At 37.9% G+C, this 144,179-nt stretch overlaps 1 protein-coding gene across 2 annotated transcripts; it reads left to right on the top strand.

Moving 5' to 3' along the window:
• On the top strand, positions 66,727-119,779 carry SMC2 (structural maintenance of chromosomes 2). 2 transcript variants are annotated; one of them, XM_013966243.2, is made up of 25 exons: positions 66,727-66,920; positions 67,972-68,196; positions 68,823-68,972; positions 70,896-71,018; positions 71,619-71,657; positions 75,329-75,439; positions 75,634-75,678; positions 76,932-77,165; positions 79,875-80,024; positions 83,132-83,365; positions 85,053-85,212; positions 85,604-85,721; positions 86,478-86,616; positions 87,191-87,310; positions 90,103-90,307; positions 92,184-92,319; positions 94,675-94,799; positions 100,459-100,652; positions 101,723-101,866; positions 104,925-105,119; positions 107,226-107,426; positions 109,941-110,057; positions 113,237-113,397; positions 116,832-116,979; positions 117,845-119,779. In XM_013966243.2, exons 2-25 carry the CDS (start codon positions 68,029-68,031, stop codon positions 118,001-118,003), a joined length of 3,576 nt encoding a protein of 1,191 aa, XP_013821697.1. In that variant the 5' UTR covers positions 66,727-66,920; positions 67,972-68,028; the 3' UTR covers positions 118,004-119,779. The 2 variants fall into 2 exon arrangements, with proteins under 2 accessions (XP_013821697.1, XP_017908028.1); XM_018052539.1 differs by lacking the exons at positions 68,823-68,972; positions 70,896-71,018 and having other exon boundaries at positions 67,972-68,015.

Consider the following 144,179-nt stretch of genomic DNA (forward strand, 5'->3'; position numbering starts at 1 on the left):
GACTCATTGAAAAAGACTCTGATGCTGGGAGGGATTGGGGACAGGAGGAGAAGGTGACAACAGAGGATGAGATGGCTGAATGGCATCTCCGACTCGATGGACATGAGTTTGAGTGAACTACGGGAGTTGGTGATGGACAGGGAGGCCTGGCGTGCTGCAATTCATGGGGTTGCAAAGAGTTGGACAACACTGAGCGACTGAATTGAACTGAGCTGATACACATTAGATTTTCTAAAATGAAAAAATAGAAATACCCTAAACGTTCAAATATAGAAGAATAATCAAGTAAGTTATGAAATTGTGAATTATCAGTTATTAAACTCAGAACTTCAAAAAAAAGTTTAACAGTGAAAAAAACTTCTCAGGTTACATCAGTCTGGCAATATTGTAGAATGTTCAACATAATATGCTCTGTAAAGCTGTGAACTGCTACTTTTACATGTGAGGATATATGTCTTACTTATCTGGGTCAAGTATATTTATTCTTTTCAATACATGAAAGTCACCTCTTCACTGATTATCAGCCAGAATGAATCAAAATCACTCTCCTTTGTGCTTCATCTCTGCTTTGCACTTAGGTTTCATTACACTTGCAGCATTGTCTTATTTCTAATCTTGTTGTGTCTTCCTTATCTTGTATCAGGAACCGCTAGCACTAGGATTAAGAGACAGGGATCTGATTTTAGGTCACATATTCAATACAAGTTTCTTGGTTAATTGAGATGTTTACACCTTAAATGGGAATTGTTGATATCGATAAAAACTTCTGAAGAAGAGACAAAGGAAAAGGAAAACAGACATTGGTTTCAGAAGTGGTACACAAATTTATTGAACATTTATAAAATGAAACCTCAGAAAATGCCGTGGAAGCTTTGAACATGGATTTGAAGGAGGGTATCTTTCCTTCTTGTATTCTGTCAGACTTCAATTGATTAATTAGAGAGCTGTCACACTAGAAATTTATCTTAAATCAGAACTGCTCTTATCTGCCAATTATTTGGTTAGCATTAAAGTCACAAGCCTGCATTTCACTTGAATTATTTTTCCTTTGTTAATTTTCCGGAGGGGAGAAAACTAGTCAAAACAAGCAAAAAAACAAAAGTGTGCAAAGAGACAATTCACTGAAACTCCAGTCAGTCAATCAGTTCAGTCGCTCAGTTGTGTCCAACTCTTTGCGACCCCATGAATCACAGCCCCACAGGCCTCCCTGTCCATCACCAACTCGCGGAGTTCACTCAGACTTGCATCCATCAAGTCAGTGATGCCATCCAGCCATCTCATCCTCTGTCATCCCCTTCTCCTCCTGCCCCCAATCCCATCCAGCATCAGGGTCTTTTCCAATGAGTCAACTCTTCACATGAAGAGGCCAAAGTACTGCAGTTTCAGCTATAGCATCATTCCTTCCTAGGAAATCCCAGGGCTGATCTCCTTCAGAATGGACTGGTTGGATCTCCTTACAGTCTAAAGGACTCTCAAGAGTCTTCTCCAATGCCACAGTTCAAAAGCATCAATTCTTTGGTGCTCAGCCTTCTTCACAGTCCAACTCTCACATCCATATATGACCACTGGAAAAACCGTAGCCTTGACTAGATGGACCTTTTTTGGCAAAGTAATGTCTCTGCTTTTCAATATGCTATTTAGGTTGGTCATAACTTTCCTTCCAAGGAGTAAGTGTCTTCGAATTTCATGGCTGCAATCACCATCTGCAGTGATTTTGAAGCCCCCAAAAATAAAGTCTGCCAGTGTTTCCACTGTTTCCCCATCTATTTCCCATGAAGTGATGGGACTGGATGCCATGATCTTTGTTTACTGAATGTTGAGCTTTAAGACAACTTTTTCACTCTCCTCTCTCACTTTCATCAAAAGGCTCTTTAGTTCTTCACTTTCTGCCATAAGGGTGGTGTCATCTGCATATCTGAGGTGATTGATATTTCTCCCGGCAATCTTGATTCCAGCTTGTGCTTCTTCCAGCCCAGCATTTCTCATGATGTACTCTGCATAGAAGTTAAATAAGCAGGGTGACAATATACAGCCTTGACGTACTCCTTTTCCTATTTGGAAACAGTCTGTTGTTCCAAGTCCAGTTCTAACTGTTGCTTCCTGACCTGCATACAGGTTTCTCAAGAGGCAGGTCAGGTGGTCTGGTATTCGCATTTCTTTTAGAATTTTCCACAGTTTATTGTGATCCACACAGTCAAAGGCTTTGGCATAGTCAATAAAGCAGAAATAGATGCTTTTCTAGAACTCTCTTGCTTTTTCGATGATCCAGCAGATGGTAATTTGATTTCTGGTTCTTCTGCCTTTTGTAAAACTAGCTTGAACATCTGGAAGTTCACGGTTCACGTATTGCTGAAGCCTGGCTTGGGGAATTTTGAGTATTACTTAACTAGCATGTGAGATGAGTGCAATTGTGTGATTGTTTGAGCATTCTTTGGCATTGCCTTTCTTTGGGATTGGAATGAAAACTGACCTTTTCCAGTCCTGTGGCCACTGCTGAGTTTTCCAAATTTGCTTGTGTATTGAGTGCAGCACTTTCACAGCATCATCTTTCAGGATTTGAAATAGCTCAACTGAATTCCATCACATCCACTAGCTTTGTTTGTAGTGATGCTTTCTAAGGCCCACTTGACTTCCCATTCCAGGATTTCTTGCTCTAGGTGACCTAACATTCTAGGTACCTATGCAATATTGCTCTTTACAGCATCGGACCTTGCTTCTATCATCAGTCACATCCACAGCTGGATATTGTTTTTGCTTTGGCTCCATCCCTTCATTCTTTCTGGAGTTATTTCTCCACTGGTCTCCAGTAGCATATTGGACACCTACTGACCTGGGGAGTTCCTCTTTCAGTATCCTATCATTTTGCCTTTTCATACTGTTCATGGGATTCTCAAGCAAGAATACTGAAGTGGTTTCCCATTCCCTTCTCCAGTGGACAACATTCTGTCAAACCTCGCCACCATGCCCACCCATCTTGGGTGGCCCCAGAGGGCATGGCTTAGTTTCATTGAGTTAGACAAGGCTGCGGTCCTAGTGTGATTAGATTGACTAGTTTTCTGTGATTATGGTTTCAGTGTATCTGCCCTCTGATGCCCTCTTGCAACACCTACCGTCTTACTTGGGTTTCTCTTACCTTGTACATGGAGTATCTCTTCACGGCTGCTCCAGCAAAGCGCAGCCCCTGCTCCTTACCTTGGATAAGGGGTATCTCCTCACCACCGCCCCTCCTGACCTGGAATGTGGAGTAGCTCCTCTAGGCCCTCCTGCACTAGTGCAGCCATCACTCATTGGACTTGAAACGCCAAGTTCCATTTTTTTCTGTCATTTATCAAGAATTCATATTAGGCTTTCATTAATATTTCACCTCAAAACTCTGATTATCAGACTGTATCCTGACTAATACAATAAACATAATCTGAGATTTAGTTCTTATTCTCAATATGAACGTCCCTGGTGGCTCAGACGGTAAAGCATCTGCCTACAGTCTGGGAGACCTGGGTTCCATCCCTAGGTCAGGAAGATCCTCTGGAGAAGGAAATGGCAACCCACTCCAGTACTCTTGCCTGGAAAATCCCATGGACAGAGGAGGGTAGTAGGCTACAGTCCATGGGGTCGCAAAGAGCTGGACACGACTGAGCAACTTCACTTCACTTCACTTCTTCTCAATATGTAGTCCTTTTATCTATTTTAAACTCGTATGTTGATTGCTAGTTTAAGTTTCTGCTACTAATGGATCTCCTTTACAAAATCTTGAGTGTCTCAGTATTTTTTACAGTTATGCTAAATAACTTTCTGAAGTTCTTGCACTAGTCAGGATTGAGGAATTCTATAGATTGGGTTTCTAGAAGGTTGACAAAACAATAAGGGTTAACAAACTCTCACTCCTTCATGGCACCAAAATTCAAGTCATAAAAATTGTCTGCTCAATTGTAACTAACCAATTGGTGAACCAGCCATGTTTTAGAACCTTCAGGAGAAATCTGAAGTAGAACAACCACTAACCTAGGACATTTAGAATTAGAATTTATTTCTGCTTCATTTTATGCCTTTCCACTTCCGTCTGCTAAATTACACTTCAGAATTACCAAAAAGCAACATCTTCATTTGAACACGATTCTAGCCAACTCCAGGCAGATAACCTATGGCTGCCTTACTAAATGCTTTGTTTTTGAACTTGTGAACTCTGAATTGTGTTGCCTCTTAGGTTCCTATTGCCTCCATGGAAGTGATATTGATAGAATCAAAGATGGGACTTCAGCCATTAGTTGGCATTTCTCAGTAAGAATAATATCACCTTTCAGGAAACATTTTAGAAATTTAGGGTTAATTTTTATGTTGCCATTACTGGGGATCTGACTGGTATTTTGTAGGTGGGAATCAGAGGTGCTGGATGCCCTGCAATGTGTGGGACAGCTATGAAAAATGAAGACATCGCTCATCATCTGTCACTTGCAAATATCCTTTAAAGCAGCAGGTGCCCACCCTTTTTGGCACCAGGGGTCAATTTCATGGAAGACAGATTTTTTATGGAACAGGGTAAGGGATAAGGGAATGGTTTCAGGATGATTCAAGCGCATTACATTTATTGTGAACTTCATTTCTATTATTATTACAACAGCTCCACCTCAGATCATCAGGCATTAGATCCTGGAGGTTGCAGACCTGTGCTTTAGAGACCTGAACATTGTTACTGTTGTTCAGTTGCTCAGTCATATCCAACTCTTTACGATCTCATGCACTGCAGTGCTCCTGGCTTCCCTATCCTTCACCATCTCCTGGAGCTTGCTCAAACTCATGTCCAATGAGCCGGTGATGTCATCCAACCATCTCATCCTCTGTCATCTCGTTCTCCTCCTGCATTCAGGCTTTGACAGATCAGGGTCTTTTCCAAAAAGTTGGCTCTTTGCATCAAGTGGCCAAACATTTGAGCTTCAGCTTCAACATCAGCCCTTCAATGAATGTTTAGGGTTGATTTCCTTTAGGATTCACTGATTTGATCTCCTTGCAGTCCAAGAGATTCTCAAGAGTCTTCTCCAACACCACAGTTCAAAAGCATCAGTTCTTTGGCACTCTGCCTTCTTTATTGTCCAACTCACACACCTTACATGACTACTGGAAAAAGCATAGCTTTGCCCGTTCAGACCTTTGTCAGCAAAGTAACACCTATGCTTTTTAATATGCTGTCTAGGTTTGTCATAGCTTTTCTTCCAAGAAGCAAGCATCTTTTGACTTCATGCCTGCAGTTACCATTCACAGTGATTTTGGAGTCCAAGAAAATAAAGTCTGTCACTGTTTCCATTGTTCCCCCATCTATTTGCCTGGTATCAGACCAGATACCACGATCTTCATTTTATAAATGCCGAGTTTTAAGCCAGCTTTTTCACTCTCTTCTATCACCTTCATCACGAGACTCTTTAGTTCCTTTTCACTTTCTCCCATAAGGGTGGTGTCATCTTCATATCTGAGGTTTTTGAAATCTCTCCTAACAATCTTGATTCCAGCTTGTGCTTTATCCAGCCTGGCATTTTGATGATGTACTCTGCAAGTAAGTTAAATAAGCAGGGTGCCAATATGCAGCTTTGACGCATTCCTTTCCCAATTTTGAACCAGTCCATTGTTTAATATTCCGTTCTAACTGTTGGTTTTTGACCTGCATACAGGTTTCTCAGGACGCAGATAAGGTGTTCTGGTATTCTCATCTCTTTAAGAATTTTCCACAGTTTGTTGTGATCAACACAGTCAAAGGCTTTAGCATAGTCAATGAAGCAGAAGTAGATGTTTTTCTGGAACTCTCTTTCTTTTTCTATGATCCAATGGATGTTGGCAATTTGAACTCTGGTTCTTCTGCCTTATCTAAATCCATTTTGTGCCTCTGGAATTTCTCGGTTCACACACTGTTGAAGCCTAGCTTGGAATATTTTGAGTATGACCTCGCTAGCATGTGAAATGAGTGCAGTTGTACAGTACATTGAACATTCTTAGCATTGCCCTTCTTTAGTATTGGAATGAAAATTGACCTTTTCCAGTCCTGTGGCCACTGCTGAGTTTTCCATATTTGCTGGTATAATGAGTGTAGCACTTTCACAGCATCATCTTTTAGGACTTGAAATAGCTCAGCTGGAATTCCATCACCTCCACTAGCTTTGTTTGTAGTGATGCTTCCTTCCTAAGGCCCGCTTGACTTCACACTCCAAGATGTCTGGCTCTAGGTGAGTGGTCATACCATCGTGATTATCTGGGTCATATTTTTTGTATAGTTCTTCTGTGTATTTTTGCCAGTTCTTCTTAACACCTTCTGTTTCTGTTAGGTCCATACAATTTCTGTCCTTTATTGTGCCCATCTTTGCATGATATGTTCCCTTGGTATTTCTAATTTTCTTGAAGAGATTTCTAGTCTTTCCCATTCTATTGTTATCCTCTATTTCTCTGCATTGTTCAATTAGGAAGGCTTTACCTCTCCAAACCTTAGCCTACATAAGAATCTTATCCTCAAAATCTTATCACCAAAAATGAATCATTACCAGAGTCAGTGCCAGCACAAAGTACTACACGCCTCTACCTGGCTGCATTTACAGCTTTCACAAGTAAACATGTAACAAAAGAGATTTGAAACTTCTTTTAATATAGAACCAAATATTATTAAATTAGTAAAGAGATATAAAAATCAGAGATTTATATGAATTTATTAATGTAAGCTATTTCAAAATATTTATATATGCCCTATTACAGCAGAGATGTACAAAGTATGTATTGAAATCATTAACTTGAGTGTGCTAGTTGGTTTTTAATCTTAATCTAATATTATCCTCAGAGATCTGTCATGTACCTGTACATCCTATGTTAATGTTTATTTTTCCAGTCTATTCTTTATATCCACCACATGTCAAAATATACAGTTTCTAGGTCCTTTCAAGTATTAGAGGCCCATTGAAGGATTTCAAAATAGGGAATACTTTTTCTGTTAGTACTTTATCTATATCATAAAATAAAGAATTATTTGGGTACTCATTAAAAGATAAGGCCCATTTCATTTGCAATTATAAAACACTCCCTCATTGTATTTATTTCTCCCTTTCTAATTCACCTTGGCATGTTAACTTGTTTTTGGTTAACTTCACTTCTCTCTTTTTTCTACCATGTACAGATAAGTCTGACCTGCTTTTACTGTCTAAGTTATTTTTCTTATTTAAATGTGCACAGTTCTCTCTTACTTCTCTATATGTCTTCTATAAAATGGCTTCTGACCACCTGATATATACCAGGTGTTTGGATAAATCCAAACATTTATTGTAAGCAAGTACAATTTTATAACCATCCCAATATGTCCTTCTGTAGAATCACACCTGAACATTTGCTGTTGAAATACATATGTTAATTTATTATAAATTACTTTCTTAAAATTTATCTTTATTTAAAGATATTTCAACCTGTTTTTCTGGTAATCATATATGTAGTAAGTTCTATTATCTTTGAATTTCTTTTCAGGGATCAAGAGGGCATTAGAAATATTTGTTATAAAAGGAGATGTTGGCTGTGATAAAGCTGAAAACACTGACCTAGTTCAATCCTTCCTGTTATTTTTGTAAAAATGCAGGTTCATAGTAAAAAAGAAATATATTTACGTGAAAACCCAAAGCTATATAAAATCTGAGTTTACCAATTTTAAATCCAATGATCCTACAACTAGAATAAAAACAACATAGTTGTTTTGTCCTTTTCCTCTTTCATTGTAGAAGGTAAGAAGTTGAGTAAGAGATTTATGTAATTTCTGATTATGGATAACAGCTACTGAATTTTCTTCAGGGCTTCAGGTATAATATTTCTATGGAAAAGTTTACGTGCTGGTTTTCTCCACAAGTTCTTGTTGAGCCAAAGAAATTGTGTTGTAGATGATCCTTTTTTTTCATTATAGCATAGCTTTGCTCTGCCTTCAGATGCTAAGAAATTGGTTCAGGCAACATTTTGAAAGGGATACACTTTCCGGGAAAAAGCACAGAAATTGAGGCAATCATCTTCAACTGACAGAAAAGAGTGGTGAACTCTGAAGGACTGAAAACTTAATCAACACCGAATCAGACTAAGCGCAATGAAATACTAGATTATTAGATAGCAGCCTTCAAAAGGGCAATACTTACCATCCAGGAGCAGCCTGGGTGCTTTGAAATCTTGGCTCAGCATTTATCATATATAAGCGCTCCCACTGTACACATCATGAATTGCCAACAGTTGGTCAAAATATTACCACCACAGGATGCAATAATTGAATGTGTCTTTGTATGTGACCAGGACAAATGAATCATTTTCAGCAGCTTATATATTTTAAACTTATTACCTTAGCCTTCCACAGAATCAGTGTCACTGCCTTAGTTTTATTGCTGTTATTGTTGTTGTTATTATTGTTTTATGGTTATAGCTTTTGTTGTTTGTTGTTTTATGTTTCTCTCTAAGCAAAAGGGTCATTCCAAGAAAGAGCACCATGAAATTAGTGCAGGAAGAAGGTTTAATCATTCTAAGGAACCACAGACACTTGTTTTCTTCTCTTTGATATTAAGAGAAGTGTAACACATCTAGGCTCTGCTTGCATCTTCTCTGACAGAAAACTCAGAGCCCAATCTGGAATACAGCTATAGGAAATAGTTGGGCCCTCATTGTAGCCATATCTATCTTTTGTTTCTCACTCCTCTAATTTTTTCCCTATTTTATTGTAATTTTATTGAATTGGTTATTTTCATTGTTGTTCAGTCACTGTTGTGTCTGACTCTGTGCAACCCCATGGACTCCAGTGCGCCAGGCATCCCTGTCCTTCACCATCTCCCAGAACTTGCTCAAACTCATGTCCATTGAATCGGTGAGGCCATCCAACCATCTCATCCTCTGTCGCCGCTTCATCTTCCTGCCTTCACTCTTTCCCAACATCAGGGTCTTTTCTAGTGAATCAGCTCTTCTCATCAAATGGCCAAATTATTAGAGCTTCAGCATCAGTCCTTCCATAGAATATTCAGTATTGATTTCCTTTAGGATTGAATGGTTTGATCTCCTTGATGTCCAAGGGACTCTCAAGAGTCTTCTCCAACACTACAATTCAAAAGCATCAGTCCTTCAGTGTTCAGCCTTCTTTATGGTCCAACTCTCACATCCATACATGACTACAGGAAAAACCATAGCTTTGACTATACAGACCTTTGTTAGTAAGGTAATGTCTCTGCTTTTTAATATTATTATTATTGAATCATAATAATATTGTTATTACAAGTTAAATAATATTAAGCCATTATTGTGGTCTACCTTAAATCCTCTATTAAAAGATATTGAGGATGGATGAATAGACTTGTGTAAATAAGATCATAATGCTTGTCTCACAGGCAACTATTTTGACTTCAATTATGTGAGATTTTGTTTCTCTTTCAAATATTCTAGTTGCCTGGAACCAGGAAAAGAGATACGTTTTCTTAGGAAGAGTGAATACCCAAGAGTATTTGGTTGGAACATTCAGAAAACATAATTATGGAAAGAAACATTAGGTAACAGAATAGATTTTATGTCTAAAGAAAAATACTCTGGAATAAAATTATAATACATTAACAGAAGTCTCAGCACTGAAATTTCATAACTCCTTTAGGGAAAGCACAAAGGGTGTCATGAGAGAAAGGAAGAGGATTGGTAGTGGAACTGTCTTTGCAGAACATTCCAGGCAGAGGATAAAGCTCTCAAGGTGGAAGAACGTTTAATGCACTTGAATAATAGACAAAATCAGGGTGACAGAAATATAAGACGCAAGAATAAAAGTAATATAAGATTAAGTTAAAGACTCGGACACAGGGAGGATTTAAACAAGGCACTGGCATAATCTGATTTGTGTTTTAAAAATAGTACTTTGGCTTCCATGTATACAGTAAACTGTGTATTGAGACAAGGAAGGTGGGCAAGAGAGGAAACATTTAGGAGTCGGTTACAGCCCTACAACTGAGAGAGCATGATGGCGAGGACTAAGGTGATACCTACAAAGGTGGAGAGAGGGGTTTAGATTCTGGATGTCCTTTGAAGACAGAACTGACATATATATCATGGGGACAGAATGAATATAATAGAATGTCTAAAAGTGATTCTCTGGTTTTTAGTAAGAATACCTGAATGGATTGTGTTATTTAATTTGATGGGAAGATGGAAGACATTGTGGGACTAGGGTAGGAAAAGTGGTGACTGGTTCTATTGGTGGTATACTAATACTGGTATGTCTAAGCAGAGATGCCAAGTAGTTCATTGGATAAGTAATCCTGAGGTTCATATATGAAGTAAAGCTATTCATTGTAGAGTCAATAGCATGTACATGGTTTCTAAGGTCTTAGTAGTGAATGCTGTCACCTAATGAGAGAGTATAGAAAAAGAAAATTTAGAACAGAGTTCTGTCTTCTCCTCCTTTTATTCTTTTACTCCAAGAAGCAAGCTAAGGGGAAGAAAATATAAAGAAATTCATGCCCCATCAGGTCCTGAGATTGTGATTGAGTGGGTTATAATTCCTCATCACTCACCTGTTAATTGAGTCAATGGTGGATTTGTTTGATAACTGGAGTTTAATCTTGTAAACTCTTACCTCATGGGGGGTTTTAGTTTTAATTTTGTTGTAGTTTTTGCTTTTGTATTTTTGCATTCCATTTCCTACTCATTTGAGCCAATAAATTACCCCAAATCCATAATTATAATTTTCCCATTATTACCATCACTGTCTTTGGACAAAATGAACAAAGATCATGGAGTCAGAAAAAATAAAAATAAAAAACAGCAGGACAAAGGTGTCACAATAATAGGAAGGAAATCCAGAGATAACAGTTCCATATGAAGTTTTCAATATTTACAGAATATAGTCACCTATGCTTTTCCTACAGAGAAGGCAATGGCACCCCACTCCAGTACTCTTGCCTGGAAAATCCCATGGATGGAGGAGCCTCGTAGGCTGCAGTCCATGGGGTCGCTAAGAGTTGGACACGACTGAGCGACTTTGCTTTCACTTTTCACTTTCACGCATTGGAGAAGGAAATGGCAACCCACTCCAGTGTTCTTGCCTGGAGAATCCCAGGGACGGGGGAGCCTGGTGGGCTGCCATCTATGGGGTCGCACAGAGTTGGACAGGACTGAAGCGACTTAGCAGCAGCAGGAGCATACTTTTCCTATAGCAAATATTTGGGGTAGGGTATTTGACATGTTGGGCTTACCCAGGGGCTCAGTGGTAAAGAATTTGCCTGCAATGCAGGAGATGTCGGTTAAATCCCTGGGTCAGAAAGACCCCTGGAGAAGGCAATAGCAACCTGCTCCAGTATTCTTGCCTGGGAAATTCCATGGACAGAGGAGCCTGGTGGACTACAGTCCATAGTGCTGTAAAAAGTTGGATATGACTGAGTGACTGAGCATGCACACGTCTGACATGTCCCAATATCCCAGGCATCAAGTGGACACTAAAGATTGGGATAAGCTTACACTGTGTTATAATGTGTTGTACTTTATGTTTCAGAATGGCATACACTTTTTTTAAACCTCCATTTAACAGGTACAATAATTAAGGCTAATCTGTCCTGTAACACACAAAAATTGGAATAATTGGTATAAAATTTTATAAAAACCTAGATTTAAGAGTTGAGTTATGAAGTGCTATCTACCTATCCACCTATCTATATCCTTAGTAGGCAGAATCTGGAATTGTTTTATAGAATTAAACAGACTTCTCAGTTACAAACTAAAATCCATAAGCATTTAGAAATAAGCTTGGAAGAATGAGGTACACCATGCTTTCAATCTTTTCTAAATATAACAGAAGAGTTTCATTTATGTCTTCAAAAAATTGTTAAATGAGACTTTATACCAAATTAATTATTGAGGAAACAAAAAGGAACATTTTTTGAGAATTGAGAGACAGCATAAATTCCTGTTCTATAAAGAGGTCCCTGTGCATTAGGTTTAGTACATCACCTGACTGTGTGGTTGGAGTCATCTTTTAATAAAGATGCAAAACAGGAATCTGGGCTAGTTCTAGGATAATGGCTAAGTGTTCAGCAAGGATGGATGTTAAGTAATCTGGTTTATTACATTCTGTTTATTGCATTTTGAATACTTTAAAATGACAATTTAATGTTGCTGAAGTCATAAGGAGTGTATTTTCTGCCAACCACTTTTTACTGAAAACCTGTGAGATATGACCAGAGATCAGAGTCTAAATTTTTATAACATTATGGAAACTAGAATGAATTTCTAAAAATGAAAAGGCAACTCTCAGCTATGAAGAGTTTTATGTTTGTTTTTAACAGACATTTTACTCCCAAGCCATGACTCATTTTTAAGAGTTTCCCACTTCAGAACAGACCCTTGAGGCAGGGAGTTTTAAATCATAAACTTAAGAAAACTTCAATTTGTTGCAACTTTTGAAATATAAGCTTTGTGTGACCTTATTGAGGATGCAGAAACACTGGTCAGTCATGAAACACTGACTTACTGGAAGATAAAAACCTTCAATAGAATATCATGGCCAAGAAAAAAATTTCATGTAATGAGGTATTTTTGTATTTGTTTGTAGGAAAAAAGAAGTACAAAATATTATATTTTCTGGCTTATAAGAATAAGAATAGGAAATATATAACCTGTATCTTTTAACTCTCACTGTTATGGGATGATTCAACCAAATAAATACATTATTTTATTGACATTTAATGGAATGAGGGGAATCAGAGGCAAAAGAAAAAGAGAGATGAGTTAAACAGGAGGATGAAGGTCAAGGTAGAGGAGAGAATTCAACTGAGAAGCAGGAAAGAGAGAGAGGAAAGAACCACGTATTTAAAAACAAGAAAGAATATAGTTATCCTTAGGATTAGGGCAGTGACTTATACAATAATTCACTCTCTCACATAAAGCCTGAGCAGGCAGGACAGCTCTAGCCACAGCCATCAGTGACTCGGGCTCACTTGGACATATTGTCCTACCCACCATAATATGGTGCCATATAGTCCAAGATGGATGCTCATATGCTCTTCAACCAAGTCCATATTCCAACCACTCTTTGGAAGTATGGGATAAGGAAAAACGTACTTTCTTTCATTAGTCAGTTTCCCTGAAGTTGTGCACTTTACTTAGCCATATGGCCAAACCTAGATGAAGATGTAAAGGAGTCCAAGAAATGTGAACGTTATTTCAAGCTTAAAATTGGAGTTTCTATTACTAAGGAAAGAGAAGAGAATGATATTTCTATAGACAATTAATACTCATTTTCCCCATAACCTATCCTTTATTCATTTGTCTGGGATCACAAAAATTAGAGGGTTTTTTTGAAGTTATAAAATAATATTTTCCAGTTCTTGTGAAGAGTCAAATTGTTCTGTTTCTATACTTCCCCATGAAATTTTGAAATTTTTCTTCAAGTGTGGAAAGAAATTACTTGAAATTTTAAAATTTATTTTGAGGTTTTACATTATTTAGTTAATTTGCTATGCTCATATCCTTCATATTTCCTTCCTTCCACAATTCCAATTTACAGTCAGACTCTAGTGATATGATTAGTTGAGGCATCTAAGTTTCATGTATTCTTTCAATAAAGGTTAATGATTAAATGTAATTAAATTGTTACTCCTTTGTAAGGCACTGCATGAAAAATAAATAACTAAGGAGAAAATGTCATTTTAAATCCATAAACCCCTATTTAGAATTAAGGAGTTAAGGCTATTCCTTCTATAGAGAATGACTCTAAAATAATATGTCAAAGAGGATAATACACAAAAATATATTTACTGTATGTAGTATTTACCAGTATTAAAATACATAATCACATTCTAACAAGTAGAATGCTACATGACTTCCAAGGCTAGATCTAAAAGTTGATATAGTTTCTACCTGGTGCTCTCTTTCTCCATGACTTGAATGTTTGTAGCCCTGAGCTGCCACTTGAAAGTCCAACTAGTCATGCCACCATATTGGAGAGACTATGAAGAGATTCTGCATGGACACAGAGCAAGATACCCAAGAAGCCTGTCTTGGTTGTGGTAGTGACACAGAGGCTTGACATAACCATCTGTTTTTCCAGAAACAGGTATGATCTAAGATGGAACCGTATATGACAGTTTATTAAATCCATTCACTGGCTAGTTATTTTTGCTGAATAATAACCTGATTAAAATCTATTCAGTAATGATCTGAGATCCATCTCAGGAAAACTTGACCTATAGGTCAAAAACTAAAGACTTAAATGTCACAGGCAGTATATGTTTCTTCAAAATAAAATTTATAAAGAATTTTGTTCAATGAACAAAGTCTTTTTGAGGCTTAATGACTTAATTACTTAGCACAAAGTCCTACTCTCTTATGGGAGAGAAAGAAACACAACATACAGAGTAGATTTAAATCCAGTGGAAATAATAATATGTAGTTCCAAAGCACTTTCATAGGTACAATTGTATTCAGACTCCACAGTAGTTCTCTATTTCTACACTAGAGATGAACAAGAGGTTCAGAGAAGCCAAGCATATCTCTATTCAAGCCCCACTTCCTCTGCAACCACCCTGACTAAATCGAATCTCTCATGAGTGTTTATGATACCATGTTCCTCTCCTCCATAGTGCTTATAACGTTTACAATTTTCTTTCATTTATGTGATTAGTTAGATATTAAATTTGTTTTCACCACAAGGTTGTACATTTCACTGGAGCATGAATTGTATTTCTTTTGCTCACCATTGTAACCTCTAGCACCTCTCACAGTCTAGTTTAGTATAAGGATTCAATGATAGCTTATGAATAAATGAATGAAGTGATACTCTCCATTATTGATGAAATAACATCAAAAAAGCACCAAACTTTTAAAGTGAATATGGACTTCCAAATCTGTAACTCTTCCCATGTTTTAAAGGACTTTATCTCGGGTCTATACATGATCGGAAAAATCATGCAGTCTCATCAGACTTTTAAAATGCTCTCCCACTGAGCCAGAATTCAAAATTTTAAACTCAGTCATCCAAAAGAAACAGATAATAACTAACAAATAATAAAAGTAAAGGTTTATTTCTAATAAATTTTTTTCATTTATTCAATTATTTATATATTTATTTTCCAACAAATACTTTTTGCATCTCCTATGTATTTAAAACTATATTAAGTGCCACAGAAAATATAAAATTAAGCATAATATTCAGTCCCTGTCTCAGGGTCCTCATAATCAATTTTAAGAGACTAGAAAAACATGTCACTTTTTAAAATGGAAGATGATAAGAAATGATTAGTTTCTAAAAGCAATGTGCAGGGAATTAGTCCTGCTAGGCATCCATTAAAGACTGAAGTTTTTAGATGCAGTTTCATGAGAAAGGCCAAACAGAAGCAGAATAAATCATGAATTAATTGTGGAAACCTCACATATGTCTGAGGCAACTAATGGGTGGATGGCAGTGCAGCTTGGAGTGGGAATTAGGTGACAGTGATAGAGAGGTAGGCAATGAACAGATCATGAAGACCCTTATGTTCTCATAATCTTGAAACCCATTGGAAGCCATGGCATAATTTTCTCATTAGTAAGTCATCTTGGAAATAATGTAGATGCTAGGATGGGATAGATTAGGGTAGCAATGACTTATAGGAAATAAGCTATGAGTATTCTAGATAATATAGCTATGAGATGTCAGAATATAGAAGTTACAGTTCTTGCAAATTGAGTGATTTGAGTGAATCCATGAGGTGGAAGGAGTTGAGTATGTTGTAGAAATAAAGTATAAGTCCTAGAATTCTTGTTTTAGAGGTTGGAAAGAGATGGTTCCATTTATTTGAAAATAAAAAATAATTGTAAGACATGTAAATTTATATGAGTGGATAAATCATTCAGGTATATATATATATGTATATATATATATATATACATGAAACAAGGTAGTAGTGAAAATGCAATGGTAGATATCCTTGTGGCAACTGAACTTTTTTTTTCTCTTTTTTTTTTTTTTTGGTCTCTTTTGCTGTCTTGCATACAGGGTTATCATTAACATCTTTTTAAATTCCATATATATGCATTGGTATACTGTATTGGTGTTTTTCTTTCTGGCTGACTTCACTCTGTATAATAGGCTCCAGTTTCATCCACCTCATTAGTACTGATTCAAATGTATTCTTTTTAATGGCTGAGTAATACTCCATTGTGTATATGTACCACAGCTTCTTATCCATTCATCTGGACATCTAGGTTGCGTCCATGTCCTGGCTATTATAAATGGTGCTGAGATGAACATTGGGGTACACGTGTCTCTTTCAATTTAAAACATAAAATAAAATAGAAAAAATATAAATAAACCATATAAGCAAAATAGAGCAAGAAGAGTGAAAATAAAATTTGAACATCATCAACACATGGAAAATATTCATTCAATGAAAACTTTAGAGTGTCATACAAGATCAGTATGTAGTTCGAGAAGATCAGAAAGATGAGAACAGGACTGAAAACTACCAAGAGTTATGGTTTGAACAGAACTAGAAGAGACTGAGAAGAATTGGCTCAAATATGTGAAGAAAAGCTGATGAGACTAATGACACCCAAACTAAGGGAGGACAGAGTGTGTGAAAGAGGAAATAGTTAACAGTGTCAGGTGCTGCTGTAGGTTCAAATAAAATCAGAATGGAAAATAAAGAGGTTGAATTTAACAATTAGGAAATTATTGGCAACCACTTTTAAAGCAGTTACAATTGAGTGACACATACAGCAGGTAGATTTTAGTAGGTTGATATGAATTGGCAGTGAGAAAGCCAGTTCTTCTGTGAAAAGAGGTTAATTTTCAAAAAGTTTGACTGTAAAGGCGAGGTGAGAAGTAAGCTATTGAGGACTGTGTGGCAAATGCAGGGGTCTTTTATTTTAATATTTCAGAACAGAGTGTGTGTATTTGCAGCAGAGATTGTGGTGAGCTGGGGGGAGGAACTAACTAGAAGAAAGAAAACCATTGAATTAACAAGATCCTTAAAGAATTTGGAATGGATACGATCCAAATTACAGATAGAGATATTTGTTTGGCCTAGGAAAGCTCTGAAATTCAAGGAAAGTCGTTGAATGTAGTACTCCATGTTATAAATCTGTTGGAGATAGCAGAGGAAATTCCTGCCTGGTGCTCTCAAAGTTCTCAGTAAAATTGAAGGTAGGACAGAAAGGATTTAGCAGTAAGTAAAACAAGAAGGAAATGAATTGGTGGAAAAGAAGCACAGAGCTGTACAGAGTAGGTAGAATAGGAAGGTAGAGAAGATGAGGGTCTTCAATTTTGAATGTTGGCTGAGTTGATGTTAAAATACCAGATAGAGCATGGATCCTGTCAATTAGAGTGGACAGCCCTCAACTGAGATGTTGGAATTGGGTCCTAGAAACTCTCTGGGCTGAATTTTAACCCCTCCTTGTATCTTGAGGAGGTCCAGAGTGGTCCCACAGTTACTAGCTTGGTTAGTTAAGCCAGTAGGCATGGGGGAGCCTTGAAATAGTTATTTTTCAGATTATTTGCATTTATTTCATCAGTTGGACTATTGGTATGGTCATAGCTTCCATGGTAGCTCAACTGGTAAAGAATCTGCCTGCAATGCCAGAGACCCCAGTTCAAGTCCTGGGACAGGAAGATCCACTGGAAACGGGATAGGCTACCCACTCCAGTATTCTTGGGCTTCCCTCATGGCTCAGCTTGTAAAGAATCTACCTGAAATGCGGGAGACCTGGATTTGATCCCTGGGTTGGGAAAATCCCCTGGTGAAAGGGACAGCTACCCACTCCAGTATTCTGGCCTGGAGAATTCCATGGACTGTGTAATCCATGGGGTTGCAAAGAGTCGGACACCACTGAGCAACTCACTTTCACTTTCACAACTGTACAGTGGTCCCTTCATATCTGAGGGGTATTAATTCCAGGATTTGCAATGAATACTAAAATTCTCAGATGTTCAGGTCTCTTATGTAAAATGATGTAGTACAGGCAGCTCTCCATATCCACAGGTTCTGCCTGTGTGGGCAGAGGACCAGCTGTACAAACTGATTCAGTATCAGTCTTTGGTGTTGGCTAGGGGTAACAAAGACAGTCAGGCTGCATACTTTGGTTTTTACCTGTTTTTTATGCCAGTGGGCAAAGAGGCACCAAACCCCATTAGTGGACAGTGTTGGTCTAGAAAACTGTTTACTGTTTACAGTGAACTGCAAGTAAACAAGATCTTTTGATCCAAAATTCAAGATCTTTGCTCCAGATTTCTAATAGACAGTTGGGGAGAAATTTTTCTTTTTTTCTTGTTAATTTTATGACTCACCAGAGTTTATCTCTGGAGGGAGAAGATTAGAATAATAAAGTAATAGTCATAAGCATAGGCTTTTCTTATCTACCACAACTCAACCAGACATTCCCATCATCATACTCTCAAAGTTGCTATTATCAATTATATCATCAGCACTGAAATTTTTATTTTCTAGCATCCTAGTCTAGGACAAATATATCATGTCTTCTTAGCATATTCCTTCTGTACTTCCACTCCAACATTATTTGTCTACCCCAAGTCTTTCAACATATTCACTATCATTTTTTCATTATTCACTCTCCCAACCCATGTCCTCACTTGTTTCTTACTCAGTTTAGATGCCATGACCCAGCATAAAATAATCCTCTTTCAAGTATCTGCATTTTTTTCTCCTTCTTTCCCCCTGAAGAACTTACAATGTAAAACCCCTACTCCTGTTAATCAAAATTTATTTGCTTCTTCCTCTGTTCTTGAGCAGTTACATGTAATGAGAAAAAAAGGCACAATCATGTTAATTGTTATACTTTAAATTCAAAATAAAAAGCCCATGGGGATTTTTACCATTGCTGGACAAACCTACATTTCCCTAATTCATTTACTCTCCCACTCTACCATACTTCTCTTTCCCATGCTTCCTTCCCTCTTTGCTCAAGATTTCTCCTTCCTTTCAACAGATGCCCTTACTTCTCACTTCACTGATAACACAGCATGTACAGCAGAAACTACATAGAGTTGAAATATCTTGGAAGGTTCCTCATTGGAGACTAAGACATCCTCTCATACGAAGTATAATAAAACCAGTTTTTCTCTCTGGCATTGAAACTTTCCTTAGTTCGGTATCAGATAAAATATATAGCCTATATCCACAGTCCATACTGTACCGAAAGATACGTATTTAGATATTACAATCATCCTTTCTGTAGCTAGATACCCACTCAATGAAAGTTATATGGGAAATGACCTCAGCTGACTCTTGCTCTGGAACATAAGCTCATAGAATGAAATGGCAGGACAAACATTTATACTATATAGATATTAATTTCTAAAGCTATTTAAACTCATATTTTTAAGTGTGGGAGCTACTGAGCGTGAGCTGTTAATTCACTTTACATAACAGATGCATAATGTGACCCCACTGAAAAATAAGATTCATTATCAATTTTTTGTTAAATTTGGTAATCTGTTTAAAATGCTTAGCACAGTGACTGTCATACAGTAAATAATAAATGTTAGCTATTATTAGCAGTGTTAACATTCAAAAGTTTATGTTATACCCAAGTGGAAAAGACATATGAATTTGAAGATAAATGGTGATGAATGATAAATACTAAATAATAATTATAGGTACATAGAACAGAGTGATCACCATCAGATGCCTCCTCAATGATTAGATATGAAATGTTATGCATAAAGATACATGAGATTATAAGAAGAAACCTAGCAGCTGCAAACCTACAGTTCAGATAAGATACAGGACAGCACTGGAGATAATTTTCAGACCATTTCCAGAAAAAGAAGCTACAGAATCAAAGTTTACATGCATATGCTTTATGGTTTTCAAGATATATTTACATTTATTCTCTTTCTCATTTGATCATCATGGAACTTAGTTAATAGAAGAACAGCTATTCCTATCTTCATTCTGCTAATGAAGAAACTGTTCATAAGAGAGTCTATGACTTGCGTAGCCTCCTTCCACTCAGTGGTAGGGCCAGAGCTACACGGTGGTCCTTCTGACTCTAAATCCAACACCTTAGCCATCATGTTCTTCCTGTTTAGCCTGCAACAATAATTCAAAGAAAATAAATGGGTTATGATGGTGTCAGGCTTAATATATTGCTTAAAGTGCATGGTTGTGTTGACAAAGTCCATTTAAGAAGAATGAGAAAATCTTTGAAAGTTGTGCAACCAACAATACTGTTATCCCATTAACTAGACACACTGGTATCATCTTAATTCAAATATTTGTAAGCAGAAAAGATAGGCTAATTTTTATTCTCAATGCCTTTCCTATCCCATCTGGCACAAGCAATTTCCTTTTGCGTGCCTTTAAAATGTGTTATAAAGAAATCAGTTTTACCCTGAGGGCTTTCACTATGAATCTCACAACTTTCATTCTGGTTATTTCTCAATTTCATCATCAGTAACAAATTGTTCTTGTGTGGTGGGGGCGGGGATTGTGCTTGTCAATTTTTCTAGTTTAGTCCATCAGATTTCTCATTAGTTCTTGCCACTAACAAATGCCTTTGTTTTCTTTCCAAAGTTGCCAGCAGCTATTATAATTGTCTTATCATAAAAACACAGTTTATATTTGTATATAAGTATTAATTGGAAAATTAACTTTTTAAACTAGTTTATAATGAGAATTACTATGTTTACTGACAGTGGCAAACAAAAAGAGTCAGTTTGATTAAAGATATCTTATTAATAATTAAAATATAAATATCTGTCTTCATTCAATTACATATTTCTTGCAGTTTTCTTGATGACTTTAACAGTTGATTAGAAAAAGCTGCTGATGCATAGCTTCAGCTTCCAAAAAGTCAGTGTTATCACTTTTATTAACTCCTTATTGATTCACTACTCTAAGTTGGGCTCAGGTTTGTTATCAGGGACATGGAGGTAGACAAGGTATAACTCCTGACTTAAAGAAGTCAGTCTAAAAATGTGACAATATCAACAACTACCAGTTAGTCAACCAGAGTAATAAACAGAATTTCAGGGTTTTTTTACAAGGTACATAACTATTTTTCCATTGAAATGTCATATCAACCCTGGAAGGAAAACACATTGTAAATAATGTGAAATCCACAGAGCTCCTTATTAAAGGTTATACTAGACCTAGGAAGTGACAGGTAGATTTAGGATGTGAATCATCTCTTGTCTCCTTCTCTCCCTATGATGAGAGATAAGAGCCACAGTGGTGGTGCAGCCACCATGCTACAGAAGCACAGAAGAATCACTGTCTCACTTTTATTGGCCTGTGCTGCTCAGAAAGACCTGTCCTCAAGTGTTAGTCAAAGAAAATCCCATTTTCCTAGCACCCACTGTCATTAGAACAACCTGGGAGACAGTGTTGCCCACAGCATCCCTCTCCACAAATCATCAGGCATTATTGAGGCTTTAGGTCAAAGCTTCCAGATTTAATTCTGCTCTAAGCCCAGAGCCATGACCACTTAAACTCCCACTGCAGTATCATACCCAATTTTTAGTTCAGACAAACAAGCAGTTTTGAACCCTAACTCATGCGCCAGCCCCTAAGCTAGGAAGTTTTATAATAAATTAAATGATAAAAATAAAGTTAATAAATGGAAGATTAATATATGATGTCCACCTTCAGAAATTCTAAAGCAGAATGCAGTATAAGTTCATTTTTGATGAGGATGAAGAGTACAGTAGAATTTTTTTTTGAGAGAGAAGTTGCAGAAATGTTTATCTTTACTAGAAATGTCCAAAGACTAAACATTTGTCATTTTCTTTGGTCAAGTTCATCAGTTACCTTTCATGTGGTCAATCCAATGATCATTTCTTAATATTCTTCTTGCTCATTCTGTCAGTAGCATTTGGCACAGTTTATCACTTCCTCTTCCATATAACATCTTCAAGCAGTGGTACACTGGAACCCTCCTTGCAAAAGACAACTGTTAACTTTTTTGGAATTTTGCAAGCCTATTATTAAATAGTTCGTAGCTTAAATTTGGCCAAGGTGAAAGTACATTTGTTAAATGTTTACCATCACACCACTGATTCCACAACATTACACTTTTAGTTCTTCGCCTACCTTGCAACATTGTCCTGATCTTTCAACCAGTGACCCAGGGCTAACAGTTCTTGGACCTGTTCTCTCTCTCTTTTTTTTTTAGCTATACTCACTCTCCAGTGGATCTCATCCAGGTTCATAGTTGTTAATGACTACAAAACTTATGTCTACATTTTGTGGACTACAGAATGTTCATCTCTAGCTTTTACTGTTCTGCAGAATCTCAAATTCCATCTATCCATTGGCCTTGCTGGCATCTTCACACCAGTGTCTAATCAAGCATTTCAAACTTAATATTCCAGAAGCAAAGTATGCCAAAGTGAAAGTGAAAGTTGTTCAGTCATGTCCAACTCTTTGTGACCCCATGGAGTATACAGTCCGCAGAATTCTCTAGGCTAGAATACTGTAGTGGGTAGCCTTTCCCTTCTCCAGCGAATTTTCCCAACCCAGGGATTGAACCCAGGTCTCCTACATTGCAGGCAGATTCTTTACCCCTGAGCCACAAGGGAAGTCCAAGAATACTGGAGTGGGTACCCTACCCTTCTCCAGGGGATCTTCCTGACCCAGGAATCAAACCAGGATCTCCTGCATTGCAGGCAGATTCTTTACCAGCTGAGCTACTAGGGAAGCCAGACTCTCCCTCAAATATGCCTCTCCATGAGTCCTTCCCATGTCCTGGCCAAAATCTTGGCATGGTCTTGATTCTTTTCTGATCTTACACCCAACACCTAATCCATCAGCAACTCTTTCTACTTTCAAAATACACTCTGAATCTACTTCTCACCATCTCTACTGCTGTTTCCCTAGTTTAAAGTACTATAATTTCTTATTTAAAAAAAATTTCAATAGCCTCCTAACTAGTATCCCTATTCCAACCTTGCCAGCCAGCAATCTATTCTCCACTCTTCAGCATTAATTCCCATGGCCTTCTATTTCATTCAGTGCAAAATCCAAAGTGATCCCAATCATATCCAGTGTGAACTCTGGCTATCTGTCTAACGTTGTTAACCAGTCACTGGCCTCTCTTTCCCTAGAATCCAGACACATTCATCTCTTTATTATTCCTCTATGTTCTAAGAATCTTTAAGAGTCTTTGCTTTTCTATCAGGCTATAATATGCATTGCTTGGATGTCTGCAGGGTTCATTTCCTTCAGTTCTTTACTCAGTCATCACCTTATCAGAAAAGACTGCCATGATCACCCCCAAATACTTTTATTTTCCTTTTATAGTCTTTATCATAGTGTGCCTTAATATTACATTTATGTGTTTAGTGTGATTCCCTCTTTGGAATTTAAGCTCCAAGAAGGAAGAGACTTGGACTACTTCGCTTACTGCTTATTCCTCAGCTTTTAGAACCATGTCTTGCACTTAGCAATACTTACTGAGTCAATGATGACTAAAATGCTTTTTGTGTAGTTGTTTGCTTTTGTTGGGATATAAGCTTCAGCTCCATGAAAGGCTACCAAAAGATTATATACCTAATAAATTCTCAGAAGCTATTGATAAACCCCTTGTAGTCTTATCCAATTTTCCCAGCAGAACCAAACTCAACATGTCAAAAATGAACTCATCATTCTATCCACTGGAATAGCAGGAATGGTCCAGAACATTTCAGAAGACTGTGGTCACTGTAACTTTCACAGCGACTTTTGGTTGCCTACTCAATAATCATGCCTCCTTTCTTCTTTCTGAAAGAAAAACTTTTTTTTTTTCCTGGCATTCACTCCTCCTCAACATGTTTTAGATGATACAAATTAAGTTGTCTTAGCCAACATGATTTGTCACTAATTGATTTGAAAGAAGCATGTGATCTAATTTTAGCCTGTGAAATGTAACAGGCAGTCTGTTCAGGGAAGGAGATTTCTGAAAGACGTTCCTATACACATATAAAGACAGTTCTTCCTCTGATGGGTCATGTCTTACCTGCATTCGATGCCTGAAACTACAGTAGGTGACTTGTGATCACAAGATAGCTGGCAGAGGACAAAGCTGATATCCTAGCTTTAGCAGAGAGAAAAATGAAAAGAACTTGGCTCTTTGATAATATTGGTGAGATACTTAATTAACCAAACCCAGGATACCCTGAATACAAAAGCAGAGTATTTTTCTGCTTATGTGAGACAAAAAATTTTCCTTATTGTTTAAATGAATTAAGGCAGAGTTTTCAGTTACTTGCTGTGGAAAGCATTCCCATTTGATGCCAGCTAAATACAAATCTGTCTTTCTGGCTTTCAAGATTCTTCACCTTATGTCTGTGTCCTCCCTCATCTATATCCTGTTTCAATACACTTCACTTTTGAGCCAAACTGGAAGGCTGCAATCTCTTTTAGGATACATTCTCTGATTCCCCATGACCGTGTCTTTGTATAGGCTGCCCCTCATTCCAGAAACACTCTCTGTTCATTTGTGCATATGAAAATCCTCAGGGCCCACTCATCTCAGAATGTATCTCTTCTGAAAGATTTTCTGATTTCTGAAATAAACCTTATCCTTCACTGTTTTGAATCCATGTTGTCATAATGAGGTCCTACTTCTCTCATGACATAGATTTGATCCCATTCTATAGTATTATACACAATTCTAAATCTTACCCCTACACTTACTCTTCTCTGTATGCATTAAGCACCTGACTGCCTTAGTCAAAAGGAATATGACTTGCCATCTGGTTCTACAAAGATTAAGTTATTAACCACTGTAGTCACTGACCTACAATACAAAATAAGGCCCTCAGATAGTTAGACATATTTCAGGAGAAATTTTTATGAACCCAGATTCTTGCTTCTCAACTTACAGCTCTCATGTTCTATTTTTCCTTCTGTTGACATGACACAGAATTTTGCATATGCAGGAAATATTTCTTAAATTGAAGTTCTGAAAATATTTCTTTATCTCCAGTTATAATAAGTTAAATAATGTATTCTTATAATTTGAAAGGCACCGCACTTAAGTCATTGTCTTGTGCTCAAATCACTATTTTAAAATAAAGAATAGAAAAAAATGGGTATTTAATGATCAACATGTTTTGTTTTGTTTTTTCTTTTTTGATTGGCAAATACATGCTACAGATAATGCAATACTTATTTTTCACACATTTGCCCTAGCTAACCAGTTGGCCAAAGTAACTGTTTTATTGGCAGTGTATTTCTGCAATATATAGCAGATGCTTTAAAGAGATATAGGGAAGCTTGCCATACATGATGTCAAATTCTTCACTGAATTAAAAGGAATAGAGGAAAATATAGAAAAATGTATCAGTTTATAGTTAAACTTCTTATTCAGATTAAATGCCTCTGGTTTAGTATATTTCAAACAGACTTGAGATTCTGTTCCTGCTATGTTTTTTTGTTTTAAAAAATTGAACTTAGCAAGAGAGTGAAAGGCAGGGAGAAGCAGGAAAGGACTTGAGTGCCTAATGTATGCCACATACTATGTTAAGAACTTTGGGTACATTCTTTTATTTTAGCCCCAGAAAAATCATCTAAGGAAGATGATTTTAATCTCCAGTTTACCAAAGAGAAACTGGAAGGACAGAATTCTGCCCATGAATACAGTTATTACATGACAGAATGAGGATTTAGAACACAGGTAATTGATAAACTAGATATATTGGTATCTTAATAGTATTTTGAACTAAAAGTCAAAAGCTACATTTAATAATATAGAATTTTTAAGATGTAAATTGAGGAACTAACAAGTTAGAATTAATAGATGAGACAAATGCCCATAAATAGTATAATATAAAGAAAAATCCAATAAGACCATAAGGAATTCAGAACTGAAATGCTGAACTCTCTGAATTTAGATTTCCCTAAAGGAACTCCCTAAAGCATATTGGGCACCTACTGACCTGGGGAGTTCCTCTTTAAGTATCCTATCATTTTGCCTTTTCATACTGTTCATGGGGTTCTCAAGGCAAGAATACTGAAGTGGTTTGCGATTCCCTTCTCCAGTGGACCAGAGGTCAGTTTTCATTCAAATCCCAAAGAAAGGCAATGCCAAAGAATGCTCAAACTACTGCACAATTGCACTCATCTCACACGCTAGTAAAGTAATGCTCAAAATTCTCCAAGAGAGGCTTCAGCAGTACATGAACCGTGAACTTCCAGATGTTCAAGCTGGTTTTAGAAAAGGCAGAAGAACCAGAGATCAAATGGCCAACATCCGCTGGATCATCGAAAAAGCAAGAGAGTTCTAGAAAACATCTATTTCTGCTTTATTGACTATGCCAAAGCCTTTGACTGTGTGAATCACAATAAACTGTGGAAAATTCTGAAAGAGATGGGAGTACCAGACCACCTGACCTGCCTCTTCAGAAACCTATATGCAGGTCAGGAAGCAATAGTTAGAAGTGGACATGGAACAACAGACTGGTTCCAAATAGGAAAAGGAGTACATCAAGGCTGTATATTCTCACCCTGCTTATTTAACTTCTATGCAGAGTACATCATGAGAAACGCTGGGCTGGAAGAAGCACAAGCTGGAATCAAGATTGCTGGGAGAAATATCAATAACCTCAGATATGCAGATGACACCATTCTTATGGCAGAAAGTGAAGAGGAATTAAAAAGCCTCTTGATGAAAGTGAAAGTGGAGAGGCATGTAAGAATTAAAGATTTTAAAATTAAAAAAAATAATAATAAAAAAGGGAAAAAAAAAAAAGGTTGGCTTAAAGCTCAACATTCAGAAAACGAAGATCATGGCATCTGGTCCCATCACTCCATGAGAAATAGATGGGGAAACAGTGTAAACAGTGTCAGACTTTATTTTGGGGGCTCCAGAATCAGTGCAGATGGTGACTGCAGCCATGAAATTAAAAGACGCTTACTCCTTGGAAGGAAAGTTATGACCAACCTAGATAGCATATTCAAAAGCAGAGACATTACTTTGCCAACAAAGGTCCATCTCATCAAGGCTATGGTTTTTCCTGTGGTCATGTATGGATGTGAGAGTTGGACTGTGAAGAGAGCTGAGCGCCAAAGAATTGATGCTTTTCAACTGTGGTGTTGGAGAAGACTCTTGAGAGTCCCTTGGACTGCAAGGAAATCCAACCAGTCCATTCTAAAGGAAATCAGCCCTGGGATTTCTTTGGAAGGAATGATGCTAAAGCTGAAACTCCAGTACTTTGGCCACCTCATGTGAAGAGTTGACTCACTGAAAAAGACTCTGATGCTGGGAGGGATTGGGGGCAGGAGGAGAAGGGACGACAGAGGATGAGATGGCTGGATGGCATCACAGACTCGATGGACGTGAGTTTGAGTGAACTCCGGGAGTTGGTGCTGGACAGGGAGGCCTGGCGTGCTGCGATTCATGGGGTGGCAAAGAGTCGGACACGACTGAGTGACTGAACTGAACTGAAAGGAATTGGATGTGGACAGTTATTTACAAAATTAGTATTGTGAGCACAGTGAGAAAGTACTGAGAGGGAGGAAAGGTTGGGCAAAACACCAGGAAATAATGCATTATTAACAGATACTATGGGCAACTGATGCTTAATCCCATTGGTAGGTTCTGAGGAATTTCTCTGCTAGCAAATGGGGGAGTTTCAGTAGTTATTATCTACCCATTCCCATCTCTTAAAGTTTTTGTATTATCCCTGGGAGGTGGTAAATCCCCAGGACTTTAGGGCTTCCTTGCTCTCCAAGCACTCGCACTGTGTTAAGAAAGTGCCTAAGTCCTAAGGCAGAGAAGCAGAGATGCAAGCACTTGAGATGGGAACCTGTCAGATGTACATTCACTGGCACAGGATGTGTCTACAACTCAGAGGAGGTGAGGTGAGTAACACAGTCAGCCACATAGGGGATACAAAGGAGAAATGTTGAAGACATGCTAAGGAAATCAGGGCAGGCTTCACAAAGGAGATGTCATTTGAACAGGACATTGAAGAATAGTTAGATTCTAACTCAGCTAGGTCTGGCAAGAGGTAAGGAAGAAGAGCAGGAGGTAGAGTTGAGTTTTGTTCAGTTTCAGTCTATCCTGCCCACTCAGTTTAAAATTGCAACCCATCCTTCCCACCATTCCTTCCCACAATTCTGACCCCCCCTTATTTGACTTTCCATTGTATTTATTAAAACAGTACATAGTTCAATTATATCTTATATTTATTCTCATCTGTCCATACTATCTGGAGAAGGGCATGGCAAACCACTTCAGTATTCTTGCCTAGAGAATCCCAAGGACAAGGGAGCCCGGCAGCTACAGTCAGTAGGATTGCAGAGTTGAACACAACTGAAGCTACTTAGCATGCATGCATGTCCATACTATTTAGAATAAAAGTTCAAGGAAGGCAGGAATGTTTGTTTGTCTTGTTCACAAATGTATCCTAAGTACTTCGAACAGTGCTCAGAACTACAGAGTAGCTTTGATTTGTTAAATGAAAGAATGAACCTGATCATTCAGCTCTTGAGTTAAAGGATGGCTATCCCTAAATTGTTTGTAGTGATGCTTTCTAAGGCCCACTTGACTTCACTTTCCAAGATGTCTGGCTCTAGATTAGTGATCACATCATCATGATTATCTGGGTCGTGAAGATCTTTTTTGTACAGTTCTTCCGTGTATTCTTGCCACCTCGTCTTAATACCTTCTGTTTCTGTTAGGTATACCATTTCTGTCCTTTATCGAGCCCATCTTTGCATGAAATGTTCCCTTGGTATCTCTAATTTTCTTGAAGAGATCTCTAGTCTTTCCCATTCTGTTGTTTTCCTCTATTTCTTTGCATTGATCGCTGAAGAAGGCTTTCTTATTTCTTCTTGCATTCAGACTCTTATATCTTTCCTTTCCTCCTTGGCTTTTCACCTCTCTTCTTTTCACAGCTATTTGTAAGGCCTACCCAGACAGCCATTTTGATTTTTTGCATTTCTTTTCCATGGGGATCGTCTCAATCCCTGTCTCCTGTACAATGTCACGAACCTCATTCCATAGTCCATCAGGCACTCTATCTATCAAATCTAGGCCCTTAAATCTATTTCTCACTTCCACTGTATAATCATAAGGGATTTGATTTAGGTCATACCTGAATGGTCTAGCAGTTTTCCCTACTTTCTTCAATTTCAGTCTTGTTTTGACAATAAGGAGTTCATGATCTGAGCCACAGTCAGCTCCCGGTCTTGTTTTCGTTGACTGTATAGAGCTTCTACATCTTTGGCTGCATAGAATATAATCAATCTGATTTCGGTGTTGACCATCTGGTGATGCCCATGTGTAGAGTCTTCTCTTGTGTTGTGGAAGAGGGTGTTTGCTATGACTGGTGCATTTTTTTGGCAAAACTCTATTAGTCTTTGCCCTGCTTCATTCCACATTCTAAGGCCAAATTTGCCTGTTACTCCAGGTGTTTCTTGACTTCCTACTTTTGCATTCCAGTCCCCTATAATGAAAAGGATATCTTTTTGGGGTGTTAGTTCTAAAAGGTCTTGTAGGTCTTCATAGAACTGTTCAACTTCAGCTTCTTCAGTGTTACTGGTTGGGGCATAGACTTGGATAACTGTGATATTGAATGGTTTGCCTTGAAGATGAACAGAGATCACCCTGTTGTTTTTGAGATTGCATCCAAGTACTGCATTTTGGAGTCTTTTGTTGACCATGATGGCTACTCCATTTCTTCTGAGGGATTCCTGCCTGCAGTAGTAGATAGGATGGTCATCTGAGTTAAATTCACCCATTCCAGTCCATCTTAGTTCGCTGATTCCTAGAATGTTGACATTCACCCTTGCCATCTCTTGTTTGACCACTTCCAATATGCCTTGATTCATGGACCTGACATTTCAGGTTCCTATGCAATATTGCTCTTTACAGCATCAGATCTTGCTTCTATCACCAGTCACATCCACAGCTGGATATTGTTTTTGCTTTGGCTCCATCCCTTCATTCTTTCTGGAGTTATTTCTCCACTGATCTCCAGTAGCATATTGGGCACCTAATGACCTGGGGAGTTCCTCTTTTGGTATCCTATCATTTTGCCTTTTCATACTCTTCATGAGGTTCTCAAGGCAAGAATACTGAGGTGGTTTGCTATTCGCTTCTCCAGTGGACCACGCTCTGTCAGACCTCTCCACCATGACCCACCCATCTTGGGTTGCCCCACAGGCATGGCTTGGTTTCATTGAGTTAGACAAGGCTGTGGTCCTAGTGTGATTAGATTAATTAGTTTTCTGTGAGTATGGTTTCAGTGTGTCTGCCCTCTGATGCCCTCTTGCAACACCTACCACCTTACTTGGGTTTCTCTTACCTGGGGAGTGGGGTATCTCTTCATGGCTGCTTCAGCAAAGCACAGCCGCTGCTCCTTACCGTGGATGAGGGGTATCTCCTTACCGCCGCCATTCCTGACCTTCAACGTGGGATAGGTCCTCTAGGCCCTACCAAAGCATCACTACAAACAAAGCTAGTAGAAGTGATGGAATTCCAGTTGAGATTTTTCAAATCCTGAAAGATGATGCTTTGAAAGTGCTGCACTCAATATGCCAGCACATTTGGAAAACTCAGCAGTGGCCACAGGACTGGAAAAGGTCAGTTTTCATTCCAATCCCAAAGAAAGGAAATGCAAAGGAATGCTCAAACTACCACACAATTGCACTCATCTCACATGCTAGTAAAGAAATGCTCAAAATTCTCCAAGCCAGGCTTCAGCAATATGTGAACCGTGAACTTCCAGATGTTCAAGCTAGTTTTAGAAAAGGCAGAGGAACCAGAGATCAAATTGCCAACATCCGCTGGATCATGGAAAAAGCAAGAGAGTTCCAGAAAAACATCTATTTCTGCCTTATTGACTATGCCAAAGCCTTTGACTGTGTGGATCACAATAAACTGTGGAAAATTGTGAAAGAGATGGGAATACCAGACCACCTAACCTGCCTCTTGAGAAATCTGTATGCAGGTCAGGAAGCAACAGTTAGAACTGGACATGAAACAACAGACTGGTTCCAAATAGGAAAAGGAGTACATCAAGGCTGTATATTCTCACCCTGCTTATTTAACTTCTATGCAGAGTACATCATGAGAAACGCTGGGCTGGAAGAAGCACAAGCTGGAATCAAGATTGCTGGGAGAAATATCAATAACCTCAGATATGCAGATGACACCACGCTTATGGCAGAAAGTGAAGAGGAACTAAAAAGCCTCTTGATGAAAGTGAAAGAGGAGAGTGAAAAAGTTGGCTTAAAGCTCAACATTCAGAAAACGAAGATCATGGCATCCGGTCCCATCACTTCATGGCAAATAGATGGGGAAACAGTGGAAACAGTGTCAGACTTTATTTTGGGGGGCTCCAAAATCACTGCAGATGGTGACTGCAGCCATGAAATTAAAAGACACTTACTCCTTGGAAGAAAAGTTATGACCAACCTAGATAGTATATTCAAAAGCAGAGACATTGTTTTGCCGACTAAGGTCCATCTAGTCAAGGCTATGGTTTTTCCTGTGGTCATGTATGGATGTGAGAGTTGGACTGTGAAGAAGGCTGAGCGCCAAAGAATTGATGCGTTTGAACTGTGATGTTGGAGAAGACTCTTGAGAGTCCCTTGGACTGCAAGGAGATCCAACCAGTCCATTCTGAAGGAGATCAGCCCTGGGATTTCATTGGAAGGAATGATGCTAAAGCTGAAACTCCAGTACTTTGGCCACCTCATGCAAAGAGTTGACTCATTGGAAAAGACTCTGATGCTGGGAGGCATTGGGGCAGGAGGAGAAGGGGACGACAGAGGATGAGATGGCTGGATGGCATCACGGACTCGATGGATATGGGTCTGAGTGAACTCCGGGAGATAGTGATGAACAGGGAGGCCTGGTGTGCTGCGATTCATGGGGTCACAAAGAGTCGGACACGACTGAGTGACTGAACTGAACTGATCTGATCCCTTAATTTACTGAAGATGGAGAATCTGAAAAGAGAAAAAAATATGAGAAAATAATCAATGAATTCAGATAGGAACCCCATTGAATTGAAGGTACCTGGGAGACATCCCAGCCTTATTTCAGTACCCTGTGGAGGAGGATGGAGAAGGAAATGGCAGCCCACTCCAGTGTTCTTGCCTGGAGATTCCCAGGGACAGGGGACCCTGCTGGGCTGCCGTCTATGGGGTCCCACAGAGTGGGACATGACTGAAGCGACTTAGCAGCAGCAGCAGTGGAGGAGGAAGGGCAGGAATCGATGCTCAGTTGGCACTCTGTGTCTTTGCTATTAAACTTGATATTCAACACCATACATTTGATACATCTTCAAGGATCTTTTTCCTCAGGAAATTATCTATATTTACAGCATTAATATACTCTGGCAGGCACAATAATCTCACATTTTTCTGGCATCATCTATCCTCAAGGGCCTCTAGGATTTTGTGCTAAAAAGTTATTTCTCTTATGATTTTGCCTTTACTTCTTTAAACTGAGAGCATCTATCACAGGAGCTGATTCTGCTTGACAGCTCCCAGTTACTCAGTAGTCCTCTCACCATCACTGTGAAACTCAGGGATCTGCTCTCCCTTGGACTCACTTCTCTGCTCTAATATTTCACAGGATTCTCCTCTGACCCTACATACTGGTGGAACTTGGGGATGCAAAATCTTCAGAGGTGAACTCTGTTCTCCGACTCTGTGTGTTAGTCTTACAATCAAGACTATTCCAGTTCTGACACATATTCTAGTTCTTGGCTGATCAGATATAAATAATAAAGGTTCAAGTGATAGCTAATGTCTGTTTCTGACATTTAAGTTTACACCTACTGTGCCCTGACAGTGAAATTTGCTTGTATCAAATTACCATAATTTGGAAATATTCTTAATTGTGTTGAAGTTTACCTTTGCTCTAATGATGAAGAAATGGTTTGTTAAGCAAATTAATAGAGGAAAACCATTGTGAACAGAATGCTTAAAGTTTATAACTAATTCGAAGATGAAATTACTTTCAAGCAACCTTGAGTGCTTTAAAAGCATCATTTACATTTATAAGTAATACCTATATGTAATAGGCTAATTACAGTTGTTTTTATTTATTCATTGAGCCTATTTCCCAAAGCATTCTCTTAAACTATGCTCTCATATTCTATCATCTAGCTTCCTTGATAATAAAACAAGAGGTTTTTAAAAATTACAATACTTTAGATTCGTCCCTAAATCTGCTTCCATCCAATCAATGAGGTTTGCCAAAAGTGAATTCACCAGCCAAGAAGCAACATCCCCAAATTAAAATGTCAAAAGCCCAACGCTGTAAGCTTCAACATGAAGAAATTTCTTCATCAACATGAAGAAGTTTTATAGCCTTGTTTGAAAAGAAGTGATAAGCACTGAGTGAATATTATTTAAGCCAGAGGCTAAGAGCTTCCTCATGGGCCGTAGCACAGTGAGGGGAGCCATAGGCATGTAAAGCAAGCCTTTGAAGGAATCTTGTGCCTTCAGAGATAAAGGAGCAAACAGAAGAAAGACTTTCTCGAAGTGTCTCATTGTCTGACCATTGGTATTTCCATTTCTTATTTCATACTGCAAACATTAATGTATTTTTCTCTTGATAATTACTGGTGCTGAAAGGCATCTCTTTCTGAATATTGTGTGGCTATGTTCCTCTCTCCAAATATGATTCTATTTCAGTCAAAAATTCTCCATATTTACCTACTTTGTATGAGATTGTTTGAAGAAAGAGCTTGAAAAAACATGTCTTTAGTTTTTGTCCTAGTAATTAGTGTGATGCCTTTAGTTTTTGTTTTTTAACTCTACAGTGTAATTGTATATGACATTACTCATTGGTGTGTAGATTCACCGGATGAATTTTTCTACTAAACATGGTTATTCATACTAATCTTTCTTTGCTCACATTTTTTTTTATTCTACAAGGAAAATAGTTGCAAGCCAAAGACAGATGGGAAATAGAAAGGCATCTGGGGACAATCACTGATTGGCACACTAGGGTGAAATTAGAGGAAAGAGAATGGGTCAGGCTTACACAGGGCTGAACAGCCATGTCTATGCCAAAATTAGCTCCAGTATGTACTAAACAACTGAGGAAGGCAATTCATTTGATGATGCTTGGTTTAAACTCTCTTCTATGTTACACCCACCATTGAGACCCCCTACACTGACTGGCTCAGAGACTCTCTGGTTCTGTTTCTCTAGGAAAAAACTTCTTATTTCCTGCAGAATGCAGAGCCTTCCCAAGTGGCACTAATAGTAAAGATCCCACCTGCCAATGCAGGAGATATAACAGATGTGGGTTTGAGCCCTGGGTAGATAAGATCGCCTGTAGGAGGGCATGGCAATCCACTCCAGTTTTCTAGCCTAGAGAATCCCATGGATGGAGGAGCCTGTTGGGCTACAATCCATGGGGTCACAAACAGTCGAACAGGGAATATAGAAGAAGGTTAGGTACCTGAAACACCAGGGTCAGGTTGACACCCTAGAGTAGTAACTGGTCTTCATCAGTTCAGTTCAGTCACTCATTCATGTCTGACTCTGCAACCCCATGGACTACAGCACACCAGGCTTCCCTGTCCACCACCAACACCCAGAGCTTGCTCAAACTCATGTCCATCGAGGTGGTGATGCCATCAAACCATCTCATCCTCTGTCATCCCCTTCTCCTCCCGCCTTCAATCTTTTCCAGCATCAGGGTCTTTTCAAGTGAGTCAGTTCTTCACATCAGGTGGCCAATGTATTGGAGCTTCAGCTTCAGCATCACTCCTTCCAATGAATATTCAGGACTGATTTCCTTTAAGATGGATTGGTTGGATCTCCTTGCAGTACAAGGGACTCTCAAGAGTCTTCTCCAACACCACAGTTCAAAAGCATCAGTTCTTCAGTGCTCAGCTTTCCTTATGGTCCAACTCTCACATCCATACATGACTACTGGAAAAACCGTAGCCTTGATGAGATGGACCTTTGTTGGCAAAGTAATGTCTCTGCTTTTTAATATGCTGTCTAGGTTTGCACAGCTTTTCTTCCAAGAAGAAAGCATCTTTTAATTTCATTTAGTATTGCCCTTCTTGGGAATTAGGATGAGGATTGAACTTTTCTAGTCCTTTTGCCACTACTGAGTCTTGCAACGTTGCTGGCATATTGAATGCAGCACTCTGATAGCATCATCTCAGGATTTCCAATAGCTCTGCTAGAATTCCATCACCTCCACTAGCTTTGATGACAGCAGGGCTTCCTAAGGCCCACTTGACTTCACACTCTAGAATGTCTGACTCCACGTGTGTGTGCTTCTCTACATGTATAGGAAAAATAGAGGGAGGAAAGGTGAGTATGTAGTCAGGTGGAAAACAGTGAGGAGTCAGTATAACAAGCTAAGAAATCTGTTTTATCCTGAATAATATGATCATTAAGAGATTTTGAGCATGAGGGTTTCACAATTAATTTTACACTGTAAGTTTTCCACTGCAACAACAATTTGGATGGAGAGTAAATTGGAGGGGTCAAAACCAGAAGCACATAAGTCAAGTTGGAAACTATCTCTGTAATCCAGTCAATGAATGCTATATTCACTAGCTAAAATCATCATAGGAATGGAGAAAAGGTAATAAACTGAAGATATACTAGAATGTCTGATTATATATGAAATACTAAAGAAAAAGCAGGGTTCTCAATGACTCACTAATTCTGTGATAAGGAGGATGACTTCATTTTTATTTGTTTGAAAATAAAGAATGGAAACACAGGATGGGGTTTGGTAAAGATAGGGAATGGATTTTAGATATTCTGTCTCTGAGGTACCCACAAGTCTTACAAGTAAAAAGATATTCAGTAGCAGTTGGATACATGGTAAATAAGTTGGGCTTTTGAACACCCAAATAAATGATAAAAAGGAAAAAATTATATAAAGAATAATTTAGAAAAACTTCCCACATCTTTTAATCTCATTTATACCTATGACTTTACATAATATTTATAAACTAATGGTTCTGAATACATAACTTTTACTCTAATACTTATAATCCACCTGAGCTGAATCCCTGATCAGTGTTTTCTAGGCAATAGTACCTTGACATCTAAAGACATACTAAGCCTTATCTTTTATTTATCCTGGTTAATAGATTGATCACTCCTTAGTTTCCAAGGCAGAAACCTCATTTCATTTCAACAACTCCTGTTCTCTCACTCATTGTATCAAATCAATTCTCAGTTCCTTTCAATATTAATCAAGTAAATATTTCTGGAACCTATTCTACCCATTCTATCCTCGCTGCTAATTCCTTGTTCAGACTCATATAATAACCTTCAGTCCATCTATTGCACTGGCCTAGAAGAGACATGATAATATCATGGTTCCAATATGGTTTTAGCATCAGGTGCCCACAGAATACTCAAGGCAGTAAAGTGCCTCTATGCAGTGAGCATTCTGAAGTATCTAGGTTTAGATGCTAAAAAAAATATTTGTATTGAAAACCCAATAATTTTGTTTGCAAAAAAGGTAGAGGCATAGATTGATATAGTAATGCATTCTTATGTTTAAATGTGGGAAAGCACATGTGTACATGTAGGGGTTTGATCTTAGCTCACTTAAACTGACATCAGATCAGTTCAGTTCAGTTCCGTCGCCCAGTCGTGTCTGACTCTTTGCAACCCCATGAATTGCAGCACGCCAGGCCTCCCTGTTCATCAGCAACTCCTGGAGTTCACCCAAACTCATGTCCATCGAGTCAGTGATCCCATCCAGCCATCTCATCCTCTATCATCCCCTTCTCCTCCTGCCCCCAATCCCTCCCAGCATCAGAGTCACAATTCATCTAATGGCATCCATCTTAAAGTCAGTCATGATGCACGCAAATAATTATTTGATCTCTATGAGAAGGAAATGGCAACCCATTCCAGTATTCTTGCCTGAAGAATCCCATGGACAGAGGAGCTTGGTGGGCTATAGTCTATAGGGTCACACAGAGTTGGACACAGCTGAACGGATTTAGCATGCACCTGATTGGTCATTCCTTTTGTGTTCATTTCAGAAGCATAATCTAACATGTTCTGGCTATGTTTTCATATACAGCTACATCTGCCCATTTAATGGCAATACAATTATTTTTTTAAAAAATAGTCAGTGGTATCCAAAATAATAGACAGTTGGGGCCAAATGAAAAGGGAAGAGAATATCACAGCCTTTTAAAATGCAGGTTTCAAAATGCATCATCTCCATGGCACATCTGAATGTCAACAGTCTGTATTATGGTTTCTTTACTTGGCCCTAAGAAGAGTAACTAAAAAGCCTCTTGATGAAAGTGAAAGAGGAGAGTGAAAATGTTGGCTTAAAGCTCAACATTCAGAAAATGAAGATCATGGCATCTGGTCCCATCACTTCATGGTAACTAGATGGGAAAACAGTGGAAATAGTGTCAGACTTTATTTTGGGGGGCTCCAAAATCACTGCAGATGGTGACTGCAGCCATGAGATTAAAAGATGCTTACTCCTTGGAAGGAAAGTTATGACCAACCTAGATAGCATATTCAAAAGCAGAAACATTACTTTGCCAACAAAGGTCCATCTCATCAAGGCTTTGGTTTCTCCTATGGTCATGTATAGATGTGAAAGTTGGACTGTGAAGAGGGCTGAGCACCAAAGAATTGATGGTTTTGAACTGTGGTGTTGGAGAAGACTCTTGAGATTCCCATGGACTGCAAGGAGATCCAGCCAGTCCATTCTAAAGGAAATCAGCCCTGGGTGTTCTTTGGAAGGAATGATGCTAAAGCTAAAACTCCAGTACTTTGGCCACCTCATGCAAAGAGTTGACTCACTGGAAAAGATTCTGATGCTGGGAGGGATTGCGGGCAGGGGGAAAAAGGGACGACAGAGGGTGAGATGGCTGGACGGCATCACTGACTCAATGGACATGAGTTTGAGTGAACTCCGGGAGTTGGTGATGGACAGGGAGGCCTGGTTTGCTGCAATTCATGGGGTCACAAAGAGTCGGGCACAACTAAGCGACTGAACTGAACTGAACTGAAGCTAGATATCAATATCAGTTTCTCAGTGATGTGTTATCTTTTAAATTATTTTACTTTCAGGTAAATTATTGAACATAGATACCCTTGCATGTAAACTGTAAATGGCAATAAATAGCTAGGACATCAAAAAGCTTAAGTTACTTATAGTAAGTTTACAGTACAACCCACCAAATGTCCATTACCCACATTTTTCTTTATAGACATTCCTTTGGAGTCTGTTCTAGAATTCATGCTGATAATGAGTTTTTGAGCACTAATTTTATATGACACAGGGTCATATTTGAAAATTTTTTATCAAAATAACAGGAGATGTAATCTTAAATACACTTCATAAATACAGCTGTCTTTAGTCTCTGAGGATAAATAGTGACAAATGAGGCTTAGTTTTTGATTTGTGTAGCTGCTGCTAAAACAAGAGTGGGTGTTTTAATGGAGCTCTTAAGTGGATAATAGGCATGCAGTGAGGTATGATAATAAGCTCTATGTATGGTTTCAGGATTATATTTTTCACAGTGTTTCTGCACAAGAAAGTGTTTACAATTTATAAAAGAATCAGAAGCCTATTTACATGGCCACTGGGATGTGTGCTAAATTTCCTTATGCATTTAAATATCCCTATTTTCACACCCACTACAACCATTATTTAGTTTGCAGATTCATTTAACTGTATAATGTGTTCTTATTAACTGCCAAAGAAATCACATCAAATTAGGTGTGGATTTTTATTATGTTAAAAAAAAATAAAAATTAAACAGCAATGCAACATGCTAAAAATGTTTAAATCACAAAATGGGTATGGGGAGAAAAAAAACTTTAGATAAAAATCTTTCATCCAAACCTTCACATTAATGAATTTAATGTTAATGTACTCCAATTACAGGAAAGCAGTAGCTGTGATTTTGGGGACTGGTTTGATGAAACTACTTGAGAATCTAGATTCTCTAATTACTGAAATGTGATAGACCACAGAAATGACTACAAATGGGATACAGGGAGCCACGGAATCATGACAAAGCAGCAGAACTCCTGCTTTTGCAAATCTCAATGTAGTTGGTATAGAAGGAAGAGTACTCAAAGGTACAAGGAAAAGCTATGGTTGGTACTCTGAAAATAACATATTCTGGTATCCTAATAAAATCAACAATTGATTTCCTGCAAATAACATAATGTGAAGGCAAATATACAGGAATTTTATTAATATGATGCCTTATATTTCCCACTATATGTACCTACAGAGGGTGGGAATTGGGAGCTCGTATACACCCGTGGCGGATTCATGCCAACGGATGGCAAAACCAATACAGTATTGTAAAGTAAAATAAAGTAAAAATAAAATTAAAAAAAAAAGAAACAGCACAGACTTTCAGGGAAGGCAATGGCACCCCACCCCAGTACTCTTGTCTGGAAAATCCAATGGACGGAGGAGCCTGGTGGGCTGCAGTCCATGGGGTCACTAAGAGTTGGACACGACTGAGTGACTTCACTTTCACTTTTCACTTTCATGCATTGGAGAAGGAAATAGCAACCCACTCCAGTATTCTTGCCTGGAGAATCCCAGGGATGGGGGAGCCTGGTGGGCTGCCGTCTATGGGGTCGCACAGAGTCGGACACAACTGAAGCGACTTAGCAACAGCAGCAGCAGCACAGACTTTGGTGCAGACAAGTCTGGACTCCCATCCTACGTATGAAAATTTCTAGCTATAAAATGTGGGCAGATTATATATCATCTTTACTGTTGGCTTTCTTCTTTTTAAAGTTTGATATGGGGGTGTACTTCTGATTCAGATGATGAGCTCAATTCCCTTTATGATCCTATAGAGTCAAGATATTTTGAAGATGCTTCTAAATACCACACAACTAGATATTGTATTTATGTAATATATGTTTTTTAAAGCATTACCGGACTCACAAGAAATTTTTTTTAATTTAATATCTTTCCCTAATTTTTTTTAAATAGAACTAAAATCAAATGGTTTGGCCTTGACAATATTTGAATCAATCTTAGGGCCTTCCCTTTTCTTGAAAGACAGCACAAGTTCACAGACAAATAACTCTATGGTCCAGTGGAGCAGGGTTTAAGAAAGCCATCAATTTTCCTTCATTTCATTCTACATTCTCTGTCTTCTTTAGTACAAACTAGCAGTGTCTGCTGGTATAATTCCATCTTGATTCTTGCCCTCTGTTGAGACGGTTGATAGTATCCATGGTCTTGTTGTTGTTTAGTCGCTGAGTTATGTTTGACACTTCTGCGACCCCAGGGACTAGAGCCTGCCAGGCTCCTCTGTCTATGGGATTTCCCAGGTAAGAACACTAGAGTGGGTTTCCATTTCCTTCTGCAGGGGATCTTCCCCATCCAAGTACTGAACCCATGAATCCTGCATCTTCTGCATTGGCAGGCAGATTCTTTAGCACTGAGCTACTGAGAAGTCCATTCATGGTTCATACCCACACTTAATCCCCATATTAAAAAGTCATTCAGACACACCCTAGATGTTCTTATTTCTTGTAATATGAGCAGGCCAAGAATTTTCAAAGTCTACAAGTTCTGTTCTTTTTTGCTAAATGATTTCATTTTCCATTTATCATTCTTCTGTCATATTTTACTGTAAGTAGTGAGGAAGAACCAAGCCTTTCCTTCAATATTTTGCTTAGGAATCTCCTAGGCTAACAGTCCAACTTCATTGCTTGTAAATGATATCCTCCAGAAAACATTAAAACACAAATATAATTCAGCCAAGTGCTTCACTGCCTTAGCAGGGATTGCCTTTTCTCCACTGTCCAGAAATATATTCCTCATCTTGATCCAGTTCAGTTCAGTCACTCAGTCGTGTCTGACTCTTTGCAATGCCATGGACTGCAGCATGCCAGGTTTCCCTGTCCTTCACCGTCTCCCAGAGCTTTCTCAAACTCATGTCCATCAAGTCAGTGATGCCATCCAACCATGTCATCCTCTGTAGTTCCCTTCTCCTCCCTGCTTCAATCTTCCCCAGCATCAGAGTCTTTTCTAATGAATTCAGCCCTTTGCATTAGGTGGCCAAAGTATTGGAGCTTTAGAGTCAGGATCAGTCCTTTCAGTGAATATTCAGGACTGATTTCCTTTAGGATTGACTGGTTTGATCTCCTTGCAGTCCAAGGGACTCTCAAGAGTTGCCACAGTTCAAAGACCTCATCACAATGGCCTCTACCATTCATATTTCTACCAACATTCTGTACATCATTATTAATGCATTTTTAAAAGAAGATTGAACTTTGGCCACCTCATGCTCATTAGAAAAGACCCTGATGCTGGGAGGGATTGGGGGCAGGAGGAGAAGGGGACAACAGAGGATGAGATGGCTGGATGGCATCACCAACTCAATGGACATGAGTTTAGGTGAACTCTGGGAGATGGTGATGGATGGGAAGGCCTGGCGTGCTGCAATTCATAGGGTCACAAAGAGTCGGACACGACTGAGCGACTGAACTGAACTGAACTGAAAGGAAGATTAGATCTTCCTCTACGGTTTTTTTCTTGTTCTGAGCCCTTACCAGATTGCCTTTAAAAATCCCTTTACAGCAATGCTGAATTTTTCTGGTATGCACCTCAAAACTCTTCATCTAGTTCTTTGTTAGAGTGGAACTGTACTTCTTGATGTAAATTTCTGTCTTAGCTCTGTCTCTCATTATGAGAGCTCCACACTCACAACCTCATTCAAAACCTTTAACCACTCCCTAAAGGCTCCACCTTTAAATACCATCACGTTGGGGATTCGGAATTCACCATATGAATTCGGGGTGGGGAGACAAACATTCAATCCATAGCATTGCTTTAGTACTCTACCATAAACTTTATTAAACTGTACTGTTATTGCCTGTTCATTTATCTGTTTTCTTTTTTTTTTAATTAGGCTTCATAACAAGAATTTTGCCATTGTTATGGTTGTATTCCATGCATCTAGCATAGTGGTTGTTGACTCCAAGTAAATATTTATTGAATTGCAAAAGGAATTAATATGTAGGAACAGGAAGACATATCTCTCCTTTTTGTAATAGAATTTTTCAATATTTATTAATACTTCTCTAAAGGGTAGCAATTGCAATTTTATTATTTTACACATTTCCAATGAATTCAGTTATTTTCATTAATTTATAGTTTTTTATACTTTTTTTTTCCAGAGAAGCAGAGAAAAGAGAGAAGTTAGTATTAGTATATGCTGCTGCTAAGTCACTTCAGTCGTGTCCAACTCTGTGCAACCCCATAGACAGCAGCCCACCAGGTTCCCCCGCCCCTGGGATTATCCAGGCAAGAACACTAGAGTGGGTTGCCATGTCCTTCTCCAGTGCATGAAAGTGAAAAGTGAAAGTGAAGTCGCTCAGTCGTGTCCGACTCTTAGAGACCCCATGGACCACAGCCTACCAGGCTCCTCTGTCCATGGGATTTTCCAGGCAAGAGTACTGGAGTGGGGTGCCGTATTAGTGTATAGATAAACTCAAATCAGGTACTGTGTCTTTCAGAAGTTAGTGCTGGCATTCGGATCAAAACATCCTAAAAATCAGCATTTGGTGCATAAAAATGATTCCTTAAAATGATCAGTATTATTATGGTTCTTTTTGTGATGTGACAGAAAAAAAGAACTCTATTTTTAATAAAGAATTGTATAACTTCATGGGAAATGTGAATAATATAATTAGCTAAAATCCATGCAAGTGTTATTATCGGGGAAAAAAGTATTCTCTTTTTTCAAAAATGACCCACAAGACATTGAAAACACCATTTTCCAGAATCCATGTTTTTCTTTTACCCTATCTAAGATGTATTGAAGTGTTAAGGAACTGGCAAATAATTGTTTTATCATTTAATCTAAACTCTACCCAATGCACACTACATAAATTCAAGTCTGTTATCCTCATAGCATTTATTTCAAATTGATGTCAGTTTACTGATTCAAGAACATTTAATTTAATTTGTTGAATAAAGGAGATGAAGCATTTCAGGGGAAATAGGAAATGACACTGATATTGATAAACTGTGGAGAATCCACTTATAGGTGCCTCCAAAGTATCACTTGGGAATAATTAGTTCCATTTTATTAATTTCTAATTCTGTCTTCTGCTTGTAGCACAAGCAGCATTATACCAATAATGAAAGACATACATAAAAATAAAATCTCTCCCACCTCACTAACAAATCCTTTGTTTTCACTTTTTATATGCTCTTGATCATAAGAAAACAAATTTTATGCATTTGAAAGTACAGTGTACACTTTAATTTTTTTTGTACTTGACAGTATGTTATAAACATTCTTATATGTTGCTATTCTTCACAACAATACATTTTAATGGGTAGTTTATAGTCTACAAATTGATACTGTGCTATTTGCTGAACCATTTCTCAGTTTCAGATATTAAGCTGCTTTCAGTTTTTCACTATTATAATTAAGTTAGCAATGAGTACTATTGCATATGATTTTTCATTTTTCTTTCAAATAACATAGAGTCTCAACAATAGTAATAAGAGGTTCAAACACTTTAAAATTTTCAAAAGTGAAAGTGAAGTCGCTCAGTCGTGCCTGACTCTTTGCAACCCCATGGACTGTAGCCTATCAGGCTTCTCTGTTCATGGGATTTTCCAGGCAAGAGTGCTGGAATGGATTGCCATTTCCTTCTCCAGGGGATCTTCCCAACCCAGGAATCAAACCTGGGTCTCCTGCATTGCAGGCAGATGCTTTACCGTCTGAGCCACCAGGGAACTATTTCAAACTTTTTGCTATTTGGTTTTCTCAAAAAATAACTATTAATTCATCCTCAGGGCAATGTGCATTAGTGCTGTAGTTTCAACACAAACTTGCACATATAAGCTAATTTACTAGTTGTAAAAAGATACATCATTTGATTTTACTTCTTTAACAAATACATTCAACTTTGTTCCCTATGTGATTATTGGTGTGTAGACTCATGATCCCCTTCTAGATTGCAGCTCCCTAAAATAAGGACTATTAAAAGCATGACAAGGTTTTAAGGGGAACTGATAATCCTCTGAAGAGAAAGTGATCCTATCCCTCTTTTAGCCCCTTCCCAATTTCCTGGCTTATTCTTCAACTACGTCTGACAGGGATTTGTATTATACTTTATTCTTAGCACAAAATCACTAACTCAATATTTTCTGATGTTGAAACATGGTATGTATCATTCTGCATTTCATCTTATAGAGGAAGTAGGGATACTAATTAAGATCAGAAGGTCATTTATTTATATTTATTTAACATAAGTTAAATAACTTAAAAATATGTTTATATTTATAAATATTTATAAATAAATATAAGGACCCCTGAATTTAAGAGTACCACTGAGTTTATTCATAAGGTCACTATTTGCTCTTTGATTCTAAGGGGACTTTTTAAATGTATTAAATTCTAATTTTGTAAAAAAAAGAAAAACAGCTACTTTGTTTCAAGTGCTTATTATGTGCCAGACATTTATATATGGGCTTCTCTGATGGTCAGTTGGTAAAGAATCTGCCTGCAAATGCAGGAGACACCGGTTTGATTCCTGGGTGGGGAAGATCCCTGGAGAAGTGATAGGCTAACCTCTCCAGTATTCTTGGGCTTCCCTGGTGGCTCAGCCAATAAAGAATCTGCCTGGAATGCGAGAGACCTGGATTTGATCCCTGTGTTGGGAAGATCCCCTGGAGAAGGGAAAGGCTACCCATTCCAGTATATTGGTCTGGAGAATTCCATGAACTATGTAGTTCATGGGATCACAAAGAGTCAGACATGACTGATCAACTTTCACTTATATCTAATTTTGCCAACAGTCCTATTAAGTAAATGTCCATTATCTCTATTCTATGGATTAGGAAACTAGGAATCAGAGAAGTATCCTGTCTGGATCTGTGTTGTAAATGGCTAAGGTGAATTTCACATCCAATATTGTCTCTCTCTACAGCTATGATCTTTCACTTATACTGAGTCATTTGAAAGTGAAGTCACTCAGTCGTGTCCAACTCTTTGCAACCCCATGGACACCAGGCTCCTCAGTCCATGGGATTTTCTAGGCAAGAGTACTGGAGTGGGTTGCCATTTCCTTCTCCAGGGAACTTTCCAACCCAGGGATCGAACCCAGGTCTCCCACATTGTAGACAGACGCTTTCCGTCTGAGCCACCAGGGAAAGGGTAAGTGTATTTTCTTCTTTAAACCTTAATTTTCTATTACAAAGTACACTTTAACATTAGTATATTTTAAGACATGAATCAGTTATAACCCATGTAATCAAAACTCAATGAATTACTATTTCTGCTTAAAACAAGAAATATTTCTTTCCATATAAATTTTCACCTGAATTTTTAAAATCTAGTATGAATTTTATAAAGGGCTTCCCTAGTGACTCATACAGTAAAGAATCTGCCTGCAATACAGAAGACCTGGGTTTGATCCCTGGGTCAGGAAGATCCCTGGAGAAGGGAATGGCTGCTCACTAGAGTGTTCTTGCCTGGACAAATCCATGGACAGAAGAGCCTGGTGGACATGGGACTGCAAATAGTTGGACACAACTAAGAGACTAACACACACATGAATAAAAAATACTTATAGGGCCTTATCTCCCAAACCTCTGTTATGTTACAGGCTATATGCCATTTTTGGCCATGATTTTCACCTTCTTGTTTCTGCACCTTAGCCTACTACATCAGCAGACTTCAACAGCAGACTTTCTTCTTTAACTATTAGGAGCCTAATCCAAAGGGTATCTTCCTTATGACAAATTTATTAATTATTTGAGTCAAAGTAACTTCTACTTCTTTGGAATAGCTGTATGACTTTGTTCTATTCTCTTCTACTTCAGTTTTTTTTATTCCATACAGAGGATAGAAAGAACATGGGCTTTGAAGTTGTACAGATGTGATTCAGTACTCTTCTCTAGTCTAAATTATATCACGTTTCTAAGATCAGAGTGCTAATTAACTACTGTAAGCTAAGTGCTTCAGTTGTGTCAGACTCTTGGCGACCCCATGGGCTGTAGCCCACCATGGGGTCCATTTTCCAGGCAAGAATACTGGAGTGGGTTGCCATTTCCTACTCCAGGGGATCTTCCCCACCCAGGGATAGAACCTGCATGTCTTATGTCTCCTGCCTTGGCAGGTGGGTTCTTTACCACTAGCACCACCTATTGCTATGTAACATATAAGGATTTCTTCTTGCTCTTTAGTCTATGAGTGAGCTACGTGGTTCTTCTGGTCTTGGCTCCACTTACTAATGTATCTTTAATGAGACTTGTTCAAGAAGGCAGCTTCACTGGTGTTGGCTGGGTTCTTACATGTATTTGTTAGTTGGCAGGCAATAGATGATGTAGGGAAGTCTCAGTTAGGATAACTAGACTCTTTCCACATAATATCTCATCCTCCATTAAGGTAGACTGAGCTTTCTCACATGGCAGAGCCAGTGCTGAGAGAGAAAGTGAGTATCTTTGAGCCTAAGCTGAGAAATGACAGTCATTTCTATCATAGTCTGTTGGCCAAGAACTAATCATAATAGAAGTTCAGATTCAAGTGGTGGGAAAGAGAGTCCACCTCTTGAAGGGAGGAACTGCCAAAATCAGCATAATGGGAATACCTACATTTCAGAACTCACAAAATATTTGATTAAAATCCTTAGCAAATGCTTTAAATATATATTTATACTCAATACATGTTAAATTACATTCCTTTACACATCTCAGCCTCACAAATCCTGCACAAAGTAAGTCCACAAGAAACACCAAATGAATGGATTATAGAAACATATAATCTAGAAGACTTTCTGGGAAATAATTTTTTAATATTTCAATAAAATATGCAATTAAATACATTATTGCCTCAAAATTATATTTAACTCAAATTATATAAGATGCATAGCAAAATAAAAATTGACGCTAAAAGTCATGACAACTTTAACCATTTTCCTTTAAACTCCTATTTCCTAATTTATATTTTTATGTCATATAAAAAGTGGGAATTTTAAAAGGAGGTGTGTGATCATTTTCAATATATAATTTGTTCAGGACTATTATTTTTGGCAATAGATTTTCTTTTATGGAATCAAAATAGAGTATATAAATTCTGCATCGCATGCTGGGAGAAAATCAGTGTGGCTACACACTTCTCATGCTTCAAGGATTTTTACCATAAGAGAAAGCTGTAGGAACATAACACCTTCGAACTTCACTTCCTCAGTGTGTCTTAGATAGACATGGTGAGAATGCATTCTCATGAGTTTTACTTGCTGAGGTAAAGCACACATCATGTTTAGTAGCCAAACAGATATGCTGATGTTATTATACTTACAGTTTTATAAATAGAAGCCACCTTATCTTGCCAGAGAACTTTGAAACAATAATCTGAAAAAAAAAAAACCCAGCATTTCCAAGATAAAATTGAAAATTTACATTTATATATGTAGTAAAATTCAGGATTGGGATTTGAGTCATATGAAAATCAATAAAATTTCTCTCATTCAATAAGAAAATGTAATTTGCGATAATGAAATTTCTCTAATTAATCTTCTGGTACAGATTCACATATTTCTACAGAACTCTGAGTAGGCATTTCAGTATTTCTAATGTTTTTGATTGGCTTTTTATTTTTTATGGTGTCAAAAGCAATTTTCATACATATAAGCAAAATGCCTAAGTTTGAATGTGCCATATACAATATTTAAGCTTTTAAAAGTATTGTTTCACAGTTATGAAGTGGTTCAAAAAACACAGACAACAATGTAGAATAATATAAAAATCATGTGCCCAGCACCTAGCTTTATCATGTTCTCCCAGTATTTCATATTTGCTTTGGGATTTTCTCTAAAATCTTTCATTTTATCATTACCTTCATTTCTTCCCACAGATAATCTACTCTCAATAACTCAGTGTGTTTATTTATAGTTATGTTTTCTAATATTTCTATTTGTATTTATCTATAAACCATATACTACAATTTTGCAGAATTTTGAGCTCTCTATCATGTTATAGGTATTATTTTTCAAATTGCTTTGTGATCTTTATCCATATTGATATATGTGTTGCTCTGGTTTGTTTATTTTGACTGCGTTATTTTTGTAACATTCTGTTTTATGACTATATGACACTACTTATTCTCCTGTGGATGGATACTGCAATTGTTTCTTATTTTTCCCCTTTCAAACAATTCTGCCAGAAAGTCTAGGACATATCTCCTTTTGCACACATGGAAGAGTTTCTCTGCTAAAAACAAACAAAAACAAAACGGTGCTGAATTGTAGGGAATATACTTCTTAGATATTACCAGTTCACAATTCATTTGCCATTGTTGAAAGTTCCCTTTCTCCAAATTTTTCTTTCAGTAATAAGTTATGTGCTTTCTTGTTATCATATAATGACATCTGCAATGTGTCTCTTGACTCAGACCTCAGTGTCATACTCAACTATGGTAACTGCCAGACTCTTCATTAAGATCATGAATCCTGATTAAACCTACCAATTCCTGCACCATGGATCAAAGCAAGGAAGATGTTTATTTTGTGAGAGGAAGAAATCAAGAGTGTTAAGAATGGGACCTCTCTCTGTTCCCATATAAAAGGTATGTATGATTTGTTAAAGGTGGACTATATCCAGATGAATGCTCTGCAAATAAACATACAGATCTCACAGGGCACGGTTCATGGTATTTTGTAGTCTGGGAATCAGTAGTCAAGCATTCTTACCTGTCCACTCCCAAATTCTCCTAGGAAGGCTCTATATATTGAGAAGCTTATTTTGTCTTTGGAATGAGACACCTTTGGTATGTGTTGTGTTATACACCAGGAGCATCCAAATTTTGCCCTCCTCCCTCCATTGCCTAGAAAGGAGGCTTTCTAGGAGAATTTGGGAGTGGAGAGGAAAGAATGCTTAACTACTGATAGTAGAGAGCTCACATCCACATGAGTACTGATAGTTTTGCCTCCTGTTCTGATTTTGACCTTCCAGGTAGCATCAAGTTTTCTGATATTATAATGATATATTTCAATGATATATCATTTTACGGATATAATTATATATTAACCTCTTCAATTCCCAGTAGCCTCATTTATTCCAGAAGAAACAACTGGGAATCAGGAAAGGAAAGTATTTTTTTATACTTTTATACTTTTATACTTGGGCTGTACTTTTATACAGCCAAAAACTAGCAAACCATGGACTGTAACACAGTGCTTCTGCTTAGAAAAGTATTGCTTCTCTTATATCATTCTTCCAAAATGACTCCCTTTAATTTATGTTGTTTTCCTCTCAGACTTTACTGGCATTTGCTAGACAAAACTGAATTTTGTCCTGAGTTCCTAGAAATAATATTGTGTAAATATGAGCTTTAGACTCAATGTTATATAGGTCCTGTGCATCTTATATTCTATCCCCTTTTGAGTCTTACAGCCACAGAATTTCATAGCAGGGGGAGATCCTCAAAAGTTGGTTCAACACTTCTGACTTACAGATAAGATAAAGGTGAAAAACTAAACATAAAGGGTTGGTTTCCCAATGTCACACTGCTAGCAAGTGGCAAAACCACTATCATACTTTTTCTAATTGTAACTGAAAAGGACAAAATAAAATTCAGTGATAAAATTCTATCAATATCTCTTTCTCCAATCTAAGTATCCATCAGAAAAATTTATGAAAGAGAAATAAAGGGGTGCCTTCTCCGTGTATGAATTGCATATACCTAGTCATGTATGGATGTGAGAGTTGGACTGTGAAGAAAGGTGAGTGCCAAAGAATTGATGCTTTTGAACGGTGGTGTTGGAGAAGACTCTTAAGAGTCCCTTGGCCTGCAAGGAGATCCAACCAGTCCATTCTAAAGGAGATCAGCCCTGGGATTTCTTTGGAGGGAGTGATGCTGAAGCTGAAACTCCAGTACTTTGGCCACCTCATGTGAAGAGTTGACTCACTGGAAAAGATTCTGATGCTGGGAGGGATTGGGGGCAGGAGGAAAAGGGGATGACAGAGGATGAGATGGCTGATGGCATCATCAACTTGATGGACATGAGTCTGAGTGAACTCCGGGAGTTGGTGATGGACAGGGAGGCCTGGCGTGCTGCGATTCATGGAGTCACAAAGAGTCGGACATGACTGAGTGACTGAACTGAACTGAACTGAAACCATGGACAGAGGAGCCTGGTAGGCAACAGTCCATGGGTTTGTGAAGAGTTGGACACGATCAAGCAGACATCCACATGTCATATGTTTTTAATTGAAGACAAAGCCAAATCTTTGGGTGTCCAACTTAGGCTGACTTAACACATTATAGTGTGTCACAAGGAAAGCCACCCAACTGTGTTTTGCTCCCACTGCCTGTACCTGCTTTTCTCCTTTCACTTCCAACGCTTCATCATCACCCTGAAGGGGAAAAACCCTAACCCTATTGCCAGACACAATTTGTTTCTCATCTTGAATTAAGAATTTATTAATTGCTCACTAATAATTGACCTCTCCTATCTTTGTGATCTATTTTAGCTTGAACATATACTTGTCATAAACCTGAAGCCTTTTTTTTTTTTTTTTGCATCTTTCCAAGCATATGTCTGTACCTTGGAATTATAGATGAATTCATCTTTCTTTCCTCAGTACATAGCAGATTAGGTGTTCTGTGACTATTTGTTAAGGAAGGAGAAAGAGAGAAGGAAGGAAAGAAGGATGGACACTGATAAATTGAAGCCAGACTACAGTAAGGGACAATAGCATTTCAGCAAGAGAACTGTTTTTAAGAGTAAAAAGAATTGGTCTGAAACGAGATGGTTCCCTTTTAGTGTTAAGTTTTTATTTGTATCCATTCTAACCCAAGCTAGGATTGTATATACATCCACAGAGAATAAAAAGGGCTCTGTGTTAATTGAAAGGTCTGTTTCACTAGACTCAGTAATGATTTGGGACCCAAATAACTCTCCTGTGGAACACTTCTTTTTACAACTGAACATAACATACTTCACAAGTGCAGAGGTACTTGCATATTGGCAGCAGTAATACTGGCTCATGCCAGCATAGATCACTGGACATGGTGCTGTTAAAATAAGTGCAGAACAGATTTGGAGCAGCAGCTAGGAAATCCCTATTATAGTAGCAACCTTGGCTGTGACATCAGCAAATCTTGAGAGTAGCTGGTTTTCAATAAATAGTGGTGATAAAAGATGGTCTGATTCTAAGGCCAGTGAGAGGTATCTCTGCTTAGAACAGAGATGTGTCATCTTGGAGCAGCATTTCTGTCAAATTCTTAAGGCTGATGGTGGTGGAATCCTGAATTGGTTAACAGAAATTAATTGACTAATTAAACTTCTTTACAGATTCATCCATCATATATTTGCCTAGTGCCTTCCCTCTATCTTAAGTCAGAGTCCTAAATGTAAGTGCTGGACACACACTAGAGGACAAAACATATGGATTTTCTGATTTCATAGAACTGAAATTTTAGAAGGAAGAGATAGGAAACAAACAAGTAGATTAGTAAATAGGTAATTTTAGATATTTGTATCCAGATGGCTAACAAAGAAAGGAATCAAGAATGACATCTAGGTTTTGGAGAATGGTTATGCCATTTACTGAAATGTAGTCATTTAAAAATTTTTTAAGTGAGAAAAACCAAGTGTTTTCTTTTGAACAAGTAAACTTTGAGATGCTGCCTTGATATTAATGGAAATGTTGATTAAGCGGTGAAACATAGGAGTCTGGAGCTTGGTGTCCAGCCGTGAATTTTCCTCTGCAACAAGCATGGAATTAGGTATAGGAGCATTGATAGTGCAGTCTGGAACATTACATGTAGGCTGACAGCAGGTGGCTGCCTCAGCTGGCTCATAATCCACATGTCCCCATCTCTTGGGTATTCCCACGTATGTTTGAGGATGGTTACTGTAAGAGTAAAGGAGCTCGAGTTGTTGGAGGAGTGGATGGGAGCTTGAAGCAAGTAAGATTTGGGTGCTCATGTGGATGTGAGCTCATTGAAACTTACAAATTAGTGAGGAATAGCATGTTCCCATAATAGAAATACACACAGAATGCTATATAATTGTTTAATGAAGTGTCCCAATGTGATTACTTATTTTCACTGTATAATTCACAATTAAGGTGTATTAATGTCAACAGACTAGTGCTGTTAAATCAGTGGAGACAATGCAAATATCAGGGTAGTGGATTTGGAACAAAAGTGAGATCATCTTCCTTCAGTGAATATCGTGTTGCCTCAGCTGCTGGGAGTCCTGTTGGCAGGCAGTCCACGGCTGCCATCATCTTCAGAGATGGCTGCAGAGAACCACAGGTCCCCAGTTCACACCCCTTCCCAGGGTGGCCACACCCAGTGTGGAGAGTCCATGTAGGGAGCCCATGGAGAGAGCTATGCCTGAAGAAGCCCTACCTGCTCTCACACTGGATGTTAGAGACTTTCCAGCCCAGGCATCAAACAAACCTCAGAGGTGACCTCAGCCTCAGCCATCACCAGATTGCAACTGCTTGAGAGAACCCAAGTATTATCCCTCAGGTGAGCAAAGAAATGAGCGCTATTATTTTAAGCCACTGTTTTAGGGTGGTTTGTTCACAGCTACAAATTATTGCTCTCATGATAAAATTATTTTAATTCTTTCAGTCTCAATCCCTCTATCTATGGTATGGGAGTAATTTTATTAAAACTCCCTGAACCTAACTCTTGAGCATATTGTGGAAATAACTTTAATAGGTATGTAAACTTGCTTTAGAGGCATTAGAGGAGCAATATATTATAATTATCAACATAAATCATCATTAACTTAGAAGGGAATGTACAGAGTACCAAAAAAGCAGGGCTCCTAATTTCAAGGAGCAACGATATCACCTTTGAGTTCACAATCATTTACCCTAACCACACAAATATGGAAATTTTTAAATGTAAATTAAAGGGCCTGAACTGGGAGGGGGAAAACAGAAATCAATAAGTGTACTTAAAAGCAATAATATAACATATACTTTTGCTTATCTGTCCCTTTCGTATAGCCCAGATCAGCAGGGTGTTTTCCAATATACTTGCAGAAGGTCCAGTCTAGCTTTAAGCACAGAAACTCAGTATTTAACAATTCCCTCTTTTACACCCACTAAACACTGCCCACCCTTTCACGTCCCCTCAACCCCCTATCCCTGCCATCTTCTCTTAATTCTCTTCTTCTGTATACTTTGAATTCCTATACAGTGAAAGTCGCTCAGTCGTGTCTCACTCTTTGTGACCCCATGGACTATATAGTCCATGGAATTCTCCAGGCCAGAATACTGGAGTGGGTAGCTTTTCCCTTATCCAGGGGATCTTCCCAACTCAGGGATCAAACCCAGGTCTCCAGCATCGAAGGAAGATTCTTTATCAGCTGAGCCACAAGGGAAGCCCAAGAATACTGGAGTGGGTGTCTTGTCCCTTCTCCAGCAGATCTTCCTGACCCAGGAATCAAACCAGGGTCTCCTGTATTGCAGGCAGATTCTTTACCAACTGAGCTACCATGGAAGCCCTGTATCTCCAACTAAATATGTGTCTTTAAAGAAACAAATCCAGAGTTTTTTTTTCCCTAAGAGTAACCATCACAGCACTTTGCAAATATTAGAAGATACTTAGTACATATTTTCAGAATAGATAAAATAAAAACAATAGCACAAATATAATTTGAAAGATAATAAAGGATCAATGATTACTTGCTACCAAGATTCTTTTTAATTGAAAATTCAACTACCAATTTAACCTATTTCTTTTTCTTTTTGAGTTTCTAGACTCCAAGATCTTCCATTAGTCATTAGTGAAGTCACTTCAGTTGTGTTCGACTCATTGCGACCCTGTGGACGGTAACCCACCAGGCTCCTCTGTCCATGGGATTCTCCAGGCAAGAATACTGGAGTGGGTTGTCCTTTCCTTCTTCAAAGGATCTTTCCAACCCAGGGATCAAACCCAGGTCTCTTAAATCTTCTGTATTGGCAGATGGGTTCTTTACCACTAGCACCACCTGGGAAACCCTGCCAAAGAGTCCAGTTCTCCCCTCTGACTCTGTGCCTTTCCAGGCACATTTTGATATTGCATTTCCTGAGCCCATTGTGGAAACCCACTTCAGTATTCTTACCTGAAGAATCCCATGGTCAGAGGACCCTGGAGGGCTATATGGTCCATAGGGTCTCAAAGAGTTAGACATAACTGAAGTGACTTGGCACACATAGCTTGCATGCATCGTAATAAATAGTTGTGGTGAATTGTGAGTATAGGTGGTGTGTGTCAGTTTTGACAAAGTATTTTAAATTCTTGTTCTTGTCTCTTCCAGAGCTCTTGTTCCCTCTAGCAGGGATCCACAGGATTCTAGGTCATGGCTGCTTCCTTACTGACTATGAAAAGCAGAAATGTCTCCTGCCTCTGCAATGGATATATAGCATGAACAAGAAATAAACCATTGTTGCTTTTAAGGCTGCTGCTGCTGCTGCTAAGTCGCTTCAGTCATGTCTGACTCTGTGCGACCCCAGAGACGGCGGCCCACCAGGCTCCCCCGTCCCTGGGATTCTCCAGGCAAGAACACTGGAGTGGGTTGCCATTTCCTTCTCCAATGCATGAAAGTGAAAAGTGAAAGTGAAGTCGCTCAGTCATGTCCGACTTCTAGCGACCCCGTGGACTGCAGCCTACCAGGCTCCTCCGTCCATGAGATTTGCCAGGCAAGAGGCAGTTGGTAATTTTTTTTTTTTTCTTTTTTCCTACAGCGTAACTTCCTGATATAGCCCTTCTGATAGAGCTCCTAATACTTGGTGTCCAGAACCTATTGATGGGTTTGGCAAAATCTGAGAACAGAAGGACCATAGCTCAGGTATGATTTCTCTCCTTTCTAGTTGCCAGTGGAGTATAAATTGGTTTAGTAATTCAGCACTTAACTTGAGATGTCAACTTGTTACCATAGAGACCATGAATCAGCACTTCTAATGACTAAATCATATGCACACTTTAAGCTTTCTGAGCTCTACATTAGATTCTGTTAAAATAGCTGGTATATGTGTGTGTATTAATTGCTCACTCATGTCCAATTCTTTGCAACCCCATGGACTGTAGCCCACCAGGCTCCTCTGTCCATGGGATTCTCCAGGCAAGAATACTGGACTGGATAGCCATTCCCTTCTCCAGAGTATCTTCCTGACCCAGGAATTGAATCCAGGTCTCCTACATTGCAGACAGATTCTTTACCTTCTGAGCCACCAGGGAATTCCCCTAAAATAGCCTATAGTATTTCAAATTTTATCTGGTATTATCTTAGATGGTTCCCCAAAGAGTAGACTGAAACAGAGATTTGTGTGCAAAAAGTTTATTTGGGAGCGCTGTCCAGAACAACCGTGCCCTAGTGCAGAAAACAGAATTGGCCAGTGGGAGAAGCCACACCATGGTGCAGTCACAAGGCTTCGGCTCATGGCCTGAGAAGCTGTTGCAATGCCCTTTATAGTTATCCTGGTTGAAGCAAAGGGGCTTTTGTGTCCCTGCACCAACCAGTCACTGGATATGGCCCAACACCAAAGGGGAGATTAACTTCAGCCAGGCAGCTTCCTTCCGTGGAGAGCCATGCTAGGGAAGAGGCTCAGCTGTGAGCCATCTGCAACCAGCTCTCCTGGCAACTGGTGGATCTCATGCCTTGGTCCCAAAGGGGTATTCTGTGTGGCGTGGTTCAGCAGCCATTATTAGAGGAGTATAAATTTCTAGTAAACTTATTGGAAGGCTGTACCAGGTAATCTACTACACTTGGACTGCTGATTCCCTATCTCCACCTGTCAAAGGTATATTTTTTCCTTAAGGATTCAGCTCAAATACTACCTAGGAAAACCTCCAAGGATGTACCTCTTGATTATGGTCCCAGCTTTGATTTTTTTTCTTTTTGTGGACTCCCTGGGCACCTGCACCAATCCTATGTTACATACTTGCCTTACATGAGGAAAAGGTCCTTTAAGTAAACAACTCAGGTTGCTTCTCAAACAAGGCATAGAGAAACTAAGGTGGAAGATGGTGGGGCAGGGGGAATAAGAAGAGGAATTCCAATGGGACACTCCACTCTGGTGGCATGTGTGTTTTCTGGCACAGAGGACATTACACCTCTGAGTCTCAGAGGATCTTCTTACCCATGCTGTGTCTTGTAAGCTATATTCTTCTCTCTTTTCACCATATTGTATCCTTTCTCCAGTATTATTCTTAACATTCTAGTCAAGGATTATTTAAATATTCCATTCTTGGCTTTACCTTCTTTCAGAGCCTTAAAAGGAAAACAGATCATTCCCATTCCCTTTCAGGTTTTCTGTCGCCATTGCTCAGCCCAGACTCCATCCCGATACACAACTGAATCCTGAATGGTGGTTGTTCTTACTGAAGTATTTCTTGGAGGGAGAGGGATATGTCAGAGAATAAAGGTCTGGGCTGTAAGACTGTTATTTTCCAAGTAAAGATCTCTGCTACATAGCCAACCTCTGATAATGTTTGAATTTTTATTTCACCAGAAAGCAATTTCTTTATATTTTGAAATCATTCATACATATATTTTATTTCCTCAATAGACTTGAGATAAAGAGTAAATTTAAGAAAATCATTAGAAGCCTTAATTTCCCCATTTGAAAAATGTGTGGTTATAATTCTTCAAAGGCCCTTCTATGAGCAGAAGCTGCTGATTTTATGAGTCAGCCTAAAATGATAGGATGTCACAATTCTAGAAGAGTTGAGAATACCTTATCTCTGGTTTCCATATTAGTTTGCTGGCAGAAATGCTGGCTACATCTTTTTGTTACTGTCAAGTAAAATAACTGCTCTGGAATAGAGGGCAAGAATAACACAAAGAAAGTAAAACAAAGACATTTCGCAACAGCCATCATCAGGAACTCAGGAGTGATTCGACTTACAGCAGCTTGAAATTTTAAGAGAAAAACAGAAAATGCAATCTGCCTTTTCATTTACTTTCTGCTTCTTCTTTAAACAAGCACACTTTATCTCCCCAAAGATTTTCCCCTAAAAAGAAAACACATTGCACAGCTTGACCTGTAATTTAAATCACAATTAAGTTTCCACTTAGGATATATCTTCATCATAAATCTGCTCTAAATTCCCCAGTGTATAGTTAAATTCCATTATCCTCTTAAACAGCATGACCCCCCATTTTAATTCCCCTAGACATAAAATGCTGAATTATAGCTTATTTATGAGTTTCATAAATAAGACTAATTTGATTGCCATTTGCAGACAAATTCTCACCAGGTTATTACACTCCTAGATCTCATTAACTAATAAAAAATATACAAAATAAAAATTATTCTAAATTAGTCTTCCAAGAAGAATTGCTGGCAACATTTTTTTGTACATAAGAAGATCCCACCAACCAACCCTAACAGGAGCAGTTCTTCCTGTTGTACCTGCTCAAGACTTCTACCTATACTAAATCCAATCTACTTTTTAGGAATATTTACAAGTCCACCCTTTAGCCTGTTACAGCATTTACTCCTAGTGGAACATTGCTACTTCGCTAAGAATTCACTCCCTGTGAGCAGTGTTTAAAATGCTTCAGCTTTTGTTCTTGACCTAAGCCTGAGTGCCCACTATAAGTCCAAGCATGACTGAGAATGTCCAAGCGTGACTGAGAATGCCCAAGCATCTGGTGAAATAGGCCAGCTGGGGTTTCTATGACTTGAGGGCTTCAGCAATCACATGGAAAGAACAATTATTTGAGGCATTGAGACTGATAGCTACTACTAAGGCAGAATAAGAGTGCTGTAAAAAGTTACGCTTTACAATCAATAAAATAAGAACTGATATCCACCACGGTATAAGCTCTGTAAGGCAGAAATTCTTGCTGTACTGCTCCCTGATATTGTGAGCACTCAAGCATTTGCTGAATAACTGGATGGACTTTAGTCCCAGTGCTACTCTAATCTTTAGTTCTATGATCCACCTTCTTTGTCTATAAAACAGAGATGATAATAACATGGAATTGTTGAATAACATGAAGTAACATAACAAAAGTATATTAGGATTTTTTTTTTCAAGCAACTACCCACAGATTGGGAGAGGAGATATTGAAATGGCTTGGTGGCTGAAGCCATAAATAGCTGAAATGGCTTCAGCTGTTCCAGCATTAGTAGAAGCTTGTTTTTATTTTACAGGTCAAAAGAGCAAGGACAGGAAAGAGACTTGGTGACACGGTCTTCCTTGTCCAGTGACAAAGGACATAAATAGAACTTGATCTGGATTTCTGAAGACCCCCTGAACTCTACTGTGAATGTCCCATAAAAGCTGATGTTTTGAAGGGAAATGCCCTCAAATCTTACAAATATATTGATGTTACACTGCCCTGGTCTGTAGTCCCTTAGGAGCCCAAGGGCAAGATCCCACCCTTATGAGAATGAGTGGGATTTGAGGAAAATGGAGTAGAAGAAGGGTGGAGACTGAAAGGTAATAAACCAGGGATTTCCTATCTGCTATGTACCGGATGTGCAACAGAAGTGGGATGGAAGTCAGTGTTTGGAAACAAGGTGGGAATGAGAAAAAGAAAAGAGATAGTAATCAAGGTAATTTCTAAGTTTCTGTGCATGTTAGTGTTTGAGTATCACACAAATCTGTAGGAATTTAAGTAAGGGCAAAAATAACAATAAAGCAACCACCAACATTCATTTGAAAAATCTGAAAAACAGAGAATGAGTGTTCTCTGATTTAGAAAAAACAACCACCTTAATAATCTTTACATGTTCATGTAATAGTTCATGCATTTGATAAACATTTATGGAGAACAACTCTGTGTCAAGAACTGCACTGGAGGCAAGGTTTACAGACCCTGATAAGCTAAGACCACTGACATCATGGTGCTCACAGCAGGGAGAGACAACTATATGAATGAATAAATAGAACACCATGTAACATAAGTCTGTGTATATAATAAAGGAGTGGGAAGAAAGGGTGTGATTATACCTGGACTGAAGCTAGAAGTGTGGTTATACCTGAATTATATTCTTTCAACCTGAAACTTCAGCTATTCCAGCGTTAGTAGAAGCTTGTTTTTATTTTACAGGTCAAAAGAGAAACGACAGGGAAAAGTATATGGCTGAGAGCTCTGAGAAGCCAGCAGCTGTTAATGCTCATTCCATGGCAGATTCCTTATGAATGTCACAGTGGCCACTGGTTGTAGTTGTTGTTCAGTTGCTCAGTCGTATCCAACTCTTTGTGACCCCATGGACTGCAGCACACCAGGCTTCCCTATCTTCACTACCTCCCAGAGGTTGCTCAAACTCATGTCCATTGAATCGGTGATGCCATCCAACCATCTCATCCTCTATCATCCCCTTCTCCTCCTGCCCTCAATCTTTCCCAGCATCAGGGTCTTCCCCAGTGAGTCTGCTCTTTGAATCAGGTGGCCAAAGTACTGGAGCTCAGCATCAGTCCTTTCGATGAATATTCAGGGTTGTTTTCCTTTAGGATTGACTGGTTTGATCTCCTTGCTGTCAAGGGACCTCAGGAGTCTTCTCCAGTACCACAGTTTGAAAGCATCAGTTCTTTGGTACTCAGTCTTTGTTATGGTCTAACTCTTACATCTGTACATGACTTCTGGAAAAACTATAGCTTTGACTACAGACCTTTGTAGGCAAAGTGATATCTCTGCTTTGTAATACTCTATCTAGGTTTGTCATACCTTTTCTTCCAAGGAGCAAGTGTCTTTTAATTTCATGGCTACAGTCACCATCTGCAATGATTTTGGAGCCCAGGAAAATAAAATCTGCCACTGTTTCCATTTTCTCCCCATCTATTTCCCATGAAGTGATGGGACCAGATGCCATGATCTTCATTTTCTGAATGTTGTTTTAAGCCAGCCTTTTCACTTTCCTCAAGAGGTTCTTTAGCTCTTCACTTTCTGCCACTAGGGAGGCATCATCTGCCATCTTTGAGATTATTGATATTTCTCCCAGCAGTCTTGATTCCAGCTTGTGATTCATCCAGCCTGGCATTTTGCATGATGTACTCTGCATATAAGCTAAATAAAAAGAGTGACAATATACAGCCTTGACATATATCTTTCCCAATTTTGAACCAGTCCATTGTTCCATGTCCAGTTCTAACTGTTGCTTCTTGACCTGAATACAGGTTTCTCAGGAAGCAGGTAAGGTGGTCTGGTATGCTCATCTTTTTAAGAATTTTCTACAGTTTGTTGTGATCCACACAGTCAAAGGCTTTAGCAGAAATAGATGTGTTTTGTTTTGTTTTTCTGGAATTGTCTTGCTTTTTCTATGATCCAGTGGATTTTGGCAATTTGATCTCTGGTTCCTCTGCTATTTCTAAATCCAGCTTCTACATCTGGAAGTTCTCAGTTCACATACTATTGAGGCCTATCTTGAAGGATTTTGAGAATCACCTTCCCAGCATGTGAAATGAATGCAATTGTCGGGTGATCTGAACATTCTTTGGTGTTACCTTTCTTAGGGACTGGAATGAAAACTGACTTTTTCCAGTCCTGTGGCCACTGCTGAGTTTTCCAAATTTGCTGGCATAGTGAGTGCAGCACTAAGCAGCATCTTCTTTTAGCATCTGAAATAGGTGGTTGCTGGTGACATTACACAAATAGAACACTGCTAGCTGGTGTAAAAATTTTTTCAATGTCAGATCAATGAAATAATCACCACCATTAGCTTGTTGAAGAGTTTATTGATTATGCTGTATATTTCAATATTTTCCAAGTCCTTTGACTTTTTAAATCTGTTCTTTTCCTTTACCTAAATCAGAAAGCAGCAAATGAATCTCCTAAATTTATTCATATTCAACCAATATTGTGCTAGGTACTGAGGAATGTCAGAAGGTATGTCACAGTAGGAATACAGGTTACAAGTAAAGTCTAGATAAAAGGTTAAGGGATTACATAAGAATCTGAAAATAATTCTCCCAGAAATGGATCAAATTCAGGGTTTAAAATATAAGTAGAAATACACAAGGGAGTAGATATGGAGAGGGGATAAGTTCAGCATGTGCAAAGACGTAAAGATGTAGAAGAGAACATCAATATTTCAAAATGGATAACAAACTTTTCAAGATGGCACATAAAATGTTCCATAATCTGGCTTATCCTACACTAAATCTTGCTACTTCTTGCCTCTTACACTGTGTTTATCTTCCATGTCCTTGCTTGTGCAATATATCATTTATAATGCCTTTCATTCTTCCTCTGGTTAATTTCTTTATGCATGTCATCTCTATTCATCTATGGACCCTTTGGGGACAGGCCCACATCTTATCCATGTTTGTATTCCAGAGCATAGATTCTTAGAATAAGGTAGGCATTCTATAAATGCCTATTGAATTCATCTGTTCATTTTAAAAGTTGTCACTTTTTTTTTGTCATTGGTTGGTGCTTGGTTTATAGTAGTGAACAACAAATGACAAGGTAATCTAAGGAAGAAGTTGCAGGACATGAGTCTTAGGAAAGTAGATGGAGAATAAATTACAAAAGGCCAGGCATGCCATCTTAAAGAGGTTAGAATTAATTCTATAGGCAATTTTCACCAAGAGTTTATACAGAGTAAAGAGATGTCATATTTCTGATATAGAAACATATATTTTGTAGGACATTTAGAGAGAGCAGAGACTGGTGGCTAATAAGTATTGCTGAGGTAGAAATTTAAGTAGGAATTTGAATAATGTAACAGAGAGAGAAAATGCTGATTACTGAAGGGCAGATCTTGTGGAAAATATCTAAGAGTGATATCTAGTAAGAACTGAGCTGGTAATAAAAGGAAACCAACTGAAAGACCGTCAAGCAGATGTGTGTGGACTTGAGTAAAAAGTGGTAAGGACTACTGTGAAAGGGAGAACAATGAAATGAGAATGGTATTTGAGAAAGGGGAGTGAATGATCCTCCCCATAAAGGAAGGGCTGCTGCAAAGCAGAAGAGCAGTGAGATGAGTAGCTTTGGCTGGTAACCAGTGTGGAAGTGATAAAAGCCATCGAGAACAGGAAACACTGAAAGAACAAATACAAAATAAGTACCAAGAGACTGGATTTTATGAGTAGTGCATGAAAATATTTTCTTAAGAGCTGATATACCAGACATCTTTCTCTGTTTTCTAGGAAAAGCTCATTTGAATGTGGAATTGAAAATCTGAAAGCAGGAGCAAAACAAAGATCACTAATGTGCTTCATGAAGAGTAAGTGGAAGGGCCTCCTCTAACCTAGTTGACTGAAATTCTCTTCATAAAGTCATAGAACTACTGGGTAAAATATAACTATTGTCATATAAACCATATACCATGCACAGTAACAAAAACCAGAAAATTCAAAATGCCAGAAACAACCTGAAAATGTAAAGAACAGGCTCTGACAGGCAGCCTTCCAACATTTATTTTATACTTGGCTATAGTGCTCAGGGGGCTTCCCATGTGGCTCTCCCTGTGGCTCAGTGGTAAAAAATATCTTCTTATGCAGGAAGCACAAGAGGTGTGGGTTCAATCCCTGGGTTGGGAAGATCCCCTGGAGAAGGGAATGGCAACCCACTCCAGTATTCTTGCCTGGGAAATCCTATGGTCAGAGGAGCCTGGTGGGTACAATCCACGGGGTCCCAAAAGTCAGACACAACTGAATGATTAAACAACAACAATAGGGCTCAGGAGCCAGTGGCTGGGTTCTAAGGCACAAGCAGTAGCCCTTGAGCTTCAGTGAGCCAGAGGAGCTGGAACTAGGCCCTTATATGAAACCTGCAGCCTTAACGATCTGCCAGTCATTGCAATTGGAAAAGCTCCACATACTAGCCTCTGGAAGAGGTAGGAAGGTTTGTTTTTTGTTTGGAGCTTTGGATAGGGAGATAAAACAAAAGCTACTTGTGATAAATTAAAACCACAGACCTGCAACAGACATGAATTTATGATATCTGTATAATTCAGGAACCACAAACTGAGAAAAAATCCTTTACAAATGTTCCCAGATCTTTAAGAGCCAAAGAACCCTGGCAGAAACAAATGTGTAAGTGCTCTGAAGGGACCCTTTCACAACTCGGGGCATAAGAGACTCCCATAAACCAAATAACCCCATCCAAGAACCACAGACTCCCATAAACCAAACAATCCCATCCAAGAACAGCACCACAGGAGGAAACAAATCACTATGAGTAAGAGTCAGCAACTGTTGCAGAGTTAGGAACTCAAAAGCTTGAAATAGTAGAACTACCTAAAATAAAGATAAAGATATTTAACTTGATTAAGGAGGCAAAATAACAGGAATCAGAAGGAAAATATAAGCAGATTTCACAAGGAACCAAACAGAACGTGTAGTACTGAAGACAGTGTGCTCAGTTGCATCTGCCTCTTTGCGGCCCATGGACCGCAGCAGTCCAGGCTCCTCTGTCCATGGTATTTTCCAGGTGAAAATACTAGAGTGGGTCACCACCCCCTACTCCAGAGGATCTTCCCAACTCAGGGACTGAACCCACATTTCTCATCTCCTGCATCGGCAGGTGGATTCTTTACCACTAGCACCACCTGGGAAGCCCACTGAAAACATTGTCAGTGAAATGAAAATAAATGTGTCTACATGAAAGAATATAATCACATCCTTTTTTAGTCCTCATTTTAAATTATGCTTAGCTGGCATTCTTTCCAAGTTGCCAGATTGGTTTTATTTGGTGTATTCAAAATGTGCTGCTACTCAATACAATTTTGCAATATGAACTTCAGTTCTTCCCACTGAACCCAAAATTAATCTCTCAACAAAATGAACCAAACTTTCCTTATTTCTGCAATGAAGGTAAAATTCTTTCTCCCCCCGCCCCTTCTGTCCTAAATTCCAGCAAAAGAGGATTGACTCAGTAACATATAATTGTGTAGGACTCCAAAATTAGAAAAGTGAGGCTTTGGGAAGTGGGTCCCTCCCAATACCCGGAAGAGATCAAATCTTTTTCCCAGCTCCTGTTTTATTTATGTGTCCTGGTACTACCGCCTTCTACATAAGGACAAAGACTCCACCTGCCCGCCAATGTTCAAGCTTTCAAAAGCTTTTTTAAAAAAATTAGTTTTGGTTGTGCTGGGTCTTATTGCTGCATGCCAGCCTTTCCTAGTTGCAGTGAGCGTGGGCTACTCTCTAGTTGTGGTGCATAGGCTTCTCATTGCGGCGGCTTCTCTTGTTGCAGGGCACAAGGTCTACTGTGCGCAGGCTTCAGTAGTTGCGGCACATGGGCTCAGTAGTTGTGATGCATGGGATTAGTTGCCCCATGGCATGAGGAATCTTCCAGGACCAAGGACCAAACCTGTGTCCACACCCTGCACTGATAGGCAGATTCTTAACCACTGGACCATAGGGAAGTATTCAAATGCTTTTGATTCACGGTGATGAAACAAGAACAGTGCCCTATTTATTCTGTATCTACCCTATACTCCATGGACTTGAGTTTGAACAAACTCTGGGTTTGGAAAGACAAGGAAGCCTGGTGTGCTGCAGTCCATGGGACTGCAGAGTTTGACACTATTTAGCAACTGAACAACAACCCTATAGTCTATCTTTACTTCCATTCCTAATCTCTCCACATTAGAGGGGTTTTAGTGGTGTCATGGACTTCCCTGGTGGCTCAGAGGTTAAAGCGTCTGCCTCCAATGCGGGAGACCCGGGTTCGATCCCTAGGTCGGGAAGATCCCCTGGAGAAGGCAATGTCAATCCACTCCAGTATTCTTGCCTGGAGAATCCCATGGACGGAGAAGCCTAGTAGGTTACAGTCCAAGTGGTTTCATGCCTTGGTGTGCTCCACTTCTCTATGGCAATCTCAGGGGCCAGTTTTAACTAAGCCATAGAGATTTCCTGAAGTTCATCTGTACTAACTGCAATTCGTTAGTGCTTCAGATATGCTTTAAGACTAAAACTGCTGTAGACCTCTCCTTTTATAGGCAATTTTCACTATAATAAATACTTTTAGTGGAAGTAGTTAGATGTGTCTATTTTTATAACTACCCAGAAATCCTTATACAGCAAAAGTGTATTTGCATGTATTTTTTCATCCACTTGACTTAAAAAATATCAGCTGGTTATTAATTTATTAAAATAGTACAAAAGGTAACAACGTCTGTCCTAACACTTACATTTTCACCCCAAAGACTATTTATTTCACAACTTGATAAAATCCACACTAGGGTCTGTTGGCAAATTAACATTCTTCATTCTCAAAGAAATGAAATGAGGAGGACATAGTTGAAAAGAAATGTATTTAAGACTGAAGAGAATACAAGTGAAGAGCTGAGGAGTATAAGGGATGAAGGAATCACCATTGACAAAGCCAAGTGTTATTCATTCAGTAGTGTCCCACTCTTTGCAACCCCATGGACTGTAGCCCGCCAGGCTCCTCTGTCATGTGATTTCCCAGGCAAGAATACTGGGGTGGGTAGCCATTCCTTTCTCTAGGATATCTTTCCAATCCAAGGATCAAACCCTGGTCTCCTGCCTTGCAGGCACATTCTTTACTATCTGAACCACTATGAAATAGCAACAAGACAAAAATAACTGCTTGACTGAATGTTAGGCCTGTAACGACTGACTTATCTAAGTGGGTGAGATAAGAGTAAATAATTTTTCTTATACAAACAGGAAACCCCCACAAAACTTTTAATTCTCCCAAGTAGAAAAGATTTTCAAATCAGTGACCCATTATTGGTAGCTTGACTGGTGTCCAATACTGCAAAGTCGAGGCCGAGAAAGCAACTTTAAATATATAACCCCAAAATAGCATGCTGGCCGCATCATCTGTTTTACACATCACCTAGGGAAAGCACCAGAGAGCACGATGAAGCTATGTCCTTCCTAACTCATTAGTATCAACATGCTTAACTGTAAGTAAACTGGCTGGTTTTTTGTTTTTAAGAAAAATACACATTGACAACAGCATCTGTTATTACTAGCACTGGAGTCTGTACATTAAGAGAAGTAAACATTAGCTCTGGAGCAAGACCGCGTGGAAAAAAACTTCAGCTTTCCCACTTACTACTTGGAATAAGTTGCTTAACCTGTGACTCAGTATGCTCATTTGTAAAATGAGAACAATAACGCGGATTTCATAGGGTTGCTAAGATTTTAACAAGCGCCTGAAACGCAACCTGGCACCCGAAATCAATAAATATCAGCTGTTATAAGGTGTTCCCCCTAAAATTCTCTGAAATGTTAGTTCTGCCACTGCTTATCATTCCACAGCTTTTCAGAGAAACGAGGGAAACTCCTATTCGTCCAGCCTCTACTATCAGCCCCACTCAACTTCTCCCGCAAGCGCTGCATCTGGTGACAGTCTTATCGGCCCTTTGGAACAGGAAACCCGAGCCCTCCAAGGTCCTTCGCCGGCGAGGGGCGGAGCCAGAACTCGATCCACAGTCCTCAGAAGTTCGTTCGGCGCCGCCCCAGCCGCAACAAGGTGCGGCTTCCATTTAGAGGACCCTGGCCCAACCCAGGGGGATTCTGAAGCAGAACGAGGAGACCGACACGAAGCCATCCTGCCTCCGGTACTCGGCGATCACGGGCGCCTGCCCCACTGAAGCCCGCCGGGCCTGAGAGTAGGCGGGGACTTCCGGGCGCGATGGCGGCCAGACCCGGCCTGCGGTAGGGCGTTGCCGGCGAGCGCGAGGCCCCCAGGCTGAGGTGTGGGGCTGCCCGAGGTGTGCCGGATACCGAGCTCAACATTTGCCGCCAGCTTCTTTAGTCCTCAGGTCCGACCCGTCGCTTTTCCTGAGCCGTCCTCTTCTCGACCTTCTTTTCTATCTCTTTGTCCCTTTAACTGCTTGATGGAAGAGAAAAATGGAACTTTTAAGTCAGGCATCTCTGAGGCACCAGCCGATGGAATAGGTAGTGGAGGTGGGGTCCTGTGATCGCGCCGAAATTCAAAGGCAAAAATAGTTCCGCTCCGGTGCCGCGCGCGGGGCAGATGTAGGAGCAGCTTTGGTGGCATTCGCCTCTTGGCGCCCGAAGCTGGGCAAGACTGGCGCACTCTGCCCTAGTGACTAGGAAGAGCTTGCGCCTCAAGCCCAGGCGACCTGACGCAGCGGCGAGGCAGGTGCGTGCGCGCGGCCGGTTGGGCCTAGCCGGGCATTCCTGGCGGGAGATGGGCGTCGGGGCCTGGGGAGCAGAGTAGCAAGGAACTTCAGAGTAAGTTTAGTCCTAAAGGGATTCCTAGCAGAATGACTAGTTTCTGTCCAGCCTTGGAGTAGGGCGAGCAAGGGTTGACAGAAAGCCCTGGTGGGGCGAGGGAAGAGCCTGAGTAAAAGCAAAAGCCTTCAGCTATTTATCTGGGGGGTATATCTACTGATATTTAAGAAATATTTACAGACCACCCGCCCATCCCGCGCCTTCGAGTCAGGCAGTATTCTGGCATACAACGGTGAATGTAGAAGATGCTACGGAAGATTACATTATGATAGGTTGGGTAGAGCAATAAGTAAGTACTGATTAGTGTCAGCTGTAAGTCCGTGAAGGAAAAAGCAGAGAGGGAATGGGACCTAGTTAGGTGACGTTTGAGTAAAGACGTGAGTGATGTAAAGGAGAGTGAGCCGTGTCAGTGTGCGGGATAAGTGCATTCTGGGCAAAGGGGATGCGATGGTAAATGATCAGTAGTCTGTGTTAGCGGGAGTATGATAATGGTGGAAGATTATAAGCCTGAGAAGTTGGTGGTTGGCTTCTAGGTTCAATTAACTTCTGTGTATGTGCGTGCTAAGTCACTTCAGTCGTGTCTGACTCTTTGCGACCCCATGGACTGTAGCTCACCAGGCTCCTCTGTCCATGGGGATTCTCCTGGAAAGAATCCTGGAGTGGGTTGCCCTGCCCTCCACCAGGGGATCTTCCCTACCTAGGGATGGAACCCACATCTCCCGTGGCTCCTGCATTGCAAGAAATTTCCTTTATTGCTGAGCCATCGGGAAGCCCAGTTAACTTCTAAATAGAGGCTAATTCTTGTATATTTTTAAGTTAAAGAAAGATACCTTTACATCAGAGGAAAAAGCTCAGGAAGTGGCTGTTTTGTTTCTATTGCGCTGTCATTATGATGTAGTCTATTTATTATGATTCCAGTTTTACATTCCACTTATGCGTTGTTTTTCTGTTTTGTACAGAACTGCTTTGTGGCTTGATTTCTAGCAGAGATTTACCTGTCCAAGTCAGTAGTGAAAATGCACATTAAGTCAGTCATTCTTGAGGGATTCAAGTCCTATGCTCAGAGGACTGAAGTCAATGGTTTTGACCCTCTGTTCAATGCTATCACTGGTTTAAATGGTAGTGGAAAATCCAACATATTGGACTCCATCTGCTTTTTGCTGGGCATCTCCAACCTGTCTCAGGTAAAGTGTAAACTTTCTGATGTATGTGAATTTAAGTTTGAGAAACCTCAAGGGAATCTTTGCACTTGGAGAGGACCAGTATTACCAATATTCTCTTCATTTGCATTCTTACGTGAATTTTCTTCTACCTCACTGCAGTCCTTTAAAGGTAAGTATTATAACTCCATATTTTAGGTGAGAACATAGAAACTTAGAGGAGTTGCATACGGTTAATCCTCTAAAGATGTTTGAAGCAGCATTGAAACTCACACATTTTCATTCCAGAGTTTGTATGCTTTCCACCTGCACCCACCCTCATTATAATGTCTTTTCAGGATCTACTATTGGGATTGAATGAATAATGAAATTTTTAGACACTGTCTTTCCATTAATTTTTCAAGTGAGCTCTTGTTAAGAAATGAGTAGAAAACAGTTTAGTTCAGGATTAGAAAGGTCCTATGGAGAGAGAGGCCCATTTCAGGTTGATGCCCATTTTCTTTGCTTTCCTTGCCTATGAATACCACTGCCTGTTCTTGACTTCTTAATGGATACTACATGGGTGGTTTTCTCACAGCAAGGAAGCTATTTTTAGTGCTATTTTGTGCAGTACTGAGTTTTGTAACTGATAAACTTTTCCTTTATTTTAGGTTCGGGCTTCTAACTTACAAGATTTAGTTTACAAAAATGGGCAAGCTGGTATTACAAAAGCTTTGGTGTCAATCACCTTTGATAATTCTGACAAAAAGCAGAGTCCTTTAGGATTTGAGGTTCATGATGAAATTACAGTAACAAGGCAGGTGAGTGAGTGACTACTAAACATTTGGTTACCTAAACGCTTGCGTGTCTCATGTGCATTTTGGCAATACGATTACTGGAAAGATGATGAGCAAATACTGACTAGATTCCTTAAGAATATCTTGTTTTGCTTAAGCAAATTCCACCATTTACCAAGTGGATTGAAAGGGATGTGAAATCCATCCGTATAAGCACTCAGCCATGCTTATTTAAACCATAAACCGTACACTTGAGTCTGTCTCTGTGCTGGAACACCTGTAGTTCTTGGGATCTCACTGTTTTCTGAGGTAACCTATTCTATTTTTGGAAATTAGAAAGTTATTCTTATAAATTGAGCCATACTGTAGTGTTGTTTTCAGATTTTACACATAAATCCTAGTTATCTTGAGAGCACCAAGATAACATGTAATTTATTCTTTATTTCAATATATCAGTGTTCTTCTGGAAGTGTGTTTTCTAAGCTAAATTCTCTAGGTCTTTCAATTGATATTTAGTTGTTTCTAGGTCTTCCACTTGTGTCATCACATGGAATGCAAATTTGCTCCAGTTTTATTTATACATACACATATATATGTATTTTAATGGTTGGCACTTCAAATTGCATGTGCCAGAATTGGTCTGGCTGGGACAGGATTAAGCAGAATTGTCACTTCTTTCATTTTAAGTACTCTACTTCTATTTTTCTCAATATGATGTTGAAGAGTTCATGATATATTATGAACTCATATCTGATTTACTTACAATCACTCTTAAGTTGTTCCTGTTATTACTTAAGCCATATACTGCCATTTCTGCATCTAAGCAGGTTCTTGAAACCAGTGGAGGACCTTAACATTTGTCCCTTAAAATCTTTTTATCTTATGATAATCAGATCGTGTTTTCAGTTTGTCAGAGTTTTATCTTTAAAAATTCTGTTAATTCTCATTTGCTCTTCATCTTAGCATTATGTAGCTTACAGATTTCCATCTGTATGTTAATGAAAACTCTGGTTGAAAAAAAAAAGGATTAACTATATTGGGACAAAATCCTGTTCTCTGTCTTTAAACATCTATCAAATAATTACCTCTTCAGGATTTGAAGAAAATCTGCTACTAATCTACCCAGAATTCCTGTCCTCTTGTGGTCCATATGACTGTTTCTTCACCAGAATTTTGTTATAAAGACTTCCTCACATTTCTTTAGGCTATATTAGGATTGTTGTTCAAATATTAAGAAATGATCTACCACCCTAATACTGTCAGGAAAAAAAGTGAACTCATATTTATTTAATATTAAGGGCTTGATGTGTGCTGGGCATTCTCAGATGCACGGGGAAATACAGATAGAAAGAATGAGAAACAGATCTTGTCTTTAAGGACCTCAGCAAATGGATGAGGCAGTCATACCTCCAAAATGACAATGTACGTGCTGTAGTAGACTGAACAAGCTGTTATCTAGTGTAAGTTGCTCCTATTAAACCCGTGCTGCAGTTCCATGATTGTTCTTTTTCTTTCAAATATTCGCAAGTCTTATCTTTTATCAATAGTTTTAGAGTCTTGACAAGGATTGTTACTAAAACTGTGTGTCTTTTGTTTTTGGTATTTGACTCCTTTGGAAATCAAAAAGTGGAGGAAGATGGGTCAGCCTCTGAGTATGGAAAGTTGTAGAAGAGGGTGATCAGGGATAGAAGCTGCATTCTATACATCCTTGGAGATGTAAAGGTGGAGGGCACCTTAAAGACCGTGGGAGGTTAGGAGGCCCTAGATTAGAAGCCAGTCTCACATTGTTTTTGACCATGTTATACTTTTTCTTTACTATTTACCCTAGATTCATTTTATTTATCATTAGTTGGAAAAAACAAATAAAGATAATGTATTTGGGAATTTATCATCTTAGCTCAAGATATGTGTGTTCATTTATGTCTTTTAAAATTATTTCCTTTGCAGGTAGTTATTGGTGGCAGAAATAAATATTTAATCAATGGAGTAAATGCAAACAATACCAGAGTATACGATCTCTTCTGTTCTGTTGGTCTTAATGTTAACAACCCTCACTTTCTCATCATGCAGGTATTTTGTTTGTGGACTTTATATCTCTTTCATAATAGTTTTGGCATCTTTTTAACTTACGGGGGAAATACTTCTGTTTGGATTTTTCATTTTTTAATTTGCTGTTAGGCTGATGTTTGGGCACCTGTTAATAAATGTGGGTTAGTTATTTGTACTTATGTGTTCTGGTATATTGCATACATTTGAATTTTGAAGAATATCTGGAATTAATTTTCTTTGACTTATCTTGAAGGGCTATTGTTCTAAAAAATCAAGAGATGTTCAGTAATTATACCAACATTTATTTACACGCTTACCCATTTTAGAGTTGGAGACTTATTACATCATTCCCTGTCTCAGAAAAAGTCTTGAGTTGACTTTGTATTATTTATGTAATTTATATCACTAGTAAGAAAGTAAGTAGTAAAATTCTAGAATTATAAGCTACCCTTGTTCTCAAATCTTAAAAAAGAAACATCTTTTCATGTAGGTGGGAGAAATAACTACCCAAAGATTTGTATATTAGGATATAACAGCTTTAGTACAGATAAACATGTATGCCTTTAGGTTATTCTTTCTGAATTTTTTGTTATTACAGTAAGTTTGTCATTTTATTTTCAGGGCCGAATTACAAAAGTGATGAATATGAAACCTCCAGAGGTAAGAGCACTCTTTAGGTGCAGTAAAAATAGTAATTGTAGATAACTGTCTTAATCTTTTAGCTAATCAATTTTTAAACATAATTTTTCCATTATTAAAATTCTTGGGAACGTTTATTTAAGAATGATTAGTGGATAAAATAATTTTGTTTTTTAATATTTGACACCATGCCCTAGGTTTTTTTAAGTGATATAATGTAAACTTTCAGAGCCTTAGTTTCCTCATCCATAAACTGGAGTCTGTAACCTTTACCTCAAGATCTATTCTGCGGATTAAATCAGAATCTTTAAAAGAAGTAAAAGGAAAGTCCTAGGACCTTGTTAAGCAGTTTTTTTAAGTTTTTTTTTTAATTGAGATATAATTGATAAAGTAGTTTCAGGTGTACATCAAAAAGGTTTGATACATATACAGGATACAGTATATATGTATATCACAAAATGATCACCGCAGTTTAGTCAACATTGATCACTGTATCAACGTGATATATTGATGTGATCATCTTTCAGAATTTTTTTTGAAGATAAAATTATACTGTCTACAATTTTCAAATATGCAGTTAAGTATTATCAACTATAGTCACCATGTACATTACATCCCCAGGACCTTTTACTTTATAACTGGCACTTTTAACTTTTGCTCACCACCTATCCCCCACCTTTGTCAGCCACTAATCTGTTTTCTGTATCTATGAGTTCAGTTTGGGGTTTTTTTTTAAAGATCCTACATGTAAGAGAAATTACACTGTATTATCTTTCTGTCAGGCTTATTTCACTTAGCATAATGCCCGTGTGTTCTATCCATGCTGTTGCAAATGGCAGGATTTCCTTTTTGTACTTTCATGCATTGGAGAAGGAAATGGCAACCCACTCCAGTGTTCCTGCCTGGAGAATCCCAGGGACGGAGGAGCCTGGTGGGCTGCCGTCTATGGGGTTGCACAGAATCGGACATGACTGTAGCGACTTAGCAGCAGCAGCAGCAGCATGCCTAAATAACATTCCATTTAATTTATATATATAAATATTGTATTCTTTATCCATTCATCCATCAGTGGACACTTAGGTTGTTTCCATGTTTAACTGTAACAAATGATGTTGCAGTGAACATGGAAGTGCAGATATCTTTTCAAATTAGGGTCTTTGGTTCCCTCAGATAAATGTCCCGAAGTAGAATTATTGGATCATATGGTAGTTCTATTTTTAATTTTTTGAGGAACCTCCATGCTATTTCCCATAAGGGATACATCAGTTTACAGTCCCACAGACAGTATACAAGTTTTCCCTTTTCTCCACATACTAACCAGTCTTTGTTATTTTTTGTCTTTTTGATAAAAGCCATTCTGACAGGTGATGTCTCATTGTGGTTTTGATTTGTATTTGCCTGATTTGTGTTTGTGGATGGTTTCCTTTCCTATGCAGAAGCCTTTTAGTTTGATGTAGTCCTGCTTGTTTATTTTTGGTTTTAGTGCCTTTGCTTTTGGTATCAAATCCAAAAAAAAAAAAATCATCACTAACACAGATGTCGGGAGCTTACCACTTACTTTTTTTCTAGGAGTTCTATGTGCCCATACAGTATTAAAAGAAATTTTGGTTCTAAAGTAGCTTTTCTCAGCTCGTGTTCCATGTCAGAGTTAAACCCTATGGGAAGAGATTTGAGTGAAATTAATTGATTAGATATAATGGATTGCTTAAGACATTAAGACTTAATTTTGTTTTGGAGCCCCCTTGAGAAGAGTTGATAAGAAGGAATAAATGTTTTGTATAAGAGCAAAGGCTCTTTTGGCATTTTTATCTATGGAGAAGAACTAAAAAGACAACTGAAAATTGATGATACTAGTCTGGTTTAACCATAGGTCACACTTAACTTTCTGCAGATAACATCTTAAGGGAAACTTCTCATTCAAAATCTGCCCAATATATAGAAATCAAACTAGTTTTCAGAGAAATAATCCTCTTGAGGTAGGGATTGATAGTGATTAGAAGCTTCTGATAAGGGAGTGCTAAAAAATTGTCCTTATAAAATTATAATTAGTGTTTGCCTTTTTCAGTGTACTCACGTGAATTACTTTACTTCTCAACGACACTGAGATACTTTCAGTCCTCAGCAGAGGAAGAAAGAGGAACAGGGAAAGCTAAATTACTTGCCCAAGTTCTTAAAGTATCTGCCACAGTTGGAATGTAAATGTTAGGCCACGCTTCATCTTTGTAGGAACAAAACAGCTCAAGTCTCACTTGGAACAGTTTTAAGTAGAAATTTATAAATTGAAGTATTAGTTAGCTTTTACTTTCTTCTTATATTTGAAGGAAGAGAAGAAGGAGGAATGAAAGGTTGTTGCTGAAGGAAAAAAGGCGGCCGGGGTTCTTGGCCTCCAGAGGAGAAGAATTCAACCTGGGGCCAGAGACTAGGCTTGATCGCTCAGAGCTTTGTGTGATAAAGTTTTATTAAAGTATAAAGGAGATAGAGAAAGCTTCTGACATAGGCATCAAAAGGGGGCCGAAAGAGTACCCCACTTCTAATCTTCAGCTGGATGTTATATACAGTCACTAGCAGTCTCTTCTCTTGCCTGGAGAATCCCAGGGACAGGGGAGCCTGGTTGGCTTCCATCCATGGGATCTCAGAGTTGGACATGACTGAAGCGACTTAGCAGCAGCAGCAGTCTGTTAATGAAAGAAAGGAATGTCTTAAAACTCAGAATGGCACCAGGCCCCTCACCCATAACATGTATTTTGGGATAACCTTGGCACCAAATGGTTCGTCCTGGGCCATAAAATGATTAATTTGAATCTTGTAGAAGGACAGATTACCATACAAATAGTTTCGTTTACATAGATTCAGTTCAGTTCAGTTCAGTTCAGTCTCTCAGTCGTGTCCGACTCTTTGCGACCCCGTGGACTGTAGCCCACCAGGCTCCTCCGTCCATGGGATTCTCCACGCAAGAGTACTGGAGTGGTTTGCCATTTCCTTCTCCAGGGGATCTTCCCGACCCAGGGATCGAACCCAGGTCTCCCGCATCATAGGCAGATGCTTTAACCTCTGGGAAACAATATCTGCGTATAACATACTGGTTTGTCAAGTAGGTTCTGAGCCAAGAGGCCAAACCTACTTGAAGACAGAGTCTGGGGTAAATGCATAGTACATTAGCATAGCTTAAGACAAACATTTCCATAAGAAAAATGCATTGGTTATCTCAAGGTTTGAGAATAGTTAACTTCTGGTGAAACCAGGTGTCGTTATGGCAACACAGTATTTTAAGAGAAACCTTTTAAATTTGTATAGAGAAGGAAAAAAATATCGCTAGTTTGTTTCCTCTTGCCAGTTAAGAGAGAGAAAAATGTCTGACACTTGCAGGCTGTTTCCTCCCTTTGGAGACCCCTGGCCTTCCTGCCTGTTACCCTCTCAGGAATTACTGGCTTCAGTTTTCAAAGATATGTACTCTGGAACCTCAGTGTAGCATAAAGTTTGATTTTAGAATTGGAGTGAAGGCCAGAAATATTTGTTGAATCTTAGGGTTATAGATAATATGTACATTTTTAAAATGTACTTAACTTTTATGGTCCTTAACTATTTTGTTAAGTTACTTCATGGCATTAAGGCCTTAAGTAATATCCTAATGTAAATTCCAGTGAGACTCACTGGCTTTGATTCTTAAAACATTAATGCAATTATCTTTCCAGATTTTGTCCATGATAGAAGAAGCAGCTGGAACCAGGATGTATGAATACAAAAAACAAAATGCTCAGAGGACTATAGAAAAAAAGGAGGCTAAGCTGAGAGAAATTAAGACGGTAATTAAATTTATATAAAATATTTTTAGGGAAGAGAGTACTTTTCTTTTAGAGTTTCTCTGCTGTAAAAGAGGGAAATTTTACCACACCTGTCCTCTCCCCAGCCTTTGGTCAGTTTTCCTTAGTCTCTTACCTTTTAAATTTCTTTAGTGGTACTTCACGTTCTCAAAAATACTTTTTCCTTTATTTTCCAGATACTTGAAGAAGAAATTACTCCAACCATTCAAAAATTAAAAGAGGTGTGTACTGTATATGTGAGGACAGCCAGCTAGAATGTCTCTCAAAATTGGTGATGAATCCATGATGATACTCATGGGGGTGACATGTGTACCACTCCTCAGAAGTGTTTCTGGGAGATGAGATAAGGAGTTAGAGTTGATAGTCCATGCTCAACCTTCTGCTCATAGGGGACAGTGCATTTCGTATCTGTTAAGTCATAATGGTTTTAGAGATTGACTGTCATAATCCCAGAAAACAACATGCCAGATTTTCATTCTTTGTTGAAGACAAGTGTAAATCTAAATTTTCCTGGATAGTTAGAATTGAGTGGAATAAATATTTCTTACAGCTATGGTACTCTTAGAACCTCTTGGTAGAGTGAGTAACTTCTAGGGTAAGAGGGGCTATCACTAAAATTACTGCTGTCAAGGCAGTTAGTAGACAATAGGTATTGAAACAGATGGCTGTTTTCTCTATAATCTTTGCACTTCTGACATCATATCAGTGTTTCAGTGAAAGTATTTTAAGTCATGTATTTAGAAATTTCTTAAATGTTCATTAAAATTTGATACTTCTCAAGCTCTGTTCTGAATCTATACAGTAGCATAGATGTAATTGGAAAAACTGAAAAATTGTGAACTTGAAGGTTCTGCTTTTGTATGTATGATTTAGTAGAAAAACTAGTTCACGAGTTTAAACCTAGGTGTCATATTTGATTTTGCCAAATTCTATATCTGATAATATGAAGAGCTTATTTAATCACCCTGAATTTGTTTCTTCATCTGCAGATTAGGAATTTTCATTGTTAACTCTGTCCTAGTAGGTACCAGTGGGAATGAAGTTTAGTAATATGTGAACAAATATTTATAAATAGTTATATGAATTAATATAGGGTGGGCATCTTGGTAATAGTACTACAAAATACATTTAATAGTGTATCATTCATGGTTTTATAGTTTTATAGACTTATTCGCACTAGTCTATGACTCCTACGTCCATATTTCTTTGTTAATCCCAACTGTGTGGTTATATTTGAGAAGAAGTAGCCACAGAGAATTCACTAAGATGACATTACTATCTAAAAAGCCACAGTTCTAATGTTGTTTGAGGTTTCCTAAAATTAATAGTCCATAATTACCCAAATTTATGACAAAATCTATTATATTTATTGTGTAATGGGAAATTTTTTATGTGTTGCTGTATTTAAATTCTTTCCAAATTTGTTTAAAAATATTAATGTAGAGTTATACGTTATTGGTGATTTCTCTTTTAGGAAAGATCTTCCTACTTGGAGTACCAAAAGCTATTGAGAGAAATAGAACATCTGAGTCGTTTATATATAGCTTATCAGTTTTTGCTGGCTGAAGATACTAAAGAACGCTCAGCTGAGGCATTAAAAGAAATGCAGGATAAAATCAAGAAGCTTCAAGAAGAAGTGTCTGAGAATGATAAAAAAATAAAAGCACTTAGTCATGAAATAGAAGAGTTGGAAAACAGAAAAGATAAGGTCAGATGTGTAAGAATAATACTACACTGAAAAATATTAAATAATGTAACTATTTTGAGTTTATTGGGCATTGTGTTCTCCAATGAAAAAAATTTATCTTAATGTATGATAATGATATAGTTTCAGTTCAGTTCAGTTGCTCAGTTGTGTCTGACTCTTTGCGACCCCATGGACTGCAGCACACCAGGCTTCCCTATCCATCACCAACACCTGGAGTTTACTCAGATTCATGTCCATTGAGTTGGTGATGCTATCCAACCATCTCATGCTCTGTCGTTCCCTTCTCCTGCCTTCAGTCTTTCCCAGCATTAGGGTCTTTGCAAATGAGTCAGTTCTTCACATCAGGTGGCCAAAGTATTGGAGTTTCAACATCAGTCCTTGCAGTGAATATTCAGGACTGAGTTCCTTTAGGGTGGACTACTTGGATCTCCTTGCAGTCCAAGGGACTCTCAAGAGTTCTCCAACACCACAGTTCAAAAACATCAATTCTTTGGTGCTCAGCTTTCTTTATAGTCCAACGCACATCCATACATGACTCCTTGAAAAACCATTGCTTTGACTAGATGGACCTTTGTTGGCAAAGTAATGTCTCTGCTTTTTAATATGCTATGTAGGTTGGTCATAACTTTTCTTCCAAGGAGCAAGCATCTTTTAGTTTCATGGCTGCAGTCACCATCTGCAGTGATTTTGGAGCCCAAAAGAATAATATCTGTCACTGTTTCCATTGTTTCCCCATCTATTTGCCATGAAGTGATGGGACCAGATGCCATGATCTTCGTTTTCTGAATGTTGAGTTTTAAGCCAACTTTTTCACTGTCCTCTTTCACTGTCATCAAGAGGCTCTTTAGTTCTTCTTCACTTTCTGCCATAAGGATTGTGTCACCTACATATCCGAGGTTATTGAGATTTCTCCTGGCAATCTTGATTCCAGCTTGTGCTTCATCCAGCCCAGCATTTCTTATGATGTACTCTGCATAGAAATTAAATAAGCAGGGTGACAATATACACCCTTGACGTACTTCTTTTCCTGTTTGGAACCAGTCTGTTGTTCCAATACCTGTTCTAACTGTTGCTTCTTGACCTGCATAGATTTCTCAAGAGGCAGGTCAGGTTGTCTGGTATTCTAAACTCTTTCAGAATTTTCCACAGTTTGTTGTGATCCACAAAGTCAAAGACTATGGCATAGTCAATAAAGCAGAAATCAATGTTTTTCTGGAACTCTCTTGCTTTTTTGATGATCCAGCAGATGTTGGCAATTTGATCTTTGTTCCTCTGCCTTTTCTAAATCCAACTTGAACATCAGGAAGTTCATAGTTCATGTACTGTTGAAGCCTGGCTTGGAGAATTTTGAGCATTCCTTTACTAGCGTGTGCTGCTGGTGCTGCTGCTAAGTCGCTTCAGGCTCCCCCATCCCTGGGATTCTCCAGGCAAGAACACTGGAGTGGGTTACCATCTCCTTTTCCAATGCATGAAAGTGAAAAGTGAAAGTGAAGTTGCTCAGTCGTGTCCTACTCTTTGCGACCCCATGGACTACAGCCTACTAGGCTCCTCCATCCATGGGATTTTCCAGGCAAGAGTACTGGAGTGGGGTGCCATCACCTTCTCTGACTAGCATGTGAGATGAGTGCTATTGTGCGGTAGTTTGAGCATTCTTTGGCATTTCCTTTTTGGGGATTGGAATGAAAATTGACCTTTCCAGTCCTGTGGCTATTGCTGAGTTTTCCAAATTTGTTGGCATATTGAGTGCAACACTTTCACAGCATCATCTTTCAGGATTTGAAATAGCTCAACTGGAATTCCATTATTTCCACTAGCTTTGTTAGTAGTGATGCTTCCTAAGGCCCACCTGACTATATGTCCTGCATACAGATTTCTAAGGAGGTACTCACTCTAGGTGAGTGATCACACCATCATGATTATCTGGGTCTTGAATCTTTTTTGTGTAGTTCTTCTGTATATTCTTGCCACCTCTTCTGAATATCTTCTGCTTCTGTTAGGTCCATACCATTTCTGTCCTTTATTGTGCCCATCTTTGCATGAAAAGTTCCCTTGATATCTCTAATTTTCTTGAAGAGATCTCTAGTCTTTCCCATTGTTTTATTTTCCTGTATTTCTTTGCATTGATCAGTGAGGAAGGCTTTCTTATCTCTTCTTGCTATTTGGAATTCTGCTTTCAAATGAGTGTATCTTTCATTTCACTTTTGCTTTTTGCTTCTCGTCTTTTCACAGCTATTTGTAAGGCCTCCTCAGACAACTCTTGTGCCTTTTTGCATTTCTTTTTCTTAGGGATGGTCTTGATCCCTGCCTCCTGTACAATGTCACGAACCTCAATCCATAGTTCTTCAGGCACTCTCTCCATCGGATCTGATCTTTTGACTCTGTTTCTCACTTCCACTGTATAATCATAAGGGATTTGATTTAGGTTATACCTGAATGGTCTAGTGGTTTTCCCTACTTTCTTCAATTTAGGTCTGAATTTGACAATCAGGAGTTCATGATCTGAGCCACAGTCAGCTCCTGGTCTTGTTTTTGCTGTCTGTATAGAGCTTCTCCATCTTTGGCTGCAAAGAATATAATCAGTCTGCTTCGATATTGACTGTCTGGTGATGTCCATGTGTAGAGTCCATAGTTTATTAAAAATAAATATATATAAATTATACGCTAACAGATTTTTAAGTATATGATTGAATTGGGTGCCTTTGATTATAGGAAGTTGGAGGTATACTTCGATCTTTAGAAGATGCTCTTACAGAAGCTCAGCGAGTTAATACTAAATCTCAAAGTGCCTTTGATTTCAAGAAGAAAAATCTGGCAAGTGAAGAGAACAAACGCAAAGAACTGGAGAAAAATATGGTAGAGGTAAGCAAATGAGAAGTGTAATTTAATTCTAGTAATATACATTCCTCCATTCTGTTAATATTTATTGAGTGCCTGCTGTGGACCCAGGGTAATTGTTTAGGCTAGGATGTAGCAACTGACAAAATGACAGTAATGAACAAAATGCCTTGTGGGTCTTCATTCCAATGAGGAAAATGATGATAAAGAAAATAAGTGAAATATGAAGTATGTTATATAGTGGTAACTGATGAGGAGAAAAAAAGCAGTGGATAGGGTTAGTATTGAGCAGAGAGGTGCAGTCTGGAATTTTAAACTGGGTAAACATTAAAGGTCTCATTGGGAGGCTTGTATTTCATTAGAGACCTGAAAGTGATCAGAGAAGGATGTAGATAGATTGGGAGGCTCTGGGGAGAGATGTTCCAGACAAAAGAGCAGCAGCTGCCCCGAAGTGCCTAAGGTATTAGGAAAGCAGAGAGATGTAAAGCTGGTTACCACTGAGTAGTAGAGATGAGGTATAGGATCACATGTGATTCTGCAGAATACATGAAGGACTTTGCCCTTTTTTCTGAGTGGCATGGGAAGCTGCTGGAGTTGGTTGAGCACAACGGTGACATTTTAATATTTTGGTAGTACTATTCTTGCTGTTTTGAGGATAAATTAAAGGGAAGAAGGAGAGAAACTAGGTAGTAATTGGTAGTGCAGGTGATAATCCTTGGATAGATGCAGTAGAAGGTGGAATATTAGAGAAGCTGTGGGATTTTATGTGTACTCTAAGGGTAGGCCAACAGATATACCCCGCAGATTTTTTTTTTTAATTAAAGTATAGTTCACTGGTTTAGAATGTTGTTTTCTGCTGTACAGCAGAGTGACTCAGTTATACATGTATTTTCTTTTTTTTAATTTTCTTTTCCATTATGGTTTATCACAGGATATTGAATGTAGTTCCCTTTGTCATACAGGAAGACCTTATTGTTTATCCATCCCATACATAACAATTTGCACCTGCAGATCCCAAACTCCCAGTCCTTCCCTCCCCTTCCCACTCTTCCCCTTGAAAACAAGTCTATTCTCTGTGTCTGTGAGTCTTTCTATTTTGTAGATAAGTTCATTTGTATCATATTTTAGGTTCCACATGTAAGTGATATCATGATGTTTGACTTTCTCTTTCTGACTGACTTCACTCAGTTTGATAACCTCTAGGTCCTTGGTATCCATTGATCCAGTGGCAGTTTTTCATTCTTTTTAATGTCTGAGTAATATTCCAGTGTGTGTATGTAACATCTTTATTGGTTCATCGTCGATGGACATTTAGGTTGCTTCCATGTCTTTGCTACTATAAATAATGCCCAGCAGATTGGTGTTTGAATATGAAAGAGGACTGAAGGATAACTCCGGAGTTCTGTTGTTGACAGTTTGAAATATGGTTACCATTTGTTGAATGGCGAATAATAGGCTTGAGATAGTTAGACATCTAAGTAAGGATATTGATTTGATAGTTGAAAATATGAACTTTGAATCCAAGTTAGAAATGCAAATCAAAATACGTATTTTAGCATGCACCAGGGCTAATGGTCAGACTTCTTTATATGTACTCATTTCTTCAGTGATCCCATCCAGCCCTGTACCCCTCAGTACCATCTACATGTTGATGCCTTTCAAACCTATAATTAACCTTGACTCCTTCTTTGAAGGACTCATTTGTCCAGCTATTAAATTGACATTTTTATATGGATGACTTTAAAAAACTTAAAACTTAACGTATCCAAAATAGAACTCTTAAATTTTCCTCACCTACCCAAACCTGCCTGAGCTACTGAATTTTCCTCATGTAAGTAATGCTGCTGTTCACTCCAGAACCTGGAGTCCTGAATTTTCCTCTGTCTCCCAACCCTGTGGTATCTAATTCATCAACAGATTTTGTTGATTTTAAAAGTATATCCAGAATATCCAGATATATGTGTATATCCAGAATACAGCCACCTTTCACACCTCTTTCACTCCTCATGTGGTTCATGCCATCACCTCCCAGGAAGGTACTCAGTAGTATCCTCATTAGCTGCCTTTTTTTTACTTGCTCACTGTGTTCCAGCCACAGTTCCTCCAATACCCAAGCATATTCCTCAGAGCTTGGCAAGTGTACCATCCCCCTAGTATTTGCATGGTCACACCTTTTGTTTCATTTAAGTTTCTGCTCAAAATGTCATCACAAAAAGGCCTTTTCTCATTTCTCTTAAAATTGTAGTTCCATCATTTTTTGCTTTATTTATTTACTATGTCTTCCACCTTAGAAATGTAGGCTCCCTGAGGACCCTGTGTCTTTAATGTCTAGAATAATGCCTGGTACATGGTAAATATCTAAGAAATACCCAGTGAATCATGAATTAAGTGAGCCAAATTTCTGATCACTTTCATGTAAATATGAGATTTTTTTTTTTTTCTTTTTTGGTGCAGGTATCTTGTATAGGATTAGATATCTGGTTATTAGAATTTAAGCGCGAGTGTTAGTCTTTCAGTCGTTTCAACTCTTTGTGATCTGATGGACTGTAGCCTGCTAGGCTCTTCTGTCCATGGAATTCTACAGGCAAGAAGACTGGAGTGGGTTATCATTCCCTTCTCCAGAGGATCTTCCTGACCCAGGGATCAAACCGGGTTCTCCTGCATTGCAGGCAGATTCTTTACTTACTGTATGAACCACCAGGGAAGCTATTCCCATAATAATTTAATACTTAAATTTTATGGCCTTTAATAGTTTATAAAAGCATTTTCATATACATGCTCTTAATCCTGAAATTTCTTTTATGCTTGGGGTAGAGTGGATATTATTTTAATATTATAGTTCTAGAATGTGATTTTTAGTTGTTTCAAGTGGTTTGTTTAAATTTGCAGTAATATTTTAACTCATTCTCTCAGATTTGACTATAACATGGAATGAAGGTATTTCTTTTAGGATAAGAGGTACATTTATCGTAAAAATTGAGAAATTTCAAAGTGGGAATAAAATATTTAAAATTATGGTTAAATTACCATGTTCACTTCAAATTGGTATGAAATTTGATGACATTAAAGGTATATATGTTTCAGTGGTTTCCTAAAATATGATACTTTCCAATTTCAAACTCTTCCTAAAGGATTCTAAAACTTTAGCAGCAAAGGAAAAAGAGGTTAAAAAAATAACAGATGGACTAAGTGCCCTTCAAGAAGCAAGTAATAAAGATGCTGAAGCTTTGGCCATTGCACAGCAGCACTTTAATGCTGTTTCTGCTGGTCTGTCCAGTAATGAAGATGGAGCAGAAGCAACTCTTGCTGGTCAGATGATGGCCTGTAAAAATGACATAAGTAAAACTCAGACAGAAGCCAAACAGGTAAGTATAGACAGTAAGAACTATGTGATTGCAGTTTTTATTTCTTTATTATTATTTTATTTTTTGTGAAGCTCCTTCACACTATGCTTTGGCAGTTGTTAAACAAAATGTTGAAAATATTCAGATAACTATCAACTATTACATTCTGCTGCTGCTTAGCACCTAAAACAATGAAATTCAAATATACTGATCACTACCTATTGACAATGTTGGTGTAAGATGCCATAAAGCATAAAATACCTTTATAGATTAATTGAAATCTTAAGTGCAATAAATGTTCTGTTTTCAGCATTGTATGGAATACTTGAGGTTAGCGCATTTGTTTTCATCTTTTTGGTATTTTATTGACATTATAAAGTTGAAGTTTTAAGCTTTAATAGGAAAATAAAAACATCATCTTCATTTATATGCCTGCAACACTTTAAACTATAGCATTTCAGTGTCAGACTTAGAGCATATACATTTTTCCGTCAGTTTAACATCTTCTTCCTGTATACTTTTACTCTCATCAATACAGTTAGGTGCACAGTTGGACAGCATAAATATATATAAGTGCAAATATGCATACCTAAGTGAAAAAGAAGGAAGTGATTTCTAGCTTTCTATTTTGTTTTTAATTTGATCAGTTCAGTTCAGTTCAGTCGCTCAGTCGTGTCCTACTCTTTGTGACCCCATGAACTGCAGCACACCAGGCCCCCCTGTCCATCACCAACTCCCGGAGTTCACTCAGACTCATGTCCATCGAGTCAGTGATGCCATCCAGCCATCTCATCCTCTGTCGTCCCCTTCTCCTCCTTCCCTCAATCCCTCCCAGCATCAGAGTCTTTTCCAGTGAGTCACCTCTTCACATGAGGTGGCCAAAGTACTGGAGTTTCAGCTTCAGCATCACTCCCTCGAAAGAACACCCAGGACTGATCTCCTTTAAAATGGACTGGTTGGATCTCCTTGCAGTCCATAGAACTCTTAAGAGTCTTCTCCAACACCACAGTTCAAAAGTATCAATTCTTCAGCACTCAGCTTTCTTCACAGTCCAACTCTCACATCCATACATGACCACTGGAAAAACCATAGCCTTGATTAGATGGACCTTTGTTGGCAAAGTAACGTCTCTGCTTTTGAATATGCTATCTAGGTTGGACATAACTTTTCTTCCAAAGAGTAAGTGTCTTTTCATTTCATGGCTGTAATCACCATCTGCAGTGATTTTGGAGCCCCCAAAAATAAAGTCTGACATTGTTTCCCCATCTATTTCCCATGAAGTGATGGAACCAGATGCCATGATTTTCGTTTTCTGAATGTTGAGCTTTAACCCAACTTTTTCACTCTCCTCTTTCACTTTCATCAAGACGCTTTTTAGTTCCTCTTCACTTTCTGCCATAAATGTGGTGTCATCAACTAATGACAATTCTTTGATATTAATCTTTGAGCTCATTGATGTTAGTTTTATAAATATTAAAAATATAGACTTAAATTATAAGATATTTAATATTTGAGCATATATTCATTTATATTCTGAGTAGTATTTTGAGGAGAATACATTGGGAAATAATTGACCTGTTAATATAGTGATCCAAGTAGTCAGTTAAATTTTCAAGGCTGATGTCTCTTAAAACAATCTAAATCTGTGGCCATTTTATCACTAGCACTATCTGCCTCGTATAGCCTGTTTTATGTTTTTCTGTTACAGGCTCAGATGAAGTTGAAACACGCCCAACAAGAATTAAAGACTAAACAAACAGAAATTAAGAAGATGGATAGTGGCTATAGGAAAGATCAAGAAGCATTAGAAGCTGTGAAAAAACTTAAAGAAAAACTTGAAACTGAAATGAAAAGGCTAAATTATGAAGGTTTGCCTTTAAAGACATGTTAAATCATTAGGAAATAGTGATTATTAATAGAAACTTAAAGGAAATAGCAAGTAGGAAATTTTTTTTTACCTCATTAATGTTAATGGGAATAGTATAAAAATTATTTATACTATAATCAGAAAAATATCAAAGCATAAAACAGTCCTTTGAATTGAAAGGATGAAAATGGTTTTATGTGTTGAAAATATGTCTACTTGACACTTAATAGAAATTCAAAAGTTAAGTATGCTTTTCTTTAATATTTATCAGGAATTTGCATTTTGCTTTTAGAAATGCTTTGGAAATAGAGATTACTAATATTTTCCTTAAAAAAGTAGAATATTTGAGTTTTTAAAACATGGTTTCAATTTACTTATGGCTTACTGTTCAGAAAACAAGGAGGAAAGCCTTCTGGAAAGGCGCAGGCAGCTATCTCGTGATATCAGTAGACTAAAAGAAACAGAAGAAGCTCTCCTGGCCAGATTTCCCAATCTTCGATTTGCCTATAGGTAAGAGTTGAATCTTGAAATTGAACATGGTAGTAACTAGGATATATTTTTGTATAAAAGATACCGTAAGCTGCTTTTCCTTAATTGTTTTTTCTTTTTTCCTTAAATCTTTATTGAACGTTTCAGATTTGTAGACAGGAAATTCTTGTGAAATTTAAGGTTACTAATGCCACTCATCTCAAAACCAAAACAAGGGGAATTTAATCGTAGTCCAAAAAGTTTCTTTAATTTATTTTTATCATTAATGTTAAATAGCTGTGTTAACATTTTACAGTTTGTTTTATTAATGCTATATGGTTTTTTTCTTGGAATACTTAATATATGTATTACAAAGATTAGAACATTAAAGTTATTTTTGTTACCTTCAAACCATTGTGTTTATTTAAAGATCTTTTGATTTTAAAACAATAGTCTATTAAGGATAAATTAGCATACTGTATACATAGTTTAAAAAACCAGGGTACGTTAATTTATAAAAGCTTCATTACTAAAAAGACTATCAGCTGACAATGCAACAGAACTTCAATTTGTAAAAAAGAAAGTGACAACGGAAAACATAAATATTTGTGAAACACAATAAAAGGTGTGTCTGTAGCTGGACAATCACAAGACATTTGAAATCTTTTAATTTTGATAAAACTGCTGATTATTGTGCTTTCCATTTAATGTATTGTCAGAAAGAGCTCTTGACTAGTAAAATACAACTTTTTCTATTTTCTTGTCTAAGATTAATTTTTGTCCACTTTTCTGTTTTAGGGATCCAGAGAAGAACTGGAATAGAAATTGTGTGAAAGGACTTGTAGCTTCACTGATCAGTGTAAAAGATACTTCTGCAACCACTGCTTTAGAATTAGTGGCTGGAGACCGACTCTACAATGTTGTAGTAGACACAGAGGTAAACTGATTTTATTTAAAACATATAATTGCTGTTAAAACTATAATAGCTGCTAGCTTGAAAAATCATGTGCTCTTAGAAGAATTGGGTACTTTATTGATGTTTTAAACTTTTTCTAAGGCTAAATGTTGGGCTTCCCTGATGACTCAGCTGGTAAAGAATCTGCCTGCAATGTGGGAGACCTGGGTTTGATCCTTGGGTTGGGAAGATTCTCTGGAGAAGGGAACGGCTACTCACTCCAGTATCCTGGCCTGGAGAATTCCATGGCCTGTATATAGTCCATGGAGTCGCAAAGAGTTGGACATGACTGAACGACTTTCACTTAAGGCTAAATGTTTATCTTTACAGGGTAAAACGATAGAGATAATGATTTTTTACATTTTTTTAACATTATTCCAGAGGAAGTCGTATGCTAACTCCAGAGTCCAGAATGCACATATCCATCTTAGAATTTTGATTGTTTGGGATAGTAGGCACTCAGCATATTTATAAATTCCTAAACTTGTACTGTTTCCATTTAAATGTTTTTTGTTGTCATTAATATTTTTTTCATTTCTAATGCACGATGTTTTAGGTTACTGGAAAAAAACTACTAGAAAAGGGGGAATTGAAGCGTCGATACACTATAATTCCACTTAATAAAATTTCATCCAGATGTATTGCTCCAGAAACTCTGAGGATTGCTCAGAATCTGGTAAGTCTTTTTTATATGCTTTGTCTGCATCTTACTGTTTTTTGTTTTTTTAATTATAGGACATTAACTGTCCTCTGAAGTAAATTGGGATTTCAGTCATATATCAAACCACACAATTTTATTGTGTTACTGTGCTTTAAAAAGTTAAGATACCAAGAGAATAAAATCAGCTTTTGTGAAATTAGATGGAAAGAGAACAGAAATGTTGGAAGACTTAAATGCTCTTTGATATTTTAGAATGTCTTCTTTAAAAGATTTTTATTGGACTATAGTTGGTTTAAATGTGTTTTGGGTATACTGCTAGATGATTCAATTATACATACATGTGTATATCCATTATTTTTCAGACTTTTTTTCCCATATAGATTATTACAGAATATTGAGTAGAGTTCCTTGTTCTGTACAGTAGGTCCTTGTTATCTGTTTTATTTTTGCGTGTTGTGTGTGTTAAGTCACTTTAATCATGTCCGACTCTTTGTGACCCTATGGACTGTAGCCTGCTAGGCTTCTCTGTCCCTGGGATTCTCCAGGCAAGAATACTGGAGTGGGTTGCCATGGCCTCCTCCAGGATCTTCCTGACCCAGGGGTGGAAGCTTCCTCTCTTATGCCTTCTGCATTGGCAGGTTGATTCTTTACCACGAGCGCCATCTGGGCAGCAGAGTTCCCTGTGCTATACAGTAGTAGGTCCTTGTTGGTTATCTGTTTTATTTATACTAAGGATTCGCTCAGTCATATCTGACTCTTTGCAACCCCGTGGACTATAGCCCACCAGGCTCCTCCGTCCATGAGATTCTCCAGGCAAGAATACTGGAGTGGGTTGCCATTTCCTTCTCCGCTATTTTATTTATAGTAGTGTGTAAATGTTAACTCCAATCTCCTAATTTATTACTTCCCCTACATTTCCCCTGTGGAAGCCGTAAATAGGATTTTTAAAATCTGTGAGTCTGTTTTATAAATAAGCATTTGCTTGTCTGTAAAGCTTTTGATTTCTCTGTTGAAGCTGAATGAGATCCCTCTGTGTAGAGTAATCTCTTCATTGTAGGTTTTTCTCTTTCATCACTAGGGCTTGTGGCTCAACTGGTAAAGAATCACCTGCAATGCGGGAGACCTGGGTTCCTTCCCTGGGTTGGGAAGATCCCTTGGAGAAGGGAATAGCTACCCACTTCAGTTTTCTGGCCTGGAGAATTCCATGGACTGTATAGTCCATGGAGTTGCAAAGAGTTGGACATGACTGAGTGACTCACTTTCACATTAAATATTAAACTTTTGATTTCTGATTAATGAGAATTATAGAACTTATAGAGGAATATAGGAATTCTGCAGGTTTTTTTTTTTCATTCCAGGCACACTTAAACCAGCTATGGTGATAACCGTTATGGAACATAATCTGTCAGTCTTGCAGAGATGCTTCTCTACTAGAGTTTTTCTAGATTGCCCACCAACCTGTGAACATACAAAGCAGGTAGCCAGGATATGCAGTCAGCTGCTGGGCTAGATCTAAAGTAGTATGGTTTCTAGTGAATAAATGAGTGCAAGGAAATATATTTAAAAGGCTACTGTGGTTGTATAATATTTGGTAAGAACATGAAACCAGTTTTAACTTTCAGTAGTGATATCAGTATTTGAGCAGGTATTCTAAGTTCATAAGTTGAAAAAACAATTATGTGAAACCTGAAACTGCATGTATAATTAAGATAATAAATGGATATTCAGTAAATTTCTGAAATTGAGAAGCATATTCAGTAAATTTCTGAAATTGAGAAGCCTTCAATGGAAATTGTTTACTGTCAGAAGAAAGATGAGTATAGAGTAAATAGGTGGTAATTTTGGTTAGTACTTCTTTTACTTTGAAAAATCACCTGAGTCTAGAAGGAAGTTATTCTCATCTGGGGTCAAGTTCCAGTGTTAGAAGTAAGTTGGGGTTTTAAGTAACAACAAAAGTACTTTTACCCAGATCCCTTAGCCACACACACTGAATGGTAACTGCTATGTCAGAGGACATTGCTGAACATATGTTGCAGAGAGCTGCCTTGATTATGATTTCTGCTACTGCTGCACTCTGTAAAGTATATTCAGTTCAGTTCAGTTCAATTGCTCAGTCATGTCCGACTCTTTGCGACCCCATGAATCGCAGCACGCCAGGCCTCCCTGTCCATCACCAACTCCCAGAGTTTACTCAAACTCACGTCCATCGAGTCGGTGATGCCATATTAGGTTGTTTTAAAAATAGGCTGAGGTAGACATTAAAAAACAAAGGGTGAGAAAAGACAGTTGGATCAAAATAAAAGATTGAGAGATTTTTTAAGTTACTTTTTTACTCTCAATTACTGTTTTCGTTTCTATAACTGGAAGGTAGTTGCTCTAGCATGTTTTATTTGAGTGGAAAAGTATTCACTTTGGGACAACCAAGTTGATAGTTGAAGTAAAACATGTAATTGTGTAACTGTGTTGATCTAGAAATTGTACTTTAAGAAAGTGTGTTCACAGATAATCCACTTTGAATTTAGAAACTTGATAGGGGCTTCTACTTGATTGAAACTCATGACTGGTATTTTAGCTAAATGTTTTACTTAGATTTTTCAGTGCTTAAACTTGAATTGTTTTTTTCTAAAAGTGAGTTTTCTATAGCATTTTAGAAAATTCAAAAAGAGTTGTAGTGCTGGGTTTGTATATTAAGTTACTGTTAGTATTTATACTAACAGTTGTGGGCATTATTAGTATTTTATAAAATAGTATTTGAAAGGAAAGGAGTAATATGTATTATGACATATGACATATATGTTTTCTCACAGGTTGGCCCTAATAATGTTCATGTGGCTCTTTCCCTGGTTGAATACAAACCAGAACTTCAGAAAGCAATGGAATTTGTCTTTGGAATGACATTTGTTTGTGACAATATGGATAATGCAAAAAAAGTAGCTTTTGATAAAAGGATAATGACTAGAACTGTAACTCTAGGAGGTGATGTGTTTGATCCTCATGGGACATTGAGTGGAGGTAGGATTTATATCATTTTTTCCTCCTAATTCCTTTGTTCTAAATAGGATGGGGACTTTTTTTTTAATAGGAATTATTGGGGTTGGAATAATTCAGTGTTTCATTCCTAAAGGATTGAGTTGTCATTTGTGACAGTTACTTATTATTAATTGAGAAATTATACACTGTCATCATCCAGATGGAACTCATAGTCTAATAATCAGTACTATAGCTTTTCTTGCTCACCTATTCTTGTTTTCTCTTTTTTGCCAGATATTCTAGTCACTGGGAAACAAAGTATTTTTATTCAGTGCAATTGTAGCTTGACCACCCAGTTTTCCTTTAGGAAACATGTTAACTTCTAATATGTGTATATGCTACTGCTCCTGTCAAAAGTAAAGCAAAACTTTAAATCTGCCCTGAGACGGTGCCTTAAGAAAGGAATTCTTAAGTAGTGAGCATGTATTTCCTGTCCTAATATTTGTGACACTGTTTCCATATCCATGTCAAGTGACCATGTGATAAACTAACAAATACTGAACACAGTACTTACTGTGTACTAAGCAGTGTTCTAAGCCTGTACATCCAGTACAGTAGCTACTAGCCACATGTGACTTTCCATTTAAATAAGGTAATTAAAATTAAATAGAATAATTTACTTAATTGCACTAGGCATATTTCAAGGGCTCAGTAACCACAGTGGTTAGTGGGTAATTAGATAGTGCAGATATGGAACATTTCTATCATTCTATAAAGCCCTATGCTAAGGACTTTAATTAGTTCATTTAATCTTTATAGCAACCTTGAAGTAGATATAACTATCTTTTCCATTATATGTTTGTAGAAACTAAAGCATAGAACAGTTAAGAATTTGCTGATAAGTGGTAGAGCCAGGGGTCAGAGTTTAAAGAGGTAGCCTGATTTCACAGTTTGTGCTTTTAACCAAACCAAGAGACTTGGATGCCTCTTGAGTTATGAAGTATCTTAATTTCTTTCTAGTCCAAGAAAACAGTAGCCAATATAATGAGTTTCATGATCAAGTTCCTCAGAGTACACAATAACTAGTATTTTACAGTTGGAAGATAGAGACCAAGTATTTTAAAATATCTAGATTAGAAGGAACATTTTAGATTTCACTGAATTATATGTTCTTGAAATCCCCCCTTAAGTGATGGCAGATATGTAACCCCATGTCACATAAGCAAAGTGTTCATAATAGCATTGTTGATTGACCTTCCTTTCTTCCATCCAACCTAGAGTTTTCTTGACAGCTGAACACCTCAGCCTGTTACTGCCAGACAGTTATAATGCATGTAAGGTGAAACCAGTTTACTATGCTGTGTCAAGTTTAGACCACGTTACGATATGGTAATGAACAGCTCCCAAATCTCAGTGGCTTACAGGTTTATTCTATAATTATGCTACATCATGTTACTTGTCTCTGCTCCATGTTATTCTCATTATGGGATTTAGGCTGACTGGAAAATAAATCTTTTTTTTTTGAACATACTTCACATGGGAAAGGGAAAACACATGGTAAATGATGTGCTCCCTCTTAAAGCTTACCCTCAGAAGAGGCAGATTTTCCACCTCATCGGCTAGAGCAAAGCACATGGCTAAGCCTGATCTTAGTAGAGCAGAAAGTGGTTCTGAGAGGGATCCACCCAGTGAGCAAAGGCAATGATGATTCTGAATAAATAATCCACCACATATAGAGTATTTGTTATCATATATGTATGCCCTAAGATTCAAGTGATAAAATGGATTCTGTAGCTTCATAAACCACTAAAGATTGGCTGTTGAATTATTTCAAGTGTACATCTCTTACAAAACTGTATTGTTTCCTAAATATATGGCAACTCAGTGTCCAAGGCCTGTTTCAATTTGCCTCTGTCAGGTGCTCGATCCCAGGCAACTTCCATTTTAATGAAGTTTCAAGAACTCAAAGATGTTCAAGATGAGCTCAGAACCAAGGAGAATGAGCTACAGGCTCTAGAAGAGGAATTAGCCAGTCTTAAAAACACTGCTGAAAAGTAAGACTTTGGTTGGATTAAGCTGTTATTAAAATTTTTTAAAAATAAATAATAACCTTAGTATTGAATAAGTTGTGAATTAATAACTTATCAGTTATATATATATTTTAATATAAGTGATGTCTTTGTTTTACAAAATTATGGAAAGTTAATTAAAAAGAAGAAAGAAAAATCAACCAAATATTCCTGTTTTTCTACTGAGATATATACTCTGTTAACATTCTGTGGGGATTAGTGGGGAAACACACAGATGCTCTGAAGGTTGATGCCAAAGGACACTTGAGTCCTTGATTTGAAATGATGTAATATACTGTAGCATTGATTGGGTGTCTGTAACTAAGTTTTGCAGCCTTATGGCTGTCCTATACATGTTGAAAATAGCTAGGTTGCCTGTGGAGAAGTTAAACAAGTTTATGTCAAAAGTCACTGCTAAAATTAAAGTGTTTACTTCCAGTGTTCTTTCTTTGTGGGTGTGGATATAGATATGTGTGTGTACTGTTCAACATTACTTCTGTTTGTGTATGATACATATTTATGTATGATGAAATATATGTATGCCACATTTTTTTTTCATAATTGGGGTCATGCTATTCAATGTAACCCTTTTTGTCTCCTAACATTATTTACTATTGCATGTCTCATGTGCCAAGTACTCTTCAAAGACCTGGGAATATAGCAGTGAATCAAATAGATAAATTTCTTCCTTTATCTTATTTCCATATGTGGAGTTGGGGCAACAGACAATATAAAAAGTTAAATTGGTAAAAGGTATGTTAGATAATCTAAATTCTTAGAGTGAAAATGTAAAATAGGAAAGAAGTGTTGAAAGTTTATATGGGGTGGGCAGGGAAAGCCTTACTGAGAAGATGACTTTTGAATAAACACCTGAATGATGTTGAGTGAACTCACTATGTGGTTATCCAGAAGAGTCTTTAAAAACTTCAGGAGTATAAATGCCACAAACTTAACAAAGTACAGTATTTGAGAGTTTAATCGTAATTTTTTTCTAATCCCTCTGAAGATGGCAAGTGGGAGATGAGATAAACATTTTATTTAGAATTCACAATACTGAATAAAGGTAAGAGAAAATAAAAGATAAAAACTTAAATTTTTTTTGAGGGGTAAACTTTTGGCATTTATCTTCTGAAATTATCAAAGCTTAGAATAGTACTAAGACTTTTTTGGGACACAATATATATATGGAAAAGATTGTTTACAGTAAGTCAAAGTGGCCATTCCAAGATGTAAATTGTATCATAAATGCCCACTTTCAAACATATACATGTAAAGCCTACCTTTTACCTTCGTTGACATATGACATTAATCATAAAATGAAAGAACTTTTTGTGAGAAAGATAAAAAGATGTTTCTGAAATGTGGAAGCTCTGTCAAGGGAATGAATTACAAACTCAATTGTAGTCACATTTGGCTTGGAACTGTTTGTTGAGCAGTACTAGGTCGTTTATTCTACAGAGTTGTTTTGTAGACTAATTGTGGCCCTGAGGTCCAGGAAGAAAAGAAGATTTTGAAAAGTGAAAGTGGAAGGGTCACCTAAAGCCATTCTTTCATAGACCATATCAGGAAAATAGCTTGCCTTTTTTAAAAACCTTCTTTACATTTTTAAATGAGTTGAAAAATGACTCTGAGTTAAAATTATGGCTTTTTAATTGCTGTCAAGCAATCTTAGACAAGAATACTCAAGGGAGTATTTATAAGTTGCTTGTTTTTTGCCCTCAAACCTCGTGATTTTCTAGTTACAAGCAACCTTTGAATTTACTATAATTTAAAATTTCACTGCAGCTGAATTAGCAAAATACCTTCCAAAGCCATAATTTGAAGCTGCCAGAACTGGGGGACAATTAAAGGATCTACAAAAAATAAGTGCTTGATGTCATTTTGAACCACCAGTCTCCTTACAAAATGGAGGCAGTGTTATTATTTTTTAAAACATTTGAAACTGGGGACTAAGCTAACCAAACTTTTGAAATTTTATACAGTTGTTTTATATTCTATTTTTGTGATGGAGGCTGTTATGGAGTTTTTCTTTTAGATAAGGATCAGTGAGAAGGGTTATTTTTAAGGTAACTTATTTATTCAAAGATTATTAGTATTTTCTAAAATTAAGAATATTTCTGTGGATAGTTACTATTGGTCTTGGTCATTTAGAGTACCTTCAGTAACCAAGTCAAACTTGAGTTTAATTGATGTTTCAGAAGTGTGGAAGTCATCAAAATGAGTCTTGTAAAGTGGCATCTTACATTATGTTGTATGAGTTTGTTTTAGGTAAGAGCTGTTTAAATGCATGTCTCAAACATCAGAAAAATTGTCATTTATTATAAATTTATCTTCCTTAAGGTATCGCCACCTAAAACAGCAGTGGGAGATGAAAGCTGAGGAGGTAGATTTATTACAAACCAAGCTTCAGCAAAGCTCGTATCACAAGCAACAGGAAGAATTAGATGCTCTTAAAAAAATCATTGGTAAGTTAAAACCTTTTGTGCTGATCTGTTTCAACTGATAACCATACTTTAGGTATTTGAAGCTCTCATGTTTATTGTATGTTTTAATTATATGTAATAATTTTCTGTTAATTTGCGCTTTTTTGTTGGGTTGCTCATAGCTTGTTTTTATTGTTCTCATGTACCACATTTATAAATACCTTTTGTGTTATATGCTTGTCTTTTGGTTTTGTTTATGTTTATAGTATTTTTGTTATATGTGTATAACTATCTCTGTCCCTAATTTTAAGAACCTATCTTAACACCTTTAATCAGAATTTAATTGTATGTGGCAGTTTTAAATTTCTCTTACTCCTTAGGACTATTCACAGGCCTATTTTCCCCCACTAATATTTTTATTCTTTTTTTCTCTTTTATAAAATTAAAAATGTATTCACTTCATTCACCTTCCCCACCCCCTGCCTTTGCTGCTGCTGCTGCTAACTGCTAAGTCGCTTCATTCGTGTCCAACTCTATGTGACCCCATAGATGGCAGCCCACCCACTCTCCCATCTCTCTGTGACCTAAGATATTTAAGATTCCACATATAAGTGAGATCATATGGTATTTATCTTTCTTTGACTTATTTCACTTTATGTAATGCCCTCAAAGTCCATCCATGTTATTGCAAATGGTAGGATTTCCTTCTTTTTTTATGGTTGAATAGTATGCTGTGGTATGTTCATGCCACAGTTTCTTTATCTGTTCATCCATTAGTGGACTCAGGTTGTTTCCATGTTGTAAATAATGAAGCAGTGAACACCACCTGTCTTTTGATAGACAGTATAACAGTTGAGGTGATCGCTCTTTGTGGTTCTGATTTCAATTTCCCTTATGATTAATGCTGAGTATCTTTTCATTTACCTCTCGGCTGTTTGTACATCTTGTGTGGAAAATGTGTATTCAGGTCCTCTATTTTTTGATTTGATCAGTTTTCTTTCCCGTTGAATCATATGAGTTCTTAATATGGTTTTGATATTAACCCCTTATCAGATAGATGATTTACAAATGTTTTCTCCTGTTCAGTAGGTTGCCTTTTAGCTTTGTTGATGATTTGCTTTGCTGTGCAGGAGCTTTTTGGTTGGATGTAGTCCCCCTTGTTCACTTCTGCTTTTGGTGTCAAATTCCAAAAATCATCAACACCTATGTTATGGAGCTTACCACCTGTTTTCTTCTAGGAGTTTCATGATTTCAGGTTTTACCTTCAAGTCTTTAATCCATTTTGACTTAACTTTTGTATGTGGTGTTAGAAAGTGGTCTGGTTTCATTCTTTTGTAAGTGATTGTCCAGGTTCCTTGCAACATTTACTGAAGAGACTGTCTTTTCCCATAACATATTCTTGACTCCTTTGTCATAAATTAATTGATCATGTGTGCATGGGCTTTGTTTTGGGGTTCTTTTATTCAGTAGTTCCATTGATCCTTGTGTCTGTTTTTATGCCACTACTCTACTGCTTTAATTACTCTAGCTTGGTAATATAGTTTGAAATCAGGGAATATAGTGCCTCCAGTTTTGTTGTTCTTTTTCAAGATTGCTTTGGCTGTTCAGGGTCTTTTGTGGTTCCATACAGATTTTCAGATTGTTCATTCTATTCCTATGAAATAGGACATTGAAAGTTTGAAAGGATCTGACTTGAATCTGTAGCTTGCATTGGGTAATATGGACATTTTAACAATATCCTTCCAATCTGTGAAGAGAGAATATTTTACCATTTATTTCTGTCTTCAGTTTCTTTCATCAGTGTTTCATAGTTTTCAGTGTACATATCTTTTACCTCCTTGGTTAAATTTATTCTTAGGTATTTTCTTTTTGATACAGTCGTGAATGGGATTGTTTTCTGTATAGAAACAACAGATTTTTGTAATTGATTTTGTATTCTGTTGTATTCTGCAGCTCTGTTGACTTGCTTATTATTTCTAACATCTTTTTGATGGAGTCTTTACAGTTTTCTATTTATAATAGGGTTTTCTGTTTTGTCATCTACAAATAATGATAGTTTTACTTCTTTCTTTCCTATTTGGATGCCCTTCTTTTCCTTGCCCTGTTGCTGTAGCACTTCCAACACTTTGTTGAATAAGTGGTGTGGCATCCTTATCTTTTTTTTGGTCTTAGAGGAAATGCTTTCAGCTTTTTACCATTGAGTATCAGAAACGCTGGGCTGGAAGAAGCACAAGCTGGAATCCAGATTGCCAGGAGAAATACCAGTAACCTCAGATATGCAGATGACACCACCCTTATGGCAGAAAGTGAAGAGGAACTAAAGAGCCTCTTGATGAAAGTGAAAGAGGAGAGTAAAAACTTGGCTTAAAGCTCAACATTCAGAAAACAAAGATCATGGCATCCAGTCCCATCACTTCATGGGAAATAGATGGGGAAACAGTGGAAACAGTGTCAGACTTTATTTTTGGGGGCTCCAAAATCACTGCAGATGGTGATGGCAGCCATGAAATTAAAAGACACTTACTCCTTGGAAGGAACATTATGACCAACCTAGATAGCATATTGAAAAGCAGAGACATTACTTTGTTGACTAAGGTCCATTTAGTCAAGGCTATGGTTTTTCCAGTAGTCATGTATGAATGTGAGAGTTGGACTGTGAAGAAAGCTGAGTGCCGAAGAATTGATGCTTTTGAACTGTGGTGTTGGAGAAGACTCTTGAGAGTCCCTTCTACTGCAAGGAGATCCAACCAGTCCATTCTGAAGAAGATCAGCCCTGAGATTTCTTTGGAAGGAATGATGCTAAAGCTGAACTCTAGTACTTTGGCCACCTCATGTGAAGAGTTGACTCATTGGAAAAGACTGATACTGGGAGGGACTGGGGGCAGGAGGAGAAGGGGACGACAGAGGATGAGATGGCTGGATGGCATCACCGACTCAATGGACGTGAGTTTGAGTGAACTGCGGGAGTTGGTGATGGACAGGGAGGCCTGGCGTGCTGCGATTCATGGGGTCGCAAAGAGTCAGACACAACTGAGCGACTGAACTGAACTGATTATGTTAGTTGGAAAAGGCAATGGCAACCCACTCCAGTACTCTTGCCTGGAAAGTCCCATGGACGGAGGAGCCTTATGGACTGCAGGCCATGGGGTTGCAAAGAGTCGGAAACGACTGACCAACTTCACTTTCACTTTTCACTTTCATGTGTTGGAGAAGGAAATGGCAACCCACTCCAGTGTTTTTGCCTGGAGAATCCCAGGGATGGTGGAGCTTGATGGGCTGCATCTATGGGGTCGCACAGAGTCGGACACGACTGAAGCGACTTAGCAGCAGCAGCAAGCAACATGATGTTAGCTGTGAGCTTGTCATGTGTATAGCCTTATTTATTCTCTCTATACTCACTTTACTGTGTTTTTATCATAAATGTTGGATTTTCTCAAGTGCCTTTTCTGCTGTTTAGATGACCATGACTTTTATCCTGAGTTTGTTAATATAGTGTATCATATTCACTAATTGGGTGGAAAGTGTCAGACTTTATTTTTTTGAGCTCCAAAATCACTACAGATGGTGACTGCAGCCATGAAATTAAAAGACGCTTACTCCTTGGAAGAAAAGTTTTGACCAACCTAGATAGTATATTCAAAAGCAGAGACATTACTTTGCCGACTAAGGTCCATCTAGTCAAGGCTATGGTTTTTCCAGTAGTCATGAATGGATGTGAGAGTGTAACTGTGAAGAAGGCTGAGTGCCGAAGAATTGATGCTTTTGAAGTGTGGTGTTGGAGAAGACTCTTGAGAGTCCCTTGGACTGCAAGGAGATCCAACCAGTCCATTCTGAAGGAGACCAGCCCTGGGATTTTTTTGGAAGGATTGATGCTAAAGCTGAAACTCCAGTACTTTGGCCACCTCATGCGAAGAGTTGACTCATTGGGAAAGACTCTGATGCTGGGAGGGATTGAGGGCAGGAGGAGAAGGGGACGACCGAGGATGAGATGGCTGTATGGCATCACCGACTCGATGGACGTGAGTTTGAGTGAACCCCGTGAGATGGTGATGGACAAGGAGACCTGGCGTGCTGCGATTCATGGGGTCGTGAAGAAGTCGGACACGACTGAGTGACTGAACTGAACTGAACTGAAAACATCAATGTATCCCTGGAGTAAATCCCACCTAGTCATGGCGTATGATTCAGTGTGTTCTTGAATTCAGTTTGCTGATGTTTTGTTGAGGATTTTTGCGTTTATGTTCATCAGGGATGACAGCCTGTGATTTTTTTTGCTTATGGTGTCTTTGTCTGGTTTTGATATCAGGATGATGATGGCTTCACAAAATGAATTTGAAAGAATTTTCTTTTTGTCTGATTTTTGGAAGAATTTGAAAAGGAAAGATTGGTATTAACTCTTTAAATGTTTGATTTAATTCAACTGGACTTTTGTTTGTTGGGAGGTTTTTGATTCCTTATTAAATTTCCATATTACTGTCTTTTCACATTTTCTATGTCATCATGATTTAATCTTGTTAGGTTGTCTTTTTCTAGGGATTTATTTCTTATGGGTTGTCTGATTTGTTGGTGTGAAATTTTTCATAGTTACCTTTTATGATTCCTTATATTTCTGTGGTATCAGTTGTAGTATCTTTTATTTCTGACTTTGAGTCTCTTTTTTCCCCCTTAGGTCTAGCTGGAAGGTTATTGGTTTTAAAGAGCCAGCTTTTAATTTCATGGATTCTTTTTTCTATTTCTTTTTAGTCTCAATTTCATTTATTTCCACACTGATCTTTATTATTTGCTTCCTTCTACTAACTTTGGGTTTTGTTTTTTCTTCTTTTTGATGCAATTCTAAATGGGACTGTTTAGTATATAGAAACACAACAGATTTTTGGTGTAAAGTTGTTTGAGATTTTTCTTTATTTCTTTAGGTTGGCATTTGTTGCTATGAACTTAACTCCTAGAACTGATTTTGCTACATCTAATGTACATTTGGTTTGTTGTATTTCTGTTTATCTTTGTGTTGGGTATTTTTTAAATTTCTCTTTTGATTTCTAGAATGATATTCTACAGTGGAAACTAGTATAGGAAATTGTATAATCTTGGCTTTCAAGGTTATGTTTGTACCTAGTCCTAACACTTAACAGTGTATGTTGATTGTGAGCATAACATGCTCATTCTATCTTACTTTATTTTTTAATGTGTAAATTCAGAGGTAATATGTTTCCTATGCTTCGTCCTAAGTATAGTCTCACAATATTTCTCCACTTTAATAAGAGTTTCCTTGAATAAAAATAAGTGAGCAAGGAACACTAAGTTAAGCTTTTTTATGGGGTTAATTAAAAGTATTCTTATAACTAAAATAAAAGTACCATAGTTATGTGCTCAGTTCTGGTTTTATAAAGCATATGGTATATAAAATGGTCTGTGATCTTTTTATAAGTTAAATTGTAGGTAAAGTTTATGTTACTCAATTACATGTGATTGGAAATAATCTCTTTACAGAATTTAGATAATTCAAGTATGGCTCTAAGGTATGACCTGTGTTTTCAACATACTATTTCTAGAATAAAGTTAGAACAGTTAATTTTTTTTGAGCTCTTGCCTCCAACTTTCTATACCTTTTCTTCTCTTAAAAGTTGAATTTGTAAGCCCTTTTCTGTAACTGTTACTAGTTGGAAGATCTCATTTAGTTGTATTTGCCTGCTTTATAATGCAGAGGAAAGTGAGGAGACCTTAAAAAACACCAAAGAAATTCAGAAAAAAGCCGAAGAAAAATATGAGGTGTTGGAGAATAAAATGAAAAATGCTGAAGCTGAAAGAGAGAAAGAACTGAAGGATGCACAGAAAAAACTAGATTGTGCCAGAACTAAAGCAGATGCTTCTAGCAAAAAAATGAAAGAAAAACAACAGGTAATTTTTTTTTAATAGAATTAATCTTTTAGCATCAGCGTAGAACTGAAGGGTGGTAGAGCACCATTGGTTGACATGGCCTTCTTCATCGATATTTGTCACAAATCAAAAAGTGAGAGACAAAGTTGCTTGATAAAGGTTTGATTTTGATAATGTTTCATTCAGGAGTGGACCAAAGCTTGTATCATGTAAGCCAAGCTGTGTCTTATCAGAGAATCACTGTTGACGTTTCTGTTTGGTGATCATCTGTTTGAGCAGACACTGTGAAGGAATAATGATGGCAAAGCATGTTATATTTGTAGTGCTATTCAGTTGTAGACTATTTTGGATTGTTTCAAGGCTGGAATTTGAACCTATGTTCTTCTGTTTACAAAGAAGGCTACATGCTCAATCACTATTCTATACAATTTCACTATTGAATACAATTTCACTTAAATCTAACTTTGCTTCACAGTTCTTTTTAAACCCACCTTATGATTCTATTATTAAATATTTGCTTTATACAAAGCATTTTGTAAAGAACTAAAGGCTATAATGGGAAAGAAGAGAAGCTATTTTTTTTTCGTCATTAAATAATTGTTTAAAAAAGGTTTTTAACCTCTCCTAATTTATCTGCTATATAGAATTCTGTATTATTTTTCCCTATAGGAATAAAAGGATGAAATAGTTTATGCAGAGTTCTTTGAACCCATAAAAATTGTATGTACATTTTTTAATATAGAAAAATAAATTTCTTTTCCCTTTTTCTTCTTTGGAAGCAGCTTACATGTTTTCAGTAGTTGAGTAAGCTATGGTCCTTACTTGCTTGAGTATCTTATTAGTTTTGCTGAAGTGAAGTTCGCTCAGTCATGTCCGACTCATTGTGACCCAGTGGACTGTAGCCTACTGGGCTCCTCTGTCCATGGGATTTTCCAAGCAAGAATACTGGAGTGGGTTGCCATTTCTTTCTCCAGGGGAACTTCCCGACCCAGGGATCTAACCTGGGTCTCCCGCATTGTAGGCAGACGCTTTACTGTCTGAGCCACAGTAGTTAGTAACTGTTGAATGCCCAGATGCTGTGTTTTTTATAGGAAGTTGAAGCTATCACCCTGGAGCTGGAGGAGCTCAGGAGAGAGCATGCATCCTATGAACAACAGCTTGAAGCTGTAAAGGAAGCTATCATATCCTACGAGGGTCAGATTGCAGTAATGGCCTCTGAGGTGGCTAAAAATGAGGTGAGAGTGATTTAACCACATTAGAGAAATACAGATGTCAGTCTGCTTCTGAAATGGTGGCTTAAAGATGTTTGACTTCAGAGGTCTCAGTCTCTTCACCCCTGTCATGATGAGAGGGAAAATGATGATTACCAATCAGAAAGAGTCCTGAAATAATAACACTAATTGTTTTAGTCCAGGTCTGTTGGAAAATGAAAACACCCAGTAATTTGACCAGGCCGAGTTTAAATAAAAATTATTAACTATAACAGGAATTTGGAATGATGTACGATTGGATTGCTAAGGGGTAGAGAAAACTCTAAAGAATGAATAGCAGATACAGGAGCAGTTATTACCTATAAGCTGAAGCAGTGCACCCCCAGAAGGAAAAAATCTGGAAAAGAGCCCCATTCTACCTGCAAGGCTGAGAACTACATGTAGTTGGAAAACACATCATTGTGGCCCTCTGGTGGTGGGGTTTGATGTAGTAGGGAAACCATGCTGAGCAAAGTGCTGCACAGGACATCTGCTGGGAAAACAGCTTTCTGGGATGACAGGGGGACTGGCCACAGGGAGGAGCCCAGCCTGTGAACAGGCTGCAAAGACTGCTGCTGGGTATGCCATGTAAGTGACAACCTTGCCTTTGAGAAAAGCACATCAGAACCAAGAAGTAAAGCCTCTTCCTTCTCCAGTGTCCCTAAAGCATCCTTTACTGATGAGGCTTCATGTTGTTACACTCGGCAAGGGAGAGTTGTTCCCATCTCAGAAGCAGGCAGTGAAGGGTGGATTTGGGGTATGATGGTTTCATGTTGTGAAGATATTTCTATTTCCTACAAATATTAGAAATGCTCCCTCATGAATATTGGATACCCTCTTGACCCTTTCTTTGATTTTGACCTTGAATTCTGTTTTGTTTCATTATTTCTACTCATACTTTTTAAAACTCAGATATAATTGGCATAACATTTATATTGGTTTCAGGTGTACAATATAATGGTTCAACATTTTAATATATTGTGAAATGATCACCCCAATACGTCTGGTAACCATAGCAGGTTTTTTTCTTGTGATGAGAACTTTTTAAGATGTGCTGTCTTAGCAACTTTGAAATACATAGTAGTAGTTATTATTAAGTACTGTCACCATGCCCTACAAAGTATAACCACCTTTGGTTTTTTGATACACCTTTTTTTTTTTCAAGTTTTCTGTTCTGTTGCAGTTATGTACTTTTTGTAGGTCATGTTAACTAAAATGTAACAGCTTCTAACAGGGGCATTCCATCCATTTACCTAGGATATAGTAAAGTGTGTTTTTTTTTGCCTTTGTCCTCTACTTTTACATTTCCTGTTACATTTTTTCCTTGAGATGATTGTTTTAATTGCTGTAGTGTGCATTGTTTTAGAAAGTAGTTCTTTTCTCTTCATTCTATTTGTGGTTAAACTCAAGGGTTTTTTTTTTTTTTAACACATTATCAAATCAATAGCAGAACAATTTTTTAACTATCTTTTTGAATCAGGGTTCAAAATGCTTTTCAGCTTTGTGTTTTGTCTTGCTGATTACCTTTTCTACAGTTTCTTTTCTGCCTTCTGACTTGCCTTTTTGTCTCATTCCTCCATATCTTTTACCATCTTTCATGGACATCACGTTGTGGAATTTTTTTAAAAATTAGATGTCATATTTTTAAAGAGAAATGTAGAAGTAAAATAAGTCACTTCTTCCTTGATCTAAATAATGATAAAATCAAAAGCATATACATATTTCGATAAAGAGATTATCTATTTCTCCATGGAAAACTATAAAATGTATCTCTAAGTTTGTAAATGTTGTTCTTTTAGTCTCTATATTCTAAATTGTTTCTGTTTGCCCTCTTAGGGAGCTAAGAAGATAAATTGCCTTCAAATTAATTATGTTCAAACAAAACTAAAAACTTTGGCTCAATCTGAAGTGATAGATATCCTTGTTTTTCTCTTAACCATTGTAAATTGAAACAGTTACACCTGTGACACCATCTTCAGTCTTTAGGTGTGAGAGAATCTTTTTCATAAACATGTTTTTGTCATGCGCTTTTGTTTTGGATTTTTTAGATGAATGCTGAGATTTAACTTCCTCCTGCAAAGGACCTTTTATGATACAGACATTATAAAGAAATTACTTATGTCATGTTCAATAACTTAACCATAATGTCAGGTATTGTTTATCGCTCAAAATTATCTTGTTTTCTAATGAGCATGCCTTAAAAAATTCCTAAATTTTTACTGACGCTTATCATCATTTCAAGGTATCTATTCTTCCTCAGTCTTTTAGCAAGTTGTTCTACTCTTTGTTTTTCCCTCCCAAATCTGAGTTGAGCTAGGTTCTTTTTTTTTTCAGATGTTTGTGTGAGTTTGTGACCATATCTTTACCAGAAAGACCTTTAAGATCTAGCAAAGAACTTTCATGGGGAGGAGGTGAGAGTTGGTAGACTAAATCCCAGCTGTAATTTTCACTTCAGAGACAAACCGATGATACTAAAAGAGTGAGAAGTTTTTCTTTGTGCCACAGATATGTTTCTTCAGAAAAGTTTCTCTTCCTCTTCCATATCTCTGTTTTAACCCCTGTGCTAGAACCAAACACCCTGACCTTTTGTTGCCACTGTCAGAGGCCTTATGGCTTACTTCTATAGAAGGGAAAGAACCAATGCCAGCTTACCTTACTTCCACCCCCATTCTTTGCCTTCATAATAAATGGCATCTGGGGGTCTGTCATATTATCTTGTAACCACCACCAGAATCCCACTCTTTTGAGAGACCGTACAGGGCAAATCCCAGTAACCCCTCCTCCACCTAGGTGATCCCAGTTATACTGTGTCACAGGAACTTTGTTGCTTCCAGCATGAACAATGCATCGCATCCCTTTTTCCGTAGTGGTAATAAAAGTTTTATTTGTAAATGTGTTAGTCATTTTCATGGGGATATAAAATGTAGAAGGTTAGATGACACATTGCCATCTTGTCTAGAAGTCTGTTGGATGATCTTTCAGTAAACCAAAAAATGTCTCCATCTTACCTTGCTGTATGTTATCTTGTAATTATTCATTTCAGGAGTTAGTAAACAAAGCTCAGGAAGAGGTGACCAAGCAAAAAGAAGTGATAACAGCCCAAGACAACATAATTAAAGCTAAATATGCAGAAGTAGCAAAACACAAGGAGCAAAACAATGAATCTCAGCTTAAAATTAAGGAACTGGACCATAACATCAGCAAACATAAACGGGAAGCTGAAGATGCTGCTGCAAAGGCATGTTTGTATTGTTCACTTTTATTTTTAATCAAATTTTTGCCTCTGGGTTTTTGAAATGTTCTGGTAAAGTGCTCAGTGAAGAACTTAACTGTAAATGGCAGAACTGCTGTGTAACAATTTTGAGGCATGCAACTATGACTGCTTCTCAGCAGTCACCAAATGGCAAAAATGTTTTATTTTTAAATTTAATCTCAGGGGCTTTATTCCCATCTCCAAGATGTTTTTAACCAAATATTGAATGGCCTCCCATGGAAATGACTGTTTTTTTAATCCCCAGTTGTTCATAGAACTAATTACTAATGTATTAATAGTAGTAATATGTATTCTTTACCGAACTGCAAATTGAATTTAGGGAACTCACAGAGAAATATACACAAGGAACTTCTGAAGTAAGGACTTAGTTGGTTTAGGATATCCTTATGAGGATTAGTATAGTCAGTGTTCGAAGTCTCATTTGAAATCTGACATTTTGCCAGGCAGTGTCTTTGAAGTTATGCCACAGTTTTTTGGTCACTCTTAATTAAAATTTCTTTCATGTATCACAGTAACCTAAGTACTTTAAAGAAAATACATAGTTTTGCAGGAATTCATTGCTTAGTTAGGAGGCTTCATTTTTGTGGTTTTAATAATTCACTCATCATGTTTTCTTACTGGTGTGTAACAGTTTGGTGCCTTTTAAATCTTTTTTAGCATCATAAAAGTACAGGAGATTTAATTTCAAAAAGATGAGAACATACAAAACAGTCTTCCACCCTTTTCTGCAAGAGCCATGAGTGCCTGTTCAGGTTCATTACTTTGTTTAAGAAGCATTTTTTTAATGACCACATGATAATATCCTAATATTTTATTAGTATTGATTTCCCATTTGCCTAGTAGCCTAGTATTAGTGGATTCACTGAACTATTACCAATGCTAATATTACTGTTAATAGGTTTTTTAAAAAATATAATTGACAATACTAGTATTGGTGGTTGCTAGGGGATTCTATTTACAGTTAAGTGAAGAGGGTACAAAGAGCGACTTGCAAGCAGAACTGCTAAAAAGTCAAGTATTCTTTAAAATACATAGTTTATCAAATATTTATTGTATACTTGTACCAGGCACTGACTTCCCTGGTGGTGCAGATGGTAAAGTATCTGCCTACAATGCAGGAGACCTGGGTTCGATCCCTGGGTCGGGAAGATCCCCTGGAGAAGGAAATGGCAACCCACTCCAGTACTCTTGCCTGGAAAATCCCATGGACAGAGGAGCCTGGTAGGCTACAGTCCATGGGGTCGCAAAGAGTCGGACACGACTGAGCGACTTCACTTTCACTTTACCAGGCACTAAAGATACAAGAATAAGCAACATGCCACAGAATGTGTTCATGGCGCTCACAGATGGGCAGGAAAAAAAGATAGGCTAGAAATGACCATATTACTTTGGAGTCTGGTGGTGTGACTGTACTCATGGGATTAATAAGGATGATTGACAAGGATTAGCTTTCAGCAGTCAGTACCAATCTTAAACAGTTATAGTAGAAGAAAGTCTTCTTAAGCACTATAATTAAAAATCCTTAATGGTTATTTTACATGAGTATTTTACTGTGCCTTGTCAATGAGGGTAGCAAGGGGATGGAGTCAATATTTAAGATAATGTTTTACTTAGATTATAATTTCAAGAATTATTAGGTACCAGTCACGATTAGGCTTTCATGATTTTACAGTATCTATGACTTAAATATTCATATAAGACTAAACTTTCACAAGTTGTTTTTTTGAAGTAATACATTGAATTTGGTAAAATCTGGAGCCTCATCTCATTATAATGGCAATGTTTACACACACACACACCCCCACATACACTTAACTGTTTCTCTGAGTTCATATTTATTTTGATGCTTAAGTAATATCTTTTTCTATTTTTTTTAGCCTATCCTCTAGATAAAAATATTCATACTTCTTACAGGTTCACAGTCAACAATGAGTCTCATTTTTTTTTCAAATGAGTCATTGTGGGATTTTTCTAAAAAATGTTTGTAAAAATTAGTAAATATTTAAGAAACTAATTTTTAAATATAGGTTTATGAGCAATGATATCATTCTATTATCATCTTTTGGCTAGGTATCCAAAATGTTGAAAGACTATGACTGGATTACTGTAGAAAAACACCTCTTTGGGCAACCCAATAGCACCTATGATTTCAAAGCTAACAATCCAAAAGAAGCTGGTGAGAGACTTCAGAAGTTGCAAGAAATGAAGGAGAAACTGGGAAGAAATGTCAACATGAGAGCCATGAATGTGCTGACTGAAGCTGAAGAGCGTGTAAGTCACTTTGCTCTGCCTGTGGCCGCTGCAAAACATGAGTAGCCTTGGTGGATTTTATGACCCCTGGCGTGTGTGCGCTCAGTCTGTGGCCCATGGACTGTAGCCCGCCAGGCTCCTCTGTCCTCGGGATTCTCCAGGAAAGAATACTGGAGTGGGTTGCCATTTGTGTCTCCAGCAGATACGACCCTTGAGACAATCATTAGAGTCAGTCTAATAATTTAGGCTTAAATTTTAGATTTAAAATCTTTGCTTTATGCTTTTGAAAATTTGTTTTCTGTTTTCCTTTTCTTCCTTTTCGGTTATTTCTTTTCTTATTTCATTCTTTTTGTTTCATCAGTTACCTGTTCTGTTGTGCTTAAATGACTTTTCCACTGGCTTTTGCTTTTGCTTTGAACATGTTCAACCCCTCTCTTATTTTTGGTTTAAATAAAAACACTTTCGATCTTGTTAACTCCTCACATTTTTACCATTTCTTTCACTTGTCTTTTTGAAAGGCTTTGAAGAAGACTCTACAGATTTTCCCCACTATCCAAAAAGTAGGGCATTCCTTTGAAACCCTTCCTATGCCGAAATGGTATAAAGCAAAGAAGCAATTACCGTAGGGCCCGTCTTGCTAACAGATGCACAGAGCAAACTGAAATAAAGCACAGATGCTCACAGACACAGTTCAAAGCTCTGGGAGGAGGCTTGATGCTGAGATGCTCAGTGTTGTTCCCATGAGGAGCTTGATGGTGCCACTCTCACTGCTTAGGGTGTGTGCTGCTTCTATAAGAAATGGCTCACTGCAGCACACATGCTGAACGTTATTTGTGCTTTTTACCGTTTCTTGTAAAAGCAGTGATACAAAGTGAACTTTGAAAAAGTGAGAGAATACCTGTCTGTTCTAACCAGTGTCTTCCTTTGATTCCAGTGTATTGCAAGAACCATTACATAAGTAAATGACTAAAACTGTTATATACATTAACACTGTTTTACTAATCTGTAAATCCAGCAGCATCTTCTCTGTTTTAATGCTCTCAGTTACTTGATGGTGTTATTCATCTCCCTTACCTTTTACAGTCTGCATGTCACTAGAAAAACCCAAAGGGGAAAGCAATTCCTATTCTTTATGGCCCCATAGGAAATAGCAATCTGAGTAATTTTATATTTTGCCCTGTATCTTCTTTAATTCTGTAAAACTGAATTTGTATAACAGCTAATGAGAGTGCTATAAAAGTGAGTACCTATGAGCTCAATCACTTTTAACAAATTTTTTGGTAATGGGTTTCTTAAAGCTGTTACTGACATTAGTATCTACAAAGAATCTATATTATGTCAGATACTAAATAGATTAATAATGCACATACTGTGACCTTTCTGTTAAATATTCCTGCTGGTTTTCATTTCTCCATTAAGTCTTTGCAATATATGGCATCTTCGTGGAAGGGAAATATTTTGTCTGAATTTGAGCTGCTTAACCTTGTGAAATTTGTTTCCTTATACTTGTTTGCTTTTATTATATAATAATAACTTGAGCTAGTTTTTTGGGTTTTTTGTTTTGTTTTGTTTTTTAATTTTACAACTCCCATCTCCATATCAGAGAGGAAGGGCCTATATTGTTGATCAGTGGTTCACCTTTTGTTTTTTTGTTATTGTATTTTGGGTCACCTCATGTAAGAAAATATATGGAATTATGCAAGGAATAGGATAAAAATGTGGCCAAGCTCCTAAAACCTTTTCTTCACAAAGGAAAGGGGCAGCAAGGAAACTAGCAAGACTGGCTGTAGTTTTGCAGGGAGAATATGAAGCCACCTTGAAATGTGAGGCTGTGAGGAGAAATAAGTTAAAAGGGTTTTTAGAAAGTTCTGCTGCTCCTCATGATTTGATTATCCCTCTGTAGTCTCCCTCAAATTTTTTTTTCAGTAAATTTCTTCATTAACCAGAGAAGGCCACTCTGAAAATGAGATGTGGGAGTGGAAACCTGAGGCGCCAGTTAATGTCTGAAGTAGAAGAAGAACAGTGCAGGGGCCATAAGGCTACAGTGAGCTTATGCTCAGGAAACTGAAAATGAGACCATATGGCTGGAGCCTGGGGAGGTGTGTCGCCAAAAGTTCAGAGATAAATAGGAGCCAAATTATGTGGGACTTTATACGTCACGGTGAATAGTTAAAAAAGTTAAACCTTTATGTCACTGCTAAGACTAACCTTGCATGCAGGGCTACTTTTGAGTTTACATGACAAATACTCCTTTTTTCGCCTTGGCTACTGGGTAGATAAGGGAATATAAGTGGAGTCAAAATGTTTCAAGAGTTTGTGCTATCAATTCTCAGCTATAGTAATTGAATTTTACATGTAGATGTGTTTACTTCCCTCAGTTTGGCTTATATTGTAACTCAATGTAGTGTTATCTTTTTGGTAAGAAGGAGTTGTATGTATTGCATATAAAAATAGTAAAATCTCTTTATTCTTGACCGAAGCCTAAAATAGAAATTTTTTGGTTTTCTCGATTAAGTCTGCTTTTTATCTTACTAGTATAATGACTTGATGAAGAAGAAGAGAATTGTAGAAAACGACAAATCCAAAATCCTGGCAACTATAGAAGACCTTGACCAGAAGAAAAACCAAGCCATAAATATTGCTTGGCAAAAGGTATTTGAACCCCAAAATATTATTGTTTATTCTGTATGAGGCAAAGATGGAAGATGACATCATGTTAATAGCATTGTACTCTAAGATAAATTTGAAGCAACAGCTTTGTGTTTGAATGGGGCACATGCTCATACCTTAAAACCTTGTAGACATTTTATTTATTTATTTTTTTTTATAAATTTTTTTATTTTTTTTTAAATTTTAAAATCTTTAATTCTTACATGCGTTCCCAAACATGAACCCCCCTCCCACCTCCCTCCCCACAACATCTCTCTGGGTCATCCCCATGCACCTGCCCCAAGCAAGCATTTTAAAGCATTTTGTCCTTTTGGACTTAACTGCTGCTGCTGCCATTATGGTCTTATCGTCTGCTTGTCTGGTTCTTAAGCTACATTAAGTTAACTCTGTAGATTTCCCTCCATCACTTGCTAATTCTGGGTTACCTTTAAAGGGGACTTTGCCCTCTTTCTCATGAGATCATAGGTTCTAATATTGGACAGTATTCTAAGGTTTCTTCCAAATATCTGCCATATCCTTACTCATCCTCTGCATAAAACTGGAAGCATTATTTGTTTCCCGTTGCAGAAGTGCTAATTGTTGGACTACCTCTCCAAAGGACCCCTTCAGTTGTAACCTCTTCAGTTTCTCTTGCCATAACCCACAGAGGTCAAATATTAGTGCTAAGAATATTTCTATAGCAAAATTGTATTCCACTTACAAATTATTAATTGTTTCAGAATTCATAAGTATTATATATTCTTAGGTTTTTTAGCAAATCATTTTATAATATTAGATTTATAATTATAAAATATTATTTTATGTAAGTATAACTTATTAACAGACCATTTGCTCTTATTTCACATGAATTATCTTAAAATAATTCCATAGTTTTGATAATTATTATCTCTATTTTATAAATGAAGAAACTAAAGCTTAGAAAGTTGAAATTAGCCTAAGATCGTAATAGTCAAAAGATAGGAAAACTAGAAAATTCTCTTTTCCTAAATTAGAACTTAAGTTAAAATTACCTTTTGTTACTCTTTAGGAATTAGAACTGGTTAATTGGAAAGTCAGTATTTCCAGGATTCATATTCAACAAAATCCCAATTAACCATTTTGGTTTTGTTTTATGACAACTTCAGCAGATTTCAAGGTTCCTTACTGTTATTTCTAGTTCTCTGGCTGCATAGATTTGTCTCCTTTAGCATAATCCTTAGCTTCTTCTGTAAAGTTTTCCTATCATAACAAAAGACTGCTAGTCAAAAGCTTTCATAGACACTGTGCTGTTTGGCATGTTAGCAAGCCTGGGCCTCTAGGATTTAACTGGGCACCTTACCACTTTTTCTCTTTTTAATTTTACAGGAACTTTATTTTTTGTAATGGCAGAATAGTTATCTTTTTCATTCGGATTATTTTTCCTGCTCTACAACTTACTTTCAGTGTTCCATCTCCCTGTAGTATTTCTGTCATTTAAAACATGCTTGCAGAAAGTTGGCCACAGTACAACATTTGGATTTAACACTAGATCTGAGATTCTGTCTCTTGGTTTCCCCATGATTCCTGGATTTAATTTGAGTACAAATTTATATTTTAAACTGATTTTTCATCAGTCTCCAAAGTTCTCCCAAACCAAGTAAATCTACTGAGTGCTTATTATATATGTCAGACACTATTCTTATATTAATTTTCCTATTTAATTCTCAACAGTAACCTAATGAGATAGGTATTATTATCAGCATTCCATACTTCCTTATGGCTTTAAGTGTACTTCCTTCACAACACCAGAGTATTTTAGAAACTGGTTGTATTTTTGTTTCCTTCTTAACCTCATTGGATTTTCAATATTCGACTTATTTCCTGTCTATGATAGGGCTGTATTCTTCTCTACCTATTAACTGATAAGATTCTTTTTTCCCTTTTGAGTAATCCACATGGGATCCCATGGTCATCTTTTGGATTTATTAGCATTCCACTGTCTTAATTTTGAGCTGTCTTTCTCCTGTCTGTCTGGTCAAAAAATTTTAAGTGTTTATAGACACTATGTTATCTTCCATCTTTCCCCCATAAAAAGAGTAGACCTCTCCCCATTGTAATGAACCTTGTGTAGCTCTGGAAGTCTATCCTAGATAAAACTAGAATCTACTTTCTCTGTGTAGGCTATTAGCATGTGTGCAGTTGTTCTTAAAATATGTGTTCCTTAGCAAATTTATATTTAGGAGGCTGTTTAAGTCTAGGAGATTTCCTTATTACTACAGATATTCATAATATATGTACTTGCATTTGAATCTTATACTTGATTGGAGAACCTGGCTGTCATATATCTTTGTTGGCGGGGGGCGGTGTGCATGGGTATATACACTCAATTTTGTCTGGTGAACCTCTAAGATTATTAGTCATGTCTGAAGACAGATGGCTGAATTCTCAAATGTGTATGCACAGAAATTACCCAGTTACAGCCTAGAATATTGGTCCTAAATCTCTGTGTAATCTCCTGCTGCAGCTTTATGGGGATAGGCCAAATAGCTTCTTCGGCTCTTTACTTTTGGGGCTCAGTCCTGCTCCTGTCCCTTGACAATCTGTGAAAAGTATAGAAAAGAACCATTAAACACCTTTACCAGATGTGTTTTGATTTCACGCCTCTTTTTCTCCTAGACTTCACTCTGATCTTAAGCTTTTTAAAGGTAGCTGATAATGATAGGCCTGTCTTACCATATCAGTCAACAGAAAACAAATTATACCAAAAAAAGTTTTTGTTTTTCTCCTCTAGCTGAAAATTCAACCTCCTATATTATCCAGTTGTGTGTCTCTGAGGATTCCTGCAACCATGGCCACCTGTTGTATCAAACTTCACCTTAGTGTTAGAGGTACAGCCTGTAGTTTCCCCTCAAAGTTTGAGCAAAGCTCAGTAAATGATTTCTGTGAAGAGACACATAAATATATCACAGCCTTATATACTCTTGTCGCAACCACTGGACTCTAATGTTGCGATGGTGTATTGCTAGCAGCTATAGATAATGCATGAATGAATGGGCATGACCAGATTTGTCATATGGACCATAATTTGCCAACCTCAAAACAAGAGTAACAGATAACAAAATTCACCTGCTGGTTTGCAAATATACATGTCATTTGATTTTTCTTGGAGAACCTTCTATGATATAAATCATTTTTTCATCCAGGTAAACAAGGACTTTGGATCTATTTTTTCTACTCTTTTGCCTGGTGCTAATGCTATGCTTGCACCACCAGAAGGGCAGACTGTGTTGGATGGTCTGGAGTTTAAGGTTGCCTTAGGAAATACTTGGAAAGAAAACCTAACTGAACTTAGTGGTGGTCAGAGGTGAGTGAGTGTTCCCTTTGAAATAATTCCTCTTATTATAATCCATCAACTCTTTGCCTCCTGATTTTATTTCACATTTGCTTTTCTGTATTTGCATGTGGAATTTAAGGAGCCTAATCTGTGAGACTATGAATTCTGATTAGAACACTTGGCTAAAATGATAGGTAACAAAGTAGAAATAAGGATTAGCATCTAGGAAACTAGACCAAATACATGAGAAACAGTTATTTTCAGATACTGGAAAGTGAATGACCCAGGAGTACGATCCTGAGAGAAAAGAAACAAAATGCTTAGTCCAGTGTTTACCCTAGCTTTCTCCCTAGGAGTAACTCTTGACTACAGATGCAGGCAGGGAAACCCACACAAAGCCCAGTAGTCTTACTAAATGAAGGAAACTTTCGAATTTGGGGAAGTCCCAGGGAAGTACATCATGGCATTCATTACATTTGCACCGTCCCTAAAGTGAAGGCTATTCTAGACACACCTTAGCAAAGGTTAATTGCAGGCCTAACGCTATTTAAAGACAGACCACAAAGTTGAGACTGTAAACAACATAATCACAGTGTTCAGCATCTATTAAACACTACTAGGCAGAAATCAAGAAAATGTGATTTATAACTTAGAGGAGAAACAGACCCAGAAGTGACAGATGATAAAACTAGCAGACAGGAAGTTAAAGAGAGTTACATTAAGCATGTCCAAAGATTACAAGGCAAGAGAAATGGAAACTGTTAAAGAAGATGCCAGTGAAACTTCTAGAGATTTTTTAAAAAACAAACCTGAAAGAAAAGTTCTCTGCCTGAGATTGATAAGAAATTCAACATTAAAAGGAACTTGAGTGAATTTGAAAACATAGCAATAAACTATTAAAGTTAAACTTAGAAAGAGCTTCAGTGACCTGTGGGGTAATATTGAGTACTCTGACATACATATTATTGGAATTTCAAAGAGGAAGAGGTAAAACAAGATACTTGAAGAAATAACAGCCCAGATTTTCCAGATTTGAAGAGTTCTATAAATCCACATACTTGATTTCTGTGAACCCCAGGTAGGATGAGGGGTGGCCAGATGTTAAAGAATCTTCCTGTAATGCAAGAGAGCTGGGATCACTGGGTCAGGAAAATCCCTTGGAAAAGGAATGGCTACCCACTCCAGTATTCTTGCTTGGAGAATTCCATGGACAGAGGAGCCTGGTGGGTTGCAGTCTGTGGGGGTGGCAAAGAATCAGATACCACTGAGGAATTAACACTTCGCTTTCACATGTAGGATAAATGTATGTACTCTCTTCCTACACATAACAATAACACAGCAAAGCATGTCATACATAGTTGCTGAAAACCAGGATTAGGAGAAAAAAAATCCTAAAAGCAGCCAGAGGTAAAAAGGCACATTAAATGCCAAGGAACAAAGATAAGAATGACTTTAGACTTCTTGTCAAAAACTATGCAAGCCAGAAGTCTGGAACAACATCTATAAAGTGCTAAAAGAAAAACGTGATAACCTAGAATTCTATATGTAGAAATAGTCTTCATATTGAAGGCAATATTTGTTTTCAGAAAAACAAAAGGTGGAAGAGCTGTATAAGTTAAAGGAAGTTCTCTGGTGAAAGGAAAATACAAATGGAAACTTGGGTCTACATGACAATGAAGTGTACTGGAAATATGTTCTAGACTTCAGGAAAGTTTCTGCAGCCTTACACAGTGATTCAGACAGCATACTGAGAGAAACTTTAAAAAATCATTAGGCCTCACACTTTACCTGCAGAGAGCCAAATGATTAAAAACCTCTGAGAGAAAATTGTGAATATTCATATAATTGAAGATGTGTATTAATTTTGTATTTTCCCCCTGCGGGATGTACAGTCCGTACTCCTTGATTGTTCTCATGTGCTCTTTGCTGTCATGGAACTCGTCTCCTTTGGATATAGAAAATACTGAGATCTGTTCATTTCTCTTATGAGATCTTTTGTCGTTTTTATGAATAGAATAGCAGTCCACTCTTTATTTTTCACTGTTGATAAAATTCCTAAATGTTCTAAGAGTCAAAAAAGACAGCTTCTGCTTCCTGGTCAATCAAAATTGAATTCCACAGTATAGATCACAACATCTTTAATTGTTTTTGCCAAAGTCCTCGAAAAACTTTGAGGAAAATAGAGAATATTTGCTTATTTTCTTACTGGAACCTAAAAATTATTTCCATAATTAAGACAATATAAACTTATTTTCAGATATACCACAGTCTAGCATAGTAGTTTAACTCTTGGTGAGCCTTTTTTTTTTTCCTCCTGAATGAATAAGTTGAAAGCTCAATGCCTTAAATATTCGGCACAGAGAAAGCCATTGAAAAGTAGTTTTAGGTCACTTTAATGACCTCAGCTACTCTGTTCAGCTTGTTTGCTTTTTATTGTACTGTTTCATTCCTTTCCTTTGCTAGAAAATTTGGTTTCACTTTCCTAGACCCCCTCTGCTACACACATTTTCCCCCCACTTACGTGTTTTTTTTTGTTTTTTTTTTTAATTTTTTCTTTACTTTACAATACTCTATTGGTTTTGCCATACATTGACATGAATCCACCACGGGTGTACATGTGTTCCCAAACATGAACCTCCCTCCCACCTCCCTCCCCATAACATCTCTCTGAATCATCCCTGTGCACCAGCCCCAAGCATGCTGTATCCTGCATCGGACATAGACTGGCGATTCGATTCTTACATGATAGTATACATGTTTCAATGGCATTCTCCCAAATCATCCCATCCTCTCCCTCTCCCTCTGAGTCCAAAAGTCCGCTATACACATCTGTGTCTTTTTTGTTTCTTAATAAATACCCTATTGGAATACAGTAAGCATTAGACTGTTTAGTGCCACATGCTAGAAGATATTTGAAGTTATAGAGTTAAGTGTGTTACAGCTGTTACTGTAACTTTAATTCTATTTTTAAATAATTATGAATGTTTTATATTACAGTAAATAAAGATTTTTAATGAAATGCTTAGGAAAAAAATACTATGAGAAGTATTGTATTTCTTCATGCCAGATTAGAACAAAATCCGTTACAATTAAAAGGGATATAAAAGAACTGAAAAAGAGTTTTGAGGAAGGAAAGGAAAAACTATTAACACTAATATGATGTCTCTTAAGATTAGATGCTAAATTTAACATTCTAATTATCTGACAAGAAAGAAGAACATATAACTGTTCTATTCAAAATAATACTCATTGAAGAGAGGGAAGAATGGAAAGCTAAACTAAAAGAAACACTTTCATACAACAAAAGTTTTCAAGTTTGAAACTTAAGATTCTTTTTTGTATAACTATCTTCTGGCTAAATCAGCACTATCCATAATAACAGGATAGCAGGTTTGCTTCAGCGCTTTGGTAAAAAGTGGTAAACTCGAGTTTTGATGGTATTTCTGTCGGCCTTCTTCCCTCAGGTCTTTAGTGGCTCTGTCATTAATCCTGTCCATGCTCCTTTTCAAACCTGCCCCAATCTACATCCTGGATGAGGTCGATGCAGCCCTGGATCTTTCTCATACGCAGAATATTGGCCATATGCTGCGTACTCATTTCACACATTCTCAGGTAAGAACCAAAGAGAGCCTCAGAATAGTTCTAGGATTTGTTTTTCTAAAACTATTCTTTAGTAGTGGTCAATATATATAAGGAATTTAGGATTGAGGAATACCGAGGTGTTGTATATCTCTTTAAATATATAATTCTATTCAAATGGTTCCAGAAGGAAAGAGGCTTTCATCTCTTATTAAAGAAAGCGCCTGGAATTATAATTGCAGGTTATAGCCTGAAGAGGAATCTATTTTTTTTTGTCACTTGGAATTATTTAGGTTAATTATTTTCTCTAGCTAGCTGCCAGAAGATGCACAATCAAAACAAGACTGTTTCAAAGATGTACCTGGAAAATATATCAGAAAGTCATGTGTCGCTTGATAGATATACTCTTCATTCCTCCTAAAATGCAGAGAAAAACCCTTGAAGCTAAAAACAGTTTTTTATTGAACTGTTGCTGCAGTAACTAGGGCTACCAAATAGATAAAGCATTGAACAGCTCTGGGGGGCTTTTCTTACAGTTATCATAGATTGTGTATTTATTATGGCAGGTTTTTAGCAGATAACAGTGGCATTTAGAGCTAGCAATAAGACATTTGATACTAACTGGAGAAGATAGCAACAAGCAGTCAACCAGCAGGAAATAGTAACTTGGGTAATGAAGCACTCACAGTAAAATTAAGAGACTCCTAAAACTGCATATGGAAAGAGTTCATTTAGGTGCCTAATGATAACTATTTATTATGCGCATTTGCTTAGAGCCCAGCATTTAAAGAGATAGCAAAATCAAATTTTTTCCAAATGATTCTTAACCACAGTATAAAAAGAGTGAACTTCACGGATGCTGCAAATTTTTCTTTTATGTTTTCCTTTTTCCCTTAAGTTCATTGTGGTATCCCTAAAAGAAGGTATGTTCAACAATGCAAACGTCCTTTTCAAAACCAAGTTTGTGGATGGTGTTTCTACAGTAGCCAGATTTACTCAGTGTCAAAATGGAAAAGTTCCAAAGGAAAACGAATCCAAGTCAAAACGACCCAAATGATCACACATGAAGTTAAAAGTAAAGATTCACTCCTTCACCTTGACCTGTTTTTTAAATATACACTTTATAAGAACTTGGGATTCATGTTGTTTATATAAAAATTTAATATTGTTACCTAACCCATTTTCTCTTCCTTATATAATCAGTTATAACCGAGCATAAATTCCTCTTTTCTGAATCAGTGTTAACTATGGTCCAATTACTGTAATTGTGATTTTAAGTATGTCACCAAGTTTTTTTTCTTACACAAGTCTTTTCTATATTAGGGAGCCTGAGATACATAGTTGGTGGTAAATTTTGTATGTAAGAGCAAAATTACCAAGAAGCAGATGAAATCATATTATAGAATAAATATAGCTGATAATTAGCTTTTAATAGCTAATTCCTAAATTAATATTAGTGTTTTCTGTTGCTAATAATGTCACTCAGGTAAGGAAGAATCATATAGCAAGTAGCTGGACCAACAGAGGGAACACAAAGAAAGCTGTTAGCCAGGCACTGAGCTATTTTGTTTAGTTCCTTGAGGACAGTGCCAGGTCTCTGATTTAGACTCAAATAGAAAGCAGATTTTTAAAAGATTCCTGTTATTTTAATGATGTTTGAATATCATATTATGCTTAGTAATTGGTCTGTGCAGTCTTTTTTTTCGGTCTTTATGAGTATTTTAATAAGAGCTTGGGAGAAAGGTATCCTCTGCATGCTGCTCTCTGCTGCAGGTTTATCTGAAGTCTCCTAATATGGTCAGAGATGTTGTTAGCCTTTTCATAATCCAATCAATAACAGTCTGTTGGTGAGTAAGAATATAGGAGCCAGCAGACTAAAGCAAATTAATCTTTTTCTTTCAGTCAGATACATATGTAAATAAATAGATTCATCTGTTCTACCAAAAGGACTCAAAATTTCATGACTATTTCTTAGTGTCCTTTGTTTTCCAATTCAAAACCATGAATTTCCTTTTAAGATTTCAAAAGATGGCGCTAACAAACAGCATAAGAATACTATTGGTAAGAATCTTAGTATCTCCTAGTTTATCCCTAGAACCATGTCTTCCAAACTCCAAATCTTGAAAGTTCTGACGTGATTTAACTTGACCTCAGGTATGTTATTTTGGCCCCACATTTCTTCTTACTACTTGAGTTTTTGTTCCTTTTTGGTATCCTTTTCCTAGTATATGCTCATACTTCCTGGTCTTGGGTTTAATATTTCTCATCCTTCATCCTCATACATAGCTGAGGATGTCAGGTAACACCCAGGTAACTGTGGGGCACATTGGAAAGATTGAATATGGAATTAGTTCTGTCCTTTGTTGGAGGAGACAAAGCTATAAATGCTGAGTTACAGGAAGGTCCAGTATTGTATACGGTAGATGTAAGTATGGTGGTGGTGGTTTAGTCACTAAGTCGTGTCCAACTGTTGTGACCCCATGAACTGTAGCCCATCAATTTCATGAGATTTCTTTCCAAATGTATTGCAAATTGTTTGCCAAAAAGAATTAATTCACACTGTTGTCAATATAGTATACCTGTTGACTCTATCCTGGTCAGCAGTGGCTGTTAATTATAATGATTCTAATTTACTAGTTATAAAATGGTATTTAATTTCTATATTAATTATAATTTTGTAAGTAATTCGTAGGATTGACTTTTTTACCATATGTGCTAATTTTCTTTCCTCTGCCAACAAATTTTCTATTTGTTTGCTTTTCCAATTTTTGTCTATGTATATAATCTTGCTTTTTGATGGAAATCCTCTAATGTATTAAACTTTTGTGAGTAATGTTGTCATTATTCTTTAATTAGAGGGAACACATTAAGGGGAATGGGAACATTTGTTTCACAGTAGTATGAGTATGTATTTGAGCTTTTTCTATACATCAGACACTGTATTCATTCATGTTTTCACACTTAATTCTCATAATAGTCCAGTGAGGTAAATGCTGTTATCATTAGCACTATATAACTGAGGAAACTCAGTTGAGCCGTGAGGTTAAGAAACTTGCCCACTGTGTTAATACAGTTAGTGACCAGCAGAGCCAAAATACAGATCTTACTGTTAGTCTCCAGAACCTATTTATACTCTACCTCTCTGATAGCTTGAACATCTGCATTTGTTATACATAGTAAATTTACAAGATGTCTAGATGACCAATATATACCATGTGAAACTTAGGGAAAAACCTTAAACATTCAAAGAAAGGATTCCTTGCTTTTTTGTTATTGGGGTTTCAGGTATGCTAACAGCAAATTCCAAAACAGATGAGAGAATCCCTCTTCTACACTATATGGTGGAGTAATTTAACAGGCTAACACTCCCACAGTCATGTCATTTGCAAATTAAGGAAGTTGCTTCTTTTTTAATCTCTTACCTTTTTTATTCTCCTGCCTTATTTCACTGGCTTGAACTTTCAGCTCCACGTTGTATGTAAGAGTGATGTGAGCTGGCATATTTGCCTTTTTCTCAGAATTAGGAGGAAAGCTTTTCAGTCTTTCAGCACTGAATATAATGTTAGTTACAGGCTTTTGGTAGATATTCTTTATTACCTACCTTAATATTTATTCTAGATAAATAAGAATAAAGCAAACCCAAATTAAACAGAAAGATGGAAATAGTAGAAGGTAAAAACTCAATTTATAAGAGAAAAATAAGATAAAAATTGATGAAATCAACATTTGTTTCTCAAAAGAGCAACAGAATCAGTAGATCTCTAATTAGACCAATCAAATAAACCAGAGAAACTACCAGTCACTAATACCAGGAATGAAAGAAGAGTTGCCACTATGGATCTTAATTAAGGATACAAATTATGACCATTTTTATGTCAGTAAGTTTGACAACTTAGGACAAAATGGGAAAATTAGGAAAATAAAAATCAGTGGAACTGCCACAAGAAGAGACAAAATCTGAATAGCTTCAAATACTATGAATACAGTTGAAGTTATTATCTTCCCACAAAGAAAACTCCAATCCCATATAGTTTCTCTTGTTATTTCTTCCAGTCATCATTACACAAAATTTTTCAGAAAATGGAGGGGGAAGAAATAGTTCCAACTTATTTCATGAGGTCAGCCTTGTTCTGATATTAGAACTAGACCAAGACACTACAAAACAAGAAAATTACAGGACAATGGTCCTCATGAACAAAAATCCTGAAAATATTAGCAAACAATCTAACATCTATAAAATAAGTCATTTTCAGATTTTTTCAACAGATGGAGCTGACATATATGGAAAACGAGCACTCACCCTTTATAACATACATGAAAAATAACTAAAAATGAGTCATGGACCTAAAAGTAATAGTCACAACACTTCTAGAAGACACTTTTAGTGGTCACAGATTAGGCAAAGATTTCCTAGAACAAAAAACAAGGCATTAAAAAAAAGAAACATTACATTGAAAATCTCTTCAAAAGACAGGAAAACAAAAACCACAGATTCCGAGAAATAATTTGCAGTGTGCTGTGCTTAGTCGCTCAGTGGTGTTCAACTCTGCAACCCCATGGACTGTAGCCCGCTGGGCTCCTCTGTCCATGGGGATTCTCCAGGCAAGATCACTGGAGTGGGTTGCCATGCCTTCCTCCAAGGGATCTCTTCAACCCAGGGATCAAACCTGTGTTCCCTGCATTTCAGGCAAGATTCTTTACCAGCTGAGCTACCAGGGAAGCCCTTGCAGTGTACAGTTAACAGAATCACATGCAAAATGAAGAAAACTTGTTATTCACATGTTCAGTATTTGCATGAATGGTGCAAAATGGTAGGTGAAACTGCTGTCACTTTAGTTTAAATCAAGGCCACGTGGTATAAGTAGTACCAACTGCATTCACTACCATGCATTTGAACTTTTTAAAATGGCATTTTGAGTGTATTTAATAAAGCTGTAAGAGTTATTTTATATCTCAGCTTCCTGAGTACATGTCTAATAATCTCAGTGATTAAATGTGAATTATGTATAAAGCACTTACGTTGCATATCAAAACATGATGGTTATTTTGCAGAAATTGAATTATTTCAGTTGGGTGAAGAAACTTTTTTCATAGAATTCCACTTTTACTTGAAAAGATAACTTAAAAACAAACTGTTGGTATTGTTAGACATTTCTCAAAATGAACAAAGTGAGCCTGTCACAAGAACCTAACATACATGTTGCAAATAATTGTAGCTTTGAAATGAAAATTAGAATATTGGCAACCTTGTATTCCTCATTGTGAGCCTGATATCAGTTCAATTTCTAAAGACTTTTCTGATAACACTGGTGGCAAAGTTAACATGGGTTTTTTTTAAAAATATTGTAGAATGAAATGTATTAGCATTTTGAAGATCTTTGTAACTCAGTGAATGGTATTTTTCAGTGACCAATATGTCCACGTTAAAAAATCATGGATGGGTAAAATAGCCATTCTAATTACAGGAAAGACTGATGATTTTAATATTACAAGGTAGAACTTTTGGTTTCAGATTCCACATTGCAACTGGCTTAAGAAGCTGTCACTTTTTGTTGTTTGTATCAAGAAAGAATATCCACATTATCTAATATTCCTCCTGTTCCCAACTCCGTGTTTATTCTCAACTCTAGACAAGAAATTTGAATAATTTGTTCAAAGTCATACAATTAGAAAGGGGTGGAGGCAGAATTTAGACTCACACTGTGGCTGAAGAGCCATATCCCATTATGAAGAGCCATATCCCATTATGATGTAACAAACTATGAGTTGGGTATACTTAATGCTTTGTACCTGGAGCTGAGAAAACATACTATTTTGCATTGCCAAGATTCTTAAACTTGTCATGCATGGGTCAGAACAAGGAGTGATATATTTAAATCCATTGTAGAGAACAGATTGCCGATTAGGTTCAGCCATGTCAGCCCTTTTATTATCTGTTACTTGCTATTCTGTTTCTATAGGTGTGAAAAGTATATAAATTGTTTAAACCATTGTATTCCAAAGTTGAAAGGTTTTTATTTCATACCAACTTTAATCAAAAAGATAATTTCAAATCTGTTAGTAAGAGGTATAGAAGTTTGCTTTATTGGTAATTACTTAGTATTAAAAATTCAAGGCAGATGGTAATTTGAGAAAAAAAGTCTAAAAGAGACTTTTATCCTTAGATTGCTTCCAGCTCAGCCTAAGGAGGCAGGTGTTAAGTACATCCTGATTACCTGTGCTTTTGGGGACTAGAAACAGCATGAGTAATTTACCTTTATAAATAATTCCAGTGCATTAGCCATATCTTCCACTCCCTCTCTCAAGTAATTTCCACTAGGGCTAAATGGACCAAAAATGCACTGTGCTGCCAATCGATGGGCCATGTTCTTTCCTGGTGGGTTGCTATTGAAAAGGTTGGAAGGTGAAATGTAGATTCAGAATAAAGAGAGAAAAGGAAGGAGGAAAACAAGCATATTGACCGCACGTGGTTTCATCTCTTACCTAGTTTAACAAGAAAGTTCCTGTGATCATTCTCAGATGATAAAAACAGGCACAAAGAGAGGCTGCTGCTGCTGCTAAGTCGCTTCAGTCATGTCCGACTCTGTGCGACCCCATAGATGGCAGCCCATGAGGCTCCCCCGTCCCTGGGATTCTCCAGGCAAGTACACTGGAGTGGGTTGCCATTTCCAGAAGTTAACTTACCTCAATTATGGTGCCACAAAATCAGAATTTGAGAATGTCTTTACTTGCAAGGTTCATGATCTTTCAACTGCACAACTGTTTCTAAAATATTATTTTAAAATATAAAATTATTTGAAAGAAAACCCTTTCCACACAAGACTTAAATATGAACATAACTTTGAGATGAACCCCGTTTGCCCTCCATTTTCATTAAAACAGTAAAATAACAAAAAATACAAAATAAGCACAAACACCATGAAACAAAGTTTAGCTCAATAACATCTAATAAAAAGTTGGCTTAAAGCTCAACATTCAGAAAACAAAGATCATTGCATCCAGTCCCATCACTTCATGGGAAATAGATGGGGAAACAGAAACAGTGTCAGACTTTATTTTGGGGGGCTCCAAAATCACTGCAGATGGTGATTCCAGCCATGAAATTAAAAGACACTTACTCCTTGGAAGGAAAGTTAGGACCAACCTAGACAGCATATTGAAAAGCAGAGACATTACTTTGCCAACAAAGGTCCGTCTAGTCAAGGCTATGGTTTTTCCAGTGGTCATGTATGGATGTGAGAGTTGGACTGTGAAGAAAGCCAAGTGCCGAAGAATTGATGCTTTTAAACTGTGGTGTTGGAGAAGACTTTTGAGAGTCCCTTGGACTGCAAGGAGATCCAAGCAGTCCATTCTAAAGGAGATCAGGAATGCAAGGGATTTCTGTCTGTTGATTTTATATCCTGCAAAACCAATACAATATTGTAAAGTAATTAACCTCCAATTAAATTAAAAAATTGCAATAGAAAAAAAAAGATCAGCCCTGGGTGTTCTTTGGAAGGAATAATGCTAAAGCTGAAACTCCAGTACTTTGGCCACCTCATGCGAAGAGTTGACTCATTGGAAAAGACTCTGATGCTGGGAGGGATTGGGGGCAGGAGAAGTTGACAGAGGGTGAGAGGCTGGATGGCATCTCCGACTCGATGAACGTGAGTTTGAGTGAACTCCAGGAGTTGGTGATGGACAGGGAGGCCCGGCATGCTACTATTCATGGGGTTGCAAAGAGTCAGACACGACTGAGTGACTGAACTGAACTGATGCAGATAAAGGTGAAATAGTTACTGCTTAGGGTGAGACTTTGATATTATCTGAAGAGCAGCATGTTCACACAAATCTTGTAATCAATCATTTTCTCACCATTTTCCTCTCTCTTCACCACTATAAAACCTTACAGAGCATGCTATAGTGTCATTTTCTCATCACCTACTAGGTGTCCATATTAAGAATACTTTAATTTCATATCCTATTAAAATACCTCCAGTTCATGCTAAAGAGAATTATAGAAGTATTGGGTTGGCCAAAAAGTTCATTTGGGTTTTTCCCTAACGTGCTACAGGAAAACCTGTTGAGGAAAAATTCAAATTAACTTTCTGGGCCACCCAATATAAGTGAGATCACCATGCAATGCTTAAGATGCAAGTTGCTGAGATGAGCCCCAAATATGTTCTTATTTTTAAACTTACCAAAATAAAAGCGTAAACACTTAACCAAGAAAGCATTACAGACCTGAGAATGTATACCTAGAGACCTTGCAGTTGCAGTTTGAAAAAGACTGCAATCTAGTATATCAACGATATACCTGTATAATTTGTACAGACGATCATTATTCTCTGACAAAGGCAAGGATCTTCTCACAGTAGCATTTTTTACTATCCACACCTGTGTTCCATCATACTTTATGTAGGATAAAGCTTTTCCACTTGAATGGTAACAGTTTCAGAACACCCTTCCTGCGCATTATTTTGGGACTAAGGAAAGTGAGCCAGAATAACTTTACTATTTGGGGTCTAATTTTTAATTTCTCAAAGTCCTATAAAAATGTCAAATATAACCTATTTATTATGCCTTTTTCATAATGTGAAATTGATAATACCAAACTGTTAGGATAGAAAAATTAGAACATGGTACATGCTTGACCTTTCTTAAAATATACAAGGTACAGGGAAAAAAAAGTGTTAAACTGTATTCCCATTAGCATGTGGAGACAAGATACGGAAACAAGTGTCTGTTAATGGATGAATGGATAAAGAAACTATCACACACATACACTGGAATATTATCCAGCCATAGAAAGAAGGAAATCTTGCCATTTGCAACAATACGGATGGACTTTGAGGACCTTACACTAAGTGAAATAAGTCTGACAGAGACAAATACCATATGATCTCACTTATACGTAGAATCTAAAACAAAACAGAAAACCTATGCTCAAAGAGAACAAATTGGTGGTTTCCAGAGGTAGGGGATGGGTAAAATGGCTGAAGAGGGTTGACAAGTGCAAACTTTCAGTTACAAAATAAATCATGGGGATGTAATATACAGCATGGTGATTATAGTTAATACCATATTATATTGATATATTTGAAATTTGATAAGAGATCTTAAAAGTTACCTAAGAGAAAATTGTGTAGCTGTATGATGATGTTATAATAGGCTTACTGTGGTGGTCATTTTATGATGTGTACAAATATTATGTTGTACAACTGAACCTGATGTTATATGTTGTATAAGATGAAACTGTTTTGCCTCATTTTTAAAAAACAAGCTGGAAAAGTGGTCTAGGACTGGAATGAGGAAATTCTGACTTTCAGCTGTCCTCAACAAATTGATTTGAATGGATTGAAGGGAAAACTGATGCTAGAAAATCTAATCAGATGTCAAGAGAATAAAACTGAAACTTCCCCCTAAAATATATAAGGAAAACAGACAAAAATTATTCAAATGTGTTACGGCCCCATTTAGAAATTAGAAAATTTAGCACAATTCTAACAAGAGCAATGACCAGAGATATAATTAAAATGTTCCTGCATTTTAGGCAAAATTGTTGGAAAAGGAGCCACACCTAATGCCATCTGGGCTTTCTGATTTGCTTTTTATTACAAAGTCACCATCTATAGCTAAATAGTTTATAGTTTGATAAACTCACACTCAAATTCATGGTGTGAAAACTGTCAATTCACTACCTTTTTATCTCCAAGCACATTAATGAAAACTCGCTGTAACTTTTGGTCCCCTCTGCTATCTAAACCACAGACATGATGACAAGCTTAACTCAGTAACCTGGGACAGAAATAAGGTTTGGCTTACATTAGGTGCTTCAGCCTTAGAGTCTGAGTAACAGAGCATCAAAATCACAAGTCACTTTTTTTCTTTTCTCCCTGCCTCGGGCACTCTCCTCTTTTTCCCTCCTGACCCTACCTGCTCAAGTCTTGCTGACTAATTCTTCCATTTTTGCCTGGCCTTCTTTTAATGTTTAATGGCATGCTTTTGCAGGTAGGTCTTTGCCAGAATTTCTACAGGACAGTTTTTCCCCCAAAGCCGTGTTCCTACTTCCCTCCCAGGTTCAGTCTCAGTGTCTAGAACTACAGCCCACACTAAGCCTTTCATCAAGCCTTGCATCATCTGCATCTGCTTGTCTGGGAAGGAAATCTGGACCTTTAGAATATTTTTAAGTACAAATAAGCTAACAAGCAATTGACTCACACATGCTTTCTTACTCTAAAAGAACATCAAAAGTTTTTGAGAATAATGCCAACTAATCTAGTAATTGCAGAATCCCTTACATCATTGATGTTCTCCAACATGTCACAGGGAAAATTATCAAATAATCCAGATAAAAAGGCTTGTTGCACATTAAGTTTATAAATGTAGCAACGGCCACAATGGAAGAATTTCTCAGCACTGACTCTTTCAGGGTGATAACAAATTAACGGGTTGGTGCAGGTTGTGACAGATTCCACTAAAATTGCCATTAGCAGCCTTCATGTTTTTAACATTTTCTTTCCTGAGAACACACGCTCAGAGATTTTCAGTTCTAGTTTTTAGCTTCTCACCCAAATTATCACTCTTGATACAAATTCCTGTTTGCACCTGAAAACACTCAATTTCACCTGGTATTTTCTTATAGCAAGTATGTATTATTTAGTGTTACAAGGTTTCAAAATGAGCTTATTAAAACCCACACCTTCTTTTTGGTTGATATGACTCAGAAAACAATGAATCGGCAGCAATTATTTGGAGAGAATGTGGCATCAGTTCATAGATCACTTTTGTTAGAAAATATGGCAGGAGAACTTATCTGTTGAATATAATGTTTATCCACTGGATCACAGAAAAAACAAGGGAGTTAAAAAAAAAACTACATCTGCTTTATTGACTACTATAAAGCCTATGACTGTGTGGATCACAACAAACTGGAAAATTCCTCAAGAGATGGGAATACCAGACCAACTTCCCTGTCTCCTGAGAAACCTGTATGCAGGTCAAGAAGTAACAGAACCAGACATGGAACTGGTTCCAAATTGGGAAAGGAGTATGAGAAGGCTATATATTGTCACCCTGGTTATCTAAATTATATGTAGAGTGCTGTGCTTAGTCACTCAGTCATGTCTGACTCATCACGACTCTATGGACTGTAGCCCACCAGGCTCCTCTGTCCATGGGGATTCTCCAGGCAAGAATACTGGAGTGGGTTGCCATGTCCTCCTCCAGGGATCTTCCCAACCTAGGATTGAATCCAGATCTCTCGCATTACAGGCAGATTCTTTACCATCTGAGCCACCAGGGGAGCCCTGGTGGGCCCTACATGTAGAGTCCATCATGCAAAACACTGAACTGGATGAAACAGAAGCTGGAATCAAGAGAGCCAGAAGAAATATCAATAACCTCAGATATGCAGATGACACCACCCTTAAGGCAGAAAGTAAAGAGGAACTAAAGAGTCTCTTGATGAAGGTGAAAGAGGACAGTGAAAAAACTGGCTTAAAATTCAACATTCAGAAAACTAAGATCATAGCATCCAGTCCCATCACTTCATGGGAAATAGGTGGGTGAAAAGTGGAAACAATGACAGGTTTTATATTCCTTGGCTCTAAAATCACTGCAGACAGTGGCAACAGCCATGAAATTAAAAGACATTTTCTCCTTGGAAGAAAAACTATGACACACCTAGACAGCATATTAAAAAGCAGAGACATCACTTTGCTGACAAAGGTCCATCTAGTTAAAGCTATGGTTTCTCCAGTTGTCATGTACAGATGTGAAAGATGGACCATAAAGAAGGCTGAGCCCTGAAGAATTGATGCTTTTGAACTGTGGTGCTGAAGAAGACTCTTGAGAATTCCTTGGACAGCAAGGAGATCAAACCAGTCAATCCTAATGGAAACCAACCCTGAATATTCACTGGAAGGACTGATGCTGAAGCTCCAATATTTTGGCCACCTGATGTGAAAAACTGACTCACTGGAAAAGACCCTAATGTTGGGAAATATTGAGGGCAAGAGGAGAAGAGAGCAGGAGAGGATGAGATGTTTAGATGCATCACTGACTCAATGAACATGAGTTTGAGCAAATTCTGGGAGATAATGAAGGACAGGGAAGCCTGTCATGCTTCATTCCATGGGGTCAAAAAGAATCAGACTTAGTGACTGAAAAACAACAACTTCTGCTCTCTGTCATTTTCTAAGAAAGCAAAAATGCCCCAAACCACCGATATCTTTTCCATTGTACATGCATATGAAACAGAATTAGAAAGTAATGCTGGACTTCTAGAACTATATTTGGATATTCCCTCATCCTCAAACTTTAAATTACATCATTAAACTTATTGTAACTATTTTTATTTATTCTATATTATAATAAAAGTGGATGTGCAGGGGAGGAGGAACTCCATTTATATTTTATGTGTAAACATTAAACAGAAAACAATGGAGGCCCCTCTGGCCTCTCTCCACCCACATTCCTATTTCTAGAATAATGCCTTTAGACCACTTCTGTTTCAGTCTTTCTTTCCTAAAGAATATTAGCAATTCCCTTTCCTTTGTGTCAGTATCATAAAGTTTCAAGGTTTTATTAGAGCAGGTTTCTTTTTCGTTTAGGTGATATGGAAGTGACCTTTCCATTTAATTGGTTTGAGAAGAAATTCTGTCATACATTCTACTTTGTATTTGCATCCTCAATAAAATATTGTAATCTCCCTATCCGTGTTGTATAGTGGACTTCTCACAAGTAGACAAGGCAAATCAACTTTATTCTAAGACAAGACTAAGAACTGAATGATATAATATTAATCCGTTCACACTTATTCTTCTCTCATTGGTGATATACTTTTATGTCATTCTTATTGTAAACATAGAACATTAGTGTGTCTCAATTATTCTTACAAAAGAATTCAAGGTAGTGTTTTGTGTCAAGTTTTCTGCTGCTTTGCATACTAAATGGCATAGCTTCTGTATACTTTCAACTCTATTTAGACAATACTGAATTAATTTTTCCATGGTTCACTAACCTGCCTCCCTCCCCTCTGGGTAGAAAGAAAATTATATCATGAGGGAGGAACACACTCTCTAGGTCCCAGCTTCTTGGAAAAGCTTTCTTGGTCAAAACACAAGCTTGCATTTTTCCTTATTTGTGATTGCGTCTAGGAGAATACTACATGTGTGTACTTTTTTTCTTACTGTGTAAAATTCTGAAAGATACATAAAAGGTTTGGAAAGTATTGTGCAAAACACGAAATCACAGAGGATAGTGGTATTTAGGAGTGTTTTTGTATTCAATTAACTCATCCATATTATTGATAGGTATATAGATTATAGTATATTTCATGTTTTAGAAAGAATGAGGATAACATTGTTAAGAAGACTAGAAACAACCATAGTTTGTATCTGACCTGGATGCTGGAACACAAAGGAAATTATGTAAAGAAAATTGATTCAGCTGAGAAGAAGACTAATGAATAATATGTCATTTCCCTGCTTGAACTATCCATGACTCAATCTCATAATCAGCCATGAAATGATCTGAGATGATCATACACATTCGTATGAATTTATTAACCATCCATCTGCAAATGAGACTCTAAGAGCAGTGAAAGTGTATATTCCGTTCCGTTCAGTTCAGTTCAGTTGCTCAGTCGTGTCTGACTCTTTGCGACCCCATGAATCACAGCACACCAGGCCTCCCTGTCCATCACCAACTCCCGGAGTTCACTCAGACTCATGTCCATCGAGTCTGTGAGGCCATCCAGCCATCTCATCCTCTGTCATCCCCTTCTCCCCCTGCCCTCAATCTCTCCCAGCATCAGAGTCTTTTCCAATGAATCAACTCTTCGCATGAGGTAGCCAAAGTACTGGAATTTCAGCTTTAGCATCATTCCTTCCAAAGAAATCCCAGGGCTGATCTCCTTCAGAATGGACTGGTTGGATCTCCTTGCAGTCGAAGGGACTCTCAAGAGTCTTCTCCAACACCACAGTTCAAAAGCATCAATTTTTCAGCACTCAGCCTTCTTCACAGTCCAATACATACATACATACATACATATATGTATGTATGTCTAAGCCCCACTCCAGTATTCTTGCCTGGAGAATCCCATGGACTGAGCAGCTTCATGGGCTACAGTCCAAGGGGTCACAAAGAGTCAGACACATCTGAGTGACTAGGCAAAAAATATGTCTATGCACTAAGCTGTCAGACACTTCTAGTAGTTAAATAAATTAATTCCCCCCCCCAAAAATCACTTAACAGTATATTGTGTATAGCATGACTCTGCAACATAAACTATAAATAAAGTACTTACAATGTAGAGAAGATATACTTTAAAATATACTAGAACAAAATTGTAATGAGAAGCAGACAAATAAAAAGAAAGTATGAGATTAAAAAATCTAATGATACTAAAAAACAAAATTAAAATTTATATTAAAAGTTGTTAAGGTCACTCTGAAAAGCTAGATCAATATTATAGAAAACAAGTATACTCTTTTAGTTACTCGGGGGGAAAAGGGGGCATAAAGAGAAAACTAACTTAACAGAGTTTAGCGAAAGGGACCTAATACTCTTCCTAAAGAAATCATAAACAAGTTTTCTAGAAACTATAGATGTAAGGGAAGAATATTTTCCTGAAGTACAAAAAGGCTTGAGCTTAAAAGGGCTGAGTGTTTAGTGCTTAATGAAGAGAAAAACATCTAGGTAAAACACTATAAGTAATACACAAATATATAATTTAAATGTAAGTAATATATAAACATATGTACTTTATTTATAAAGAATTTCATTGGTGAAGGAAAAATCTCTGACTAGCCTTGATATCTCTTCACAATATTATATATGAAAAGATATTTGAATAGAATCTACATGGGGAAAAGTTGTAATAGATGAACTCTATGTTCAGTCAAATTGATAATCATTTGAGATAGCAATTAAAATTTCATATAGTATTGTATATATTGGATACAATATATTGTATTCCAGTGGTGCCTAACTTAAATGGTTTTCCTTCTTTCTGATTTTTTTAAATTGTTTGACAAACTACCTGAAAAGAATTCAAATTAGGTTAGGCTTACAAAGCACAGCTGTGTTCCATAAAATAAAGAAGGTATACAGCACAATAATGTTTACTACATTTCCACTAGAAGTGTACATTCTCATTATTAAGTGGTCACAAATCTGTATTTCATGCAAAATAAAATTTCTTTATAATCATAGTTTATTATAATTATGGTACTCTAAATTTATTGTGGCTCTAAATTTTATTAGAACTATTAAAATGAAATTAGAAACCATTTAGCTCCCAATTTACTGACATACTGGTAAAGAAAAAGTCAGCTCCACAGGCCAGATTAACTCTATGTGTGCGTTTAAACATTAAGTGCATACTCTTTAGAGTGCAATCTGAATTTTGGATCAAATTTCTATGCCAAGAATTTGGAGACGAATTGATCTAGCCTGACATAAACCACTCTGGTCTGTTGCTAAGGTAATATTCAGAAATGCAGAAATAATGTGGACAGAGGTATAATTCAGATATCGATAGTCAGCAGTTTCTCAGGTTCAAAAGGTTTGTAAATAACCATCAGGTACAGTCACCCATTCAAACACAAGCAAATATATTCAGATTTCACCTTGCATTCACAGGTCATAGAATAGTTTGTGTGAGTTCTATTGGCCTTTGCAACTTCATATAGAGGTGGAAAAGTTTTGACTATATCTGGTATAACAAAAATTTTCTCTTTACAAAAACATGTAGTTCACTATTGAACACACATATAAGACAATAAAAATCACAGTGGTATTACCCAGTTGTAACCAATCCACACTGTCATGTATACACCTTTGGTATTTCTTTCTGTAAGTAAGGAATATATCCTTTCTTATTTAGAAAGGTACATATTTTTACATTGTCTTCTTTAAAAACATATGAACAATTTGTAGAAGTTTTCATGTACTTTTACTATAAAATAAATTATGTATATTACTTAATGGGCTTCCCTGGTGGCTCAGACTGTAAAGAATCCACCTGCAATGTGGGAGACCTAGGTTCAATCCCTGGATTGGGAAGATCCCCTGGAGAAGCGCATGGCAACCCACTCCAGTGTTCTTGCCTGGAGAATCCTCATGGACAGAGGAGCCTGGGAGGCTGCAGTCTGTGGGGTCGCAAAGAGTTGGACACAACTGAGGGACTAAGCACAGCACAGCATATATTAATACATTCATCATAATTACAGTACCTATGTTTTTATATGACCTCGCAATACTTACATCTATATTACATGTATATGTATACATACATGCTATAACTTTGATGGAATGCATTTATATTCAGATAGCAAGTAGTTATGGAAATTGTTCATAATATTTTGTAAAATGGAAGAAAATGTACAAAACTCATGTGCCTTTTAAAAGAGAAGTTGTATATATACATACTTGTTGTCGTTCAGTCACTCAGTCATGTCCAACTCTTTGCAACCCCATGGACTGCAGCATGCCAGGCTTCCGTGTTCACCACTATATCCTGGAGTTTGCTCAAACTCATGTCTGTTGAGTCGATTATGCCATCCAACCATCTTAACCTCTGTTGCCCGCTTCTCCTGCCCTCAATCTTTCTCAGCATCAGGTTCTTTTCCAATGAGTTGGCTCTTCATACAGGTTGTGTGTAAATATTTGTGTGTGTATAAAACAGAAAAGCTGCTATTTTTAACCAGTCTAATAATTGTGGGTCTTTGATTGTTTCCAAGTTTTGTTGTAAGTACCTTTGTGATGAATATCATTATAGCTAAATCTTTGCACACATCCTTATATATTTCTGGTTTTTCAATACCTGTTACATGTGCTAAATCACTTCAGTCATGTCCAACTCTTTGCGACCCCATGGACTGTAGCCTGCCAGGCTGCTCTGCCCATGGGATTCTCCAGACAAGAATACTGGAGAGGGTTGTCATTCCCTTCTCCAGAACCTGTTACATGACACATATCTAATAAGTGTTTATTAAATGAACAATTTTCAAAGCATTTATAAATCGAATTACAAACATTCTAATTCTTCCTTTGTGGAGATTCCTTTAAAAACCAGAAATAGAACTGCCTTATGACCCAGCAATCCCACTACTGGGCATACACACCAAGAAAACCAGAATAGAAAGAGACACGTGTACCCCAGTGTTCATCGCAACACTGTTTATAATAGCCAGGACATGGAAGCAACCTAGATGTCCATCAGCAGGTGAATGGATAAGAAAGCTGTGGTACATATACACAATGGAGTATTACTCAGCCATTAAAAAGAATACATTTGAATCAGTTCTAATGAGGTAGATGAAACTGGAGCCTATTATACAGAATGAAGTAAGCCAGAAAGAAAAACACCAATACAGTATACTAACGCATATATGTGGAATTTAGAAAGATGGTAATGATAACCCTGTATGCAAGACAGCAAAAGAGACACAGATGTATAGAACAGTCTTTTGGACTCTGTGGGAGAGGGAGAGGGTAGGATGATTTGGGAGAATGGCATTGAAACATGTATAATATCATATAAGAAATGAATCACCAGTCCAGGTTTGATGCATGATACAGGATGCTTGGGGCTGGTGCACTGGGATGACCCAGAGGGATGGTATGGGGAGGGCTCAGGGAGGGGGATTCAGGATGGGGAACACATGTACACCCGTGGTGGATTCATGTTGATGTATGGCAAAAACAATGCAATATTGTAAAGTAATTAGCCTCCAATTAAAATAAATACATTTATATTTTTTTAAAAAAAGAACTGTCCAATACTGAAAATATGTTAAATGTGATAGTAAATTTTACTACTTAGATTTATGGTTGATCCCTGGATTGGAAGATCCCCTGGAGAAGGAAATGGTAACCCACTCCAGTATTCTTGCTTAGAGAATCCCATGGACAGAGGAGCCTGGCGGGCTACAAGTCCAGGGGGTTGCAAAGAGTCAGACATGACTGAGTGACTAAACACACACAGATTTTTGCTATAGCCTTGCAATGTGATACTGTAACTGTGTTCTCTGCTGCAGGTTTGATCTCCACCACCCAACTGTCTCACTCCCAGGTGCTTTTCTGCAGCCATAACATGATACACACATTCATTCATGACCTATCCCTACTTCCTGATCAGCTCTCATTCTTCAAAGCCCAACATAGGCATTACTTGCATTGTCATGGTTTTTTCATGCTTCTAGTACTCTTGCCTGGAAAATCCCATGGATGGAGGAGCCTGATGGGCTGCAGTCCATGGGGTCGCTGAGGGTCGGACAAGACTGAGCAACCTCACTTCCACTTTTCACTTTCACGCATTGGAGAAGGAAATGGCACCCCACTCCAGTACTCCTGCCTGGAGAATCCCAGGGACAGGGGAGCCTGGTGGGCTGCCGTCTATGGGGTCACACAGAGTCGGACATGACTGAAGTGACTTAGCAGCAGCAGCAGGATTGCGAACATTCTTCTAGTATAACCCTTATGAGTCTGAACTGTATACTTCTAAATTCCAAAATTAGATCACTTGAATTCAAGAATATGTTTATCTATGCTTTCCTAGAACCTTAACACAATTTGTGAGTAATCCATTTTCTTCAGTATGGGTTTAGACTAAAGAGAGTAACTACAATGCTTAACAAACTTCTAACCAGTTTTAGAACAGTTTTTTATCAGAGTGTTCAAACAGTATTGCATTTTAAAGATCAGAACTGGTAGTCACAAGAATTTGGTGCTGACAAAGTCCATTTTTGGCAAAGATAAGCAAGACACCATGAATATTTTAGGTAGTTCACCTGTATTTAGTTTCAAATAAAATGAATTCAAAATGTAGCTTCTATAACATGATTTCACTTTTTCTTGGCTCAAATTCTGTACTCTTCTTTGTGTGACTAGGGCATAAGCCATAAACAAACAAGCAAAATCCCACAATATTTAGGAAATATGGCTCATAATAACCTCAAAGTGTCTTTAAAGGAAAAACCATTACATTTTTTCCACAGTGATATAGTTTATGCAGATTAGGGTTATTCAGGGCACCATCTTGTCATGATATAACTTATCTATAGACAACTTTTACTCTTGTCCTCCAGATTTATCCCTTAAATGAGCTTTCCTGATCCATAAAAACTACTAGTAACCTTTTTATCCTCAGAATTTTCTCACCCCAGGCTACCAGGGACTCAGGTCAAATTGAACTTTAAATAACAATACTAACTATGTTTTATGGCCTGCCTCAACATCAGAGAGCAGAAACATTTATATTGTGTGTGAAAACACTTGACATGGCTATAAAAGGCTGCTGGTTTCGGCATATTGGGGTCAATACAAGATAGGTGTTCAGGAGGGCACAGGAAGTAGGCCAGACAAACTGACCCTGAAAGGCTAATTTTTGAGAAGGTGATGGCATGCACAGCCCTTACTCTGTCACCTGCAGATGCCAATTAGTTGGGTATGGGCACACAGGGGAAATCCAGACATGACAGAACCTGTGGAGTCACAAGGATGATATGGAAACTTATCATCAGAAAAGTACTGGGTAGCATTTTATAAAATTCATTGCAGGGTTTAACTAAAAGTCAAGACATCTCTGAGGGCTTTTCTAGCTGTTTGTCTTCTTTCTACACACACATACATACACACACACACACACACACTTCCAATGCCAAACAGAATAATTTATCCAACATTTCTGAGCGTCTCTTATCAGTCCCCATCAACCATGTAGACATTCTCCTCCCAAATGTTATTTCCTGTAAGGTATAGAAATACTTTGTCCAAATTCATGGTGTTTTGTACAGAGCCCTCTTGTTTTTCATTTAAATTTTTAATAAAAAATTAATAAACACCTTGTTAAGTATAACATAGTAAAGAAGGGTACACAAGTTATGAGAGTATAGCTTAATCAAAGTAAGCACATCAACCCAGCACTGGGGACTGTGTCAGCTTCTGGAAACCTGTTCAGGAGGGGAAACATTACTGGAAAGGGAGGTAGTTCTGGGCACATGACTTGCAGGTGCATTTATAGAACTCCATTCTCAGGAAAGCAGAACATGAATGAATAGCAAAAAAGAAGGAAAGCTCAGTCCCAGGAACTGGGCTGAGGGAAGATTGAATAAGGAAGGTCATGACTCAGAGTCTAAGGCATGATAGACTTTATCACTGAACTACTAGGTATTCAGGTGCAGCCTAGAGGAGCTACCCCACACCCAAGGTAAGGAACAGCAGCTGCGCATTGCTGGAGCAGCCATAAAAAGATACCCCACATCCAAGGTAAGAGAAACCCAAATAAGATGGTAGGCACTGAGAGAGGGCACCAGAGGGCAGACAGACTGAAACCACAATCATAGACAATAGGCCAATCTGATCACATGGACCACAGCCTTGTCTAACTCAATGAAACTGAGCCATGCCATGTGGGGTCATGGTGGAGAGGTCTGACAGAATGTGGTCCACTGGAGAAGGGAATGGCAAACCACTTCAGTATTCTTGCCTTGAGAACCCCATGAACAGTATGAAAAAGCAAAAAGATAGGACACTGAAAGATGAACTCCCCAGGTTGGTAGGTGCCCAATATGCTATTGGAAATCAGTGGAGAAATAACTCCTGAAAGAATGAAGGGATGGGGCCAAAGCAAAACAACACCCAGTTGTGGATGGGACTGGTAGAAGCAAGGTTCGATGCTGTAAAGAGCAATATTGCATAGGAACCTGGAATGTTATGTCCATGAATCAAGGCAAATTGGAAGTGGTCAAACAGGAGATAACAAGAGTGAACATTGACATTCTAGGAGTCAGTACACTAAGATGGACTGGAATGGGTGAATTTTCTCAGGTGACCATTATATCTACTACTGTGGGCAGTAATCCCTTAGAAGAAATGGAGTAGCCATCATAGTCAACAAAAGAGTCTGAAATGCAGTACTTGGATGCTATCTCAAAAACAACAGAATGATCTCTGTTCATTTCCAAGGCAAACCATGCAATATCACAGTAATCCAAGTCTATGCCCTGACCAGTAATGCTGAAGAAGCTGAAATTGAACAGTTCTATGAAGACATAGAAGACCTTCTAGAATTAACACCCAAAGAAGATATCCTTTTCACTATCAGTTCAGTTCAGTCACTCAGTCATGTCCGACTCTTTGTGACCCCATGAATCGCAGCACACCAGGCCTCCCTGTCCATCACCAACTCCTGGAGTTCACTCAGACTCACATCCATCGAGTCAGCGATGCCATCCAGCTATCTCATCCTCTGTCATCCCCTTCTCCTCCTGCCCCCAAACCCTACCAGATCAGAGTCTTTTCCATTGAGTCAATTCTTCGCATGAGGTGGCCAAAGTACTGGAGTTTCAGCTTTAGCATCATTCCTTCCAAAGAAATGCCAGGGCTGATCTCCTTCAGAATGGACTGGTTGGATGTCCTTGCAGTCGAAGGGACTCTCAAGAGTCTTGTCCAACACCACAGTTCAAAACCATCAATTCTTCGGCGCTCAGCCTTCTTCACAGTCCAACTCTCTCATCCATACATGACCCCAGGAAAAACCATAGCCTTGACTAGACAGACCTTAGTCGGCAAAGTAATGTCTCTGCTTTTGAATATGCTATCTAGGTTGGTCATAACTTTTCTTCCAAGGAGTAAGCGTCTTTTAATTTCATGGCTGCAGTCACCATCTGCAGTGATTTTGGAGCCCCCAAAAATAAAGTCTGACACTGTTTCCCCATCTATTTCCCATGAAGTGATGGGACCGGATGCCATGATCTTCATTTTCTGAATGTTGAACTTTAAGACAACTTTTTCACTCTCCACTTTCACTTTCATCAAGAGGCTTTTTGGGGACTGGAACACAAAAGTAGAAAGTCAAGAAACACCTGGAGTAACAGGCAAATTTGGCCTTGAAGTACAGAATGAAGCAGGGCAAAGGCTAATAGAGTTCTGCCAAGAGAATATACTGGTCATAGCAAACACCTTCTTCCAACAACACAAGAGAAGATTCTACACATGGGCATCACCAATGGTTGACACCAAAATCATCCTGATTATATTCTTTACAGCCAAAGACGGAGAAGCTCTATACAGTCAGCAAAAACAACACTGGGAACTGACTGTGGCTCAGATCATGAACATCTTATTGCCAAATTCAGACTGAAATTGAAGAAAGTGGGGAAAACCACCAGACCATTCAGGTATGACCTAAATCAAATCCCATATGACTATACAGTGGAAGTGAGAAATAGATTTAAGGGACTAGATCTGATAGGCAGAAGCCTGATGAACTATGGACAGAGGTTCATGACATTGTACAGGAGATAGCAATCAAGACCATCCCCAAGAAAAAGAAATGCAAAAAAGCAAACTGGCTGTATGAGGAGGGCTTGCAAATAGCTGTGAAAAGAAGGGAAGTGAAAAGCAAAGGAGAAAAGGAAAGATATACCCATTTGAATGCAGAGTTCCAAAGAATAGCAAGGAGAAATAAGAAAGCCTTCCTCAGTGATCAATGCAAAGGAATAGAGGAAAAAATAGAATGGGAAAGACTAGAGGTCTCTTCAAGAAAATTAGAGATACCAAGGGAACATTTCATGCAAAGATGGGCTCAATAAAGGACAGAAATGGTAGGCACGTTATAGAAGCAGAAGATATTAAGAAGAGGTGGCAAGACTGCACAGAAGAACTGTACAAAAAAGATCTTCATGGCCAAGATAATCACAATGGTGTGATCACTCATCTAGAGCCAGACATCCTGGAATGTGAAGTCAAGTAGGCCTTAGGAAGCATCACTATGAACAAAGCTAGTGGAAGTGAAGGAATTCCAGTTGAACTATTTCAAATCCAAAAAGATGATGCTGTTAAAGTGCTCCATTCATTATGCCAGCTTATTTGGAAAACCCAGCAGTGGCCACAGGACTGGAAAATGTCAGTTTTCATTCCAATCCCAAAGAAAGGCAATGCCAAAGAATGTTCAAATTACCACACTATTGCACTCATCTCACATGCTAGTAAAGTAATGCTTAAAATTCTCCAAGGCAGGCTTCAGCAATATGTGAACAATCAGCTTTCAGACCGCCTGACATGCCTCTTGAGAAACCTGTATGCAGGTCAAGAAGCAACAGTTAGAACTGGACATGGAACAACAGATTGGTTCCAAATAGGAAGAGGAGTACGTCAAGGCTGTATATGCTCACCCTCTTATTTAAGTTCCATTCAGAGTGCATCATGAGAAATGCTGGGCTGGAGGAAGCACAAGCTGGAATCAAGATTGCAGGGAGAAATATCAATAACCTCAGATATGCAGATGAAACCACCCTTATGGCAGAAAGTGAAGAAGAACTAAAGAGCCTCTTGATGAAAGTGAAAGAGGAGAGTGAAAAAGTTGGCTTAAAGCTCAACATTCAGAAAACTAAGATCATGGTATCTGGTCCCATCAGTTCATAGCAAATAGATGGGGAAACAGTGGTTGACTTTATTTTTCTGGGCTCCAAAATCACTGCAGATGGTGATTGCAGCCATGAAATTAAAAGACATTTACTCCTTGGAAGGGAAGTTATGACCAACCTAGACAGCATATTCAAAAGCAGAGACATTACTTTGCCAACAAAGGTCTGTCTAGTCAAGGCTGTGGTTTTTCCAGTGGTCATGATGGATGTGAGAGTTGGACTATAAAGAAAACTGAGTGCCAAAGAATTGATGCTTTTGAACTGTGGTGTTGGAAAATACTCTTGAGAGTCCTTTGGACTGCAAGGAGATCCAACCCATTCATCCTAAAGGCGATCAGTCCTGAGTGTTCATTGGAAGGACTGATGTTGAAGCCGAAACTCCAATACTTTAGCCACTTGATGCAAAGAGCTGACTGATTTGAAAAGACCCTGATGCTGGGAAAGATTGAGGGCAGGAGGAGATGGGGATGACAGAGGATAACATGATTTGATGGCATCACTGACTCAATGGGCATGGGTTTGGGTGGACTCCGAGAGTTGGTAATGGACAGGGAAGCCTGGCGTGCTGCTGTTCGTGAGGTCACAAAGAGTCGGAGACAACCAAGTAACTGAACTGAACCAGGTATTCTGGCTTCCTTGGAAGCCAAAGGATTAAAACTAAGGGAAAACCAATCCTAGTAGTGGTTGGGGAGTGAGTGGGTGGGCAATGGTGGAAGAAGGTTATAGAAAGTGGGGGTTTAGGGGCCAGGTGAGCAAAGAGGGAGGGAAGTACTGAAATGAATTATGAATTACAGAAGTGATCAAACAACAAGCTTTCACATTTTTTCCCCTGGTCCAATTGCTAGTCTAATACAGAGATAATAAAAAGATTAAAATACCTTTTAACTGAGATATAACATTGTCAGTTTAACAATGTTTAATGTGTATGTGTGATGATTTGATATTGTTGTGTTCAGTCACTCAGTTGTGTCCAACGCTTTTTAAGACTACAGACTCCTCTGTCCATGGGATTTTCCCAGCAAGAATACTGGAGTAGGTTGCCATTTCCTCCTTCAGGGAATTTTCCTGACTCAGGGATTGAACTCGTGTCTCCTACATTGCAGGCGGATTCTTTACAGCTGAGCTACTGGGCTTCCCCCGGTGATTTGATATATGTATATATTGCAAAGTGGTTATTACAATAAGGTTAGTTAACACATCCATCATCTCACATAATTATCAATTGTGTTGTTTGTATGTGTGTGTGTGTGTGTAGTGAGAACACTTAACATCTGCTCTCTTAGCAACTTTCGAATACACAATATTGTTAACTCTAGTCATCATGTTGGGTTTCCCTGGTAGCTCAGCTGGTAAAGAATCTGCCTGCAACTAAAGAGCCTCTTGATGAAAATGAAAGAGGAGAGTGGAAAAGCTGGCTTAAAACTAAACATTCAAAAAATAAAGATCATGGGCATCTGGTCCCATTACTCCACGGCAAATAGAAGCAGAAACAATGGAAATGGGGAGACTTTATTTTCTTGGGCTCCAAAATCACTGCAGATGGTGATTGCAGCCATGAAATTAAAAGATCTTGTTTCTTGGAAGAAAAGCTATGACAAACCTAGACAGCATATTAAAAATTAGAGACATCACTTTGCTGACAAAGTCCGTCTAGTCAAAGCTATGGCTTTTCCAGTTGTCATGTATGGATGTGAGAGTTAAACCATAAAGAAAGCTGAGCACCAAAGAATTGATGCATTTGAACTGTGACATTGGAAAAGACTCTTGAGAGTCCCTTGGACAGCAAGGAGATCAAACCAGTGAGTCCTACAGGAAATCAGTCCTGAATACTCATTGGAAGAACTGATGCTGAAGCACCGTTACTGTGGCCACCTGATGCGAAGAAGTGACTCATTGGAAAAGACTCTGATGCTGGGAAAGATTGAAGACAGGAGGAGAAGGGGACGACAGAGGATGAGATAGTTGGATGGCATCACCAACTCAGTGGACATGGGTTTGAGTAAGCTCTGGGAGTTGGTGATGGACAGGGAAGTCTGGTGTGTTGCATTCCATGGGGGTCACAAAGAGTTGGACACAACTGAGCAACTGAATTGAACTGATAATAGGAAATATGTATTTGGTCTTTGTCCCCATTTCTGGCACAGAGCTCCTAAACCCCTTTCAGCTAAGTGATGAGAAGCTAAAGATGTCTTTTGTTATGTCAAAGAGGTGACTTTTAGAAAGCCACTGGTGGCTCAGAGGTTAAAGCGTCTGCCTGCGCCTGCCTGCAATGCGGGAGACCTGGGTTCGATTCCTGGGTCCAAAAGATCCCCTGGAGAAGGAAATGGAGACCCACTCCAGTTTTCTTGCCTGGAAAATCCCATGGACAGAGGAGCTGGTGGGCTGCACTCCACGGGGTCGCAAAGAGTCGGACACGACTGAGCGACTTCACTCACTCACTCAGGTAACCTAGGAGAAGGCAATGGCAACTCACTCCAGTACTCTTGTCTGGTGAATCCCGTGGACAGAGGAGCCTGGTAGGCTGCAGTCCATGGGGTCGCTAGGAGCCAGACAAGACTGAGCGACCTCACTTTCACTTTTCACTTTCATTCATTGGAGAAGGAAATGACAACCCACTCCAGTGTTCTTGCCTGGAGTATCCCAGGGATGGGAGCCTGGTGGGCTGCTGTTTATGGGGTCACACAGAGTCGGACACGACTGAAGTGACTTAGCAGCAGCAGCAGGAGGTAACCTAAGGATAAGGGCTTCCAGGTGGCTCAGGGGTAAAGAATCTGCCTTCCAATGCAGGAGACTTGGGTTCCATCCCTGTAGCAGGAAGATGCCCTGGAGAATGAAATCACAATGACTCCAGTATCCTTGCCTGAAAGTCCCATGGACAGAAGAGCTATACCCCATGGGGCTGCAGAGAGTTGGACAAGACTTAACTGACTGAAAGAACACCAAGCAAAGGATGGGGAACTGGTTCCAAGGGAACCAAACTTGTGATGAGAGTGTTGGAACAGCCTCTCTGGGGGAGGGAGAAAGGCTGAAGACTGAGTTCAGTCACCAGTCATGTCTATGTAACAAAGCCTCCATAGAAACCCAGAAGGATGGATGTGGAAGAGCGTCCAGGCTGTTGAGCAGGTGAAGGTGCTGGGCAAGCTCAGAATGAGTATGAATTTAAGCTCTGTGCCCCTTTTCCCCACACCTGGCCTTATATAGCTCTTCATCTGGCTATTCATTTGTATCTTTTAATATCTTTTGTAATAAATCAGTTATCTAGTAAGTAAACTGGTTTCCTGAGTTCTGTGAGCTGCTCTGGAAAATTAATCAAACCCATGGAGGGGTTTGGGAACCTCTGATTTATAACAAATCAATCAGAAGCACTGGTAATGAATGACTTGACCCTGTAATTGGCCTCTGAAGTGTGGTCAGTCTTGTGACTAAGATTCCATAACCTGTGGAATCTCATGCTATCTGCAGGGAGACAGTGTCAGAATTAAGTTAAATTTGTGGGACATTGGGTAAGTGTCTACAGAGAAATGAGCTGAATGATGCTAAAGCTGAAACTCCAGTACTTTGGCCACCTCATGCAAAGAGTTGACTCATTGGAAAAGACTCTGATGCTGGGAGGGATTGGGGGCAGGAGGAGAAGGGGATGACCGAGGATGAGATGGCTGGATGGCATCATGGACTCGATGGACGTGAGTCTGAGTGAACTCCGGGAGTTGGTGATGGACAGGGAGGCCTGGCGTGCTGCGATTCACGGGGTCGCAGAGTCGGACACGACTGAGCAACTGAACTGAACTGAACTGAACTGGAAAAAAATATTCACTT

Source organism: Capra hircus, chromosome 8 (genome assembly GCF_001704415.2).
Source record: "Capra hircus breed San Clemente chromosome 8, ASM170441v1, whole genome shotgun sequence".
Lineage (NCBI taxonomy): Eukaryota > Metazoa > Chordata > Mammalia > Artiodactyla > Bovidae > Capra > Capra hircus.

Excerpts from the sequence above, each read along its gene's own strand:
- SMC2 (XM_013966243.2), top strand. The coding sequence starts at position 68,029 with ATGCACATTAAGTCAGTCATTCTTGAGGGATTCAAGTCCTATGCTCAG. Across the intron at positions 71,019-71,618 it reads CTCACTTTCTCATCATGCAG|GGCCGAATTACAAAAGTGAT; the intron begins GTATTTTGTTTG and ends TTTTATTTTCAG. Across the intron at positions 92,320-94,674 it reads CTTAAAAACACTGCTGAAAA|GTATCGCCACCTAAAACAGC; the intron begins GTAAGACTTTGG and ends ATCTTCCTTAAG.